The 104921-nt window shown below is 35.7% G+C and overlaps 4 protein-coding genes across 34 annotated transcripts in view; 1 reads left to right on the top strand and 3 right to left on the bottom strand.

The window, feature by feature from the left end:
• The first annotated feature begins 772 nt into the window (after positions 1 to 772).
• LOC131438349 (phosphatidylinositol 4,5-bisphosphate 5-phosphatase A) lies at positions 773 to 38445 on the top strand. Of its 27 annotated transcripts, none has more exons than XM_058608331.1 (11): positions 787 to 1035; positions 1856 to 1952; positions 2537 to 2730; positions 29747 to 29893; positions 29957 to 30182; positions 30244 to 30419; positions 30476 to 30706; positions 30765 to 30918; positions 36156 to 36251; positions 36779 to 37069; positions 37126 to 38445. In XM_058608331.1, the coding sequence occupies exons 3-11, from the start codon at positions 2699 to 2701 to the stop codon at positions 37405 to 37407; spliced, it is 1635 nt and encodes a 544-aa protein (XP_058464314.1). In that variant the 5' UTR covers positions 787 to 1035; positions 1856 to 1952; positions 2537 to 2698; the 3' UTR covers positions 37408 to 38445. The 27 variants fall into 27 exon arrangements, with proteins under 27 accessions (XP_058464321.1, XP_058464311.1, XP_058464318.1 ...); XM_058608324.1 differs by having other exon boundaries at positions 2229 to 2730; XM_058608320.1 differs by having other exon boundaries at positions 2091 to 2730.
• Positions 38446 to 39220: 775 nt separating this feature from the next.
• Positions 39221 to 45888, bottom strand: LOC131438347 (probable G-protein coupled receptor Mth-like 14). The gene is made up of 6 exons (XM_058608307.1): positions 44922 to 45888; positions 41004 to 41646; positions 40844 to 40937; positions 40612 to 40733; positions 40279 to 40504; positions 39221 to 40222 (listed from the first exon to the last, which is right to left on the bottom strand). Exons 1-6 carry the CDS (start codon positions 45381 to 45383, stop codon positions 39916 to 39918), a joined length of 1854 nt encoding a protein of 617 aa, XP_058464290.1. The 5' UTR covers positions 45384 to 45888; the 3' UTR covers positions 39221 to 39915.
• Positions 45889 to 49189: 3301 nt separating this feature from the next.
• Positions 49190 to 62575, bottom strand: LOC131438348 (uncharacterized). Of its 4 annotated transcripts, none has more exons than XM_058608311.1 (6): positions 62130 to 62575; positions 55098 to 55639; positions 50556 to 51171; positions 50297 to 50497; positions 50028 to 50238; positions 49190 to 49970 (listed from the first exon to the last, which is right to left on the bottom strand). In XM_058608311.1, exons 2-6 carry the CDS (start codon positions 55488 to 55490, stop codon positions 49691 to 49693), a joined length of 1701 nt encoding a protein of 566 aa, XP_058464294.1. In that variant the 5' UTR covers positions 55491 to 55639; positions 62130 to 62575; the 3' UTR covers positions 49190 to 49690. The 4 variants fall into 4 exon arrangements, with proteins under 4 accessions (XP_058464294.1, XP_058464293.1, XP_058464295.1 ...); XM_058608310.1 differs by having other exon boundaries at positions 55098 to 55580; XM_058608312.1 differs by lacking the exon at positions 62130 to 62575 and having other exon boundaries at positions 50345 to 50497; positions 55098 to 57276.
• A 6925-nt stretch (positions 62576 to 69500) lies between these two features.
• Positions 69501 to 104921, bottom strand: part of LOC131434593 (uncharacterized) — a 114553-nt gene continuing 79132 nt past the window's right edge. Inside the window, exons 1-6 of one of the 2 annotated variants that reach the window (XM_058601442.1) lie at positions 85514 to 86345; positions 80624 to 80844; positions 80220 to 80563; positions 79965 to 80153; positions 79724 to 79901; positions 69501 to 70063 (exon numbers count right to left, since the gene is read on the bottom strand). In XM_058601442.1, the coding sequence (XP_058457425.1) occupies positions 69604 to 70063; positions 79724 to 79901; positions 79965 to 80153; positions 80220 to 80563; positions 80624 to 80844; positions 85514 to 85816 (1695 nt within the window). In that variant the 5' untranslated portion in view covers positions 85817 to 86345 and the 3' untranslated portion in view covers positions 69501 to 69603. Of the gene's footprint in view, positions 70064 to 79723; positions 79902 to 79964; positions 80154 to 80219; positions 80564 to 80623; positions 80845 to 85513; positions 86346 to 104921 lie in introns of those variants that run through there. The other variant, XM_058601443.1, reaches the window with a different exon arrangement.

Raw genomic sequence — 104921 nt, 5'->3', positions numbered from 1 at the left:
TATATGATCAAAACCTACGTAGTAATTATTATTAGTGGCAAATCGCTCACAAACACTTTTTATTCCGATTTCTATTCGGAGTGTCAGGTCGTGTCGTCGGTAAGGAGCATTTACTCAATGCCGTTTATATAATTTTAGCTTATTGAACGAAGTACACAAGGACGTTATATTAACTGAAAAGTACAAACTTAAATTTTATTTCTGGATCTCGAAAAAAAAGTTCCGAGATTTGCATAGCCGAGAGATCGTTAATCATCTCGGCAACATAATAACTACTGAGAATCTCGGCAATACCAAATTTGTTAACTGTCAATTATTGCCGAACTTGTCAGCAGCAATTTTGCTGTTAGCTCGGCAAAAGCAATTATGATCGAATACTGAATTTCCGAGTCATCAGTATTCGTCCGTAGAAAAGATTTTTCTTTATTATTGCATGAAATAAATATCATAAAAGCCAAATTTTTCTTTCATCATACTGAACTACTAGTGAAAGTGAGTTCGGGAAATACGAAAATGATCTCAAGTAAAACATGGCATCACTGCATTGCAGAAGTAGGTACATGAACCACTGTATGGTGTCTTCGCTGAATTGTGCACCCAATGAAAAAGCGACGAACTTTCAATCTAGCTCACTTTCCAAAGTTTCCATCTCTTTTCAACGGATGCATTTACTATGACGCAGCGAGAATTTGTTTACCTCGCTCCCGTTTCAAAGCGCCTTCACAGTTGTGCTGCTCTCACTAGAAGTTTCTCGCAAACAAATGTTGCCTATGTCAACCGGATTCTTACATTATGAAGTGTCAGTCGAGTACGAAACGTGATTGCGGGGTGTACAACATAGTGGTTGTAGCTTTTTCATGACCAGTGGGAAATTGAAGTGAGTGATAAATATTTGCGAAAAATTTCAAGGCATTTTGTTGAGATTCGTCTTTCTCGCTCTTGTTCAAAGTGTCAAGATTCGATGACGAGTTTTAGTGATGATCGCTAATCGTGGGAGAGCCGTTGAGTAAATCAATGATGGATCGAAAAAGTGAGGTGAATAAATCTAAAAATAGAGTTCCAAAACGTAAAGGGTTCGTCTGAATAAGTGCAATAAATGAGTTGAAATAAGAAGTGAAAAATTGTGACTGTTTGTGAAAAAAGAAGAACACGTCGAATGAAGGAATAATATAAATAATAGTAGATTGAACTATGATTGGGGCGGTGCGAATGAAGAGAGCACATTTTCACAGTGATAATAAGCATGTGGTGTCAAGCGCGAGCGTAATTTTTAAGTCGGCGGTAATGCCTCTGAAACTGTTGGTAGTATTGTAATATTGGAGTATCAGTTTACGAATAATTTTTCCATTTACTATGTATTTTAAGTTGAATTGTTTGATTCCACAATATTATGATATTGTTAACTATATGTTCAAATAAAATCAAGTAATTTTTTCATAGTTTCAATAAATTCATAGTTTGTGTCTTTTCGTATATCTTACATAGGGGCTCGATACATTTTCAAAACAGTTTTTTGTTTCATGAAAATAAACAACTTTATTACTGAATTTGTAATTTAGTTCAATATTCATCAATTTGGAGCAGGTTCATTCCAAATAAAATTTGCAACCTTGCAGTCTTTGTGCTCGTTATAATTTTGTCATGCTTCCGAAGATTAGCATATAGCATACTGCATACCGTCACAAATGAACAAGAATTCATCCTTTACCGTCCAGTGGTATTGTTTACAAACAAGCTTAGGAAAATTCGAGGAATATATCTCTATCATCTTTACACTTCGCAACTAGCCACTTTTATTTAATAAATCTTTACAACAAATCAAATCGAATTGTCAACAAATGTTTTTAAACTCTAGGCGAACGTGAACGGTTCCATACGTCTGTCAACAGACAAATAGAAAAAATTTTACAAACAGTACTGCTGAATTGTCAAAATGTGTCCATCCGATTGAGGTTAGTAGTGACGATAAAAAACCTAATAATTTTGAAAAATAAGTTGAAAACCGCATCCGATAAGAATATGAACTCAACATAGAGATATATTCGGAATTAACATATCAACATAGATATGACATACGATCTATTCCATAGTATCGGTTCAGCGGATAGAACATGTGTGACAAAACTGTCGATTGTGGTGAACTTGAACACTTCAAGGCAATCTTGTTGAATACAATACCACAGAGAAAACTAGCACTCGAGTGAACGGATGTTGGTATGTGGGTTTAGTTTGCAGCAACAGTAGTAATAACGCTTCAACCTTTACGATTAACCAAATGAACGATAAGGAAAATGTGCCTCAATAAGCTGATAAGATAATTCATCCAGTGTCCAATACAATTTATCACCGCAGTGTGTCGCACATTTACAATTTCGGTTGGTGTTTGTTTAAATCTATAGTCAACGGCGACCGACCACTATAGAAAAGTGACAGATTGAAATACTACCTTCTTCACAATCAAGAGAATTTGCGGCGTCATAATTGTGTAGAGTGACAAATATTTTTCAATCTAAAAAACATCGTTGAATTGTTCCAGGTGTAATTAGGTGTTTTATTAGGCGGCGTCATCGTAGTCGTCTTCTTTTTGGATGCGTGGAAGTCCAATGCAAATAATCGTTTTGCATTACTTGTAGCAGTACGAAAAAAAGTGGAACACCTAATAGTGAGACAAACGACTTGTCAGCTGACTGGTATTAAAATGAGTCCTAGTGGCAATAATTGGGATGTGAAGTAAGTACAGACTAATGAACCAAACATAGTTAATTCATTGCGGAATGAACCAAACATCTGAATACTATTCTCATGACATCATCTCGAAACAAACAAACCAGTTGTTAGTAACCTTATAAAGTGACTGATAATCAGTCATGGTCTTTTTTGATGCGATGATGATTTGAATTCCGGCTTCGAGGAAGGTACTTCCCAAGTGAATCGCACGGTAGTTCTCATTCTTATTTGAACGTCAGCCGCTGTTCGGCGATTTTCTCAAGTTAGGAACGAAGTTCATTTTAATTTATAGTGGTTCGAGGTTATAGGCCAAGGTATCGTTGGCGCTACTTGTATTTTAAGATACGGGTGTTTATTCGAGCTCGATATTGGTGTCTATACTTGCAGTGGTAGTGCAACGTAATTAACTACTGCGGGTAAAAAACAACAATTGCGGGTATTTGTCTGATAAAGAGGGGCAAAAAAATGAAGTTTACGATAACTGTTATGAGAATGTCATATTAGTTTTATTAATATTACGTTCACCTATTGATCTTTTTTTATAAATATAATTTGCTCATTAGGAAAACTTCTCAGAGGACCATGTGTCATACCTTATAATCAAAAAAGAACCGGAATTTTCATTTTAAAATTCCCGCGCTTGTCCAATCGGTAAACTTTTATTCTCTCAACGTTGACAACATTTTTATAAACATTCTTTCAAATTTTGACGCATATCGTACGATTAGTTTTTGTTTGGCGTCTATACAAAGAAGTTGAAAAATTTTCGTGGCGATTTTTATAATGGATGAAAATTTAGAACAACGTGCGTGCATCAAATTTTGTGTTGCAAATGGATTTAAGTGTTCCGAAACGTTGAAAATGTTAGAAAAGGCCTTTGGTGAATCGTGTCTAGGAATAACACAGGCATACGAGTGGTATAAACGCTTCAAAGGTGGTCGTACAAGCTTGGATCATGATGAGATCCCTGGCCGCCCAACAACATCTGTTACTGAAGAAAACATTGAATCGGCGAAGCAAATCGTGTTGCAAAATCGTTCTGTACCGATTAGAGAGATTGCTGTGTTGTTGGGCATCTCTTATGGATCAGCCGAACACATTTTAACTGATGTTTTGGGTTTGAAACGCGTCGCTTCTCGGCTGGTGCCAAAAAAGCTAAATTTCATTCAAAAACAGCGTCGTGTTGATGTGGCCAAAGAGATGATTTCTCAAAGATGGCTGGACCGATTTTGCCCAAATTGGTTACAAATGAAAGGTCTTACTGAAAGTTTTAACGCTATTGTTATAAATTTTTGATCTGATGATTACTTTCCGAGTTATAAAAACTTTTTTTGTAAAAAATAACAGATTTTTGACAATATCTGTCACAATTTGCTTTGTAAACAAAATATGGACCAAAATTTTAGCTCATATAAAATAGGTAATAGCTATCCAACAAGTCATGGTTTATTAAATTCCGTTCATTATTAACAGATATATCCATATTTTTTTTATAAGCGACTTTTTCCCCCATTCCAGTGCACAGTAGTTCAATTATTCAGAGGTTGATTTTGGAGCATAAATGGCTTCAGAAGAATTTCTGATTGGAATTGTCCCCTTCTCTCGATATATTTAAAATTGTCAGTAATACACCTAGAAGTAAGGTAAATTTATAAGTTGCCTATATTGCGTAATAGAGAATTCGTTTCTTTGGAGAAAAAACAGGAAAACATGCCGAACAAATAAATTCCTCAAAATGGATTGGTGTCGAGATATGAAGATATCGGAGGTCCCAAAATGTAGTTTTAGAAATCTAGAAAATAGGTTAAGAGTTCGCTCAAATTGGATAATCAACTGAGCAAATGTCTGTGTTGCAGTTGCAAATGAAAGGTTTTCATGTATTTACGCTATTGTTTTTGTTTTTAGATCTGATGATTACTTTCCGGATTACAAACTGTTAAGTCCGAATTTGCAGTTTTTCGACAATATCTGTCAGGGTATATGGTTTTAAATTCAGAAACCTTATCGTAATACCAATCAAACAAGCCATGAATTCTAGGAATCCGTAAACTTTTTACGGAGATATTGATATTTTTGTGCAGTCAATTTTTTGCATTATCCCAATAGTAGGGGTTTTGAAAGAAGCACGATGAAATGTCGCTTGGAATTAAAATTAGATACAATTTTCAATACAATCGTTTTTGAGTGATTGAAAGAATGGATATAGTAATCTTCAGCATAGTATGTTGACTTAATTTGTTTTTAGCCCGATATCTTTTAAAACAATATGCTAAGATACAATATATAATAGTGAATGTCGCAGTATCAGTTATACACTAAGGTCTTTCTTATGCGTTCTTTTTTTATGCGAATATTCAAAGTTATGCGTTTTTTATGCGAAGTTTCAGAGTTGCACGGTTTTTTATGCGATGGTTCAGAGTTATGTGGTTTTTTATGCGAAGTTTCAGAGTTATGCGGTTTTTTCATACGAATTTTCAGAGTTATGCTGTTTTTTTTATGCGAATTTCCAGAGTTATGCGTTTTTTAATGCGGTTTTTTATGCGGTACGTAAACTCGCATAAAAAAAGACTTCAGTGTACTCTTCTTTCATCGCAACACTGCTGGGAATAGAATATGTCTCTTCTAAAAGTAAAAAATTCCATATAATTAAAAACTATACTATTGATCATTTAGGGGTTAGCCAAATTTTGTGCTAGGGCACATAACCGTTCTTATTATTTTTACGTTTCGTCTTTGACTCATCAGTGCAGTGCAGTTCAAATTGAACTGCTTATTGCTAAACTCGGCAGTTCAATTTGAACCGCTAAGCAGACGTAAAGTTTCTGCTACTTACAGAACACTTTTTGTTTTGCAACGGAGTGCAATGTCTTTTCTGACGTGCCAAACGAAAACGTGTTTTCGACTATTTCTGGCCGATGCAGGTATGGTCATTTAGGGGTTAGCCAAATTTTGTGCTAGGGCACATAACCGTTTTTATTATTTTTACGTTTCGTCTTTGACTCATCAGTGCAGAGCAGTTCAAATTGAACTGCTTAGTGCTAAACTCGGCAGTATAAATATAATAAAAACGGCATGTGAGAGCTTAGTTATCTCATCGTTAAACGACCTACTGTTGTATGTAAATGTGTTTGAGCAATAAGTAAACTGTCTAAAGTATCCTTTTTGATGACATTTTGTCTCGTTTCGATTTTAGCACGGTTTGTTTTTGGCAAAATAATCGTTTGAAAATGACTTGTGTATTAGAAAAATGGCAGTATTTTCGAATTTAAAACAATTTCATTATAATATTTGTTTAAACTGCTTACTGTAATAATTCCTAAAAGGACAGAACTTTTCTAAGCCTTGTACCTTTTGAATAAGTTCGTCGATCTCAGAGGTGGTTTAACCGATTTTCACCATCTAAGATTCAAATGAAAGGTCTTGAGATCCCATAAAAACTTCTTGTTTTTAATCAGATCCAACTTCTGGCTCAGAAGATACAGGGTGATTAGTGTAAAAAATGTCAATTTCACATGAATTGATCTGGTTTATCTGCTTTGCTGATTTTGGTAGTCGATCTTTCAATAACGTATAGAACAATGCTAGCTTGAATATGAATCCTACATGCTCATGTATGATGTTGTACTATCTTTTACCTTTTGTAATAGAAGCGTTGAAGAACATCATTCCAATGGCGAAATTTTATCTAGAATAATGATAAAGAATTAGTTCCGAGAATACAAACGATCGGAAAGTTGGTAGAAAAAAGATGGGAAGATGCGCGCCCAGGCACGATTAGTCGCACATAAAAGCTTTGTTCGGCTTTTTCTCAAACCATGTTTTCCAGCTGGGTGTCACTCGTACAAAACTATTGAACGTATCAACATGAACCAAATGACATTTTACTCGTCAAATGTCTCTCTATGGTCGGAACTACAACTAAAAATATTCATTACTGATTGAAAAAATATAATAAACAATTAAAAGTGCATTTAAAGGGCCCAAAATCGAATATATGAAAATAAACACTACAAATGGCTCAACCTGCTAATAACGGAAATATAGATTTCAGTGTGGCAACCCTGCACGCTATACGAAATTTAACCAAGCGCGTGCTAGGCGGAGGTGTTTTCTTCTTCCGTACCAGCACAAACCGAAACGTACCGATTTCGCATTGTCATTTTGTTTGACGGTTTGAAAGTTTTGACACTCATTGCCGGAAGTTAGCTCTGGACGAAATTGCACAGTGTCTTTTGAGACAATGACAACTTTAATTTGAATCAAGATATGTAAATATCGGTTTAACGATTTCTGAGAAATCGAAGTGAGTTCCGTTTTTGAAGATTTTCTTCACTATTATGGGTGCTTTCGGAAGCGGAAACCGGGGACTAGTAGTCCCAAAATAGGTTTAAATATCCGCTAACTAACGAGATCTGCCAACTAGATAATTTTACCAGCACGTTTCATAAAAAATGCACCTCGTTTCGCCATCACTTGTGAAGAAATACTCATGAAATTGAAACTTTTCCACCTTTCGTGCTGTAATACCGGAACCGGAAGTCGGATCGGGATCAACTTTTTGGGGACCTTTTAAAGAATTTGATGGCCTTTTATTTGCATTTTAATTTGTGGACATCGGTTAAGAAATTTCCTCGAAAATTGAAAGCGTATTTCTCATAATTTTACGCATATTACCTTGTAATTTTGAAACCGGGAGTCAGATAAAAATGAAATTCAATTGCAGCTATGGGTCCATAAGACCTTTTGTTTGAATTTAAGTTTGTGAAAATCGGTTCACCCATCTCTGAGAAAATTAAGTGACATTATTTTTCACATACACGCATACATACATACACTCACATACACACATCACACATACATTTTATGATCGCGATGTACTGAGCCGAATGGTTTATGCCACTCGGCCCTCCGGGTTTCCGTTCAGAAGTCGGGTTTCACATTGGTTGCATAGTTTTTCTGTATGAGAAAGGCCAAAATAAATGGTATTATCAAGTTTAATATATGTACCTTTATCTGCAAAAAGTAAATTTTTGAAATATTGTTTAAACAATAAGTGAATATGAAAAAAACAAATGATTTTTGGAAAAATCTGGTCTTAATCTAGATTATTCCTAGTAATCATTGTAATTGTAAAAAGTTAAATCTTGGCATTACATTCCTTTTGTGGAATTTGGCCTTTCTGTTACAACAGACTTCGCAGCCGATTTTTAGCGTACAGAATCGTTACTTGGCTGATACTAAGATCCTACTGACCCTAAGAATCCTTCCAGGTCCGGGCTCGAATTTCACACACTGTTCTCGAACGTGCATCGTCTGTTAAGGACCTTGGAGTTCTTGTGGAATGCAAGTTAAATTTTAAAGAACACATAGAGCTTACTATCTCCAAAGCCTCAAACCTATTAGGATTTATTTTCAGCGTTACTAAAAATTCTCTGATGTACATTGCTTGTAAGCTTTATATTGCGCTTTAGCTCGCTCAACTTTCGAATATGCTAACCTTATTACCAAAACGATATCCAATGCATTGAAGCCATTCTACGCAAATTTGTCCGATTCGCTCTCCGACGTCTTCTATGGAGACAGCCTTTAAATTTACCGAGTTATCATTACCGCTGCAAACTGATTTTTATTTGTCCGTCGCGATGTTTGTAGGACTAGTTTTGTGGTAAACATACTTCAGTCGCTAATCGATTGCTCCGAGCTATTGCAATTGTTAGACATTCGACGTCGTAATCTTCGATCCTATTTTTTTTTTCTTCGGATTCCCTATGTTAGAACTAATTATTAATATAACGAGTCCATTGCTAGCATGTGCCGCATATTTACCAAATGTTTCAATTCTTTCGACTTTCATTTATCACGTAATGTTATCAAGAAATCGTTTCTCATGTTATTGTCTCATTAGATTCAGTTACTATAGAAGCACTAAATTTAAAGAATTGTATAATTTGGATGATTGAAATCTGTTGATGCAAAAGATGAGGAGGTTTTTGCCTGCAAGTTTGACAGGAACAAACTCCAGTGGTCTTTTCCCTGCTCCATATAAAAGAAAAAAAGATGAGGAGGAAAAGAAAGACATTCAGAGTGAAATCCTACATCAGGAGAAGGCGCTGTCTCAAAAAAAGTTATTCAGGAAGCGATAAATAGTTGAAACTGAAATTAAAAAGAGTCAATCTTACCGAGAAGGAAAAGCTTGCCGAGCAAGAAGATGTTAAAACAAAAAAAAAATGTCTTTGCTGAAATCTGTTTAACTTCTTTCAAAATCACAATTGTAAGCAATTTTATTTTTACTGTAATATTTTCCATACTTCAGAGAGTATAAATTTACTAAGGACATCTAAAACGATGGAGAATAAAAATAAGATCGATTTCATGGGGTTTCTCGAAGTAACGTGTTGCATGCGGACTTTTTTTAGTAACTATTTATTGGAATATGAGTTCAAATTAATTTATTAAAATTTAAATTGGGTGTTCAGCAGCCCTATTATATACACTGGTTACTTTTCAGCCCTATTATATACACTGAAGTCTTTTTTATGCGAGTTTACGTACCGCATAAAAAAACCGATAAAAAAAATCCGCTTAACTCTGAAAATTCGCATTAAAAAACCGCATAACTCTGAAACTTCGCATAAAAAAACCGCAGAAGGGAAACAGCATAACTCTAAAAATTCGCATAGAAAAAGTCGCATAAAAAAACCCGCATAAAAAAGACCGCATAAAAAAAGACCTCAGTGTACATGATTTTTTTATTACCATGAAGACATCATTTTCTTCCGCAATTCTGTGATGTTTGTGTAGGGAAATTGTAAACCTACTTGTATTGTGTCATTGGGAAAAATAACTTATATACTAACTTACTAACTAATACAGAGAGCGAATCGATTCAATTGAAGATTGCATCGATTTTTGTCGGAATTTGCTTATAATATTATGTGACATTACATCTAATGGTTCTATGTTTGTGAGTCTGTGTAACTCATTTATACTAAATCAGGGAGGACGCTTCAAAATCATTTTCAGAATTTTATTCTGAATCTTTTGAAGCGTTTTCTTCCTGGTGGAACAACAACTTGACCAAATTGGTACTGCATAAAGGATGGCTGGTCTGAAAATTTGTTTATAAATTAATAACTTGTTTTTTAGACAGAGCTTAGAATTTCTGTTTATAAGAAGATATAAACATTTTATATATTTCTTACACTTTGCCTGGATTCCTTCAATGTGATCCTTGAAACCTAAGTATTTTGCTTGATCAGACTATGTCAATTCCAAGCCATTTGAGAATGTGATTATTGCTTATTTTAAGAAAAGAAGCTCTTTGCTTATGAGAAAAGATAATTAATTGCGTTTTTGCTGCGTTTGGTTTAAATGTCCATTTTGACAGATAATCACAGGAAATATTTAAGCTTCTTTGTAGGAGACTGCAGATCACTCTTAAATTTCTACCTGTGGCTAACAGACTTGTGTCGTCACAGAATAGCGATTTCTGACAACCAACGGGTAGATTTGAAAGATCAGAAGTGAAAATATTATACAAGATTGGAGCTACGCTCGAACCCTGTGGAACACCTGCTCGTACGGGTAGCAATTCATATTTACAATTCTGATAGCTAACCTGAAGAGTACGATCAGCTAAATAATATTAATTCATTTTGATCAAATAAATAGGCAATTAGACATTTTAGCTATTATACCTTTGTATAGCCTTGAGAAAGGCTGACTAATTGTTAGTTTTTAAAAAGACTGTTAGTAATTCAGGTAGCCTTGAATCAATGAAACTCTAGGTAGCCAGAAAAATATTCCAGGAGCCAAGAGCTATTCGCATACGGTGCGAACGACTGTTCAACACCGACTGACAATGTATGCGGACTTATTTATTGTCTTCATATGACAAACTAATGCAGATTTTTAAATTATATTTAAGTGAATTTTCAAGTTCTGTAGAAAGTATCACCTGCATGCAAATAGTAGTCTAACGCTTCGCTCGAACATCGCGCGTTTTTCTTTTCAACTTCGCGCGATTTTGTTTTCAACTTCGCGCGGATTTCGCGCGTTTTGATTTTGAAACTTTTCGTAATAACCTTGGATTTCACAGTATAGGGTGTTAAAAAACGACTCTTTTTGTAAACGCGAATATTTCCGAGTTCTTTACCGAAAAAAATTGTTAGATGAACAAAAAATTGGGTGGCTGATGTTGCGTGGAATGCCCCATATATGTCTAGCAGTTCTGGTACCAATCTACCTCTTTACTACATTACTTGTCGAGTGATCCTACAGAATGATGAGTGCAATTGAATCTATTTAGGTCAAAGGCCGCGTTATGGTACCATTGAAGTGACATATGAGATATAGAGGGACATAGTGTGTATGCATTCGTGTATTGTTAGTAACTTGTTGAGCTATTTTTAACTTCATTGAACTGAATTATTTTTAGCGTCATGGAACCTTCAGTGAATTTTAAAAGCTGTCTTTACTTGTGTCTATTATTTATTGCTAACGTTACTTAAAAATACAAATTAGACGTGATTTCGAAGCAAAGTTTTATTCACGTTTTTCAAAAATCATTATTTATATGTATGTAAAAATGTTTCCTAGAATTTTAACTCTAGTTTGTAGTTGTTTCATTGTATTCCAAATACACTACATAGAAGTCATCACCAAATCCAATTTCATTGATTTCAGCACATCCAACAAAAAAACATCAGAAACACGTGACACGTCGTCGATGGTTCGCAAGGCTACAAACATACTTAATGACCAGTTTCGCCGTATTATAAACCTTGACCTCCACTTCAGCTCAACAGTTGGAGTTTTGGATAACGAACAAACTGTTTACGAAAACAGTTTGTTGTAATTCTAACGTGACTGTGTGGCATATTGTTATCATCACCACCTGCGAAAGCGTTTGTGCATAATGGAATGGTTCAAGATCTGATTGTTTTCGGTGAAAGGGTTCAAATTACAATACAGAAGCCGCGGTATTTACGAATACAGAAGTAGTTGATAAATGAGAACAAATCGATATACTATGTCCCACCATTGTGTAATTGTTTTTCTTTTATACGATAACGTTAATGTTGCTGTTTCAATGCCTAATTATGCTTCCGCAACGAACCAGCTTTTGATTCATGTTAGTTGATTTATTTCCCAGTCCCATCGAGTAAATTGACTCAGTTTGTCATATGAGCCTTTTTGGTAGTGACAAACTGTTTAGCCTTTTCATTTCATTTGATGTGAAAAGCTTGTCGTCACTCGCAGTCAATTCTGTCAAATGTCGATTGTTATTGCCACAGTCAGTAAACAATAATTACTTCAGCTATCTCTGGAGCCAGCGCGGTGTATTGACTATGAAATTAAAACGTAATGAATCGTTATTGTTGGGTGTTGGGCTGAACTCGAACTGTCTGAACGGTTTAGTCCTGAGTGTACTAGATTGAACCGATGCGTAATCTTGTACTGAAAGTAATTAGGCTTGACTCAAGTTATGGTAGTGATATGTGATATCATACCCACTGATACGGTGTACTATTATTTTATCAGATAAGAGACAAGTAATGAAATGCCCTAAATTATTGTTCGTATTGACACAGCCTGAGGAGTGTCACTTTTTCGAAAGAAATCAAGCTGTCTTGCATTTGAAGTGAATATTTTTTCGTAAAATAGTTAAACAGAATAATGCGCACGGCTAAAGTATTTGTTGTATTACCCGAATTAGTTAAATTTTGGCACAACTTATTGAATGGTTCTTTTTTTTGTTTCGACTATAGAGGTTTTAACCTTAAGATTATTCGATACTTAGCCCAGAAAAACGTTTAAACCCTATGTGCGGGGTTGGGAATCGAACCCAGATGAGCATCGTGAAAGTCTGAGCTAAGGATTCAATATAATTTACGTGTAACCCAGTTTGGCGGTTCAATGCATAGGGCGCAGGTCTTACAAGCTGTCGGTAGGATTATAGTACCAGTCATGCAAAAGTTCAAAGATGAAACGTAAAGAATATTAAATCCCGTTATGTGTCTTCAGTTCAAAATTAGGCTCACCCCTAAATAACTGAAAATTTAGTTGAGAACATTTTCTAGATTTTCAAAATTAGTAAAAAATGTAGAGAAAAAATAACTTAACTTTTTTTGCAATTATTTCATTTTAAATTCAAACTTCACTTCACATTTATTAGGTAGCATTTAGAAAAATATTGATAAGCACATTTTCTTAAAAATGTTTTGCCCTTCCATAAAATTGGGTTAAATAAAGGGTGTTTTTTAAGAACTTGCAAATTTGAAACTTAAATAAAACATATGCCAATTTAAGAAATGGTCAAGTTCTTTTTATTTGATAGATAATTTTGTGGCATTTAACATTCAAATATGATTTCGGGCATATGGCCGCCACCACTATTTTTCACAAATTTCATTCTGGAGGTCCAACTTTCGACCAGCTTTTCAAGCATTCAAGGCGTATTTCAGCAATGAGACGTTGAATATTGGTTTCCAAAGCGTTAATAATTGCTGGTTTATCCACCAACCAATAAACCAATAAACTTTCAGTGCTCTTGTGGGACGAAGCGAGATTGACGAGAACAAATTTCAACAACGGTTAGTACACGTCATACCAATCCATGCACGAGACTGACGCTTCGTCGAAGCCGAAGTAAAAAAAAAAGTTCCATTGGGGGCACGCATAGCTTGATGGGTTAGTCGATCCCTTTCACACAGCCCACCTGGATTCGATTCCCAACACATAGGCTTAGGCACATAGGCTTAGAAAGTTTTTCTGGCCCGAAGAAGCGAATGATCCTAAGGTTAAAGCCCCTATAATTGAAGCAAAAAATGTTCCATCATAATGGGATTGACTTTGATCCGATGTGATTCTTGAAAAAAATTATCGATACCTCAATGTAGGGAGGACATCTCTACTGCCAAAACAACTTGCAGACAAATTGAAAAAACAAAGCTCCTAAAACAGCACTTGTTAATTTTACATTTACATTTTTAACCAAGATCAATTATCATTTCAATTATAGTCTTGATTTTGTCTTGATAGTATTCGAATGTGTATGAATACTTTATTTTTAGAACAGTGATTCCCAAACTCACCTTACCACTACGGCAGCGGAGCGAAATGTCTAAAGCGCTACCGTGTGTTGCCATGCACTGGGGGTCGATATCGACCCCTTTGGGAATGACTGATTTAAAAAAAATTCAGAATGACTGATTTAAAAAAATCAGAATGTATCACTGTTTGACTGAGGCGTAATCCTTCAGTTCAGCAGGTATATCTGCGTGCAGTTATTTGCGCGTCAAGCTCTACCTGTTGGCAGATTAGCTGAGTCCGTATTCCGATCGACAGTTCGAGATTGACAGAAGGGGCTCCTTCGAATCAGTTAGAGAAAAATCTTGACTCTTGCCACCAGTATCTCCACTAATGTCAGCTTGTGACAAGAGATTCTAAGAGGCAGCTCGTCTAAGCCGATTGTAGGCCGTAAAAACTTTTTCCTCCGCGGTTTCCAGTTAGTGGAAAATGACTTGTAACTTAATTCAGCCTATTTCAATGAGCAGAGACTGAGAAAGGCGCGATGGAGACAAGCCCCACACAACACTAAAATCAGCAAGTCCGGATTAGCTTCAGACTAGAGACAGAAGCACAACTCCTGAATAGTTTTTAACTGAAGAATGAAAGTGGTGTTCCTACACACGACTGATGAAATTCTAGATTTGAATCTGATAAAATGAATCAACTTTGATTTGATGTAGAATTCCGCTCGTGTAATCCTCTAATTTTAAACCGTGTTGGAACACTCACTAAAACTTATTTGTTAGTAAAGCAACCCTAATTAGAAAACCTAAATCTACATCCATGCCCTAAGTAAATTGAATAACTCTGTAATGTAATCTAACTAAATATATTTCTAACATGTTACGTGAACTATACCTAAAAAATAAATGACCCATTTCGTCTAGCTAATATTGTATTACGATACACCCACTAGACCATCGCATAAAAGTTTCGGTTGATACCGGGCGGTCGTTTCTGGTGCTACGACTAATGATTGTATGAGGCCAGACAAATGTGTAGCAAATCCACTGAGCAGTCAAATAAAAGGTAGCCGGTGTAAATTCATAAATAAATCTTAATTACTGTAAGCTATACTTGCAATTGTTGCAATAATTCGTTTGTGTCTCTATACCTGCGAACTCACGTTAGAAAGAGTAAAAGAGGCTTTTTCGATTTCGTCATTGTTACTTCGCTTCGATTTGTTTCCATTCCGTATCTATCTAAGACTGTTCGCATGTTCCTTGAACTACTTACGACACCAGGGTGAAACGCGTCTTCTGCAAAATAAAGAAGAAGATAATGTAACAAAATGTTCTAACTATACACAGAAAGATATAATAAAATTTACACGTATAGCAGTAGTATAGTGTAGTAGTATAGTATATTTCAATAGTAGCATGGAATTGTTTATTGGTTTTATTTATGGGTTGAATCAAAACGTTAATTGAAAACTATCATCGATGCAAAACTAAGTTTTATTGCATTGAACTTTCCATGAATAGAACTGTTTTCGTCTAGCTAGGTAGATGAATGTTTTACATTCGAACATGACACCACAAACACTATCTTAATTATTATTATGAAAATCACACTAGTTCAAATGAATATTTTCGAATGCAGGACAATCTCTCTAATTTAATAGAAAAAACGTGCTTAATCCACCTAGCAGTGCGATGATACCTTTTTTGATCATCCACATGTGTTTTTTGCATGAATATTCTTCGGTGTTTTAATTCGCATGACATTATTTTAATGATATTCAAGCGGCAATTTTAGGTTCTGTTCACTCATTACCCTGTGATGTCGAAACTGCAAATCCAATCGAATTTTAATCTAAACGTGTAATAATCGATTGAACTTTCCATAACATGTCTAAATGAATTCCATTTTAGAGCTTACGATTATTCACGGTACTACCAGAACCAGTATTCTAGGACCAGCATAACCGAAAACGATTCGTATGGTCATAAATTAATATGACGTATAAATTGCAATAGTTTTGAGTCCAATTTGAGATTTTTATCGTTCATTACTCTGCAATGTCGAAACTGCAAATCGGATCGAATTAGAATCTAAAAGTGTAACAATCGATTAAACATTCCATGGTATGTCGAAGTAATTTCCACTTTATAGTTTAGGGTAATTTAAGGTACTTCCAGAGCCGGTATTCAGGAAACAGCATAACCCAAACCGATTCGTATGGCCATATGACGTATAAATTGCAATAGTTTTGAGTCCAACTTTAAAGCTTTTCGGGATTATCATCTTCTGTATCGCTTCGAATTTTAAAAATTCATCATCCTACAATTCCAGAATCGGAAGTCAGAATTGGATAAAAGTCAGACAAATTCACCTGAGTAGCTGTATAGTTTACATTTGTTTCAAAATGTTTGAAAATCAATGTAGACATCTTTGAGGAATAGTAGTGCGAATTAAATTTTTGGGTGCCTTCCGAAACAAAAACTGAATACAACGAAAAATGAAATAAGTTTATTTGGTTATCGACTATCCAAATCTGCTAACCCGATAAACCTGATTAATTTATGTGAAATAGACATTTTTGTACTAATCACCCTGTATCTCCGAAACCGGAAGTTGGATCTGATTGAAAAATAAGATTTTTTATAGAATCTCAAAACATTTCATTTGAATCTTAGATGATTCTTAGATTTCATTTGAATCTTAGATCGGTTCAGCCATCTACGAGAAAAATGAGTTCAACAGTTTTAATTCCGTTTCACATATCATCCTGTAGTTCCGGAACCAGAGGTCGGAACCAAACATAATTCTGGAACCTTGATTGGGAATATACGACTTTATATATAAATCTGAGTTTTTAGAAAACGGTTGAGTCATCTCCAAAAAAAATTGAGTGAAATTATTTGTCACACACGCATTTGCTGATCTCGACGAACTGATTCGAATGGTATATGGCTGTTATCTTGTTCCAGCATTTATCAGTCAGCTTCAAGACACGAGAGAGCGCGGTCGCGTGTGTAGCAAGATGTGTGCTTGGCAGTGAACCAGCCTTTTTCCTTTCGATTGAGCACCAATCTATTGGTTTTTAGTTGTGATTTAAAGTTGTGAATATCGTGGAGGTGATTATTGCGGAAGTGATAGATTCAGCATATTAAGTAGCCCAGAAGTTCAGGCAGAGCAGATCAGCTAAATTAAAATTGGTATCCTTCAATAGAATAAAAGGAGAGTAAAATATTACGTAGTATAATATAACAGAGAAGAGAAGGAAGAAAAGTGGAGTCTAAGGCGTGTGAGTGAAAAAGAGTAAGCAAGATAGCAAGCTTCACATAGCCTGAAAAGTGTGCAAAAAGCTTGGTTCAGTTGAGTAGTGTGTGTAAGAGCGATCTTAAGAGCACTCAAATTGTATGACAACCGTTGCGCAAGTAGGTAGAAAAGGTAACCAATACTAAGGAGATCCCGGTAAGTGAACCGATATTACATAGCCAACCTTATTGAAACGTACTGTCTTGAATATATAAACAAAATGGCATGCGATCACGAATGGCGCCAGAGTAAAATAATTGAGCTGGGTAAAGGTCAACGAGTGGAGGTTTTATTCTTAAACTCCAAATCAGTTGTTAGCGCGTTAATAGATCAATTAGGAAGACAAGATGAGGCATTTCGAGCACATAATTTTTCAGAAAGGGAATTCAGGCATCTAATCGCCGATTCTATTGAAAATGGGAATGTTTTTCGCAAGTATTGGGGAGAGGGTTACTTGGAGAGAGCCGAGCGAATTAAGTGCAGTAGTATAGGTGTCGAAATGGAAATCTTGCAAGCAACTGTCGAGCTTTTAAGAGTGTCCATCGGCATTATTAATAACGGTTCGGAAGTGATGGTGGTGGAACCACTCACGAACGTCAGCTCAGCAAGTCTAGTAGGAACTCAATTGAGAATGTATTACGAGCAATATGATGGAGAAAATCAGTTTGGAAGTGTTACCAGATCATTGACGAGAACGGAAATGAAAGCAAAAACAAGATTGAACGTAAATCTTAATGAGTGCGTTAGGCAAAGTAAGGATGAGGAAGTAGTTTTTTCCTCAAATCAAAACGATTGCTCTCTATACGATTATCCAATCTTGATCAGTGACAATTTAGGAGATATTGAACGAACAATCGTGCCGTTTAACGATAATGATAATAGATTTAAACCACCAACTGCGATAGAAGCAAGCAAGATAAATAAAGGTAGATATTATAGAGTACGTGAATTTAACTCGCACAATCTACTAAAGGTGAAGGAAATGGAGAAGGATGGAAACTGTTTGATTAGGGCATTACTAGATCAGCTTACTGGACCAAAGGAAAACGATCTGACTAGTGATGACGATATTATAAACTTTAGAATAATTATTTCGGACTACATGAAAGAAAACAGGGAGCGATTCGAGCCATTTTTAAGTGAGAGCTTAGAGCAGCAAGGATTTGAACAGTTCTTAGAATATACTAAAACAATGGGATCATGGTTAGGCCACGAGACTATAGTGGCTGCAGCTGAAATATTTGATAAATTTATTATCATATATCAAGATGATAACCCGTGCATAAGGATCGGAATGGAAAGAACAGATGAGGTTGACATTTTAAGAATTTTATTCACAGGATATAATGTTAAAAACCACTATGATAGCGTGGTAGAAGTTTTAGAAGATAATACGGATAATGGAGGTGCAATTGACGTCATGAGGGGGGATAGACGATTAGAACATAGAAATTATATTGAACAAATCGAGCGTGACAGAGAAGCTTCGAGTATCCAGGAGAGCTTAGAAATTGAGGAAAATGAAAATGGCATTAGAGCACTTATACATCTCGAGCTTGGAACAACGATAACTAGAGAGGATTTATCACAAAAAGAAAATCAGGATAAAGTAGTAACAACGACAAGATCGGAAATTCGAGGTGAAAACAAAGCAACGGATGAGAGAGAAGAAGGAGTAGGTAAGAAGAAAGCAAGTAGAAAAAAGGTCGAGCATGATAACGGAAATAACAGCAATAATTATGTCAAACGTGGTGAGGATTGGAACGGGACGACAGCAAGTGCAAATATAGAGCTGATAAGAATAGGATCATAGAACGTTAGAGGCTGTAGAGGACAAGATAAAAGGGATAACATTGATGAGGTGTTCAAATTCTATGGAATAGATATTGGAGTACTTCAGGAAGTCAATACAGAGTGTGAGAGAATAGTAACCAGGAATTACAACTGGCATGTTACCAGAAAAGGTCAGAATAGATCAAGAGGATTTGAAATACTAATCAAGAAGGAAGCGAATGTTGAAGTAACTGGTACAAGATGTATAGGAAAAGGAGCAGTATCAACGAAAATAGCAATCGAAAATGGATATGAACTTATATTGGTGAACGTACATGGCCCAAATAAAAAAGCGTATAGTTTCCTGACAACCTTAGGTACAGTGCTCAATCAAAAGCAGGTTAGAGAGAAAATAATAATAGTTGGTGATTGGAATGCACAGATCGGCACAGAAACAATAACAGAAGAAGATAGCAGCTGTGTAGGTGAACAGTTAGGATTCAAGCATAGCAACGATAATGGGGATGAATTCAAAATGTTCCTGCATGTCCATAAACTTATTAACATATCTTCCATGATAGGAAAAAATGTTAAATCAACATGGCGGGCCAAGGATAAAGAAAGTCAAATAGACCACATGGTCAAGCCATCAGATGGAAAAGTTGGATTTAGATATATCCGAGGATTATGGACAAGGATCGAAACAGACCACAAACTCATTCTGGCAGCAATAAGAGTACCGAAAACATCGAAAAGGCATACAAAAGAGAAAAAGGACAATAGAATGGAGCCCTCGGGTTTAAAAGAGGAATCAGTGAGAAAAAAATACCACGAAGCATTAGGTAGTGATGCATTAAAAGTTGATTTAGATAAAACGAACATAACGGAAGCTTACCGGGAAATCACAAACAAAATGAAACGAGCAGCAAACAAGGCGTTGAGTATCTGCAAGATACCTCTGACCCCGCGAAGATCTGCCTTGAATAGGCTCAACAAGGCATTCAGACTGGCCAATAAATATCCTGATATGATTCCGTACAAATGGAAGCTGAAAGATAGAAAACAGGAATTCCGAGCAACGGTTAAGCAACACACAGTCTATTAGAGACTTCTATAGAAAGTTAAATGATTTCGATGTTACAGTAAGAGTTCGAAAATCTCACAAGTTTTTAAGGGAGTTTGTCCGTAAAAAACGTACCTTGAATGCCTATATCCCAACCAAGTTATGGGGAGAAGTTTTAAAAGAGAGTGAGGGACCTTGTATGGAGCTCTTAAAACAGCATGACACATGTCCTCTGACTGAACCACCTACAAAGGAAGAGATATATTCAATTATTCGCAACGCTTGTAACGGGAAAAGTCCTGGAGCGGATGGAGTACGGATGGAGTACATCAAGTATGCTAATGAGGAGACAAAGGAACAGCTGCATGGTATATGGAGACGAATGTGGATGGAGAACGTAATGCCGAAGGATATGACAGAGTCAATCCAAATTCCAATTCCTAAAGTAATCAATCCAAGGAAGGTTGATCAGTTCAGGAGAATCAGCCTTTGCAATGTAGGTTATAAACCTTATGCAAAATGGGTGAAGAATAGGTTGAAGGATTTTACTGGAGAGTTGGATCTATACCAGGCAGCATTCACAGAGGGGAGATCTACTGACGATCAAATATTCCTTGCCAAGCGTGTAATGGAGGAATACTGGAATGCTGGGAAGAAGTTGTTCGCCGCTGCGTTGGACATCAGAAAGGCTTTTGACAATATAGACTTGGAACAGCTAAAAGAAGTGTTGCTACGTTTGGAGGTACCTTCACACATAATCGACAGAGTGCTGAGCTGCGTGAACAATGATAGAGCAAGAGTACGTTGGCAAAACCAGTTGTCTGAAGAAATAAGCAGAGGCAAGGGTATAAAACAAGGATGTCCTTTATCACCATATCTATTCAACCTCATAATGCAGAACGTTCTACGAAAAGTTTCGGCGCTTGTGCCAGAGCTAAAAATGATAAAGGAAGGTTCATTCAAATTACCGTGTATACTAGCGTTTGCGGATGACTTGCTTATACTAGTCGAGAAACTGGAGGATTTGGAGAATATTATAGCAGCTATCGAGACATGCCTAGCAGAAGTTGGATTGGAAATTAACAATGATAAGAGTCACATTCTCATAAGATCTCCAAACCACTCAGGTACCATGCCAGAAACCATAATTCTGAACGGTAAGGAATTCAATGTGTGCGATGCAATAAAATACTTGGGTATTAATTTGACACAAACACTGAATCGTCCTGCTACGGTGAGGCAAAGATGTGTGAACGCAGTTAGATCAACAAAGTTGATCGTGGAATTTTGTAAAAAATTCCAACCAGCATGGGATATTGGAAGAATGATATACAACACGGTGGTTGCTCCTACCATGCTGTACGGCACGAAAGTATCAACACTAACGAAAAGAAACAGGAGACAACTTGCGAGATTTGAAAAGCTGATCTTGAAAGACATTTGGAACAATTGCAGGAAAGAGGGAAGCAGAAAATTCAACGCACAAAAAGAACTCAATGGCAAAACCATCAATAGGAAAGTGAGAGTTGGAAGACTAAAATATTATGGGCACATTATGAGAAGAGAAAACAAACATCCTCTAAAAATAGCGTACAATATGAAATTCAAGGAAAAAAAGGAAGGACGGCCGAGTTTCACGTGGAAAGACTCTCTGGAACAGGATTTCAATAGATTCCAAGATATGGAATTGAGTAGCTGGGAAGAGATAGCAAGGGATAAAGTCAAACTTAAGCAAAAAGTAGAGGAAATTTATAAAAATATAGGAAGCGAGTTCTCGGATAGTGATGAGGAGAGATCGGACACCAATTAGTATGATTTGGAATGAGTGCGTGTAGGTGTAGGTAGAGAAGAAACAAACAGATTGCTACACACAATAGTAAAAACAAGATAGCTAGGTAAGAAGCAAATATGTACACATCTCAGTAAGGAAACTTAATTGACTACACGATATCGCAACGTAAATTAGTAATTCACGTTAGTTTAAGTGACTTGAAGCTGGCCAATCGAAACAATTAACAGTTAACATAAAAGTAGTGACAAAAGAAAAAAGGCATAACTAACTACCATGACAAACAGGATAAAATGTAGTACCGAAATAAATACATTAAACGAACATAAACAAGATAACGATAATAACAATAATAATAATAATAATAATAATAATAATAATAATAATAATAATAATAATAATAATAATAATAATAATAATAATAATAATAATAATAATAATAATAATAATAATAATAATAATAATAATAATAATAATAATAATAATAATAAGAATAATAATAATAATAATAATAATAATAATAATAATAATAATAAAATAATAATAATATTAATAATAATAATAATAATAATAATAAAAATTATAATAATAATAATAATAATAATAATAGCAATAATAATGATAATAGTAATAATAATAATAGTAGTGGTAATAATAATAATAATAATAATAATAGTAATTAGTACGGCAAGTAATAACAATGGAGTATCATTATTATTACTACATGTAACATAGCGCAAGATAAAAAATTCAACGCCGCTAACAATCGAGTAATAAACAAGAATGTCAATGTCTAATTATTTAATGAAAAATACAAAAAAAAAATAAAACAACCAAACTGAAAAAAAAACATGTAGAGATGAGACCAAAATACGACGTGCATAAGTATTCAATCTTCAATACTTAACTTCCAACGTAGGTAAGTAATAAGCTGTGACTTCGTTGGCAACCAGGAATGCAAATAATGGAAGATATGTGGTAAGTTGGGCCCATTTAGAAGAATAATGTATTGTAGTGTTGTATTGTATTATGTCATATTATAGTATATTGTGTTATATTACATTACATTATATTATATTGTATTATATTATATTATATTATATTGTATTATATTGTATTTTATTATATTATATTATATTATATTATATTATATTATATTATATTATATTATATTATATTATATTATATTATATTATATTATATTATATTATATTATATTATATTATATTATATTATATTATATTATATTATATTATATTATATTGTATTATATTATATTATATCATATGATATTGTATTATATTGTATTATATTATATCATATTCTGTTATATTTAGTCAATGGACTGTTGACCTACATTACAATTAAACATGTAGTGGTAGGCGGTGGTGTACGGGTTGGTTACGTACGTAATAATATCCTTGAACTTCAGGATCTTACACATGTTTTAACTTCAAATTGCATTTGATTACCTTAAACTGCTTCATAAATTATATTACTTATTGACAGACGCCTTGAATGGTCATACAACAATGATTGCTGACTCATCTATTAATACATTATATTATAATATTTTACACTTAGCAATTGGGCAGCAAGGGGAGGGAGCATCAGGGCATCATACGAATTGAGGACTGGACGAGGGAACGTGGATAGCCAGCCCGAGTCACTCGAAGGAACTTGTTCCTTCTAAAGGTCTGACATGAGTTTGACGCGCCCTTCTAAAACAAACCATCAGGTGGGTTCAAGCACGTATAGCGATATTGTTGATCGTTTAGTTGGATGTTATTGTTGGAAGGGAGTCTCGCATTCCTGTGGTACAAACGCAAGCTCTTCGGCTTACGAATCCACCCAACCCTTTTTGTTTTCCCTTCAGTAACAACAATAATGTGAAGACTACTCGGTGAATGATATCGGGGCTACGGTAAGTCTACCCGCATTACTTGGGAAATCCTTGAACTGATGGTGGCTACTCATACATACATACATTATCTTGTTCCAGCATTTATTGCTGTATGTATTTTAAATCAATATAATTATGGAATTGCTTTCAACTCGAAAATTCTGCCATCATCTTGTTTACATATGGCATATTCGAACGATTATGTTGCCAAAAACGAACCGTGCTAAAATCGGTCCGAGGCAAAATATCATGCTGTACACAGTCTTTTGGGTACTTAGAAACAAATGTATGTAACAGTATAAAAAATCGTGTTTTTTGTTGCTCCCAAGCATTTCTTTACTAGACTGTGCTCAAAACTTCTACTGTGGGAATAGGGGAAAAAGTCGCTCAAACAAAAATTTCGATATCTCCGTTAAAAATGGACGGATTTTAACAATCTATGGCTTGTTGGATATGTATTACCGTGCGGAATCTAAGTCTGAAAATATATTTTGTTTTCAAGGTCAATTGTGACAGATACTGACAGAAAATTTTGACATAAAACTTTGTATATTTCAAAAAGTAAACATCCGATCTCAAAACCATTCAATAGCGTTGAGGGTGACGGGAAGACCATTTCATAGTTTGATCAAAATCGGTCCAGCCATCTCTGAGATCTCGACCTCTTTGTTGACAACACACATACACACACACACACACATGGACATTTGCTCAGTTCGTCGAGCTGAATCGGTTGGTGTATAACATTCGGCCCTCTGGGCCTCGGAAAATTTTTCTTAAGTTTGAGCGAATTCTATATCTATTTTTAAAGGTAAAATGCATTAATTATTTAAAAAAGGTAAAATGCATTAATTATATTTTATCAATGAAAAAGTTTAAAAATTGGTCCAAATTGCAAATTCATGAACAGTGTAAACGGAATTTCAAACGAACAAAGCGGTAAAAGACAGGTTAAAAAAATATAAAAGCCGTTTTGCAGACGTACAAAGCCTTGGTATTAACATTCCTGTAGTGGAATTTGACCTTCTGGTTCAACAGACTTCGCAGCCGATTCAGAGTGTACAGAACCATTGCATGGCTGGTGCTACAATTCTACTGACACTACGAATCCTTCCAGGTCGGGGCTCGAACATACGACAACTGGTTTGTAAGACCAGTGCCTTATGCATTGAACCGCCAACTCGGGACTAGGCGTACACTATCGTTGAAACTCCGCTTACAAACTGCGTTATTAAAACAATCGCTTTAGACCCGTAGTTTTTCGAAACTCTCCGTAGAAACACTCGAGAACGATCTTGGCAAGATTGAAACTACGATAAACATTAATCATGCTATTTTAAAAAGTCATCATTAATTCAAAATACTACACCAGAAATTGGTTTATTTCTTAAAAATTTACTGATCAACAAATTTGCGTGAAAAGTTAAACTTGCCAGAAAACGAATTCATGTTATCATCAACATGGTCAGGCGACTTTTACAAAAAGCCAAGCTGCAATACCATTCTACAAGCTCAAAATCTCTGCTTAGTGCAACACATGTGAAGACCTGTTTTATTCCACCTAGTGGTGTTACGATACCTTTCTCATATAACTCATGTTTTCATCAATATTACTAACGGATTCTTTAAGAAACTTTTCCCGTTTAATGACAACAAACAAGTTTGTTTGGAAACTTTTTCAATTTTTAACAGTTTCGACACGAGTTTATAGGAATTCATCAATTTTTGTTATTTTCGCACTAAATGACGGCTTAAATTTTTAAAAACACTTCATCCTGTTGTTTCGGAACCAGAAGTCAGATCCGAACCAAAGTCAAAAGCAGTTTATTTGAGTCTAAGTTTGTGAGAATCGACTCATCTGTTTCTGTAAAAATGAATAGAGTTTCGCTTTTGAGTTTTTGACCACTATATCCGGTACTTTCAGATCCGGGAACTGGGAACTGGTATAGCTGAAATCGGTTCATTGGGTCAGCAACTAGCATATTGAAACTATTTCGGGTCAAATTAAGAAGAGTTTTTACGTGATTTGCATTTTCGCTCTATATGACAGGTTGCAATTTCATATGCACTACCCTGTATATCTGAACCGGAAGCCGAATCTGGATGAAATTCTGCATCAATTTATGGAAACATAATACTTTTCATAAAAATTTTATTTTCAGTTGCTGAAAAATTGGAGTGATTTCCGGTTTGGAGCACACAAACACTTTTCCGGTACTTCCGGAACTAGGAACGATAATCCGGTATACCCAAAATTGCTCATAAGCTAACCGTACTTGCATAATTGCAGAATTGTACAGCTATTTGAATTTATTTGGCTCGATTTTTCCGTGTCATGTATAAAATCACTCTCTCGAAAGTGAAATTTTTATAATTATCAGTCTGTTCCGCAACCGGAAATCGTACCCGTATGCAATTTATTACAGTTAGCTTGTGACAATTGCATAAGCGGTCTCTAAGAAAATCTAGTGCACTTATTTTCAATATTTTTTGGCTCCAGAAGTCTTAGAAATACATAGAATGTCTAGAAATCTTGGGGAAAAATTCAAAAGCTTGTCTCTGTGTGACTAAATTTTTCTATTAAGATTAGACTGAAGTGTGAAATAAAATACCACATACCAAGTGTAAATCATAGCTGTTCGAGTACTATTCGAAACAACTGTCCAGAACTTTTATTAAAAGCAGTAATTGTGAATCCTAGTCTTATCTCAATTCAAAAATTCCGACATCAAAAAGTCCACATCAAGATCTGCGGAGATGGAAGAATTTTGAGAGCAGTTAATACTATTGTTTGTTTATGTGATGGATGAAATTTTCTAACACTCATCGCTCTGTAATTACTCAACATTAAGTCAGATGCAGATTGAATTTAATAGCAGCCGGGTTTTAGGACCTTTTGTTTGCGATCTAAGTTTGTGACAATCGGTTCAGTTATCTCTACGAAATCGATGTATGCATAATTTTTCATGGTATAGAGTGTTTCACGGTTATATTAAATCTCGGGAGATACAAAACAACATTTTAATAATACAAGAAACGAGTAACCTTATAGCTTGAACTGTTTATTATCAAGAGGCCATTCATAAACCTTGGGGAACTTTAATGGGGGTTTTCATCACATTGTCGTATGTACGTGTATAGATATTTTATTTTAAACGGATACGGGTTCGCGTTAAAAAAATAGGTCGGGCTTAGATTATTTTTCACGGGTTCGGGTCGGGTACATGTAAAGTTTTTTATTATTTTATCGGGTACGGGTCGGGTTCGGGTTTGGAAAAAAAAATCTTGAGTTCGGGTCGGGTTTGGTTTTGAAAAATTCTTACCCGTTAATCTCTAGTACGTTGCCTACGAACGCCCCCCCCAATCCAATCATATGTTTCCAAGAAGACCACCTCCTCTATATCATCGTTTCAAAGCACAACAGATTGCAACAGACAGCTTTTCGCCACTTGATGGCCATGATAGGTCGGTAGCTACGTACAACCATATGATCGCGTTTCCGTGGACTGGTAATTTCAGTTTACTGCTGCTACAATAACAACCAAGCGAACTTATGGTACGCATAGGTTTCTGACTTCATGTTTTGAACATTTCATCGGACCAGCTGATGGTGGTCAAGTGGAGTAGTTTTCAGTGCTTCTCAAGCTTTATAACGCGGAAGACGATTTCGACGGTAGCTTGTTTTGTAAGTTGTTAATCAGGTCTATCAGGCTAGTTCTATTCGATGATTAGAACAACTTTCCTGTACTGATCTTTGGTATTTTCTCAGAGCTAGTCGTGAGTTCTAATCAGTCTGTTGCTGTTCAGAATGTTTCAACGAAAATCATCTTCGAAGCGACGTCGAAAATCATTCCGGCGCGATGCCAGCCTGAAGACTGCCGCATCGTCCAAATTGATGACGAAAAGGTATGCATCGGGAGCAATTATTTTGGTTGTGTGGAGAAATCGTGCGGGTTTTCGAAAGGTTGAAAAGTGAGACTTTAAATATACACTGAGATATGCAAAAGTGATGTAGTGTAAACAGTGAACCCGGAGCAATTTCAAATGCCAAGTTGGGTATTAAAAAAAAATTCAAACATTACCATTTAAATATGTTTAAGCGCAAATAAAATGCTCTATCTCTCGCAAGCAACCAGCCACAGTGAAGTAAATTCGTACCGAGAAATGCGTAGCATACTAGTTGTATTGAAACGCGTGGCTTACTGTTGGAATGTCGACTGTTGTGTTCTTGAAAATTGCACATGTCAAGCGGAAGAGTAGCTGCAATCATTGCAGTGTGTTGAGAGGTGGTGCCGACCAGGTATTTGAAAGTCGTTGAACCGCAACAAAAGCAGACGATATTTCACGGTCGGTGATTGAAACTACGCTACCCATGCGAGGTCAACTGGAGGTCTCAAAAAGTAAAATCAAACATACTTGTTTATTTGGTATTGTCTACCAACGATGGAGTCGAATTTAGCGCTTATTACTATTTCAATTTAAGCTGTTTATTGATCAACCGAAGATGAGCACTATTTACTGATCAGTCGAAGATACAACGTGAAGAATGCTCCATTGTTCAATTTTTTTTATTGCTGGTGTATGAACAAAAAGATTATTAAAGTTCCTTGATCTAAATCATTAAAAGCAAAGTCTTGGCATTACATGCCTTTTGTGGAATTTAGCCTTTCTGTTTCAACAGACTTCGCAGCCGATACTTAGCGTACAGAATCATTACATCAGTACTACGATCCTACTGACACTAAGAATCCTGAAGAATCTAAATCAATGATGTTTTAATGCTCATGTGAAAGAGCAGTTGAACTCGAGTTTACTATATCTGTTTCTGGTTCAAGCCCAGATCGAGATCCTTGAGCTGGCTAAATCCTGGAACTGAATTCTGGTAATGAATTCTAGAACTAAATTCGGGAATTGGAACTGAACTCCTGACCTGGATTCTAGTACTGAATTCTGAACCAGTATTCTGTACCTGTATCCTGAAACTGAATTCAAAAACTGGAACTGGATTCTGGACCTAGTCTGAACATGTACCGAACGTCCGAAATGACTATGTAATACCAATCAAATTTTCGGAGACCTTTTAAATAATTTCAAGACTTTTCATTTGCATCTTAGCGCGTAAAAATCGGTTAAGAAATTTCCGAGAAAATTGAGGCGCATTTTCTTATATATTTGCACATTTTGCCTTGTAATTTCGGAACCGGAAGTCGGATAAAAATAAAATTCAATAGCGATCTATGGGACCATAAGACCTTTCATTTGATTCTGAGTTTGTGAAAATCGGCTCAGCCATCTCTGAGAAAATCGAATGACATTATTTGTCACACACATACATGCATACATACATACATACATACATACATACATACATACATACATACATACATACATACATATATACATACATACATACATACATACATACATACATACATACATACATACATACATACATACATACATACATACATACATACATACATACATACATACATACATACATTCATACATACATACATACATACATACATACATACATACATACATACATACATACTTACATGCATACATACATACATACATACAGACACATACAGACACACACATACACACACAAACAAACACACACACAGAGACATTTACTCAGTTCGTCGAGCTGAGTCGAATGGTATATGACATTCGGCCCTTCGTCGGTTTTCACAGTTTCTATATGAGAAAGGCAAAAAGTGAAATTTTCATCCTTAATTCGAAAAAGTTCACCTCGTCACTCTTATCGAAAGATATTATTTTGTACGAGTTCGGTCACAGAGCTTATTGAAGCAATCCACCATTGCTATTTCTGTTGAACTAGTTTAACACATTTAGGACTCCTATTTTGCTAGACAGCTTCACTTCACTCTATAGTTCTTATGAGTTACAGTGAAAGTTCAAAGACGAGTTGAAAGACATATATTTGCAGACAGTTTACACGACTCTACTGCAAAATAATTGGAACACGGTGTTACTGTTTGAAACACTTGACATTCTTTTACATCTAGCTGGTGAGAGTAGAAGTATTTTATCAGATTTGCATTCGAACGATTTCTTGTCCAAATCATCATGATCTCACACAAAACCCCTATCCTTCAATGATTCACATGAAAACTTAGCATAGTTTTTCTATATCGACTCTTTTCAGACTGTACATAGTAACCTGGAACGTGGGCACCAAATTTCCTGAGAACCTTTCACTTCATAAACTACTGGGGTTGGACCTAACATCTGGACATGAAGCAGAACTTCCGGATTTTTTCGTCGTCGGGTAACACAAAGATTTTAAAATTTAACCATTTTTCCACTACACAATCAGTGTTACTGCTTCCAGTTTACAAGAAGTCAATGCTCAACCACAAAACACGCTATACAATCTGTTTAAGGATGACTTGTGGACCCAAAAGTTCAAAGAGCTGCTCAAGGAGCGAGACTATGTTGTGATAAAAACGGAACAGATGCAAGGATTGCTGCTGTCAGTATTCGCCAAACGGAAACATTTGCTGCACTTGCGACAGATTGAAACCGAATACACCCGAACGGGATTGGGAGGAATATGGGTACATTTAATTCGAATTTAGATCATCATATAAAAATAATCAATGTGGATATTTTTTGCAGGGTAACAAAGGTGCTGTTAGTATAAGACTTAACGTTTATGGGTGTTCTATATGCTTGGTTAATGCCCACCTGGCTGCCCACGATCATATGCTAGAGGAAAGGATAAACGATTATGAGAAAATAGTACAGGAACACAAATTCCACGTCAAAACGAAAGAGACCATTTTTGATCATGAGTAATTTTTAGAGTAGTTTCTCGCTACCGTCTTTAATACAATTCATCTACTTTCAGTTACGTATTCTGGTTCGGTGATCTCAACTTTCGATTAACAGGTGAGGCCACAACATCAGCGGAAGAGATTCGTGCAATGGTGGCAAAAGATCAGTTGAAGAAATTGATCGACAAGGACCAATTGTTACTTGTTCGACGGGAAAACCGGGCGTTTCAAAAGCTCAATGAACGTTTACCACAATTTCCACCGACCTTCAAGTTTGAACAAGGCACCAACGATTACGATATGAAGTATGAGCTAACATTGGCTGTTAAAAGTTGTATTTTTGTGATTAAATTACTGTTTTAGGCGCCGTCCTGCCTGGACTGATCGGATACTGTACGCCGTAAAGGAAAACAACTACCGGAACGTGAAACTGACGGTGGATCAAACGTCCTATAAAAGTCATCCCAGCTATAGCATTAGTGATCACAAACCGGTAACGAGTGAATTCACGATCAAGGTATGCATTCGTCTGCTGAATATGTATTTTGCATAACACTAAGGAATAAGTGCCGCCCTGATGTTAGGTTCCATCATATATTTCTATTTTCGCATGCCTGCTAACAAAGTGTGGCGTAATTTCATTTCCTTTCATTTCGTCATCACCTCACAACGGGTGAAGGAATCTCACCACTGTACTTTGTGCAATGTCACCTCATTTCCAATCGATATGTGGTCCATTACCGCAGTGTCATCGCTTGCAGTGCCAGACAGGATTTTTGCGGTCGATTGTATGTGTATATATAATATTTATCATCATGCTACTCATATGAATTACCAGAGGTCTATTGCTAGTTTTCCTATTCATTTGATTAAGTCGCTTGTAGGTAAAAAGTTATTAAGTTCAACTCAGTTTCGCTATTTACATTATTCATTGAAACTCAAACTCATTTGTCTTGGCTAAACGCATTAGCTCAAATGGTTGGAAAAAAAATGAAGAGTACTTGCAGTGAGTTTTGAGTTTTGTATATTATTTTCATTTATTTTGTTTTCAAAGCATCTCTCAACATGTTTTTTGGAACCCATTCAAATCCTAAAGTATGAGGTCATTCTCTCTGCTGGTCAATATCATTATAAACTGAATAATGTCACCCAAAATGTATATATTTTGGAATTTTACTAAGCATGAGTATTCACTGAAGCGAAGCGGCTCTACGCGAAGTAATTCTTTATTATTAGAATAGATCAAAAATATTATATGCACTGGAAATACCCAAAACATTCTAAACGATAAGTAAAGGTCATCGTTTATCGGCTGGATGTAAAATTCTTATCGCACTATAAACACAATTTAACTCTACGCAAGATCAAGAAGTGTATTTTTCACTTTGTTTCCGTTTGAATGTTTCCTTTTATTCACTCTTTCTACTTTTCCAGCTGCTGGGCCTCCAATGAAAATCGATCTTCAATGTCATTTCTGAGCAGCCTAGATAGTCGTGGAGTGTCGGTAGGGGTTCTCAATTGTCTAAGAATAACACTGCGGTCTACCTATCCCGGTGGTATAAGTTTACCAAACAGATAAGCCGTGTGGCATCCGGCGGAATTATTTCTACCAAGAATTGATCCACTGGTTTCCTGTTACATGTCGTACTCTCCTGTATTTTTAGCAATTTTCCATGTTGTAAAAGCCCACTAAAACGGGAGCTTACAAATCAAGGTGTATTTCCGTGCCAATGACTGCAGGAATCTAAAAAAGACGACTGTGACTTAGACAGACTAATTGAAGGCATAGACAGTTTCTGAGTTTCAAATGCGTGATGGTGTAACTATTGCATCTTCATCCTACGAGACAGGACCTCATAAGATAAGATGGATGATGCAATTAGGATTTCACCCGCCGTTGAAAGCTCGGATGCTCAAAATTGTCAGTCAACTATCTCGAACTATCTCGAACGAGTTGGCTAGAGCTGATACCATGAACAGCAACTGCATCCAAACATGCCAGCTACTGGCGCAGTATATTCACCAGATTTGAATCTGATAATGTTAAAATATCTGTTGCATTTTTTCAAGCATCATTGCAGGATTCTGGTCTGACTGGACATTGCAAACTCAATTATCACAGGGGTACTATTCAGTGTACTGCATAACCACTTTTAAAGAGGAACAGTGAGGGCACGTGCCCACGGTCTTGAGGGCCCTTAGTGGGATCCACCGAGCAAAAAAAAAGATCAGTTAGTGTTACTCAAATAAATCTTGTGATTTGAGTAATTTGCGATTACGTACTTCATAGCATCTGTTGTAACTGTCCCGTATAGTCGCAACTATCCAAGTTTTTGATTCTCCATATATGGTTGAATCTGTATATGGGGAGCTAAAATTGAAGGATATTATAAAATACGCTGTAATAAATTCATTCAATCCGGAATTAAGTAAATGAAACATTACACTTGTACGTATATATATATATATATATATATATATATATATATATATATATATATATATATATATATATATATATATATATATATATATATATATATATATATATATATATATATATATATATATATATATATATATATATATATATATATATATATATATATATATATATATCATATGTAAACAGCTCAGAATCACCTTAAATAAAATTCGATTATTCAGAATTAAAATCAAAAACTTTATGGATGTATTCAGAGTCCCCTTGTGTGATGTAAATTTGGTGGGTAATTGCCAGTTGGACTACCAATTCGAGAATCGGTTGGAAAAAAATTTCTGTCAGTTGTTGAGTTTTGTCATTTTACAATCTGTTTCACAAGAAAAAAGTTTGCGCGATTATTTCGGAAGCAACGAAAGTATTTATTCTTCATTGTGCAATACATTGAGAATGCTTCGGCATAATTAATCAATACAGTGTTATCTCCATCATAATTAAAAGCTGGCACCTTTTTGTCATGCACCTTCATGAATTTCCCGAGATAGCTGTTTCAAATTTAGAATATCAAAGCAAAGTCTTTTCATTACATTTTTTTGTGGAATTTGACTTTTTGTTTCAACAGACTTCGCAGTCGATTTTTCGCGTACAGATTCATTATATGACTTATGTCGTTTTCGTTTTTAAATTGCACTACACCGGTGTAGCGAAAGCTGCACCTAAACCGTTCGTTTTTACCAATTGCACTACACCAGTGCTACACTTTTTCTGCACCGATACCACTGGTGTAGCACTCATGAAAAGTTTGGTGTAGCTCTGTGCAATGGAATCGTTTATTGTAGTCAATGGTTACTGTTTATGTTTTCGTCATTTTTGTTCGTTTATTCATGCCTCAGTGTAGCACTGCACCGGTGTAGTGCAAATTAAAAACGAAAACGCCATTATACTACGTTCCTACTGACACTATGCATCTTCACAGGTCGGGGTTCGGCTCCACATTCAGGTAACATACCACTGCTTTGTAGTGGTTCAAAGCCGGAACAGTTATTTAATAGCCTTCAGAACATAAACGGATTGTTGCCTGTAGTCCTTTGCTGATCAGCGTGTTGAAATCAGATCGTAGAGTCGGTGGGAAGCCCTTCCGGTAGAAAGGCTGCATTTTTTCCTTCTTCTGCAGTTCCTCTTCGACATCAACTGGCAGATCAGCGTACTGCTTGTTACTCAGGAAACGGTCGTTTACCTGTACATCACTTGGCTTCAGACGCTTAGCATCCTTTGGATCCTTCTCGGATCTATGGCGCGTTTTACCCATAGCGCGGATAGGTAGGCAGCTGCGAATAAAAGATAAAAGAAAATCGAAAAGTCGTAGCAGATTATTCGTCTATCCACATCGAGTGTTAGATGACGAATGAACGATCTTCAGTCAAAGTTTACTTTTCATACTCGTTCAGTAGATAATCGGAACTGATATGTGCCTGACTATCTCAAAACCGTCGCGGGTGCGAAAAAGGCAAGCAAGAGTGAAGAATTTTCCTCATTATTTTCAAAAGTTTTCATAAATTTTGTTTTTCAATTATGTATGGTTATCTCACGCTGTTGAACATTTAATCACAAATTCCTGATCATATTTCCGATGGCTTGTAGAAAAAATTACGTTTTTGGGTTAAGTTTTGCCCATTTTTGGATAAAGTTCTGCCCATTCTTGTACAGGGTAAATTTTGAAAAGGCGCCCCATAGTAAAGTAAGTAATATTCACGACAAAAAAGAGTCACCTGTCTTTGACTAAGTATACTTCTACTTGGTCCTAGGATTATCGAGTATCTCATTTGACAGTGACTTTTACAGTACAGATTACAGTTGACGATGATTTTAGCGACTCTGTCAAGTTCATTCGACGTGACTGACAAATTGCAACTCTGGTTGAAGTTATACAACGGTATAGATAATTTGGGTGAAAAACGAATGCTTTTTCTAATTTCCCAAAAGTGTCCAGCCTAGCCCCGGTCTTCCTTACTATGATTTTTTTTAATCGTGTAAGTTTGACAAATTATAGATTTTAATGGTGCAATTTAAAGAAAGCCTTGTACTGTTATCGACAGTTAAAAACTTTGCAGATGATTTGTATGCTTATATTAAACAGTTACCTCTATGGAGAGGCAGTGTTGACGAATTGACGAGAAGTTTTAATATTTAGATATTTTCGTCAATCCGGAGAAGTTTCCACTACCCGATCAAAAATTTTGTCCATACTGTTAATAATATTATCTCGTTCAAGGACCGGTTATGAGAGTCTGTAGTTTGGAGCAAATAAGAAAATGATAAATTAAACAGAGAAAGAATGTCACTTTTTAATGACGTTTTTGGAGGTTTTGGCTAAAATTTGGTGCATATTGAAAGGGCCGAAAAATGTAACTAAATTAGTAAATTTTTACTCCTTCAAACAATGACATTATGCTTTTAATAGTTTTATTCATAATGAAATAATCAGTCGATAGAATTCAAGCAAAAACTGAAAGAAATTGTAACATAATAATTTCTTCATAAATTTCCTTTTAAAATTTTGGGGAAATATTACTCATTTCAGAATTTTAAAAACTTTTCTTAGAAAAAAAAACTCGTTAGTATTGATTGAGAGTAGGTTTCGCCTGAACTTTTTTGTCGATGAGCATTTGGTAGGACTATTGTACCAATAGTAATCTGATTAGTAAAGTCGCTATATTATTTTGCCGATTAAATGACCTCCAATCAACGAATTTTGATAAAATCGGATACAAAACTGTTCAATATTGCTGTTATAGTGATGTGGAAACTCGAAGCGAATGCACTAATTTCATTTTACCCCTAAGGTCAATCTATCGAACAGATGCAGCAATATTTCAATTTAGTACTTGCATTGTACTTACAACATCATACACACTACTGCTTGAATGAACAATGGAGCAGAAAACGTAAAAAAATCTTCTAAGTTCGGCTAGAAAATGTAGTTTATATTAATTGATGACAACCGAACCAGGCTTCGTTATACCAAGCCTCAATTCCGGAAGAACCGGGATTAGTGATCAAGTTTTCACTTCATTTGCTCATAGGCGACTGGACCGATTTCCACGAACTTGGTCCACTAGTTGAATCAAAACGGAATCTTTGAAAAGCTTTTATTGCTTTATAGAAGCCAGCGATTGAATTGCAACTTGAATGGTACCGCACCAGACCATGTAGATTATGACCCGCTGAAATATACATTCAGAAATGCCTCAGTGTGTTTGTGAATCTAATAAACTAACTTTTTCGAAAACCCATTGACACTAACATGAATGCAGTGCCAAATCATCTCGAAGTACGAGTTTCATCGAAAATATTACGCTAACGAGCGCAACAAAAAATACGCTTCATTGTTGAAGGCCGACAATCACCAGGTGAGTCGGTATCTTTAAAAATTATACATGCTTCTATTTTAAGCTGTTGAGTGAAGGCATTTAATCCTTGAGAATTACAGTAAGAGTACCTTTTAAATCTCACCAAACCCACTGAACTATTGAAATGAATTAAAACCAACTGAGTGAAGTTTAATTATCTGTTATCTGGATTAAGCGCCATCACGAGTTCAGCGACCATAATACTAATCTGCACTCTCATTTCATCCTATCATAGAACAATTGTCGTTCATCTTTCGTTGCTTCCTAGGCATATTCTAATATAGATTTAGTTAGCTTTCAGTTTTCACAATAATATGTGTTTTGTTTATTTTTTCCGCGTTGTAAATACTAACCCTATGTATGGTCAACGTTCGCACTTGCAACTGCACAAAAAAAAAACAAACCGAAAACCGCTCACACATATGTAAACCATTTTATCTGCACTGTTGAACCACACTGGCAATCGATCGATCGATGGCTCGGGGATTGTGTCGAATTAATCAATCTTTGGGATGGCGATCGTCCAGGTGGTACGTAAGCCCCAGTACAGTGGTGAGCGTTTCAAGGTCAATCACCAACAGCGGCTCAGTTACCGGATGGCGATCGCCAACGGTACCGAGACCGCTGCCTCGTTGAACTCATTCGATGACCTCGTTTCCGATCTGATTGATGGTGCACAGGTGTACGAGGACACGACGGAGCGGACGATTGTTTTCAAACCGATTGAGTTATGGTCGGTGGGTGAACCAAACAAGATCGAATACACTATACCAGCTGGGTTCGAGGAGAGTAGTTCCGATTGGATCGGTATTTATAGGGTTTGTATAAGTGACATAGTGTTCGAACTTAGAATAACACGTTTACACCTTTGTAGGAGGATTTCACAAGTTTAAGCGAATATCTGGCATATGAGTACACCGAGGGCTACAAGGAAAAGCAACATCAACTGAACGCACAGCAACAGCAACAACTGAAGAACACCCGTACTGTTGAGCTAACGTTTTCGGAGAACGTTAGTGTACCGCTGGGTGCTCACTATCAACTTCTGTATTTCCAGAGCACGGGCACACGGGGAGTGACAGGTCTAGTGGGCATTAGCAACACTTTTGCTGTGGTGAAAAGATGTCCTTCACCATCCTTCGATGATATCGATTAGTCGGGAAGGAAGAATCACAGTGGAATACACTGAAGCACCAGATAGTTTCTCGCCGGGCACACGAGTGTGATACTTTATAGTCACTAATTTTAGCTGTTACAATGCGTGATAAGGTTGATTAAATAATTTCAGTCGTTTAGTTTTTAGTTTGCTTACAATTTTCGATTGAGAGAGGCCTTTTGAATAGAAATATAAGTATAGATTCTATTGTTTGCAAGAAGCTTATAGTTACGGTTTAAAAGCGGCCTTTAGAAAGATCAATCAGAGGGCTAATGAGTAAGGATTTATTGGGTTCGGAATGAGCAGAAGTTATTGACATTGCAAATAATTGTCAATAAATAATAATGATCGTTAATATTCTCTTCAAAATCTATTCAGCTAGAGATTCATCAATAAACTGAAAGTTAATCGATGACTTTGTTCATTATTCAAATTTTGCTTTGAATAAATATCAACGTTGAACAGGAAATTATTGATTCCGATACTCACAGGGAAATATGACGGGTTCAACAGCATCAAGTATATTTCAGCGATCGTTTTCTTGGTTAACTTGACTAAAGAATTTATAGCACGTCGAAAAGTAAACAAAGTTTTCTATTGCGATAAAAACGTTTAGATAAAGATGCTCAATGCAAATGTTATGTGTCCCTTACATGAATCCTGCAAAAGTAATGTTATTGCTATATGTACATAATATTGAACATCTATAAATAGCGTTGTATCCTTGTTTGAAAATTTCCTACATTATTATTCAACGTGTGTAAAACGATTGTTGGAATCGATCCGCTCCGCAAATTGAGTCAACAGTGGACTGTTAAGCATGGCCTTTACGCAAAATGGTTAATTTTCTAGTACCTTAAAATGAATCGCAAGTTAATGATTAAAGCAGCCGCCATAAATCAAACAACTAAAATATAGGATGTGTAAGAAATTTAATAAGCAAAGACATGTTATTACGCTTGTGCACCAAATACTTTGCAAATATTGTTAAATTTGAAAGTAAGAAAAATATCAATAAAACGTTTGCTGCCAACTAAATTATGTATATATATATATATATATATATATATATATATATATATATATATATATATATATATATATATATATATATATATATATATATATATATATATATATATATATATATATATATATATATATATATATATATATATATATATATATATATATATATATATATATATATATATATATATATATATATATATATATATATATATATATATATATATATATATATATATATATATATATATATATATATATATATATATATATATATATATATATATATATATATATATATATATATATATATATATATATATATATATATATATATATATATATATATATATATATATATATATATATATATATATATATATATATATATATATATATATATATATATATATATATATATATATATATATATATATATATATATATATATATATATATATATATATATATATATATATATATATATATATTCCGCGAACATCTTTCTTGGCGTGACACTTTAGACAAGTGTTCAAGAGCTTATTTGCGTCAATTTAGTATGATTTTATCATTCGGCTCCTGACGACGGAATAGAGAAATATCTATTTTGAATTGAGCAATCCGGAATGTTTTTTTTTTGTGATCGCTGGTGTGAAAAAGTAGTTTTGATTTAGCTGCATAACGCTATCTTTGGTTAGACATGCATATATTTAATTAATCTAAAATAACCAAAACAGGTTTACGCTTATATTGAAAAAGAGTTTAATTCACTAGATCACTGTATTATAATGTTAGTTAGTATGTGTTTGTTGAATAGATTTACATAATCTTGTTGTCTTTATTCGAGATGAAAATTGAATATTTGCGAGTATCTTCAAATTAAATTTTACCGCAGAATTATATCCTTTAGCGGTAAGGTAATAAGCGAATAAATTGCTCGAAATAATGCACTCGAAAGAGACTAGCGTACTTAGTTTGTTTATTCCAAATATCTTGAAATCACCCAAGAAAATGAACTGTTTACGAAACATTGCGGTAATGTAGAAATGTCAATTGAGCAAACGACGAAACGAAATACTATGCGTGGATTTAAACGTTATTTTCACAAGACTTTTTAATACATTTTTTTAAATATGAGAATTTGTAAGTGATAAATAAATGATTTTATTCGCATTAGTATCTATACAAAGAAATTCATTTATTACCTAGGTATGACGAATCTGCATACTGATTTTATTAAGATGTTTAAATAAATGACTAACTTTGTCGAATCATTTATGGCAAAAGAGATGATTCAGTGTACACGAAAATTTTATTTAGTTTGTTTTTGATATTCAATTCAGACTCAGTACGAACTAATTATTTTCTTATTCATTGGCCTCGTGCCAAAATACTTCTAAATAATTATTGACTTAAAACTTATGAAATTCGTTCGATAACTCAGAAGAAAAACTTCTCGTTTTGAAACACACATTATATTTACGACGCTGTCACATTGTTAAGCGGAACTGCTTCCTTAGTAACGTTCCTTGAATAGCATGTCCGCCTCCGCAGATTGACTACATCCGGGTCTTCTCGACAACCACAAATGCCTTTTTGTTGAAACCATGCCTTAACCGTTCGAAACGGCCTGGGCAGACAGATGAATATAATAAATATGAGGATTCCTTGCAATCCAAACAAGATATCGTACAAGATTGGAATTGTCCTTGTACTGTAGTAGGTTCCAATGGTAATGCTCCATACACCGGCCATCACCACGAACAGCATAGCGGTATACTTAGTCCTGAAACCAAAAATATCAGTTTTTTTAAACGCAATCAGGAAGCATTTCGAACGTACATGTATTTCACACGCTCAACATCTGCAGTCTGGATGTCGGGGAGCTTGGATAGAACGGCATCAGCTGCTTCACCACCAGTGCTAAGGCGACCCCGTAAAATATAGTGTTGAATTAGAATGTCAGTAACTCGCTGGAAGCCCCAGAATGTGATGAAAAAACTGAGCATATTAAGCACGATTATGATGATGATTGGAATGAAAAAATAGTGCTTCAAACCGGCGGGATCTATGAGCAAACAAGAGAAAAGAAATCACGATTTTCATTGCATGATTTTGATTTTATAAACGGTAGGAAATGAGAAAATGTGTCAGTTAAATAGCTGCATTACTTACCTCCGTTTGGTGGGTTTAGCAGAATGATAGCAAGTGGAACCAACTGTGCGAAAGCAGCATAAAGAGCAAAAGTTCTTTTCTCACCTTTCATGTGAATTTGAATTCCTTTTGGCAGGAAATACCTGCAATTTAAAAACAGAAATTGTGTAAACATGAAACCTAAACATTGTAAAAGCTGAAGGCATTGAAACAAAATTTACTTCTATTTTTCGCCCTCGGTATGAAAACTTACCAAGCATGAATGCAGTTATTCATGCAATTCACCAGCAACCAAAAGAACGTCGCTAGAATGAAGTACTCAGCATAATTAGCAAGCACAATTGTATCTAAAAACATACAAAAATCCAATTTATTTTCGTTACCTTCTTACAAATCAATCCTAATCAACGAACCATTCGTGGAACCATGTCCTTTGCTCTTATGTTGAAAGATGCTCTCCAACAATAGAGCGATGGCAAAATTTATACAATTTAATGACAGCGCCTTTCCGTGAATATCATCAAATTCAGGAATTTCCACGTAAAAGTAAGCAGTTGCTAGTAGTAGTGGAATAGCAAATATCAGACATAATGCCAAGGCCACCATCTGACCCTTGAAAATATCTCGGCCAATTCGTATCTCAGACGGGCATACGTACCCATTTAATAATCCACTCTTTCGATCTACATCCAAACAATATCGATTGAATATGTCAAACTCTTCAACCAGTTCGTTGATGGTCAGCAGTGATCCGTTCTGTATCACAAACAAAGTATCCTTGGTATCCTGGCCAAACCTAACAAGGCCACTCTCGACGGCACATGGACTCCCATATGCCAGTCCCAGAGCCGGTATTGATTCTTCTAGATCTTCGATGCATCCTTCATAGAATTGTGCATATATCGCTTGCACTTGGAATGTACCCCATGGTTCACCAGGTTTGCATTGGGCAGCATGGTGACTTTTACCGCCCATATGGAAGCTCTCTCCTGGTGGACAGCATTTTCTGATAACATTAAAGGTGGTATTCGTGAAGCGTGGTTGAGTTGATAATTTCTGCACGCAGAAGATACAGAATAAGCGATTGTCAATAATTGTTGTTATTTTTATCGGTACGTCTAACAGTGGATGTTTCAGGTTGATGATTTCTGAACTGAACAGGTTATTGTTATTGTAAAGCTCTTACAAAAAATTGACCGGAAGTAAAAACATGGAATATCGGTATAACTCTAATTTAAAAATAGCTCTTTATCGATACATATAATGTTTGCATTTTTAATAAAAATTTGGTGCACCTGAAACTCATTTTTTAATTAATTGATTTTATTTTGATGAAATCATCGAATGGTACATGTTTTAAGTTTGCGAATTTTTTTATTGCAACTGTGGAATACTGTAAAGTGTACAGCCCCTGTCCCAAATCGCTTTTTTTAATTCTAAAGATTGCGATGTGATTCCCAATAGCTATAACTATTTCGTGAACGTAGGACTTCGCAAAAAAGTATAGCCTAGTATTCTAGTATTTGCGATCAATATCCCATTGAAGTGCGTAGCAATCAAGCAACTTTTTACATTTCGTCTGTAACTCATCAGCTCTCAGCTGTTCATGTTGAACAGCCACGCCACTCAGTAGTTCAACAAAAACCAACAGTGTCTTTACTGGCGAAGTCCCGAACGTAAACAAGTTTATGACATACTGGTCGTTTTCAGCTAGCTGTCATCTAGAGTTTGTATTCAGCGCACATGACAGTTTATATCTTTTATTGCACGTTTACGTTACCACTGATGAGTCGAATTTTGTACTTTTTCTTTAAAAACCTCATTGTGGCTTCGCTGTATCGCTTCGACTCATATGTTGTCCACCCTCGCTGCCGATCGTTCAGCTCTACGAGAGAATAACTTAGCTTTTGATAGACCGGACGAACGAGGAGGTCAAAGGTTTGTATACAAAAGGCCGCTGCATTTGAAGGTTTTCTATTAATGAAATTGGCAAATTATGTGCAACCGAAAGGTCAATTGCGGGAAGGTCTCATTTTCTACTTTCAGTAAAAGCTATAAGTCAATGAATGTTGTGCAAGGCGTATAAGAAACATTCTTCATTAGTACAAATATGCGAATGTTGGTTTAAAATGTTAATAGTCGACAATTTTGAATTGGAGAGCATGAAGAAAGTCCAGAAAAATCCAAAATGAAGAATAAGAATATTTTTGATGTTTGACCTTGATGACCAATTGTTGAATTCATACGACAAAGTGAAAAACGATATCGATTCGAGGATATCCAAACCATTAGGGTTTTTTGGAAAACAGAACCGGAAAATTGTCCAAAAGGTGGACAAAAGTTTCTAGAAAGTGATGGACTTCATTGACAAAAAATTGAAATTGCGTTGTGTGATAAGTGAAAATCATTCACATTCGAGTAATCGTTGTACTGTATAAACAACACATACTGGAAAAAGAATTGTTCGTTGTAACCGTAATTGGGGTAAAAACGAAGTTTTCGGCGAAGATGTGGAAATTTATTAATTATATTTATATCGCAATTGTAATAAATCGGTAATGAAAACTGTATTTCAAATGATGCTACGAGTAGCCGGTTAATGGTTAATGGGCCTACATAGACATTTTATGATTTCTTCTACGGTAGAACACATTTGTCTTGTATGGTTTTGATACGATCGATGTCAACCGTGATAATGACCCGTCTACTACTGCACATTTTAACGTAGTGCGAATCACTCCACTATAGAGTAATTTCAAGCAACAGTGTAGTTATGTAACACAAACGGTGAAACTTGCACAGCAAACAATATGACATTTACCGATGACGCAAATCTACATAGTATATTAAAGATATGTTTTTTTTTCTTTGCATGTTTAAACTATGAACAGAGACATTAGTAGTGCTAAGAGTTATTTAGTAAATACCAACCGACTATTAGACGTTTTGAACGGATAAAATGCCTATTTAGTCGACGAAAAATCTTACAACGAACAGCTCTCAAATAATGTTTTCAGTTTATTCATATTATGCAGCAGACGACAACTATTAGATTTGCATAACAGAAAGATCATATGAACAGATATTGTTAGTGATGAAACTTTTGTTTAGAAAAGTATTGAATTACAGGGTGATAAAAATAGTCACACACGTCTCTCAAAGATGGCTGAGCCGATTTTCACAAACTTAGATTCAAATGAAAGGTCTTATGGCCTCATACAATTTTCTTGAATTTCATTTGGATCGGTTCCGGAATTTGTGCAAATTTATGGAAAAATACGCATTGTGTGCGTAGTGCCGATTTTCACAACCTTAACCGATTTTCACAACCTAAGAAGCAAATTAAACGTCTCGAAATTCTTTAAAAAGTCCCCGAGAAGTTGATCCAGATCCGACTTCCGGTTCCGATATTACAGTGCAATTAGTGAAAACTTTCAATTTCATGAGTATTTTTTCACAAGCGATTGCGAAGTGGTGTGACAATGCAAAATAGGTTAAAATTCTTCTAGATTTGGCTCAAAACTGATTAAATTTGTAGGTTATATTAGTTACTCACTAAACGAATCGACTTCGGCTATGCCGGCTCCCAGTTCCCGGTTCCAGAAGTACCAGAAATAGTGATCAAAAACTCCAAAAAGAGACTCACTCAATTTTCTCAAAGGCTCAAACTCAGGCTCAAATAAAAGTTCCTATAGTCTCAAAGGCTGCTGTTTAATTTAATCCGGGTCCGACTTCCGGTTGCAGAACTATACGGTAAAGTGTATTTAATTATTTAGTGCGACGATGCAAAATGGAAAAAAAATTTACTTGACATAACTGTTTCAAATTGAACAGGTTATGTTAGTTCATACCCAAATTATTTTTCTTATTTTATTCAATATTGAAATAAAAATTTCTAATATCTTCTAGTGATATTTTTTCAAATGTATGTAATATGAAAGGCATCATTACACCATTAGGTGGATTAAAAAAGGTTTTTTGTGACGAAGTCGATTTGGCGCTTGATTCGTCTTAACTAAAGTAAACAGTAATTACTTTAGATTTTCATAGAAACATACCTACCATTTATCAATATCAATCAAATATCGAACATATCAATACATTTGCTTTAGATATAACTATGGAAACACAGGATGATTGCTCGACCTATACACACATTACACATGTGACAACTTTACTAGATGTAATGTCTTACGAACCGGCGAATTATTTGCTATCAATAAAAATAAACACGGACTAGTACTGACTACTTTGTCAAACGTAATCAGCATGATATGATTCACACAAGATACCATACCTGACAATTCAACAACAATTTCGTAATTATTTACCTGGTAGTTGCGGCAATCCATCGGAAGTAACTCCGAAGCGACATTTGTTTGTCCAACTTGTAACAACAATGGATCGATTGTATCGTTTGTGACAACCGATGTTTCGAAACCATCTTCGAAATTCTCTAACAAATCTAATCGAACTGGTTCACCTTCATCGGTTAGTCCTTGTGCAGAATCGTTGTTACTATATCTTTGTCTAATAATTATGCCAGCTAGCATAGTAGAATTTCCTTCATCCGAGGAAACGCCGTAATCATCATCGTCCTCCGGATACAAGTCATCATCTGATATGATCGGATCCAATATCTCGTCGTCTGAAGGAATTGGGCGTGAATGTATCGAATCGATCACTTCATAATCACCGCTACCTTCATTCTCTTCCGGCAATGCCACATTGCCTTTTATCAGCAGTAGAGCGATGATCAACGGTGACATTCTCAACACTACTCGAGAAATCATCCCAACAACCAATTCACACCTTTGTCACTATTTACAATCAGTCACCCAATATTTGTAAGAACTAGGCGTCTCCACCGGTTTATATTGTCACAACGCGTGCCTTCTCTTACGTCTCCGGTTAGATCAGATAACACTATCAATAAATTCCGATTGCTCGGCCGTAGACAAACACTACCATTGCCTTGAATTTTCCGAAAGCGCTCTATCTTGTTCTACGTCCACGCACCTAGAACTGACCATGCGTTCAAGTGTGACGCACGAAATAGTTGTAGAAAACTGCAACGAAACGTTACGAAATTGGCAGCCAGCAATTTCTCTTCTGCTCCCACAGAAAGTGTGGCACATACTTTTCTCACATATTTCACCAGGTGAGCTCACTTGCTAGTAATGATGTAATCCGGATCCAAATCACCGCCACTTAGAATCGTCGACCGTTGACCGTTTGGTTTGCCTGCTGCCGCTCTGACACGTAAATGCTATCTGCGACCGATGCGTTACTTTTGCGACCACGGTATAGACCCAACATTGGCGACGCTTCTACATTATCAATACGTAGTGCTGTGATAAATAGTTGCTTATCGTTGAACAACAATTGATAAGAGAATAAAAAAATGGAACCGGGATTGGCAGAAGTGTTCGAATAGTTTGTTGGGCTACCTTTCCCATCTGGCAGGGGGCAGGGTAATAGGATTACGAAAGACCGATGATTGTTCGATAAATTGTCAACCGATATGCGAATCCTATGATCACTGAATCATTTGTTTTTTTGTTCAGAACGTTAATCACAATGACATTTAAATGAATGCTGATTCCATTTTGACCAAATTGAAAACGGTATGGTACAAAGAAGAGATATTCTTCATATTATTTTACTGTATACGTTGTCACATAGTTTTATAGTTAGTGGCATTAGTATTTATTTTGAGGCTTTCGCATCGTTACAAAATAAAAACGGAAGAATGATTGTAACTTTAGCAAATGAAGAAAGTTGTTCTTTAAATTTGGGGCATACCGTCATAAAATAAATGTGATTTACTATCTCCGGGAGACGTATCGAACTACTAATTAAACCGTATTATTTGCACTTCATCTGGAGTGTAGGTAACTAACAACAAAATTTTTTCAGTTGATGGGTAGTCTGCTGGTTAATGTAGACTCTCGGACCGGACGTGTGATTTCATTTTTACACGTGATAAAATTTCAATATTGGGATCCCGTCGTGATTATTTAGGGGCCTTTTTTTTAAAGTAAATGTTATTCCACAGTAATTGTCAAGACAGGAATATTGACAATCGTATACAGCTCAAGCAATTTGCTTATTGACAAGTAATTAAACGTCATCAATTATTTCCGAAAACTTGGAGCTTACTACAGCATAAAAAAAACTAGCTTTAATCCTCCTAGTGGTGTACTGATGCCTTTCTCATATCAATCATTCTGAGTCCAGTTTAGATTTTTTACGTTTTTTGTTTCGTCGCTTTAAGTAACGGTGTATCATATTTTACACACTTTACCCTTTCAGGAATTCCGTATAGAACCACGAGACCTTTCATTTGAATCTTAGTTTGTCAAAATCGGTTCGGCCATCTCCGCAAAAACCTAGTGAGATTACACATACACTGCTCAGCTCGACGAACTGAGTCAAATGGTATTTGACGCTTGGCCCTAAGAGCCATTTTTTAGTAGATTTTTTCAGTTATTGCGTACCCTCTCTATATGAGAAAGGTAAAACATCAAACATCTGCGACTTGGAGATAAAACAATTCAAAAACCCATAAACAAGAACAAATAAGTTCATCTACGGCCTATGTCGTAAAATTCTACCAGCTTTTGGAATTGTTCTAGTTCTAAATGTTTTTGGTTATCCAAAAATTACCTGGAGCTCAGGCCTAACAAAGTACATTAACGAACTTATCATTCACAGTTCATATTCGTGATACCACACGTAATCAATAGGCTTGTTGTAAATGTGACCATATTCCAAAAACTACCTGAAGTACAGGCATTAGGATCTACCAGCCTAAAGTAAACCAAACCTTTGCATTAAATTCCTTTTGTGGAATTTGACCTTGAATTTGATGTGCAATAAAATGTGAAAATAAGTGCACTAACTTTTCTCAGAGATGGCTTAACCGATTTTCACAAACTTGGGTTCAAAAGAAAGGTCTTATAGTCTCATATAAAATTCCTGAATATTGTTTAGATCCGACTTCCGGTTCCGGAGTTATGAGGTAAAATGTGCAAAAAAATGAAAATATGTTTTCTACCTTTTCTCATACATGGCGCGACCGATTTTCATAAACTTAGGTTCAAATGAAAGGTCCTTTGGTCCCATACGTAATTCCTGAATTTCATCTGGATTCGACTTCCGGATCCAGAAATATAATGTAAAGTGTGTTAAAAATTGTATATCATCACTGAAAAGGGCGAAAAACCGTAAACAGTTTTCTAAATTGACCTCAAATATTCTCCAATTAATAGTTTTTATCAGTAGACGGTCAAACAAACCGATTTCGGTTATTCGTTTTAGGAATCGAAGAAAATTATTTTGAAGAATACCACAATATTATATATGATGGTATGATTGATATGAGAAAGGCATCATTATACCACTAGGTGAATTAAAACGGGGTTTTTCTTTACAAGTAACCGGTTTATACAAATTATTTATATATGAAGTATCAATTAAAAATTCAATTATCATAGTTAATGACAGTTGGTACACAACGCACCCGCCAAAGAGAGCCTTGAGCCAAATGTGAACAAATTTATTTTGTTTTTTTATTCATAAGGATCTTTTATTTCGGCTTATGTGCGCTTAAGCTTAACGTGGCCGTTTAACAATAATAAATAAATATTTTTTCTTGCGGAAAGGAAGGAAGCGCAGTGGTTTGCTATTCACGCTCCTGTCCATTAGCTGCTGTTGGCGAAATTATCGTTATTACTTATGTTTTCCCAGGCGTTGGGTAAGTTGTTAGATGTATCTGGTGTACCTTGTCGTATATCGGGTTTTGTTGTGGTACATCGCGAACCTTGTCGTACAGCAGATGTACTGGGGTTGTTTGGGATTGGTATCAAGGAAGCACCGTTGTTCATTGGTATAGTTGCCTTCTATCACATGGCTTACCGTAGTGAATAACTTTTTGGCAAAATTTCATTAACCATAATAAGATTGTCATATTTAACAAGTGATTTTGCACTGAAATGTAAACAAATGTTCAAGTTCAATTTTTGTGTATAAATTACAAAAGAATCTATTTACACAAAAATCGCAATGCAGGTAAGGAGGTATACTAAAATGCCAGAGAGTACATAGAAAATAAAGTGTAAATTGGCCCAACCGAAATAGTATACAATAAGTTTTACACCCCTTGGTTGTTGTGTTTAAATTTAATAAAGGCAGATTTTAATGTTAATAAAGGCAGATTTTAATGTTGCATCTTCAATTGGGACAGAATTTGGTAGTTTAAAGGAATAAATTCTTTTAAAAGGTTAGTTTTGACTAAAATCTATTTGTAAATTAACTAGAAAATTCAATTTGTGAATTAACTAGAATATTCAATTTGTGAAATAACGAAAATTCCTAATTTGGCACGCGATTTGCGACTGTTAATCAAAAGCACTAGTTTTCATTACAGATGAGTCTATGAACTAGTAGTTTTACAAGGGATTCAACCATTCATCAAAACCCTTAAAAGCAGTGTGTCCGTTTCTAAAATTGTCCAACATTTGAATAGAATGTAACGAATAATTTCAAAGGAATTTTATGTTTGCATTTTGCAAGAGTACAAATAAAATCCATCATGAATTGAAGTACTTCTACAAGAATAATTTTATTATTTTATTCTATAATTAAATGTATGTAACTAATTAGCACTACTTTATATAACTTATATTAAATGTTTTGGTTTAATTCTTATTTGAGGTCGAAACTCTGCTCGCCAAAAACATAACATATTTTCTTGGACAGTATTCTTGTTGAAATCGTTTTTTCTTAAGTATTTCTTTGGCCATTGAAAGCCATACTGACGCAAGTGAACACATTGTTCCGCAATTTTACTACTAAACCGATCGAGTAATGATTTCATGTTGTATACCAAAACGAAACTAATCCTTGGCAACACTGATGTGCGTCTATGGCTCAGTTTGCACACGGAGTTATGAGAAAATATTGCCTTAATACCATTCTACGTTATCAACCAACTAATACAATAAAACCTGTTTTCAGGAACTCAGTCGAAAACTGGCTAAATAGATATGGTAGTTCAGCAATATTTCTCTAAACGAAAGCATCCTCTAGAGATTTATTACGAAAGCGGTGTTTTTCGATCTAGCGTCAACATTTCCCGCTCCATCTCCATGGCCCTCAGATCAATCGAGCCGGAATTGTTCCAGCACTCGCGAATAATTGTCCATTTTTTTCGGCCACCCACAAATAGCACTCCAATAAGCATGCCCTGGAAGATGATCGCGTAAGCGCATCCGATCCGGAAAATATCATGCTGACTGTCTATGCTGCGTTGCAGAGAACTGAATATAATCCAGCAGACTAGAGTGAAAATGGCTTCAATGGTGCAGAGGCGATTTCTGAAACAGCGCAAACTGAACTGACGGGCTTTTTAGTTGTACCAATACAATACTTACAGTCCTCTGACATCCTTCAATCGTTCCCCGTTTATCTGTGGCTGAGCGTTAACCGCTTCGGTGTAAGTCAGTTCGTTGTAGTTCTGCTGAGAAACAGTGAACCTCACAAATTTACTATCTGCCAACGATCGAATGGTCTGATGGCTTAAGTAAAGCACTACAGCTGTCACGAGGTAGTAGATGTACAATATAAGGTGGAACATTAGAAAGCCTGGAAGGAAAAGAAAACAATTATTCCTGTTACACTGTTCTTTACGTCGATATCTTACGCCTCCACGGAAGAAACAGAGGTATTAACGCTATGATATAGAACACACCAATATAAACGAATACATCCCTTTTGTTTTTGGTATCGAATTTCAGTCCGTTAGGGATGTAGTAAGCAGCACATGCGTAGTTGAACACGTTCATGAAAACAAAGGCATAAATCGATGACATCAGAAATATCTGAGCAAATATTTGGAGCACATCTTCAAAACAAGTAGAAGCTTATGAATAATTAAAATATGAAGAATAGGACAAACCTACCAACATTACTTTGCTCGATACACCGGTCACCACATACTGCTAGTGTCATCAAGATCAATCCCACCAGGAAGGCTCCGGTATGGCCCGCTAACAGATAACCGAAGGTATCGTTTAGCATCGGTACCAAAGCATAAGCCGCACAAGTGAAAAGTAGCGTCAACGAAGCGATCACCATTCCAATGTAGATCAGAACAGCCGTGGTTCGCAAAATAATTGGTTTCACCTCATCACAAGCTTTTGCCAGCAGTCTCGATTCGGTGTCGACCTCGACGCAGTACCAATCAAACACCGACATGAAACCACCCTCCTCTAGCACCAACAGCGATCCGTTCTGGATCACAAACAGCTGATCACCTTGCTCCCGACTGTACTGAAAAGTTAGATTGTTTCCGAAGCAGGAGTCGTTCGGTTGATAGTTGAAATGCAACTTATTTTCCTTGTCCTCAATACATTCGGAGTTTCCGTAGAACACGGCATAAATGGTTTCCACATCCAGTGTGCGCTGTCCGGAAGTACACCGGAAGCGACCGTCTCCTGCTGGTTCGAATATTTCACCAAACGGGCAGCACTTGTTGATCAGAGAGTCTTTGTCGTATACTGGCTGGTGTGGTGAGAGCTGAGAAAATAAACGATTATAGGGTAAGTGTATTTCTATTATAATTTATTCATATAATATTTTTTGTTTTCATTGAAAGATCATATCTGTATAAAATGTTCAAAACGACGTATGTTATAATGAGAGATTCTCTTTGTTTACTTTCTCTTTCGATTATTGCGAAATATTCCTGCATTTTCCGGTCATTTCTTCAGTGCAGATTAAAAGATGATAGCTTTAGTTGTTATTATCGATAGATAATTGGAGTGAAGGATTGCTAAGAGTACCGTAGTAATCGAAAGAGAATCTCTCATTGTAACATACGTCGTTTTGAACATTTCGTATAGATATTTACATTTCTGCCAACAAATAAATAAGTTTAAAGAAAACGACAGATGAATGAAACACTTTGATATTACACTCCTTTTGTGGAATTTGGCCATTTTGGTTCAAAAGCCTTCCCCATCGAACCCCTCCGTGGTTTTTAGAACCAGCGCTCTTAGCATTAGACAACACGCCCGGGATAGCCAAAAACATGAAAAGAGTGTGGATCAAGTTCGAAGATCAAATGGTTTATACTTTCGGTTCCAAAGAAGTGACATAACCGACCAACCGCACTTTTTACCTTTCTCTATAGAAAGGTAATAGAATTGCTGGCAAAACCGACTTTCGAACGGAGCTGTCACTTCTGGTTCCGGAGATGTGAAGGTATAAGTGACATAACCGACAAAACGCATTATTTTTACAGCTCAATTTTTATTTTAGCTTTGCCGATTTTAACATATCTAGGCTCGCTTGGAAGCTACTTTTGAGCATTTCATATGGTTGCCACTTTCGGCTCCGGAGATATAATAGTATAAGTGACGCACATTTTACATCAACTGAATTATTTTGAAGATGACTCAACGAATTTTAATGAACTTAGGCTTATTTGTTAAGGTTTAGGCGAACATTTCTGGCTCGAGAGATGTAATAATATATGTGACCGACAAATCCCAGTGTTTTTTATTGTACCAATATTGAAGATGGAAGAATCGATTTCAAAAGACTCTTGAAAGCTACTATTAGGTTATTTGATTAGATCAAGATACTAGTGAACGAAGATAGAATCTTATAAATATTTTGATGAGACTATTTATATGGCAAGAGAAAGGTATTATCACACCACTAGGTGGACTAAGAAGGGTTTTGTCTTATTCATAGAGAAAGGCTATTCAATCAATTCGAAAATCGACGAGTAAAAATTGGCCCGAATTGTTAAGTGTCCTATACTATTCGCCAAAGTTCGTCGAGATGAGCAGTGTCTGTACGTGTGTGCATATGTATGATTGTATGCGTGTGTATGTGTCAAATAATGTAACTCAATTTTCTCAGAGATTGCTACAATGATTTTCAAAAACAGGCTCGAAAGAAAGGTCTTATGGTACCATAGGCTGCTATTGAATTCCATCCGAATCCGACTTCCGGTTCCGGAACTAAAGGGTACAATGTGTTCAAAATTACACACCGTCATTTAGAACGACGAGGCAATAAATGAAAAAATTACTTCTAGATTTTGCTTAAAACTGTTCTAACTAACTAACTAATATAGCCTACAAATCTATATTAGTTACTAATATAGCCTACATATCTATTTTAGTAACTTACTAAACGAACCGACTTCGGTTAGCAGCAACGGAGAAAACACTCCACTAAAACGATCGAATTCTTTGCCTGGAAGAGGGACAAAAAGCTACCGAAACAGCTACGGAGCCAACTCGCGACCAGAGCAGCGACAAACACGACGAACAGACTCAGGGAACTATCTAACGGCACAACCAAAGTTACACCAGAATGCCGGCCAACCGCCACGGTCCACGAGGACCCAAACATCTCGTCACTACATGCAGCAACCCAAAGCTTCTTCGGCTGGGAAACAGAACTCACTCCTCTATTTTCAGAGATGGCTCGACCGTTTTTAACAAACTTCGGCTCAAATGAAAGGTTTTATAGTCCCATACATTGTTATTGAATTTCATCCGGGCAATTTGCGGTTCCGGAACTATAGGGTGAAATGTGTTTAAGATTTCAAACCATTTAGTTTGAAAAAGTGTTTTAAATTTCAAATCATTTAGAGCAACGATGTAAAAGAGGGAAAAATTCTTCTTAATTTTACATAACTATATACAAATTGACAATTGCTTTTATTATTATGTTTGCGAATATATTTCTTCTGAAGAGAATTAAAAATATATATATTTTTGGAGAATGACTTTTGAAGTTATCCTGTTTTCATTTCGCGTATTGATCCCGGTAGGTATGCTTCCGCACTTTTTCTGCACTGAGCATTGAGAATTCACCGAAAAATGAAAAAAGCGTATGTAAAACGAGTCTCATAAAATATATTTGGTATCAAAATCCCCCAATTCCGATGATTCTAAACCGTCATATAATTATTTGAAAAAATGTTCATTCTATCCAAATCCAAATATTTGGATCAATCATATCAAAAATATAAAAAATCATATCAAAAATATATTATCTGAAAAACAAATGGAACGAAAAAGATAAGAAGCTTTTATTTATCAATGTCATAAAATTGTATGCTTTAATCACAATCTAATTTATTCTTCAGAGCTAGAATAGTATTCTAACAGCATTCAAAATCAAATGTATGAACATACATTCAGGTGCATTTATACAATACATTAGTCTAACATTTTTCTTTTTACACTTTTATAGACAACGATTGATGCAAGTTTGATCAAATGGAACTCGAATAAAAAAAAACTATGATCAGGTCCCAAGCCGGCTAAAATGTTGAAAATGTCGAAAACAATGGTTTTTCGAGTGCTCAAACCTACAATGAAACCATGACTCTACAAAGGAATAAATAAATCTATGCAAATACTACGTATCAGTGATAGGCAGCTGCGTAGCAAGTTGTTAAGGTGCGTTAAAGCCAATCCCAGTATTTGGAACGGATATGTGGCCAGAAAATACAACGCCAACTTTCAAACGGTGTGGAACATACTTGCCAGGGATGGAGACAAGTCTCACAAAGCCAGTGAAGCAGATTTTCATGGCCAAAAAGAGTGCTATGCCCATGTACGACACAAGATCTGAACTTTGATCGATGACGAAACATGTATCAAAGTCGATTTCAAGCAACTTCCCCGTCAAAAGTTGCACGTTGCTACTGGACGTGGTGATGTGCCGAAAAGATTCAAGCTCGTGTTTGCCGACATGATCGAGAAGAAGACTATGACTTGGAAAGCGATTTGCAGTTTTGGTCTGAAAATGGAATCATTCATCACATCATCGACGATGACATCCATTTGACCCCAAGCTACTGAATCCTCCGAATTGTCTGGAATTTTAACCAATCGAAAGATTCTGGGTCATTTCCAAGAAGTGATCTCGACGAAGTGGTGGGCCCGTCCAGGACATCCATATTGCGGGCGCTGATGAGCTCCATCAAGAGGAAGGCTCGAGATTTCGTTCGAGATTGAGAAATGTAATGAACTTTTTAAACTCTTTAATCTCGAATGACAGGTTTTTTTAGCGTATCAATTCATATTTAGATTTGCAAACCACGAAAAAGATGTTAAAATTTGTAATTTTTTTACGATTTCAATTTAACAGCATGAAACTGCAATGGGCATGATTTGCGTGTTTATATTGTGATTTGATACGAGATGTGAGTGTGAAAAATCCCCTTCGTTATGAATGATCAAATTTCCAGTTTGTTTTATATTCGCTCATCATTAGCAATGGTCTACCGGCAAAAAGGAATTCTGTTACGCTCGAATTACATTTCTATGAGCATCATTCATTGTCTGATCGTGATTCATAAATGAAACGCTCTCCCAGAAGGCAAACATCGACACTAAACCTTCGAAACCTTTCATTGGAATGCATTATTTGGTTGATCTGGAAAGAAACTGTTATTTAGTGATTGAACTAACCGGAAATTGAGAGCAATTTGGTGATTTATCAGGAATTGAACTGAAGCCTTCGTCCGAAGAAATGCTAGGTGCAGCAACTGTTTTAATCGTTGACGTCATTGTTAAAGTCGTAGTTGATGTGGTAATCACAGCAGTGGTCGGCTCTGTCGTTTCTTGGGTGGTAATCACTACTGCATCTGACGTGTGCACAGCCGACGGAAACGACGTATACATATCCGTTAAATTCACAGATTCCGTTGAATTTGTTACTGATTTTTTAGAAGATTCAATACTGTTCTCTACATCACTAACGGTGGTGCTATTCAAAGGCTCACCAATGGTTGAATCGGTTCCGTTAATCAACGTTATACATACTAACAACAGACACAGTGCGCTTCGAGCACGTGAATTCATTTTAAACACTTCAGGTGTATCACACCCTCGCGGTGGTTGCTGCTTCGATTCTTCACTCTTCGCGTTTTGATTCCATACTACGGTGCTCGGCTGTCAACAAGATTCACGAAACCGTGCAATTAAGTCACATATACATCCGTTTATTTCACCTATACAAGCCGAAATCAGTGGTAGAATACAGTTAAGCCGGTGGACAGCGTAGGCTATAAGGTCATATCGCCTGTCGCGACACGCTGCTCTAGTCTATATAAAATAACAAAAGGCACTGCTGGCCTAATGACTTCCAGAGCGGTAGTCATCCATTGACTTCGACACCCGTCGCCGTCATCGTCGTCGTTACTGCGTTTTCTGGTAGTAGTAGTCATTCATAACGGGCCGTGGATGTAATAGCACAGCACCATGGGGAGAGGTACACCTCCCGCATTCATAAAACGACACACTATCAAACCAGGTGAGCAGATATTAGCGTACAGCTGTGGTTCGCTACGAATGGAATACCGAAAGGTATCGTAATTCTCGCTCACGGAGGCAGGTAGCTGAACGCGCATGTTGACAGACGCTACAAATGAAGCAATCAGTTTGTTTTTGATTCTTCGCGCTGGCCCTGACTCACATATACAGGGAATCCAACCCCAAGTAGTTTCGTTTTTGGAGTACTATGGAACAACAACTTGGGAACCAATAATTCAATACAGCTTCGATAATTAAAAGGAGCTTGACCAAATCTGAAGGAAGATATAAAATTAGAACGGATTGTGATCTTGAGTAAGGTGCAAAACCGTCGTCGCCATGCCTATGTCCAGTGTTGATCGAAAAAAGTTTTTAAATCAACTAACTGACCAACGAAGCAAAATTGCCTGAAACTGGCTTCTTTGTTAGTCTATAAAATTGTGCTTGCAGTTCGAACGTTTTATTAGTCGAAGCTCAACTTTTTTATTCGAAAAATCTTCATTTATGGTTGTATCCCGTTATCATGAACTGTTCTAGTACATATGATATAAATTTAATCAAGCTGAATCTCATGGAATTTTGTTTGGAGTGCGATAAGGGGCTGTCCATAAAAGACGTCACGCCGCAAAGGGGAGGGAGATGTTTCGTTAAAAGGGACCTTTGGGACACGGGGAAGGGGGGGGTTTGGAATGTGACGTCCAATATTTGCGTCAATCAGCGCATTTTTGAAATACCTAATTATATTACTGCTTTGCCCTATTTCCTGAAAAAATTTCCACAATAAACGTTTACATTCTATAGGAAAATGTGTATTTGTTGATGTAAAAGCTTCTTCTTGTAAATTCGAAAATGAAAATCATGTCATGTCTTATCTTGATCATATGTTATTTTCCTCCACCAACATCAAAGCTTATCGAATCATCCAATGATTGAACTTACTTAAATCAAGAATCATTTTAGCTCAAAATCACTACCCATTGTGTGACGGAAGATCAGTACCGATATTGATCGATGTGATTTAAAATTCACTGATCAACTGATCATGAAAAGATTCTCCGGCAGTGATCTCGTTTTGATGAGGTTTTGGTCTTTATTTTCTCAGCCCTGTATGCAACACTAAGGAAATATTATTCTTTAACTAAAACAATAATATATCTGTGTACCCCTAGGAGGAATAAAACAGATTATTTAAATGTTTCATCAATTCCAACCAAATACTTTTGTTAATTTATATAATTGATATTAATAAAATAATTCCGATGATTTTGTAGTTTTAGGGATATTTTTTAATCTAATGACAGCATGTAATAAATCGATTTTTCCCTCACATTTGTATGGTTTGTCATAAAGGGTGATTTTTTAAGAGCTTGAGAACTTTTTTAAACAATAAAACGCATAAAATTTGCAAAATCTCATCGGTTCTTTATTTTAAACGTTAGATTGGTACATGACATTTACTTTTTGAAGATAATTTCATTTAAATGTTGACCGCGGCTGCGTCTTAGGTGGTCCATTCGGAAAGTCCAATTTTGGGCAACTTTTTCGAGCATTTCGGCCGGAATAGCCCGAATTTCTTCGGAAATGTTGTCTTCCAAAGCTGGAATAGTTACTGGCTTATTTCTGTAGACTTTAGACTTGACGTAGCCCCACAAAAAATAGTCTAAAGGCGTCAAATCGCATGATCTTGGTGGCCAACTTACCGGTCCATTTCTTGAGATGAATTGTTCTCCGAAGTTTTCCCTCAAAATGGCCATAGAATCGCGAGCTGTGTGGCATGTAGCGCCATCTTGTTGAAACCACATGTCAACCAAGTTCAGTTCTTCCATTTTTGGCAACAAAAAGTTTGTTAGCATCGAACGATAGCGATCGCCATTCACTGTAACGTTGCGTCCAACAGCATCTTTGAAAAAATACGGTCCAATGATTCCACCAGCGTACAAACCACACCAAACAGTGCATTTTTCGGGATGCATGGGCAGTTCTTGAACGGCTTCTGGTTGCTCTTCACTCCAAATGCGGCAATTTTGCTTATTTACGTAGCCATTCAACCAGAAATGAGCCTCATCGCTGAACAAAATTTGTCGATAAAAAAGCGGATTTTCCGAATGGACCACCTAAGACGCAGCCGCGGTCAACATTTAAATGAAATTATCTTCAAAAAGTAAATGTCATGTACCAATCTAACGTTTAAAATAAAGAACCGATGAGATTTTGCAAATTTTATGCGTTTTATTGTTTAAAAAAGTTCTCAAGCTCTTAAAAAATCACCCTTTACATATTGAGAAAGTATTGAGATGAGTTTTATTTATTTTGGATTCGTGACATGTGACATAGGGGGTGGTGGGTGTTTTGCTTCTGTGACAATTTGTGACAAAGGGGGGATGGGGAGTCAAAAATCGTCAAAAAAGCGTGACGTCTTTTATGGACAGCCCATCTTTTTACCATGTTTTGATTTGAAATGTCCCCAGACTTAACCATGGGCTTTCGTCAGTATTCTTGTGGAAATATTATTTTCGTGACACGTGTTTTTGTTTCGGTGTGTTGTTGTGGTCGTTAATGATTTTCAATCGCATGTAAGTTATCGCAACCCACATGGAGAAAAAAATTCGTAGTATTTCGTAATGCTCTCTAAGTGCTTCTAAAGGGTGATTTTTGTTGTTGGTATATAATTTAATCAGGAATCATCGTTTGGTATATAAGTTAATCATGAATGGGCACTGGAAAAGTTGGAGGAAGGTCCACTTTTTATCGAAAAATTGTGTTCAGCGACGAAGCTCATCTCTGGTTTAATGGATACGTCAACAAGCAAAATTGCCAGGAGTGAAGACCAGCCAGAAGTATTGCAAGAGCTGCCAATGCATCTAAAAAAGTCACTGTTTGGAGTGGATTATGAGCTGGTGATATTATTCGTGGATATGTTGGAGAGAGTGTGCCAAAATTGGACCTTGCATGGGCCATCTAAAGCGGAGCCGCGGTCAACATTTGCATGAAATCATCTTCAGACATTAAGTTATATTGTTCTATCGATTCCAATAATGATTTCATCAGTTTTCTCAAATTTTATATAGTATATATTAATGTAAACGGCTTAAAGTGTATGTTAAATGTTTATGATATCATGAGGGTTTATATCCCGCTTTGCACCCAATGTACGAGGGGCAGACACGGTTAGCTTAGAGTCGATTATATTCACTTTAGATGTATTCACCACACCGGAAATTTTTAAGAGTAAGTTATAAGTGATGTAGCCAAAATGGTAGGCGTTTCGCAGAGTTACGTCCAGAAGGTCGACGCAAGTGCAAGACGTTTCTATCATGGTGCTCGCGGATCGCAGTTTTTCAATATAGATACGTAAAGTCGAGCCTTTGTGTATCCTTTGATGCCCGTTCCTAATCGTAGGTAACTTACGTAAGCCTGGTGATTATATACAGACAACATTTTATATTCCTTGCATAGCAACTTACATGCAGCCTTGAATACTTGTAACCGAATCACAACCACCAACTACTGGAAAGAACCAAAGCTCGACCAGCAGCGACCGTTAACTCAGGGAACAAGGCACAATCTCCAAATAACTAGGAAAACGTGCCAATTGAGCCAATTATTTCTGAAAACATGGGACGGAAGACAAAAATGACTAAAATCAGTTTTGCAATGACTGGGTGGAAACATATATTGGAGAAGCCAAATGAATGAAAAACTAATGGAAAAGATAAATTTTTGGAAAAAGATACGCTCAGAGACAGGACTCGAACCTGCGTTCTTATGCATTCCGTGCATACGCGCTACCATTTCGCTACTCTGAATCTTGTTTTAGTCACTCTAAAACGCCAGTCAGACACAATAGCGCGTACATCGAACATGGTCTACATCCTGGCCGTCACCCGACCGATACCTTATATCCAAACATCTTCTCTGTCCATCAAACACTAGTCTTCTCGCTTAATACCTATTTCTCCGATCAAGCATTGAGTAGGAGAGTGTATTAATAATCGCTTGTCACCTTCTTTAATGGTGCCAGTCGCTGGCTGAACATCGTCAGCGACAGACCCCTATGAAGGTAGTATTGATTGTCTGCCCCCTTAATAAATCGACTAAAATCAGCCTGACTGGAATACCATAAAGTAGAAAAGTTGTACTCATTATTACTTTGCTTTAAATCAACAGGTTGCATTGTAATCAGTGGATGTATATTTGCTGCTGCACTTCAATTTAATGTGCTTTTTTATTTCAATACTGTATAAAATGTTCATTTCGACCTAAGTAACAATGAGAGATTCTCTTTGTTTTCTTTCGATTATTGCGAAATATTCCTGCTTTTTTCGGTCATTTCTTCAGTGCAGATTAAAAGATGATAGCTTTAGTTATAATTATCGGTAAATAATTGGAGAGAAGGATTGCTAAGAGAACCGTAATAATCGAAAGAGAAAGTAAACAAAGAGAATCTCTCATTGTTACTTAGGTCGAAATGAACATTTTATGCAGAATATATAAACAACACTATTTGTTTTAAGATTTCATGTGCAAATTCACTAAAATGCAAGAACAGATTATTTTTCAATTAGTAATGATGTGGTTTTCCTTTGTATGTGATGTGTTTTGCTATTGAATCGAACTACATATGTTGAACCCTTCATTTTCTAGTGGAAATGAGTACAGCACAAATGTATGTGCAAAACACTTGATTCGGTCAACTGTGTTCAATTGAAATCTATGTGGAAAACAATGTGACTGTGATTCGGTCAACTGTGTTCAATTGAAATCTATGTGGAAAACAATGTGACATGCATATGAAATTCATTGAAAATCAAGAAGTAACGATATATCTTATCGTTTTGATGTGCATTTCAGATAAATGTAGCATGATTTCCTCTTAATATCAACAGGGTTTACACTTATTTTATGAGTTAAGTGTATGTTTTCATGAACTTCATGTGTTCCACAAGAAATGACAGTTCAAGTGCTTTGCACATGATGCTAGTCTGAAAATTATTTTCAGTGTGGAATAATGAAGAGTAAAACCCGGGTTGGCGGTTCAATGCATACGGTGCAGGTCTTACAAGCCAGTTGTCATATGTTCGAGCCCCTTCCTGGAAGGATTCATAGTGTTAGTAGGATCGTAGTACTAGCCATGAAATGATTCTGTACGCTAAGAATCGGCGGCGAAGTCTGTTGAATCAGAAATTAATACTTCTGTTATAGTGACGCAAAAGTTCGTAGTGATTGGACAACACGAATATAATTATTTTAATTAATAGTAGTAATATCAGTAGTTTGTTACGCAGCCCGAAGGTACGCAGCACGAAGACTGAATTTTTCCAAAATAGCTTTGCTATGGTGATTTTTGTTTAAGCAATTGAAGATTGACGCCGCTTATTTCAACAAATAATTGTGAAGTGCATTTACGACTTTATGGTTATTCTACTATTCGTTTCATTTGACCTTTCGTTATGTCGACTTTCTGTCGTATTCGACCATTCTACCTTTCGACCTTTTGGTGTTTCGACCTTTTGTTCATCGACGTTCTGACATTTGACCTTTTGTCATTCGACATTTTAGTACATATTCATATTTTTCAGTGTTCCGTAAGGTCTCAACTTCTTCAGTACACATATTCTTCATATTGATAAGTACTACAATTACTCAACTGTTCCTTGCTCTCAAAACGTCATCAACGAATTGGGATTAGAAACTGATTGAGATACCTAAATTCAGTCCTATTTGGGGTTACCACCTGCACGGACCTTGCCCGGCAGTGTCGGAACTAGAGCTCATTGCTGGGCTTCCGGGGCTATCGCAATTCTGCCGGGCCGTACGTATATTGTTTAAAGGTTTGTTAGACAAGTGACAATCCAAAAAATATTATGTAATTCAAGCACAATTCGCATGTCCGTGTTGAGCATTAAACGTTACTAACTTTAACATATTTTTTGCGAATCAATTCTTCTATACCAGGATTATTGGATTATTCATATTAATGTATGCAGGATCCATAGTGAGTTGTGACCCATGTGTTATGATGTTGTGAGACAAGCAGCTTGAATCATATGACTAGTATATCTAGGTCGACCCATTTAAAAAATGCGCTGTTGTCGATGAACCGTATTCCAAATTTAGATTATTCCTCTAGCGGACTACCAGTTCAAAAGATGATGCCGTAAACGTCAACATATTTCTATTTTTCATTACCTTCGCCGCACTCTCAGTTAACCTACAAATACATGTTTCTGCTAATAATCATAATCTCCTCGATACCGGCTCACTGCATCGTTAATCGACTACTCTATCACATGCCGTATTCGATCGTGTTTATATTTCACATGCACTGATTCCTTTGTATCCTATTTTCGCTCACTTATGTAATTCTCAAACTACTCCAAATACTATCAATGCTGGAATGCGCCTTATCACTTCTTCAATGATTGAAATAACCCATTATAATGACACTGAATATTCATAAGTGCAAAAGATCGACATCTGAAACAGAGATGCGATTCGGCATCGCACTACTCTGCGTCTTTACGAGACGATCTCGTGGAGTTATCGTTCGTACAACTGCACCATCGAAAAATTCCTAGTGGGTGTTCCACTCGTAATAATGCCACACAGTTTAGAAAAATGCTTTCATAATAAGATATACACACTTTCGCAGAAATATAACAACTGCGAAAAGGTGTTGCCTCGATGATTATGGCCTGCTGTTATCGGTGTGCTGCTGTGGCTTTTGTCTGTAGTCGTTGTGATATCAGCAGCAGTACGCGATACCACTGAGCAACCGATTCATGGTAAAAACGGCGAGTTCACTTAATTGTGATGGTGGTGTTGAAGCAGAGCTGAGATTATATCGTATACGAGCTGTGCAAATGCAAACCTCACCGAATTGGCAAATGATTAGAAAGGTTTGGTTGGTTCACGTAAATGATCGGATAACATCGATCAAGTTCGGTTGATTTTTTTTATATATTTACATTTGTAATTATTCCAGAACAGATCATATGTTGTTTTTCAGAACAGATCATATGATACATGTTTTTTATTGAAATTCTGCTGTTTCCTCACAATCGAGGAAAATGTTAATAATGAATTACTTCAATTCAAATTCTAATTTAGCAGTACAACAATCAACCACCAATCAGCCAATCAATGATCTCGGGTTGGCGGTTTTATGCATACCCGATCAGAAGAGAATAGTTAAAGCATACCCTATTAAGCCCTTGTCTTCGACTAGTAAAAGAGCTTAAAGTGACATTCGTGAGGTTGAATTAAGAGCTAAAATAGTTAAACAGAATACTTAAAATTGTCACCCGCATGAGCAGAATAATATTGATGAATAACTATTTTATAATCTAAAATTTCAATGAATAACATACAAAATTCGAGTTTTTCTCGAATTTTTACCAAATTCACTAAAAATTTCTAAAATATTTATAGAAGTAATCCAAATTTTCTAACAATTTGTTCATTACGTTGGTTTTATACCTACATAAATTATATTACCTCTAAGTTGCGGAATTGCAAAACAAGCTCGGAATTGTAAAAGAAGCAAAATGTATTAACTTTACGTCTGCTCAGCGGATTATGTTGATCCGGGGGTTTTGCATCAGCAGTTAAACATAATCTGCTGATGCACTGATGAGTCGAAGACGAAACGTAAAAACAAGAAATAAGTCATCTGCACTTTGCACAAACCGGCTACCCACGAGGGACCAAACCCCCAAATGACGAAGCTCTTAAACCAAATTGAATTATTATTTGCAATTTAAATATTTAGTTAATGCCCAATCATTACTTAAATGATAGAAAAATGAACTATTACTTTGATATAAGATTGCTATCGCTTTTTATACGGGTAGAGCATTGGTCTAACAAGCACGTTGTATGTTCGAGCCCCGACCTGGAAGGATTTTTAGTGTCAATAGGATTGTATCAACAGTTCTGTACGCTGCGAAGATTTACGTAACCATAGGTTAAATCCCACAAAAGGAATGTAACATCAAGGCTTTACTTTAGTTTACTATCAACCAAGAAACAATCCATTTTCGTTTTGTGATTACTTTGTACACCGATCGCTTTACACGCGAGGTAACGATTTTCATCGATATTATATTGATTCTTTGCGTTTGAGGAAGATGCTGGATGATCTTGATCATCTAGTGTTCGATGATCCTGATTAACAACTCTCATCAGTAACACCAACATACTAAACGGCACCTAAAATTCTCTAAGAATTATTTTCGACGACAAAGAACAAAAAGTTCTGCCATGTCTAAGATTTGGTTACATGAAACTTACACACGTTCACTACACATCCCGATCGGATACCCTTACGTGGGCGACGTGCAATGTTAGGCTCACTGTGGATCACCCGATCAGTGGTGACCCGTCTCACCCCTTGAGTACTGTAGAGATTTCTCGCGTTCTCTTGTGGATCTGAACAATACAGCCCTATTTTTACTTATCTCATATAGAAAGTATATGGAATCACTGAGAAAATTGTCTTTTGAGACGAGGACCGGGGAACCGAATGTCGTATACCATTTGAATCAGTTCATCGAGATCACAAAATTTGTGTGACAAAAATGTGCACTCCTTTGACGCTCAGATTCATATGAACAGTCATAGCTTCACATAGAATGTTATAGTATTTAAATTGCATCCAACTTTCGGTTCCGTGCAAATAAAATCACAAAATTGCACTCATTTGTCTCGGAGCTGGCTGAACCTATTTTCATAAACCAAGATTTAAAGATTTAACATACCCATAAAGCGCTAATTATTTTAACTGGGTGCGACTTCCGGTTCCGGAATTACATTGTGAAAATATTTACTTTTTAATAGCCTACCATGTAAACCGATCACAGTTCCGGAAATAGTGATCATAAATTGCAAAAAGAAACTATTTTCTTTTTCTCAGTGATGGCTGAGCCTATTTTCATAATTTTTTTGTTTAAATTCAGGAGCTAATGGTTCTGTAGACTGCTGTTGAATTCCATCCGAATCTTATTTACGGTTCTAGAATTGAAGTGTAATTTCAAACTGTCATTAATAGCAAAGATGAAAAAACGTAAAAAATGATGTTGGAAATATTTTAAGGTCTAACTGCACCTGGTCGAGGTGACACTGCCTATCTTTTTCTCCTCTTCGGTTATGAAACCGAACGTTCGTCGCTCCGGTGCAAAAAACTCGGTGGGAAATATCGTTAACAAGGATATAAATTTGATGTCGGGTCCGGCGTACCTACACTCAGGCAAATTGAGTAGTGAAAATCATAAGGCAAATCTTATGATGCATCAAAAATCACTAAAATCACCGTTTCAGAAGATTAATATGAAAAATATACCTCTGCAGTATACATCTCATCTATCACTGTTATAGTTTTCATACGAACAACTTATGAATTCCACAGTATATGAGAGAAGTTATGTTTGTCATTGAAATTTCGCACAATGATCCTAAAAATTTCGTATGAATTTCATAAGGCGTTTTATTGGAATTCCAATTTTCGTGACTTCATAAGGCAATCTTATGATTCGCATACAATATTCTTGTGGCTAAAAACCATACGACATCATTATGAAATTCCATATATTTTTTGCCTGAGTGTATGCATGCGCACATACGCAGATCGGTGTTGTCGGATCGGCCAGGTGCGGTTAGACCCAAGGTTGCTGATCCTATCAGTGAAACATTACTCGTGAACTATTCTCTTCACCGGCGATGCTCTACCCGTGCGGCGAGCAGTTTGTATATATTCCGTGTCTGCTTTATTCATTCTTTTCTTCCACTCAGAGAATTGAACCGCTTGGCAAAGCAAGCAAGCATCTTATATGCACTCTGTTGACTCACAGTGAGTTCGTTTCGAAGCATTTAGGTAGAAAGCTATTCGGTGGTGATGATGACTCGCGTTGAGTCGAATTTTCTACTCACGGTGATTCGTTCTCTGCGACGTATGGCGGTACAACTGAATGACCGCCCAGGATAAAATTTTATTCCTGTATAAAGCTTATAAGAAAGATGTCGAATCTTTTTGAATTGTCTTCACTGCACATTTCTTCGGTGTTTGCTATACTTTAATCGTGATTTGTAGCGTTAGGGACAACTTTGATACCTACCAGAATATGTTATTGATTAAACATCAAACTGTAAAGGGTTATTAATGGAGCGTTTTTGTGTGTCGTAAATATGTAACTTTCACTCCTATTCCGTAGTTCTATAATAAATTCATTTTGTGTTTCGATCGAGTTCGACTTTTCCAAACAAATTATACCTCATTCGAAATGCCAAATTGGTATTTTTCATTCGGTCGAATGTAGGGTTGTTTATTATGCCTGAGAAGTAATAGTCCCAAGTTTTTGTCAATTATTATTGTTTCTCATGATCGTGAAACTATTTATATACCGATTACAAAGCCATTCGACGATCGTTTCCTTAATAATTATAAACATATGTGATGATTGCTTTTAATTTCATGTTAATCATTCATAATAAACTAATAGTATTTGTATTGACTTCGAGACAAGTTGTGTCGAACCAAGTCAACTACCAAAAAAGTTGAGACCAACTTTGATGATAAACACTATCAGTTCGTACAAATACTAGAAGAACCATAAACACCAAATAATTCCGTCACATTCAATATACAGAGCGTTAGAGCTACAATATAATAGAAACTAAAACCGAAGTAGAACTTCTATAATTTTGTATAAGGCACTAATTTGGAGGCCAACATAAGATTTTACTGAAGAATGATATTTCTATTATTATCAAAAACAAACAAACTCTCTACAGTTACTTGTTGGAAACTGTGCCATGGATAATCGTGCAATGAAGACCTTCCGCAGTTTCCAATAACGAAATAAATATCTAAAAATCAAGTATCATACAATCAAACACAACAAAATTATCTGTCTCGTGACATTAGTGACGTCAAATAAAGTGGAATTAAATGCATATTTTTTTTCTTGATCCTATATTCTCCTACTATCTCCTGATTATGTGATAACAGAATTATATTTCATTTGGACTCTTTGTATGTGATCCTTGAAGTATTCACGTAAAAATTTTTTTGCTCAACACAGTTTTAAGGTAAATAATACAATGAGTAGTTTCAAAACTGAATGTGTGATATGAGTAACAAAAATTCTAAATCGTACTATCTGACAAATCGATAAACCACGCGGATTGTGTTATTTTTCAAAATGAAATCGTTTCCTCTGTAATATGAATATTGTAAAATGTTATGAAATTGAATTTACAATTTCTTCTAGCGGATGTTCTTTTTTAAAAAAAAGCTAAACCGATCACTTCGGGAGTCAATCGTAGAACATTTTATTTTCAATACATTTTTGACAGCAATATCAGATTGTAATCTTAATTTGATTTCAGCTCATCAATTTCTCAACTGATATCACATTACGTTATTATTTTGCTGTTTGCTTTTGGAAGCAAAACTTACGAGGCAATAGTTTTGTGAAACTCCAAAAATGATAATATTAAATGCAAAAATTTAATGAATGCATTAAAATAGGACTAAGTTAATAAGGCGATACAAAAATGCAAAAGTAAATTTCAATGGAACATCTATTCCTCCAATTTTATGTTGCGTTTTACAAAATGCTTCGACATCCTGTGGCAGTTGGCCGGAACCACAACCGTGATTCTCAATTTAAAAGTGTTAATTTCCTGATCGTAGTACAGTTATTCTAATCGATAATTTGCGTAGATGTATGGTAAAAGATGCTGAATGAGTATTTAGTTAGTAATGACTATTTCTTTGTTAGCCATTCTTCTTAATTGCTTTGATTTTTGCAGAGCAAGCAGTTACATGGCGTCTCAGTAGGTTCAAACGTTGTGGAAAACCCTGCACTCCTATTACTTCTATAAATCAAATCTATGCGAAGAAGCGTTAAATTGTGTTTAATATAATAAAAACATGAGAAAATAAATCATCCCTGGAATTAAAAGATTAGACTTGCCTCTATAATCAATATTCAGAATATATTTTTGTCACTCTATTTGCATTGCATATTGATATTGCGTATTGGACTTGATCATTCATAATCATATGTGATTTAAAAAATATCACTGTAGATATTTCAGTCCATTTTCAAAATCATAAATAAAATAAATATTAAACCAACCCGAAAGAGAATCAAAAGTGTTGCTACAGTTATATGTGGAAAATAATTCCTTTTATTTTATTTCTTATATAAGCCATATAAACTGCAAAATTTTCACTTTACAAAAGTGATTGCCCTCAGGTGATTCAACTCCAGCTTTTTTAAAATCTATCTGCCATTACTTGCCGCAAAATTACAACAGCACCGAGTACGAACGTGAGAATAGTATTCGGTGAAATCTGAATAAACTGTTTCATTAGTTTTATTGCAGTAGGAAGTACATTATATGTACATTAGTATACGATTTTAAACGACGTTTTGAAGTAGACTATCAGTTTTATTTATCAGTTTAATTTTTATCCAACCCAATCGTTTCGCCATCTTCCAATAATAAGTAGTGATATTACGTTTAAAGTTTTCCAAGCTAATTTGTGATGTTCAACGCACACTTTTTATCAGGGCAATATCTACGAGACAATTAAACTAAGCAAAATAAAAAATTGCTTCCATCGCATCGCTAATTTTTGTCTTCAATTTTTTTCGTACACTTGCATTCATGATTGCTGGCATTTTGACTCGCAGTGAGTCAAAAATTGACTCAATGTAAGCGCTACTCGTGCCTGATGATACCTGCTCTTGAAATGGTAGAGAATGGCTCACGGCGGAATAGCAACAAGCATGAAAAGCAAGATCTCTTCTCTCTTGCGAGTCGCTCAGACAGTCACATATTGAGCATAGCTTTTGCCTCGTCCGGCATTACATGCTTTGCTGTCTCCGTTCTTGAATCGTTCGCAGGCGATGAACGTTAATGAGTTGCGTGAGGCGAATTTCAGCAACCCTGGTTAGACCTTTACGATATCCCCTAATCACGGAACAGATGTTGGCACCTGACTTACAATACCAATAAGGCACTCATCGAAGAAACACATCAGTGAAAAATGCTCAAAAGTCAATTTTGTTACATTATATGTATGTTAATAAGTAGGTATCACTTTTATATCATTTAAAGTGCAACGTATAACCATAAATATCCTCAACAAACGATGTTTTTGGATTGAATAAAACCAGCCCTCTGCTGGGAAGCCATGCTACTGTGGTGAACATGTTTCTGCAAAGGTCAAAACTATGAAGAAGAATAACCAACAAAAATTGGATATTGCTAACTACACATTTATTCAATGCCTTTTACCACACTTTCCCATAAATTATCGATCAGAATACCATCACTACGATAAAAAAAATTAAGATTTTACTCGATCTATAAAGCTCAATAGTATGTCTAACACCTTTTGAGCGCACTAATTGCCCACCAAATGCCCAAGATGTTGGCTACGATAGCACTTGCTAGAGCACCTTATCCTTGCCACTGGACTAAATAAAACTTAATAATTGTATCATGAAGGACAGTGATATTTGACTGATGACTTAATTCTGACAAAAATTCGAACCTTTAATTGTATTTAAAACTAAAAATATATCACACTCAGTCGTGATTCACGAGTAATCACAAAATTGACCGATATATTGACGGTAGATACCGTCAGTTATACCCGTTTTTCCACTTCGTTTACCCTTTGCGCATACCGATTACCCAAATCGGAGCCGAGTGGTCCATCCTCCTCGGCGACGAGCGTCAGAGAAGTGTGATTTTGATTACTATCACATGGTTGATGTTGTTGTTGTTGTAGATGCTGCGGCTGTTGATAACCATAAGAGTAGTTTGACTGCGTTTGATTATACCCATTCTCCTGATATGCATTAATAGTTGCTTCCTCGAAATGCTGATGCTGCTGTTCCTGGTGGCGACTACGTAGTTCTTTTGAGATACTTCTCTGGCCGTCGGAGCCTGTGAGTACCGTTATCGATCGAAAACGGAAACACACAAATACGACAAACATGGTAAGGCCACACCAACTAAGAACGTACACCAGATTGTATCGGCCGGCAGCATACACGATCCAGTGAAGGAGCTGGAGGATAGCGGCAATGGTGGATAAAATAGTTCTAAAATGGATAAAGAAGGCTGAATTATTAAGATGATGTCTAAGATAACCGGCTGACAGAAGCAGATGTCACTGACAACATTTACATTACAGTAGTCAATATTTTTTTTACCAATTATTGTAGAAATCTGTTTTATAGTCAAAGGAACGACGACTTTACTGGACATTATTGAGACATGTTTATTATGATTTCAGTTTGGATAGTCAAATTGATAAAGTTTAGTTGGCTTTGAACTTTGACTGTTTTATCTCTAGACCCAGGAAAAAACAATTCGAATGATTCAGTTAGAGCAAACTCAGCAGCTGCAAGATTCATATGGGTGGTCTATAATATAACTGAAACTGAAACAAACGTATCCCCAGCAAGACGTTTTAGTTTTATTTATTCGAACAGTTCTATTGTCAAATTTAAAACTAGTATACATTGCCGTTCTATTTTTTCTATATTTGAAACACAGATAAAACGCTGTTGGGGCTGCCAGTTTATTCTGTTATAATTTCTAGATTTTAAAACTGACATAAATTATGCATCTAGCACTAGAACACTCCTGAATATGCCCTTATGTTTTTGACTTTCTCATATAGAAAGGTTATGCAATTACTGTGAAACCCGACTTTTGAACCGAGGCCCGGAGGGCCGAATATCATATACCATTCGACTCAGTTCGTCGAGTACGCAAAATATATGTGTGTGTATGTATGTGTGTGTGTATGTGTGTGTATGTATGTGTGTATGTAACGTTTTTTGCACTAACTTTTCTCGGAGATGGCTGAACCGATTTTCAAGAACTTAGATTTAAATGAAAGGCCTTGTGGTCCCATACGAAATCCCTGAATATTAATTGGATCCGGATGAAATTTCTCATAGATGGTGCCACCGATTTTCACAAACTTAGGTTCAAATGAAAGGTCCTGTGGTCTCATACGTAATTCCTGAATTTCATCCGGTTCCGGAAATATAGGGTAAAGTGTGTTAAAATTTTTATACCATCACTGAAAAGGGCGAAAACCCGCAAAAAGTTTTCTAAATTGACCTCAAATTTTGTCCAATTGATAGTTTTTATCAGTAGACAGTCAAACAAACCGATTTTGGGTATTATTTTAAGAAACGAAGAAAATTATTTAGCAGAATACCACAGTATTGTACATAGTATGATTGATATGAGAAAGGCATCATTAGACCTCTAGGTGGATTAAATCAGTTTTTGGTGTTTGTTTACAGAAATCATTTTTGAACATAACATTTGTACTCCCAGATCAAATTTGATCACATTTCAAAAATATTTCAAACATTGTATAGCAAATTTTTTTTCATTTGAGCCCGTTTTAAAAACGATCAATTTGTTTCTTGGAAGTTTATACTGTGTATGTTATATATCCTAGAAACACAAAAAGCAATGTTTTTTTTTCAATTAATATTCATCGGAACTAAAAGTTATGAATCTAGGTTTCTCATATGCATCTTCAATAAGAGAACCGATAATTAAATGCTAACCTCTTGAAGCATACTCATCTTCTGGCGCACATCTTCATGAACTAATGAACGAATGAAGCAGCTTTCCTTGCTTGGGTTGCACTGTGAATTCTACCTAAAATACGAATGTGAGTGAATAGCACAGAGGGTGAAACTCTTGTTAATATTCGTTGCTTCAAATTGCAAGCCCTGATCTATAGTTATGAAGATTTTACTTCTCAAATCATAACTACAAATAACCTGCTAAATTTTATACTTTTGAGAAAACATCGACAACGTTTTGGCTTGAAAATTATCGTTAGCCTTGTCACGTTGTAATCCTTATATCTTATGAGATTATATGTTGTAGTACGCAATTGTTCCTACGTACTTGGACGATTGTGTACAGCACCTTTTTTCGTGGGATTTTGCCACGTTTAAATTTGAACACAACTTATTTTTGGCAACATACTATTTGGAATGAAAAGCCCAGGGCCTAACAAAGAAATAATCGATGTTTTGCCATGAAAACTTGTTTATTCCTCAGTACAATCTAGAGCGATACACTTGACCCATCGGTGCTCCAACATTTCGATGCCCTTAAAAAACGATTTGTCAAGGCCTTCAAAATTGGCTTCCGTTTCTGCAATGATCTCAGCATTCAACGAAAATTTCTTTCCTTGGAGAAATCTTTTCAGGTTTGGAAATAAATAATAATAGTCGCTGTGGGCCAGGTCTGGAGAATACGGGTGATGATGTACAAATCCGTACCACAAATAATCAAATTTCGCCGTTGCTTTTATGCATGTGTGTTTTTTCCATAGCTTGATGAAAACTAAAACTCGTCGGACACGATCAGCTGTTATTAAAACACTAGTGGATAGATCTGGCCATCTAGAGCAGTGGTTCCCAAACTTGTCTGATCGAATGCCCATTTTGAATATATTATTCGTTCTTCTGCCCACCAAGTAGAAAAAAAAATATCAAAATTCTCCGGCAATCGAATCGTCGTTTTACAGTTTCCGCGGTAGAAATTAATTATTAATTTAAGATTATACTATCGATCAATCATTGGGTAAGCAAAATAGAAGTCAATAGAGACACAACGAAATATCACATATCATGTGCAATAAGTATGTGAACCACACCGATCGTGAACAGTCAAATCAAATTCCAAGTTCTTTTCTCCCGAAAAGTTTTCTGAGTTATGTATCATCACATCCACAGTAGTTCAGCTAGCAGAACGATTTCCCAGAACGATTCGATTTGTAACTGTCTCTGAAAGCTTGTGACGTCAATTTCTGGATTTCGTTTTATTTTTTCATTATCAGTCATAATTTCAGTCTGTCTTTTTGTTGGGTAAGTTTTGCCTTAGGTGTGTGGCGTATGTGGACATGAATTTTTTTTCAGGTGTTCGTCCAAAAGTTACTTTTCGAGTCATTTTTGGTTTTGGTTTTACTGTCGAGTCATTTATGGTATTGATGTAAGAGACAAAAACGCAAACATTTGAAATCAAACAGTTTATTTGCGACCCACAAGATTCCATGTAGAAAATAAAGACAAAAATTAAGTTTTCGGGATAAAGATGTGAATGATTGTATTACTCTTTACTTTACTTTACTCTTTTATTACTATTGAGAGGACACTTAATTAATAATTAAGCGATATCTAGATCTGTAATCTGGTCCTGAACACTGGATCTGGTTATCGAATAAGGTTTCTGGATCAGAATACTGAATCTGAAAATGGATTCTGGACTGAGATTCTTTATCTGGATATAGATAAACTTGAAGCAGAATTCAGTACTTGAATTTGGAACATGGATTCTAGGCCTGAACAGAGATTGTGAAGCTGAATCTGAATTCGAAACATGAGCTTGGACCTGGATTCTGGACCAGAATTCGGACTTCCGAACTTTTGACAGAGTTTCTGAAACTAAACTTTGAACCTAGACTGTGGACGTGAGTTATGTGCCTGGATTCTTGACTAGTATTTTGCTGGACAACACTCCAGGGCTCGACAAGTTTTCTGGATTCTAATATTGGACAATGGGTTGGCGGTTCAATGCGTAGGGCGCTGGTCTTACAAACCAGTTGTCGTATGTTCGAGCCCCGACCTGGAAGGATTCGTAGTGTCAGTAGAATCGTAGCACCAGCCATGCACTGGTTCTGTATACTCTGAATCGGCTGCGAAGTCTGTTGAAACAGAAGGTCAAATTCCACTATAGGAATGTAATACCAAGGCTTTCAATATTGAACAAGTATTTTGAACCAGAATTCTGACAGAATAATTGTGAACCTGAGCCAGAAATCTGCACTTGGATTCTGAGCCTGGATCCGGATTCTAGACCTGCACCTAGTTTCTTGACTTGAACTACTGACGTAGATTTTGAGTCTAAATCTGGAACAAGATTCTTGGCCTGGATTCAGGATTCTAAACAAAATTTTCTACTCTGAAAATTTGACAGAGATCCAGAACATGCACCAGAATCGTGAACCTGGAACTTGATCCTGAGTTCTGTACCTGCATTCTGGATAAAGAGTCTGACCTTCGATCTGTATTTTGACCCTGAACCAGCATTCTCTGCTAGGATTCAGAACCGCGATCTGAATGGGGTAACTTGACCTAACCTCTGAATACGAATTTGAGATCTGAGTGCAGAATCTGAATTCTGAACTTAAATTCGGGGCTTCGATTTTGGACCAGAATTCTTAGTCTGGACCTGGATTCTGGAACGTGATGCTGGACCTCAACTCTTGGACCTATGGATAAGAATTCTGAAATTGGACCTAGATTCTGGACTAAAATTCTTGATCGAATTTTTACCTGAACCTGGATTCTGGAAAATAATTCTCAATCTGGATTTGGACTTTGGTTTTGGACCAGAATCCCGGATTTGGATTCAGGACCGGAACTCCTAACTGAGTTTTGGTACCTGAAACTAGATCCTGAACCTTGACTCTTCACCTGAATTCAGTATTTTGTATGGATTGAATTTGGAAAAAAGACATGATTTAAATTTCTAATGAAACATTTAAACTATTTACACTTATTCTTATTTGACCAATCATTGTCCGTAACACCATTTTGTGGAGGATATAATATACGTAGAATAATATATATAAATATTTAAATATAAATCTCAGGTCAGCTTTATAAAAAAAACTGTTTCTAGTGCGAAAAAAAATTAATGTTCGAATGCTTCTGTTCGTCGTCTTAACATTCTGCCCTGCGATAAATATGTATATTTGCATCCTCATCTTTTGCGTTCTTGGTCTAGTAAAATTCAATTTCTTGCTTTAATAATATTGATGTAAAAAACGTACCAATTTCTGCTAATAGTCAAATAAACACAACTTATTTACCATGAATAAATCAAATAACAGCTTATGGCCCTTATTACCGTTCTCACTTCCACTTTCATATTCATTTCACTTACATGTCACTTTACTTGATTTGTTGGTGGCGTGATGTTCATAATGACATCAAGTTGATCCAAGTACTTACTTTTGTCTCTGAAGCGATTCCCGTAATAAGAACCTACATTCACTTCACTTGATTTCCACCGTGAAGTGATACCCATAATAAGGGTCACAGTCACTTCACTTGGTTTTCACTGTGTAGTGACACCGGTAATAAGGGCCATCTATAAGAGCACTATCGACCAACAATTCAACGAAGAACTGTCTCGAGTTCTATTCCTGAACCATCAGATACAAATAATTTTTACTTTTTACCATTAGAATAATAAGTTTTACAAAATTTACCTTAACCTTTAATTCAACGCAATTAGGTTAAGTTTTAACTCCACTAGTTTTAGTTTCAAATCCAATGAATTATTCAAGTTTCAATTATATGTAGCTCAAGTAGAAAATCGATCAAATTTATAATTAAGTTTTTCCGGCTTGAAAGCCTGCACTTTTACTTTTCCTTTTCTTCTTCCTGTCTTTCGTCAACTTCCTTTGACACTTCGTCAGCCGATCCCCCTGTTAGTCGACGGGTGTGAACGGCGTTTCTCCTGGTGTGGACTGGAGCCGTTGATCGACGTTGTGTTCTTAATATTTGCCTTTTACGATTTTGATTAGATAATGGTTTGATTGTTATTGATTGAACATCGATTTGTCATAGGTCACGATCACAGGACAAATCAATGCTTTGTCACCCAAGGGCAGGGCTTGTATTGTGAATCCTCAAACGAACGAAGCAACAAAAAATATCTGCTGTGAACACTTTGCTTGACATAGCTGAATGAGAGACCTATATTAGAGAGAAACTGGATGCGTGAGAGTATATGCTACTGAGCAGACCAATTCCCCTTGCCAAGTAAACTGTCTGTGCTCTCAATCTCAGTTAACACATGAACTAAGCAATCCATGACAATGTAATGAAATGAAGGGTTCGCTCTCGTTAGTATTGTACGAGAAAGAAGACCTTGCCTCGCGGTGTGCTACAAGACGCGAAGCAAAGTCATATAGGAAGTGTTTACGGTTTATTTTTAAAAAGTAGGTTTACAGAAATCATTTTTAACATAATGTTCGCATTCCAAGACCAAATTTGATCACATTTCAAACATACTTTAAACATTTTATAGCAGAAGTTTTGCATTTGAGCCCATTTTCAAAACGATCAATTTGTTTCTTGGCAGTTTACACTGTGTATATATCCGAGAAACACTAAAAGCAATGTTCTTTAAGTTAATATTCATCGGAACTAAAAGTTATGAAACTAGTTTCCTCATAGGCATCTACAATATTAGAACCATTCATCAAATGCTAACCTCATGAAGCATAGGTCTCAGCAAGCGGGCATATTCATGAACTAATGAACGAACGAAGCAGTTCTCCTGGCTTGGGTTGCGCTGTGAATTCTACCTGACATACGAATGTGTGTGAATAGCACAGATGGTGAAATTCTTTCGTTCATATTCGTTGCTTCAATTTGCAAGCCATGCCCAAGGGTGCAGTTAATGATGGCGGTGTAATGACGGTAATACTAGCCAAAATTGCTGGATTGGAGTTCGAGTTTTCAATTGATTCAGGCGCCCAGATTAATACTTTTACTAACGAGTCATTTCGGAAATCATTTGATGAGTAATGCAAATCATAACCAGTTTGTATACCGCCTACAAAACTGTGCCGATCCCAAGTAACATTTTTAATATTAATAAATACTTGTAGCTATTTTCAATGCTACATAATAAATCTTGCATTAAAACTTTAAACTCCACGAAAGCCTACTGAAAACCTCTATAAGAGCATGTTCCTGCCAAGTGGACCATTCTTCATAAGGTTTTTAAAGCACAAAGTGAAGAATCATCATAAAGCTGCGTTAAAACTTCAAATTTAAGAAAATTTTGAAACCAGCTTTACGATCAACATTAAATTTATTTGGATGGAATAAATTCCACTATGAATAAACTGTCGTTTTGGTAATATTTTTCTTGGTTATATGTGTGTTATATCTGCTTTGAATGCAATCAGTAACAATTTATTTGATTTTATTTACAAGTTTGAGGCTTTTACCGAACGTAAAAACTTCATGCGCATTTATTTTTATCGTGAATGTATGGATAAAAATAAGAATTATAACTAATCGCCTTGAAATAAATACGGTTTTTGCGAAAGTCTCCATGATTTATGAAAATTATTTTCTGTGATTTATCGTCTTTTTTTATAAAACTATTTCATGGCGATAAAACTTGTGCATACGTTTTGAAAATAAATCATAAAAGTCCATCATACTTCCTCGTTTTTGCATTTCGAAGTTTATTAGATGTCAATAAAGGCTACGGCAAAGAACATTATAATGGCGGCCATGAAATTTTCTTTAATACAAATTACACTTAATCTAAGAAGCAATAAATCAAATAGCCCACAACAGGAGTGTCATAAATGTACTTTAGAACTCTCAAATTTGCTCTGAGTGAAACTGTCATTCAATGAACGCGCACACACACAAATCTAGATTTATGAAAGAATTTTACTGACAATAATGTTTTAAAGAAAATTTTCTAAAGCAATATTAAGAGCGTTTGCATGGTTTTATTCTAGTACAAATTGATTTATTTTTAGTCCAGTTGTTAGTCTAGGTAAAAGGTTTTATAGAAGCTTTAAAAACTATGATATTAGTTGTCAAAAGCGACACTTATTATAGTTGTTATAAAACAAGTAGTGATAGAACAATCAATTACAAAACTCCTATAAATTATAATCAAAACCAAAAGGCATTCGAATTGTTACTTGGGATAGCTCCCTCAGAGCATATGCATCAGCGGGAGAAATTTTTGGTTATAGCTTCTTTCGAGGCTTTTCTCCGTGTCTCGGGAAATCGACCGATGCAGCTGGAAAAATTTTACGTGATAGATGAACGACGATCGTTACTGAGTATACCAACATCAACCCGCTATAGTGTACTTATGCTTGGATTGAAGGTTCCAGGATCAGTTAAGCTCCCATCAATAGATTTGTTGTTTGTTGGAAGAGATACACCGTTTCCTAGGTTTAATATTCCACCAGTTCGGATTGATTACAACAGAGATCAAGCCCCCTGTCGAAACGTATTCACGAACATTCCATTCTCATTAAAACCTTTGGTTCAACTAAGATTAAACCAGTTAGTTTCAGCAGATATCATCGAACCCGTTTCTGATGGCATGGACAAGTCCTTTTGTTCATCAGTGCAAGTTGTTCCCAAAGGTAGAGAAGATATCAGACTAGTGGTTGATCTGAGGGGACCTAATCAGTACATCCATAGAATACCGTTCATCATTCCTACACTGGAGAAAAGATTCTCGCAGAACTAGATGGGGCTCGATGGTTTTCAACAATCGATTTATCGAATGAGTTCTACCATATCGAACTGGACAAAGAAACCCGTCATTTGACAAACTTTTTCACGGAATTCGGATTATTCCGTTGTATAAGACTTTCATTCGGCTTATGCAATGCACCTGATATATTTCAGGAGGTTTTGGAAAAGATTAGATTATGTGGCTGTCATGGTGTCACTAACTATTTGGACGACATCTTAGTATATGGAAAAACTAAAGAAGAGCACGACACTAATCTCGTAAAGGTTTTAGGTCGTCTTAAGAGCCATAATGTTCAACTTAACGAGTCGAAATGTATCTTTGGAAGCCAATCAGTAAAATTTGTAGGATTCACCCTAACTTCCGATGGATGGATGATAGAAAGTGATAAATTAGACACCATTAAAAATTTTCGAAAACCGAGTTGAAAAATTTTCTAGGGCTGGTAACCTTTACAGATAAATTCATTCGGATAAAACAAAATGTCTACGAAGATTGACTAATTCGGATAAATTCTATTGGGGTATCGAGGAGGATCATGAATTTTACTTCTTGCAAAACCACGCTTTGAACGACATCAAAAGACTCGGTGATTATAGCGCATCGGACGAGATTGAGTTATTCATTGAAGCGTCCCCAAAAGGTTTGGGCGCTGTAGTAGTACAATACAATGCTAATGCTATTCCAAGAATTATCGCATGCGCATCAAAAGTGTTGACAGTTTCTGAAAGCCATTATCCTCAAACACAAATGGAAGCACTAGCAGTAGTGTGAGCGGTAGAGCGGTTTTCGTATTATCTGCTAGGACGCTACTTCATAATCCGTACTGACTCGGAAGCAAACGAATTTATCTTCAACTCACAACACCATCTTGGAAAACGAGCCGTATGTCGAGCGGAGTCATGGGCTCAGTGTATTTGATACGTAAGCATTGATATTTATTAGAACTTAGTAATTGTTATATTGTCTAGGCTGATTAATGTCAGAAACCCATTCCCTTTGACGAAGAGGACTCTAACAATTTTCTTTATATATTGGATTCTGGGGTAATGGAGATTACATAGGATAAGATTGAGAAGGTAACTGAAGAAGACGCTGGACCTTACTCATGTGAAAAATGCTGTTAAAACGAACCTGTGGCCTGCAAATCTACATAAATTTCAAGCACATTCTAAAGAACTATACTTCTTGGGAAACCTAGTGTATACAGATGACAGTACGAAGTCCACTATTTGCGACTCATTGCCCAACTATTTTTGTTAAATTTCAAACGTAGTGGAACGTCTCAATATTTTATTTCGCAAGACCCTTTAGAATCATATGAATCATGAGAAACCGAGAGGCTGCTGTTAATATCTGGTGACATTATACACTTTATAAATTTCAAATCAAATACTTACATTTCTTTCCTGTATTGCACAAAACCCGAGAATTCCATACTATCTGAAATTTCATAGCAGTTGTCCATCGAAGTCAACAGTAAATGCCGGCGGTTGACGATTCCCTTGAGAACTATTACAGTTACTAGAATGCTGAATATGAGGCTACTGAATACCGTGCACAGAGTAATTATAATCTCTAAAATGGAAAACAAAAATATCTTTTAACAAATGCATTTTCACTGACAGTTAACCTAATTACCGTTGTAATACAGTGTGAATAGAGCAGAAATAACCCAAATAATACAACAACCAAAGGCAACATAAACCACATTTCGAACATCCAACTTTTTGTAATCTGCCTGATTTGAAATCATCAACTGCAAATTTGCTCCTACGAAGCTTACATACGATGCTTGTATAAGAATAAACACGATGGTTGAGTAAATTGCTAAAACGAGAGAAACAATCAGTCGTTCATCGAAAAAGTTCTCAGATCGGATATATCAAAACGTACATTCTTCAAACTCTGCCAAAGCCGCCTCCAGCAGCAGTGCCACAAATAAAAAGCCAACATGTATCATTACCAACTTCCCGAAGGTGGTGTGAAAGTTTCGCTCGAAGGCATAGATCAGAACCGTCACGAACAGCGTCAACAGTGCTGAGCTGATGGTTACTTTATCTACAACATCGAATGGATCTGGAAAAACCAATTCGTCACAAACGTACGCTGCCAGTACCGAGCTGCCCGTTTGCTCCACGCAAAAATCACGGTAGATCATCATTTCGTCAGCTCGGGTTACCATCAATGATCCATTCTGAATAACTGTAAACAAAGCACCGTCATCGCTGAATACTAAGCTGAATCGTTGTGATAAAATTGGATGAATTATCTGAATTTTTTGCAACACGTTAACTTACTGCTTTCCTATACATTTGCCGTTAACCGAAATGTTATGCTTCAGATATCTACCAAAACTGTAGCAAGATTGGTGGTACATTTCGATCTCTCGACTGATGATTGACATTCGGGATTTCCGTTGAGCGATTTTACAGCGAGCGATACTTTCATGGAGAAACGATTCTTCCATTGGGCAGCATTTGTTAATGCTAAGCTGGGGATTGGAGGCAATTCGGATTCGCTGAAATGGAATTATGATTAAACAATCTTAGACGGGAAGAACCAAATCAGTTCTGCACATAATTCGTACACAGAAAGAAGCAAATTAGTTCTGCGCCTAATACCGAACCAAATACTGCACTGTACGAACAAAGTTATGTTCTAAATCTGTAAATATTCGACTTTAGAATGACAATTTTGGTAGGGGTGTATGTATAGGGATGAAGGTAACATTACTCAGTAGTAACGGTGTAACGGTTAGGTGATGCAATCTCAATGAATGTTCTCGTCTAGATTTCACAATATCAAAAGAACCTTTTCCGTAAAGCAATCCAGTTTGGGAGCTTCCTTAGACATAGAGGGTACATTTGATAATGTATCTTTTCGATCCATAGAGCAAGTGATGCGCAGACACGAAGTATCTGGTTGCGTCTTAAGCTGGATATGCGCAATACTTAATAATCGCATTATTCGTTCGTCTCTGAGACAAGTAAAGATAAGGAAGGTTAACTTTAGCATCTGTCCACAAGGAGGAGTTCTATCACCGATACTCTGGAACCTTGTTGCTGACGGTTTTCTGGAAAAATTAAATGAACTAGGATTCCCAACATATGGGTTCGCAAATGATTATCTAATATTAATCACTAGACTTTGCATCGCAACAATATTTCACATGATGCAACAGGTATTAAAGATAGTCGAGATATAGTGTCATAAAGCTGGATTATCGGTGAATCTAAATAAAACCTCAATGATCCTATTTACAAAGAAACGAATAACAAATGGAATCCGTCCTTTACAGTTTTATGGACTGCGCAGAACCAACTGAATCGAGTCGATGGATAAATTTAATATCCTTTTCTCAACTCTCAAAAGAATAAAATCTTTTATTAAAATTTTCAATTTGCTCTCATTTTCGAATAGTCTATTGTTGCGTTCTCTGTATGCCATGTAGCGTCTTCTTGTTGGAACAAACCTTTTATAAATATTTCCGCTAACACAAAGTGCCTGACTGCCTTTGATTATCTCACCAGGTCTGAAAATGAACGATATATTTCTTTTGAATGCCCTGAATGGACTATTCGGACTCTAAAAAAATAAGTCTTGCTGTTGGTCGCAGTATTGCAACAATATTTTCGTCGATATTAGCGAAGGATCAACACAACTGACCGATTATGTTTAATATAAATCGACACTAGTTCGAAGCGTTCTCGGGGTGTATGTCAATACTTGGTTAAAACTTTACTTTGTTCAACCCTTTTGTAATTTTGTTCAACCTTGTTATAGAATTTTCGCGTATAAACTATAAAAATCAGTTTGTGCTCTCAGTGACTAAGGACGAAGTAATACTACGTCTCACCGGAAAATTAAAAAAAAAATTTCGTCATAACGAAGTCTACGTTGATTTTTATGGTAAGGGGGGTTTAAAGTACCAGATTTTGGTCTACGTGGTTTATGAACGGTCCCTATCCGTTTTTTACCAATTTTGTTCTAATCCGACATCCAATTTCGGAATTATGTCTGATGGTGATGAGTGTTTGAAAATTAAAACAGTCATATAGAGTGCCCATGCAATAATGGAGCAATTCTTCTAAATACGGCTTAAAACTGTTTCGATTTACGCTTTACTTTCCTTTTCCTAATCGATAAAAGTTTGTTTTCATAAAATTTCAAGTATTTAAGATAACCTGTTTTTTTTTTCTTGTATGACTAACTCTTTTTTCATGTTTATGTATTCTTAAAACAATTTCTCATACAGGAATACTTCAATAAAAAATTAAATCATAATCAATTAATTGATATCTCTTTAAAGGGGGGTAGTGTCTAAACCAGGGGTTCTTAAACTATTTTGGGCCATGGACCCCTTTACTAAAATTAACTTAGGCCTCAGACCCCCATCAACAATTTTTTTTGAAAATTCAATTTCTTGCTTTTTAAATATTGATGTAAAATACTTACCAATTTCTGCGGTTGGTCAAACTACCATAACTTTTTAGCGTAAATATTTCAAATAACAACTTATATTAAACAATAGGAGGTCGATTTGTAGACCTCGTAGACCCCCATAGTCAGTTTTCGTTTACGTCGACCCCCGCCAAAAGGATATCGACCCCAAGGGGTCTATATCGACCACTTTGGGAACCTCTGGTCTAAACGATATAAAAAAATCGAAATTTTTGAGATTTTTTTCCAGAATTATCGTTCAACAAATTGAATTCATGATAAAAAGCATCATTCGAACAACATTTTGTAATTTTTTCGTGTAAAAATATTGAGAAATAGGTCGGTGAAAAGATATTTTTAAGGACGCTTCCTAAAAATTATGATTTGGGGTGTCCACTGTATCTCAGCGCAGACTAATCAGAAGTGAACATATGAACGCAGCATAGTTAGAGTAGAAGTTTTTTTAGACCCCAACGTTTCTGTCTGATTTTTTTTTAATTTTTGGTGGTTGTTCAAAGTGAAAACTACGATTTTTCACGAAAAAATCCATCATTTTGTAGCTGTAAAACGAAAAAATCCACCATTTTATAGCTGGAACATTATTTTTTGAATGACGATGGACACGGACTTTCAAAACCTGCTTTCGAGAAAAACGCGTTTAAATTTTCTTGTCTAGAAAATCAATGGAAACAATTTATTACTCCAGGGAGACCTTTCTTTTATAATTTATTATAATGAATCATTTCAAGAATGTTTTGTCAAGTTTCGAAGTCAATCGAAGTAGAAATCTTTGGCCTGTCCGCCGAGCTCTTGCTTCTTCGCATAATGAGATAGCCATAGATAAAGGTCCATAACTTTCAGAGTTTCGTTCCAATAGGCTTGAAAATTTCACAGAATATTCTTGAAATCTTTTACTATAAAAAAATATAAAGAAAATAATAAATGATTTTGCAAAAGTGTTAGACCCTACCCGCCCCTTAACGAGTGAATGTGAATCACTTTATTACAGGGAGGACGAGTATTGAAAGATGGGTAGGTCGATGCCGTTCATGCAGTTCCCGATTCCAACCTCGTATAGAGGGTCAAAAAAATTTTCTGGTTCGTGAGACAAATGTTCTTAAAGGTTAAAACCTGTATAACTGCAACCAAAATTATTATGTGAAAATCGTAACTACATGCTGTGATAATGAATTATGCAGTAAATTCAACGAATTTTCCCGTCTACCTAAAGAGCGACACATTGACATTTTCGGCAAACTAAGTTGACAATAAAATATTCATCACTACCTTACACCACTCACCGGTGAACACGTCCGCTAAAGTCGCTATCCAAATCGAATGTTGGTTTGAATTGTTTATTATCGCAGTTCATTTTTACTAACACTCGAATGTAATTATCTACAGGGTCCGGCACTCGAAGTGTAACCAATTAAAAAGGCCATAAATTCAGTTTGGAAAATTACTTTTACTTAATTCAAAGTACAAAATGTGTAAAAATAATACAAAATTCAGAATCAATTCACTTTTGCTCGATATGACCACCTTTTGCCGTGACTTGATGACTTGAGAGAGCGAAGGAGTTGCTTCGTTTTGCCGAAAGCGGTCAATTTCCGAACATTGTATTTTCTGACGAGAAAATTTTTCCAATTGAGCAATTCGTAAACTCTCAAAACGATAGGGTTTACTTGACCGACCGTTCATACGAGAATTTGAGTCATCGATTGGCCACCAGGAGGCAGCACCCGCAACAGATAATGGTTTGGGCCGCTGTAACCGCAGATGGGCGCTCTCCAATCGTTTTCATCGAGCCTGGCGTCAAGGTAAATGCGACATATTATCGGGAAAGTATTCTGGAGGTTGCTTTGAAGCCGTGGGCAGACAAACATTTCGGTGGCAGACCATGGACGTTTCAGCAGGACTCGGCACCGTCTCACAAAGCTCGAGTGAACCAAGAATGGCTGAAAAACAACGTTCCGAACTTCATCACGTCCACACAATGGCTTTCGAATTCACCAGATGCGAATCCAATGGATTATTCTCTTTGGGCCATTTTGGAGAGCAAAGTCCGAACTAAAAGATATACCAGTCTCGAGGCGCTGAAAAAAGTTATTGTCCGCGAGTGGGCCTAAATACCTGCAAGTCACATTCGGCCAAACGAAGCAACTCCTTCGCTCTCTCAAGTCATCAAGTCAAGGCAAAAGTTGGTCATATCGAGCAAAAGTGAATTGATTCTGAATTTTGTATTATTTTTACACATTTTGTACTTTGAATTAAGTAAAAGTAATTTTCCAAACTGAATTTATGGCCTTTTTACACTTCAAGTGCCGGACCCTGTACACAGAAAGAAATAATGAAATTTACACGAGATGTAAATCAATAGTAACATGGAATAGACATGAGTTGAATCGAAATTTTGATTGAAAACCTTCATCGATGCAAAACTAAATTGAATTGCATTGAATTTTCAATGAATATAACTGTATCTTTCAATTAACGCTTGTTTTGCGATTAAATTATATTGAAACGTACAGAATTGTAAAGTATTTTTATGTTTTATTACCTGCTCCAAATATGTGCATGAAAATAGATGTAAATTCACAAAATATTTTTATCTGTGTACCTTCCCACCGCCACATTGCAAGACCACCTTGATAACGCAGGTCTCAAGTACCTGAACCGGTTCAGAGCCGTGTTAATCCAATATCTCACAAGGTTTTTGTTATTTGTAACATTTTGCTATACATTACCTGCCGGTTGACGGCACACTTCAATGCACCATCCCCAGTGTCGGCGTCGGTGGCCTTGACCGCCTCGGCCGTAGGTTTCCTCTCTTCGCCATTCTCTTCTGTCTGGTTAAACGCAGACGAGATTAGCCTATTGATGGCATCATGATAATCGACCTTGCGTTGATCCTCATCTTGCAAATACTCCTCGTCTGGATCCCCAATCGTAGTCAAATCCTCATCGTAGGCCACAAAGTTTGCACTACCTACGAGCACAAAAACCGCAACTACCACAGACAATATTATCAGTGCATCTGATTTCCTCATTCCTAACCCACCAATGCACCACGCAACACACGTACTAAATATTTACACGTCACTAATCGCACCAATCGAACCCACTTCGAGGATGGCTCTTCACAAACTGAACCCGCAATAGTGCTGGCATTGGAATGAACACGAGCCCGCTGCGCGATTTTAGCATATCTAGTTTTTGTTATTTGTTTGTCACACGCAATTTACACACACCTATCCGGAACCTTCAAAGCACTGTCACATCGTCTAAAGATAGAGAGATGAAAATTAACAGAGAAACAGTAGACGTTCTGACCTGTGACAAAAAAAAAATCCGAAAACCCCCGCACCCGCGAAATTTTTCAACTGAATGACTCAGTGTGAATGCGTTTAGCGTCCTATCCGATTTGATTTAGAAGCTACAATGAAACAAGCTTTCGGTGTTTCGGTCTATGAGCTGGGCTTCACCAACGGTAGACCACCGCGATGTAGTTTGGAGTTGGTTTGCCTTGATGCGGCGTTGTTCACGCTTTCCGCTAGCTAAGGTGTACTGAGCTGATTCTACCACTGGTGGCAGCTGTCAATATCAATATGCAATGGTTGGTAATATTTCCTATCTACGTTCTGTTGCGCGCAGAGATATGGGGTATCGCAAAGTGCAAAAAATCACCTACGAAAATGGAACCGAAAGCTTTAGTGCTTTTTTTCACGATACACGAGTAGGAACAATTTCCAGTCGTTTTGCTATCAGGGTACATCAATTATACGAGTCTATATACTATTCGAGAATCGCATGGATCAATTGGATATCCCGATAATAGGCTGAAACTTTTCTTGCACGGTGAATCCCCAGATCAGAAAATTGCGATATCGCAATTGACGCATTTTGCGCCATCTCGTACATATATTAGCAGCACTGTCTCAAAATTTTACGAAACTTGCTGACATGCAATCTGTGTTCCAAATAGCCATTTTACATATGTTTTCCAAAACATATCTTAACTTATCTGGCAAACTTTATTCACTGATTTATTCAAAAGGATCTAATCGTAAAATGACATAACCTATAAATTGACTATCACAATATTAATAAAATTTTCGTAAAATGTATCGATCCTGAAAATTTAATGTCAATTTGAAAATGAATTCGTCTCAGTATAGGTAATTATGTTCTCTACCAGCTGTCCTTACATTTAGTGGCAGATGTAGACTTGCTGCTACCTTAAGCCCTGTCTGATGAGCAGCCATTTTTAATAGCCGAAATTCTAGTGCTTTTTGTATTCATTATGTATAATTAGATATGATTTCATTTTACTGAAGTGAAATTATTAAACAGTACCAGAGCAACTTTTACGAATAAATAGGTCTAGGGGCAAGATTTATTTGTTGTGCCCCTAGCTAAATGAAAAAGGTCGGGTATAGCGTGATGGATAAGTCGATGCCTTTCAAAATACAACCAAAATCAGTTTGACAGTTTATGAGCAAGAGAGTGAATCGTTCGAATAGGTAAAACAAAAATTTATTACCGGTACCATGATTTTTTAATCATGAAATCATGAACCATGCATTCTCATGAAATTTCATGAGCAAAATAATTGATATTATAAAAATTTTCATGAAAGAAGTGTTATTATTCATGGTATCAATCATTTTGGTCATGAAACCATGACTTATTATTCAGGATTTCATGATTTTTAATCATGGTACCGGCAATGGATTTTTACCCGTGCATCGATGTAATTTAATACCAGGAGGCAAACGGGATGGTTATGTACATTGGACAAATCTGTTCTTAGCCAATAAAACGCAAATAGTTTGATATTTCTCACTACTCTGGGTTGATATAATATGGATCGTGTTTGGGACAATTGAAGACGTTTGGACTCAAATATTTAAATAAAATTTGAGTTTGTTTCGAGAAAAATTTACACAAAATCTCGTCCAAAGAATCCTTCAAAGGTATAGCATGGGAAATGCTTATGAAAAATTTAAGCCAAATAAAACATAAAACATCCTTCTAATTCGATTGGAATTGTTCCAAATAGTAGAGAGCCGAACAGTTTTGGTGTTTGAATTAACGGTGTTAATTTGAAGCGGCAGCATACCTCAATCCTGTTGTCTCTGAATAAAATTTTCGCGCGTTGTGACAGCAATAATTATATCTACAACGAATCGCAATCAGTGATATTTTTGTACAAATCAGCTCGTTTGGCGCCGAACGATTTTATTAATAATCTAGTATTCATATGTTGTTCTACAATCAGCTAATACTCCACAACTCCATACACACCGAACACCAAACAACATCTAGCATGTATTGAGTAGAAAATTTCCAATTCCAAACGAACCAATTTTCTAGTTTTTCTCTACTTTCCCAAAGGATTTTCCCTATGTACTATAGCTTAAAACCTCCGCATAAACGTCACCTTTCGACCAAAAAAAAAATGATTTGTAGATCGGTCCACACATACCAGAGAACATTAGCTACACACACTTTTTCCGCTTATATTATATATATATATATATATATATATATATATATATATATATATATATATATATATATATATATATATATATATATATATATATATATATATATATATATATCTATGTATATATATAGATTGCTTAATTCGTAATTTTTTTCTTTCTGCCTTTGGTTCGTGCAAAAATATCAAATATACCAACATAATTAATTTCGTGAACAACTTTAAAGCGACGACCTCAGATTTTAGGTTGTCAAAATTGTAATAATTTTCTGTCTATTTTCGAGTTCATGTATGAAAATAAGCAGTAGGGAACTTCACTCAAAAAATCAGGTTACTTATTTTTCAGTTTGTAACACACTCATCCCCCTCACCCGAACTGATTCCTCATCTCCATCATACACAATATTCTCACTTCAAGTTAGTAGGATTACGACCACACAAATAAAAAACTTGTACTGGAAATTATTAATTAAAATTTTATTATTTATACTAATGCTTTGGCGAGCGAAAATTATTTGGTGGTGTCTAATTGCAAGCATGATTGGATGAAGACGATACACAAACGCATCAACAGCACCGGGAGTTCAACATTAAGAAATTTTAACCAAAAAGTGACGGGTGAAATGTTGTTTCATCGACACGAAAGAAAGCCTGTCCTGCATCGTATTGTCACTGGCTATGAAAAATGGATGTTTTAAGAACCCTCATCACAAGAAATCGTGAGAGAATCCGGAAGAAGTTTCGACCAAATCTGTACGGTCATGCTGCATGTGTGGTGGGACCAGACAGGATTGATCTATTACGAGCCGCTGAAACCTGACGAACCTGTGCACGGAGTACCCTACTACACGCAGGGAAGTCTCCGGTGTTCAGTACTATTCACATAAAAGGAAGCTAAAATTAACTAAAAGATTTCGAAATAATTTAGAGGAAATCGGTTAGCTTTCGTTTCTCGTTCATCAGAGACAAGACATCGTGTATTATTTTTGTTTCTTTCATCAATATTGATGGTTTATTCCCATCACTCGTAAAAAATACTATTCACTTCATTTATTTTAGTTTCTCGGCTGAATTAGTATTTCAAATAGGTTCAAATACTGAAAACTCGTGAACGGCTATTAGGTTTTTACATTATTTACGTTACGTGTAATACATCTCCAAAGTTGAATCGAAACAATCCACCGGAGGCACAGTTGCTGCTCACGCTCGATACATTACTCGATAGGATTTCCGGAACATTGAAGATAACGGCCTAGACCTGACATCATCCCCTAAGGCAAACTTAGCCATCACCGCTTCAATATAATTCGCGTGTTTAGAATGCGTGCCTAAAGGGTAGATGTGCAATGTCAGTTCCATACTAAATCGATCATGCTTAGTTTCACATCACTGTTCATGCCCTATACTTATTTGAGGTAAATTTTGTTTACTCAGGAAAAATAAAACAGTCTTATTAACTTTATGCACAACATTGAGTTTCTTTGTGCGTCCATAGCCAATTTGCGGTTTAGTGAGTGGAAAAATTCCTGCATGTGAACGGATTGAATAGAGAGATTTCGTTATAGGTGACGAGTTGATCTGGTCCAGTTTAATCTTTGAATCACAATATGGAAGATATCATGGAGAACTAGTCATGCGGCAGTTTTGCACACTTGAAAATCAGGCGCTTTAAGCTTTGTGATGGAATGTTGTTCTAATTTTTCATATAGCAGAGAATGATTGTTGGATCTAGTAAGGAACGTTTGAAAGCTACTGTAGGGCCATTGATCAAGTTCAAAGATCAAAAGGCTGTGACTTTCGGTTCCAGAGATATGATGGTATAAGTTGACGTAACCGACAAAACACGTTGATTTTGACCGCTCTTATATATATATATATATATATATATATATATATATATATATATATATATATATATATATATATATATATATATATATATATATATATATATATATATATATATATATATATATATATATATATATATATATATATATATATATATAAGGGTGCCATCACCCTTATGATGATCACCTCTAATTTCGAAAAGCTCTAGTTCTCAAAAGCACCAGTTAAGCACCTCGAAAAATGTTCTCATGCAAAATTTGAGCCAAATCGGACATGCGTAAGGGGTGCTGCCCGGCGGTTAAGGTTTGAAAATTTTCGATCTTGGAAAAGCACCATAGGGGGACACCATATGGAAGTACATGAAATTTCCAAAATCGAAAATATTTTTCGATGCCGAAACTCTTAAAACTGTATGAAACGTCGAGATTTAGTGTCATCTGAAAAGAATTTTTTTTTTAAATAAATTTTCTGAAACTTAAACAATTTTGAAAAAAAAGTCGATTTTTTCAAAAAAAAATTTTTCGAGATGACATGTGGTGATTTTTTAAGATATATGAAAATTCCACTAAGTGGACTAAGAAGGGTTTTTGCCTTTCTCATATAGAAAGGCTATGCAATCACTATGAAAATCGACTTTTTAACCGAGGCCCGGAGGGCTGAATGTCATATACCATTCGACTCAGCTCGACGAACTGAGCAAATGTCTGTGTGTGTCCGTCCGTCCGTTTGTGTGTGTGTCCGTCCGTCCGTGTGTGTGTATGTGTGTGTATGTAACAAAAATATGCACTCACTTTTCTCAAAAATGGCTGAACCGATTTTCACAAACAAAGATTCAAATGAAAGGTCTCATAGTCCCATAGCCTGCTATTGAATTTCATTCCAAACCGACTTCCGGTTCCGGAGATATAGAATGATATGTATCAAAAAATGAAAAAATATGCACTCACTTGTTCAGAGATGGCTGAACCGATTTTCACAAACTAAGATTCAAATAAAAGGTATTATGATCCCATAGTTTGCTATTGAATTTCATTTGAATGTGACTTCCGGTTCCGGAGTTATATGGTAATATGTGAAAATTATCTCTAAAGAAGCTCAACCAATTTTCGCAAACGCAAACGCAAAGATTCAAATGTTCCTGTTGAAATCACATTTCATTCACATCTATATCTTGAGGATTTGTCAACAAAAATTCATTGATCATGGTTCTGTATCGATTTCCATTGACGGTAACGGGTCGTCCTTCTTCATTTTTTATAAATAAGGACCGATGAATCCACCTGCTCATAGACAACACCAAACAGTACATTTATCGGGATCCATCGGTTGGCATCCAAAAAAAGTGAATGTAGATCGAAATTTGTTAATTACGTGCTTTCCTGGTGGTCTCGGACGGACGATTATCTGTAAACTGTTTTAATTGAACACTGAATTTGATAATAAATATCCACGATTCGGAAACGTTGTTCTGATATTAATCTATTCATGAGCACCTGCCAAACAATACTGAATAGAGACGTCAATTTACACTGTCAAAACAACTTTCAGACAATATAGTAATCCCTATTACAAACGGATGCCCATAACCAAGTGCCTAAAATATTTGGCTATTCTGTTCAATATCCATTCCGATTCAGGAGTAACAAATTTTGAATTTGGCAAAGAGGAATATTCCAGTCTACACACAGGTTGAAAAAATCTTGCGATTTTACATTTTATAACATAAACGAAGCATTGCATTTCACGCATATTTAGGGGAAGATGGAGCAACGGGGAACGTTTTGGTTTAACGATTGTTTTCACTATTTAAATGAGATATTTGTGGCTTATAATAATTTGCACTATCTTTATCAACTAAAAACCCGACTAGAACCTATTTCTATCCTAAACTCGTTACAAAAACTAACTGTTCAGAACAATTTGAATATTTTGTCCCACTTTGCCCCATGTAGAGACACCAACTTTTCTCGGAGATGGCTAAACCGATTTTCACAAACTTAGATTCAAATGAAAGTTCTTATGGTCTCATACAAAATTCCTGAATTTTGATTGGATCTGACTTTCGGTTTATGGGTTATGGGGTATAATGTGCAAAAAAATGTGTGTACTAACCTTTCTCAGAGCTGGCGTAACCGATTTTTACCTTTTTTATAAATATAAAAAATAGGTATAGAATTCGCTCAAACTTTAGAAAAATTTTCCGATGCCCGGAGAGCCGAGTGTCATATACTGAGCAAATGTCCGTGTGTCTGTATGTGTGTTGTCAACTAAAAGGTCAGAGATGGCTGGACCGAACTAGTCGCAAATGAAAGGTCTCCCCATCACCCTGAACGCTATTGAATGGTTTTGAGATCGGATGTTTACTTTTTGAGTTATACGAAGTTTTATGTCAAAATATTTGTAACAATTGACCTTGAAAACGGAATTTGTTTTCATACTTAGATTCCGCACGGTAATAGCTATCCAACAAGCCATAGATTGTTTAAATCCGTCCATTTTTAACGGAGATACCACGATTTTTTATACTGTTACATACAATTGTATCTAAGTACCAAAAAGACTGTGTACAGCATACTTTTTCATGACATTTTACCTCGTACCGGTTAAAGCACGGTTAGTTTTTGGCAACATAATCTTTCAAATATGACATATACGAGGTCTGTTCAAAAAGTTCCCGGATTTTTTTAATTGCGCGCGTCTGGAGAGTCCGGCGGTCAAAATTTTTTTTATTGTGTTGGTACATATGTCCCTAATGTATGGTGAAATTTTCATCTGTATTCATTGTTTACATTCTGTCTTGTAGCGGCTGGTGTAGACGTGTTTTTTTGAGCTCGGCGATTTTTGTTAGTTTAAACAATGGAAGAATTGAAGAGTCAAAGAATTTGTATTAAATTTTGCGTGAAAAATGAAATAAAGTGTAACCAAGTGTGCGAAATGTTACAGAGAGTCTACGGTGAGTCTGCTATGAAAAAAACAAATGTTTACGAGTGGTATAAGCGTTTCCAAGATGGCCGCGAAGACGTTGAAGACGACGAACGCTCCGGTCGACCCACCACGTCAATAATCGATGAAAATGTGGGAAAAGTGGAAAAAATGATTATGGATGGTCGCCGAATCACTATTAGAGAAGTTGCTGATGAAGTTGGCATATCAGTTGGCTCATGCCATCATATTTTTTCAAATGTTTTGGGCATGAAACGAGTGGCAGCAAAATTCGTTCCAATACTGCTGAATTTTGATCGTGATTTTTTGGCTAAAAACAAGACTTTAATCATGCCCCAACCTCCTTATTCACCAAATATCGCTCCGTGTGATTTTTTCCTGTTCCCAAAGTTGAAGAGACCCATGAAAGGACAGCGTTTTTCATCGATTGAAGAGATAAAGGCAGAATCGCTGAGAGTGCTACAGAGCATTACAAAAAGTGACTATCAGGGGTGTTTCGAAGACTGGAAAAAACGCTGGCATAAGTGTATTATATCTAGGGGGGATTACTTTGAAGGGGACCATATAGATGTAGACGAATAAATAAATATTTTTTTAGAAAAATGAGAATTCTGGGTACTTTTTGAACAGACCTCGTATAAACCAGATGATGGCAGTTGAGAGCAATTTCATAATTATATCGATTTAAACTATTTACAGCAATAAATAAATAAATGAATATAACATCCATATACCATTCGAATCAGTTCATCGAGATCATCAAATGCGTATGTGACAAATAGTTTCACTCAATTTTCTCGAAGATGGCTCAACCATTTTCTACACACTTAGATTTATATGAAAAGTTGTATCCTCCAAAACAAGGTTCCTGAATTCTGGTTCTGGAACGAAATTTCGGAAGGTACCTAAAAATTTAATTCGCGCTACGATTTCTCAAAGATGTAAACACTGATTTCAAGCATTTTGAATCAAATGTAAACTATACAGTTCCTCAGTTGAATTTAAATGGCTTCGGCTACACCGATTTCCGAGTTCCGGTTCCAGTATCGAATCGTTTCTCAAAGCTCAATTGTTTTCCCAAAAAGGCCAAATCGAATTTCAAAAACAAAAATTGAAATTAAAGGATTCCTGGTCCCATACAAAATTAATAAATTTTATCCGAATAATATTCTGGAATTTATTTCTATTCTGGAATTACAGGGTGATGAGTTTTTAAAACTCAAACCGATATAGAAGATGATAATCTCAAAAAGCATCAAAGTTGAACTCAAAACTATTACAATTTATTTGTTATATTAATTTATGGTCATACCTGAATACCGGCTCTGGAAGTACCGTAAATAATGATGAAAAACTCTAAAGTGGAACTTACTTCGACATCTCATGGAATTTTATATCGATTATCACATGTTTAGATTCAAATTCGATTCGATTTGCGATTTCGACATTATAGGGTAATGAGTGATTAAAATCTCAAACTGTCGCTTAAAACGATGGTCATTGAAATAATGTCACGAGAACTAAAACACCGAAGAATATTCATGCAAAAAACACATGCGGATTGATAATGCACGTTTTACAAACTTAGCTTCAAATGAATGGCCTAAAATCCCTTCACTAAATTTATAAATTTCAATTGGATCCGACTTCTGTTTCCTGAATTATAGAGTGATTAGTGTAAAAATCCAATTTTAAATTACTTACTCAGTTTTCTCAGAGATGGCGTGACCGATTTTTACAAACTAATTTCCATTCTATAATGGATCTTATACAAAACTCCTGAATTTCATTTGGATCCGGCTCCAGAATAATTGGTAAAGTGTGTTGAATATTTCATATCATCACGTAAAGGGACGAAACAAAAACCGTGAAATTTTTACTAAGGCCTTAAAGCTATTCCATTCGATAGTCATTATCAGTGGACGGCCAAACAAACTGAGTTTTGCTCTTCTGGGTCCTGGTTTCCGATTCCGTAGACACCGTAAATAGTGGTCACATTTCCCCAAATTGATCTCACTCTTTTTCACTCACTTTTCTCAGTGATGGTTGAACCGATTTTCACAAACTTAAGCTCAAATGAAATATCCTGTGGTCCCATACGGAATTACTGAATTTCATCCGGAACCGACTTCCGGTTCCGTAATTATAGGGTAAAGTGTGTTGAAAATTTTATACCTCATTATTATATATGATAGTTGGATTGATAGGAGAAAGATATCATTACACCACTAGGTGGATTAAAACAGTTTTTTTTTTCATTATGGATTGATATAGCTCACGTGCGATTGAAAATTCCCGGGTTGGTAGTTCAATGCATAGGGCACTGGTCTTACAAACCAGTTGTCGTATGTTCGAGCCCCGACCTGGAAGGATTCGGCAACTTCCGGTTTATTGTTATTCCTTCAAAACACTTACTATATGGGTTCGGATCGGATTTAAGAGGCGGGTAGGGTCTAACACTTTTGAAAAATCATTTATTATTTTCTTTATATTTTCTTATAGTAAAACATTTTAAGAATATTCTGTGAAATTTTCAAGCCTATTAGAACGAAACTCTAGAAGTTATGGACATTTGTCTATGGCTATCTCATTCTACGAAGAAGCAAAATCTCGGCGCACAGGACCAAGATTTCTACTTCGATTGACTTCAAAACTTGACAAAACATTCTTGAAATGTTTCGTTTTAATAAATTATAAAAGAAAATATATGATTTTTTGAAAATGTTAGACCCTACAGGTTCCCTGGAGCAACTAATTGTTTCCATTAATGTTATAAACAAGAAACTTTAAACGCGTTTTTCTCGAAAGCAGATTTTGAAAGTCCGTGTCGATCATCATTCAAAAACTACTGCACCACTACTTTTTTTCAAATTTTGCACACACTTTCTACATATACAAATCTAGACTCCAACGTTTTCCTTTTCGTTGTTTGTTACTTTGAGGAGGTTTCATAGCTACAAAATGACGGGTTTTTTCGTGAAAAATCGTAGTTTTTACTTTGAACCAAGAATTTGAAAAATTAAAAAAAAAATCAAACAGAAACGTTGGGGTTTAGAAAAATTAGTTTGCTCACTTGTGATTAGTCTGCGTTAAGATACAGTGGACACCGCAAATCATGATTTTTAAGAAGCGTTCTCAAAAATACCACTTCACCGACTTGTTTCTCGATATTTTTCCACGAAAAAAAAACAAAATGTTATTCGAATGATGCTTTTCATCATAAAAAAAATTTAAATTTATTTTGTTGAACGATAATACTGGAAAAAATTCTCTCCCTTTTTTTCTTCTTTTAAGTGTCTGCGAGAAGTCATTATTGTAAAATCCGTGTGAATCATGTGAAAGGGACAAGCGCAAATTACGTGAGATGCATGTAAAATTCGATCAGCAATGAAGAAATAAAGTATGTAGACTGAAAAATGCGCATAGAAATTTAACTGGAAATATACTTAATATTTGTGTTTAAATAGTCGGAATATATATTTATTGAAAAAATGTTACATTTGATAAAAATTATAGCTTATACACCAAAACCTCCATTTACGTACACTTTTTTACGTAAATCATTTTACGAACCAAATCCCGAATAACGTAGTCTTTTATTACGAACCAAATCCTAAATAACGTAAACTTTATGAGCTACCTCGTAAAAAAGGTTTTTGCATCAAATTAAACCTATTTCCTAGTATTTGATATTCCATGGAAACCACTACAATATGGATATTTTTAGAACGGTTTTGAAGAGTTAATTCCGGAAAGTGATATTTAGGTTCGTTCTAAAATCCAAGATGGATTAGTAGAAACCGAAAAATGATGTTAGGATCGTTCCAAAATCCAAAATGACTACTCTTATAATTGGAATACTTTTGGAACGGATTTGATGATTTGATGTAAGAAAACAGGCTCAGAAAGTTTTTCTGACCCGAAGAGATGAATGACCTTGAAGTTAAAACCTCTATAATCGAAACTAAAATAATTATTGAAATTATTTCGATCTGATGTTTTGTTACTTATTTGTAAGAAGCGTCGATTGATTTTATTTGTGCAAGATTCGCTATAAAATGATGCTGTCTGTTGAAGCTCACGCCAGGTACACCATAACGGTGCCTAGCTTCAGGCTGTTAAAGTGCTGTCGTTTTGTCACCGACAGAAAGTACAAAATGAACGATGCGATCAATAATTCCAATTCATTTAGGTACACAAAGTGCGGCATATAATTCACTATTCCGAAGCAAAGCTCGGCACCTGGCCTCGATAATTCATTATCGAGCTTTCATATCAAAGTAAGATTATTGACCCTGCTCGTTTTTTAGTCTATATCAATTAGGAGACAGGGAAACATGGTGTTAGAACGGCTTCATATAGGGTAAGTTAACCAGTTCTGACGCTAGGAATACCTATATATAGTATAGTTACTTTGGAACTGCTTTTTTCAGATGTTCGTTGATATCTATAGCAATTATTTATTATATTTTGTGGTTCGATTTATAAACGATATCACGAAAAATTTCCAGAAATTTAAGTAAACATCATTCTAGGTTCATAAATAGCTGAAATAATAATTACCCATCATGATAGATATGAGAAATCGTTTTTATCATCGCCTTAAACCATAAGCTCTTAGCAAGAGCGTCATGAGAATTGAAGTTATCTCTGTTTCTAGAGATCCAGTAATGGAAAAGATTCCCGCATAAATAAAACAGATGGCAATTGCCTATTAACGAACCTTTTGAATGATTACTGTTCATTTGCATAACGAAATCTCTCGAGTCTCTCAAAAAATACAAAGCATAAGAACATAATAGCAGCATTTATATCAAGGTTGTGGTTGTAGAATATGCTAAAAGATGTGCGTGACACGTGCTCATTTGATTTCCTACTTTAGCTCCCACCATCCTACATTGCCACGTATGACTCGCCTGTAGACGGGTAGAAGTGACCGGATAGGAAACGGAACGATAACTGAAATGGGAGTGTCATGAAACGTAGGGTAAAGTGTTATAATATGCCCCCCTTAAGAAAACATTGAGATATTTCCAAGTGTATTGATATATTTTCCTCTAGAATGTAAGTATTTCATTGCAATACGGATGAGGAACATAATTTTCAATGACTCCAATAGAAAAGATGAGAATGGATTGATATAAACACATTTTCCAAAACGGACACATTCTTAATTTTTTTCGCTCGCCTCAGACATAATGCCCCAGCAGCCGTAAAATATGTCTCACAACAAATCAGTGGCATGACACACAACAAAAGACATTTTATCCCACAACAATGATGCTTTATGCTTCTTGAAATGTCCATAAAGTTACTGTTTTGAGATAATCAGTATGTTGAAGAAATGGCGGATAAAACATCTATTCAGTCGAAGCAAAACTTTACATCGAAAAGCTGCCAAATGAAATTTTTAGTTCTTTCATACTTTCCTGCAAACGACAACCACCAATCTTGCATAGCAGAAAGATCCTACGAAAAGATAGTGTTAGTGATAAAACTTTGGTTCAGAAAAGTCTTCAATGCTTAAGAAAGGAAAGGGGGCATTTTGGCTAGCAGGGGCGCTTTATAAGACTTTCCCCTACAATTTACCCACTAGCGTTGATCGTCCCACCCATTTCATGTGTAATTTGTTGGCCACCCCATCGCCCTATGTATTTACTGCGGTGCTTGAAGGACCAACATTCATCGTTCAAGGAGGAGTACTGAAAAGGCGTCTTTATGACAGAGTTGTAGATTTTTAATCCAGCTCCTATCTAGCGACGATACCGCAGGGTGGCTAGCGGAACTTTAGAATGAAATGTCACAGAGTCTTCTTCCTTCATATCGGTTTCTATATACAAGGAGTATTGATTATCATGGGATTATCAATTTATAATTTGTGTAACTGTTTTGCATAGTCGTAGGTTTCAATCGAAACTTCTCTTCCAGAAGAGCTACTAATGAAGTGCGTCTAAATTGTTTCAAAAGCCCCGGAATTCTTGATGTATCCCTCGACTATGGTAAATAGAATAACAAACACGAACAAAGGAACAATAGCAAAGTGATACATATATTGAATACTATTTTTCTTCCAATAGTCGCTTTTTATTTTTATATTAGTGGCTCGTGTAATTGAAATGAAACTAAGAATAATCAGTTTCACATAACCGTTCTCATTTCATCATTCCATGCAATGGAATCCATTGGGACCAGCACGTTCAATGATATTTACTTGGGATGTCGATGTGAAGCTTACACAATTACAAATACAACATGTGAAAAAGCTTTCAAAGCTCTCTATAGCTTTTGCTTCCATGTTTGTCGATTTTTTTATGCGGTCTTATGGGATAATCATGCCGTGGCGTGTTAGCATATACCGTATGCGTGATAATATTTGCACCATTGAGCTAAAATCAATAAGGTCATAATAATGTATTCAGAATCCATCTCTCTTCTGATACGGGTCAATGTTTTCGCGGCTTGCTGTTCTCGGGCGGCGTTTAAAACAAACCTAGGCCTTTATCACAGCGAATTAGGATCGATGCTAGATGGCGGCCAAATATCCTTCGCCCAGAATGGTAGATGTTCATGAGGCTACTTCTGAGCGCGGTTCGATGTATGATACGGAGCCCCATTTTGTATAAATACTACATCTGGCTTCGGAAAACTTTGATTCACGGAAGAAGATATTTACTTATAATCCCGATATAGTCCTTCGTGTTCACCTTGTCGCCTTCTTGAATGATGACCGGGTCAATTTGGTTGTCATCGGAATCCAACAATCCAAACACCAAAACGCTAGAATACTTGATCAATTACAAGTTTTCATACTCGTCGACCACGTCTTTTACTGAGAGAGAACTAATGTAACGGTCGGTTCTGGAAAACATGCTCTCGTCGGTGAACAGGATTATCGGATTCTATCGTATGGGGAAATTCAAGATTTTCTTACATCGCTCGACTCGTAGCTCTCGAATGCGATTGGTAATCATGTTAGTTTTCTCTGTTCCCTAGATTTCATCCCGCAATCTTCCTATGTGATTTTTAGTGTCTTGAAGGCGCTGATCCAGTGTTTCTCACTGGATCACCCAAATCTTCATTTGAGTTCGTACCACGAGAACCTTGTCTACTTAATATATGATTTTTTCAGAATAGCAAGCGCTTTACTTCTTCCACTTTCTAGCTATCCTAAGCCTCAATACTACAATCTTACAACAAATTTGGCATTCAAGAATCGGTTATAGTGCAAATTCAGTTCAATACTAGTGCTGGTTGCGTAAAGAGGTTAGTTTAAATATGACCATAACTACACATCAGTTGGAAATTATCACTCTGATTAGCCATTCGAGCCAAAAACGAAACTGCAAGTCTATACATATAAGCGTGATTTTTTGTGAAGCTTCAGTCTCATACGAGATACCTTTCCACGAAAAAAATTTCTGTGTACACGTCTGCTTGATTCGATAAGTTTTGGAATTATAAAAATTTTAAAGCAGTCCTTGATTGTTTTCAATTTCATAAGTTTTATAAGACTTTTGTACTGCCTGTCTCGTCTCGGAGTGGTGGTTCAATAGTTAGGGCGCAAGCCATACAATACAGCTGTTGTATGTTCCAGTCCCAACCTGGAAGGATTCTTAGGTTGATGTCCGAGTGAGCGCGGAACGCGGAGCGATTCAATACTATGTACTGTTTTCGCATCGCATTCACTTTGACAGATTTGGTTTGATCAAATGTAATTAGCTGACACGCGAGTCCAGACGCTTCGCGTGATGCTTTCACTCTGACACCAACCTTAGTATCAGTAGGATGGTAACACTGGTAACACTGTGTTCAATAAGTATCGGCTGCGAAATCTGCTAAAACAAAAAATCTAATTCCACAATAGTAATATATAATAAGGGTGCATATTTACGATTTTCGTATTTATATATCAACCATATATATCTTTCATATAAACCAAGTAATCTAGATGTATATTAAAAAATGTTTTGGTGGATAGATATAGTCTGTGCAATGAAATAAATTAATGTGATAAGGTAAGGTCAATTTCTTCTTTGTTTTCTCTTTTGGTTCTCGGAAGGTTATTCTCACAACAACAAAATCAAGTATATACGAATACATCCAGATGCATTTATACAAAACATCATTCTGGCATTAGAAAGATGTAGCCGTCCTTGGTTCGTTTATGATATTTCATGAAATAATAAAATCCAGTATTTTCAAATTATTAAATAAGTATTTCTCAGAATCAAGTAAACAAATTGAGTAGTGCTTGTATTCTAATGTTTGCTCTTTTCATTTTCATTCATCCCATACATAATCCATCGCAATATATTTGGATTCAGAAGGATCAAAATGAAGTCCCAGAGTTTCGAAAATAACGCAAAAACCGACCACGTATGAAACAAAAACACTATTTTTGCGATTTTTTTAGAGTTATTGTTCAAAAAAATAAACAAGGAAGCATTATTCGCACAACAATTTGTAATTTTGTCGTGGAAACATATTTAGAAATATTTGAAGGAATATTTTACAGGACACTTCTTAGAAATCATGATTTGTGGTGTCCATTGGATCTCAGCGCAGACTTATCAGAAGATTGATTCGTTAACGTAGTTATAGTAGATGTTTTTCGAGACCCCTACGTTTTTTTTTTATTTTTTATTTTTTTAAATTTTGGTGGCTGTTTAAAGTCAAAACTACGGAAGGAAAAAGGGAGATTCTGGGGTCTAGTATGTGACATGTACAAAAAGTGTGCAAAATTTGAAAAAATGGTGTAGTAGTTTTCGAATGACGATGGATTTGGACTTACAAAACCTGCTTTCAAGAAAAACGCGTTTAAAGTTAATTGTCTATAAAATCGAAAGAAACCAATTTATTTTTCGAGAGGGTCTAACACTTTCGAAAAATAATATTTTTTCTTTGTATTTTGTCATAATAAAACATTTCAATAATGTTTTGTCGAATAGCATAACTCTAGGGCCTGTGTGCCAAACCCTTGCCTTGTATGATATAAGCAAAGATAAAAAACTTCCAGAGCTTTGTTCCGCTATGCTTGAAAATTTGAAAATATATTCTTGAAATGTTTTACCATGTTTTACAAAGAAAAAATAAACGATTTTTCAAAAGTCTACCTTTACCCACCCCTTAAGAGTGAAAGCAAATTAATTGAACTTATGAATATTAGCAATATTCGATTCACTGCGCTAACGACCTCCGAATCAGCCCAGCAAGCAAATATACTATATATATATATATATATATATATATATATATATATATATATATATATATATATATATATATATATATATATATATATATATATATATATATATATATATATATATATATATATATATATATATATATATATATATATATATATATATATATATATATATATATATATATATATATATATATATATATATATATATATATATATATATATATATATATATATATATATATATATATATATATATATATATATATATATATATATATATATATATATATATATATATATATATATATATATATATATATATATATATATATATATATATATATATATATATATATATATATATATATATATATATATATATATATATATATATATATATATATATATATATATATATATATATATATATATATATATATATATATATATATATATATATATATATATATATATATATATATATATATATATATATATATATATATATATATATATATATATATATATATATATATCAATAATGATAACTCTTGCGATTCACGAGGCACATCACAGTACAGTGCGGTGGCAAAAAAGGTTACTAATACACTACAAATTTTTTAATGCACATATCCCAAACAGTACACTGAACAAAACAACTCCAAATATATGGAATATTTCTGTTAATACGGTTTACAATTGCAATCTGATATTAACTCGGAAGAGAACACATTGTTTTATGAAAATCCCAATTTATATAAATGTGTGTGAAATGTGCACACAGAACTAAACAAATTAATCGTAATGCTAATTCCAGAATTTTACAACAATTAAGTGTTACAATTTCTTGATTTGAAAATAACTCCATTCGTATTCATGTTTGCTGTGATAATGATTACGGTTCCAGTGATAGATATGATAAATAAATGCTTCAAAACAAGATAATTTAGTATAAAAACGTAACTTGTGATTCGCCTCAACGAGAGCTTTCAATTGTAGTAAACGTAATAAGTATAACTTGTCCTTATGCTTACCGTATTGCACTTATCATAATATTTATTAATATTTTTTCAATGCTAAACAAACTTTCTATTTGTCCAATTTTGTAATGGTTCGTCTGTTGAGTGAAATTCAACTACTTTTTTGAAAATAAAAATCAAAATTCAAGTTTTGATTTAATGTTTAAACTATTCGCAAAACAGATCACAGCAAGGGTCAGATCGCTTAGTATATGAAGTTTTAATTCATAGACAATTTATAAAAATGACAATTTTCTTTTACTTTCCAGCTCACCCTGAGAGAAAAGATAATGTGCAGCTAATTTAAATTCAATGTCATGAACGCAATGAAAAAATATCGCAATCAAAGTAACTTGTAATACACCGTTCATTTAATTTTAATTTTGTTTTATATATCAGAAGTGATCTGCCCAACATTGCCTTCACAGCCTATAGGTTTCGTCTTTTCAGCACTATTCATAACATTCATGAGCAAAGTTAAATACTATTTCATAACTCTTGAAAGAGAAGACGATAGGTCTAAAAAAGCGTAATTCTACATTATTTATAGGCGATATTTACTTTCGTCAGAAAAAAATACATTTAAATATGAAAATGTTCACACCTCTATGTGTGCATCATGCTCAATTATTTTTGATATTTCACTTGTAGGTGCACGCTAAACGCAAACTGCTTAACATGACTAAACTAATAGCCTTTTTCGTCACTAGATGGTGTTACTGTGATGTCTTTTTCGATTTGGATTGGATTTGTTAAAGTGGTCCATATTGATATACAATATATTTGCAGCAAGTTAATAGATAGGCTGTTATTAGCTTATACACTATTTTGTACGTATAGTGTCTAATTTCTAATATAATAACAATCAACCTTTTAGACCATTTGCCAAGGGCTCATAATTTTTAAACGATTACGATACTGCATTTTTAAACATAATATAACAACATCAAAATATTCGTCATCCGTCTCTAATACATAGTATGATTAGATACCAAAAAAGATATTTCCACGAAATACTGATAAATCGAAAGTCGCCATCTAGAACTAGTTGAAGGTTTCCGTTTCTGAAATGTGAATGAATATTGTAAATGTTTAAAAAGAAAAACATTTTACTGGCTTTCTAGATATATCGACTAACCGAAAGTCACAATCTACTTATAAAACCACTTCTAAAATTACTCATATACACCCAAACCTCCCTTTACGTAATAATCGAGACTTCGTAAATCGAATTATGACGTAAAATAAGTTTACGTTATTTGGAATTTACGATGTAAAAAAAGTTTTCCTTATGTATGTGTATTATTGGATATGTACAACATAATGGATAACTATGGAACAAAAATTATTAGTATTTGCAGGAAAAGGATCTTCAATTTCCAAGAGGGCGACTTCCGACTTTCATCGATATTCGTTACAAACCATCAGAATACACCCAAACCTCCGTTTACGAACACTTTTTATACGTCACCTCTTTTTACGTAACTCTTTTTACGAACCAAATCTCAAATAACGTAATCTTTTCTTACGAACCAGATCCCAAATAACGTAAACTTTTTTTACGAACCTACTTCGTAAAAAGAGGTTTTGGCATACATCGAAAGCGATTTCCGACTCCATGG

This window comes from Malaya genurostris, chromosome 3, assembly GCF_030247185.1.
Source record: "Malaya genurostris strain Urasoe2022 chromosome 3, Malgen_1.1, whole genome shotgun sequence".
NCBI classification, from domain to species: domain Eukaryota; kingdom Metazoa; phylum Arthropoda; class Insecta; order Diptera; family Culicidae; genus Malaya; species Malaya genurostris.
The sequence above is the reverse complement of the archived record's forward strand: the minus strand, read 5'-3'. Positions and strand labels throughout refer to the sequence as shown.

What these genes read in the sequence shown, in the direction of transcription:
- LOC131438349 (XM_058608313.1), top strand. Translation starts at nt 27,401, where the DNA reads ATGTTTCAACGAAAATCATCTTCGAAGCGACGTCGAAAATCATTCCGG. An exon ending in TCCAAATTGATGACGAAAAG is followed by an intron (nt 27,499 to 29,770) that starts GTATGCATCGGG and finishes GACTCTTTTCAG; the next exon opens with ACTGTACATAGTAACCTGGA. An exon ending in GAGACCATTTTTGATCATGA is followed by an intron (nt 30,420 to 30,475) that starts GTAATTTTTAGA and finishes ATCTACTTTCAG; the next exon opens with TTACGTATTCTGGTTCGGTG.
- LOC131438347 (XM_058608307.1), bottom strand. Translation starts at nt 45,383, where the DNA reads ATGATTTCTCGAGTAGTGTTGAGAATGTCACCGTTGATCATCGCTCTA. An exon ending in AGGACATGGTTCCACGAATG is followed by an intron (nt 40,938 to 41,003) that starts GTTCGTTGATTA and finishes GTATGTTTTTAG; the next exon opens with ATACAATTGTGCTTGCTAAT. An exon ending in AATAACTGCATTCATGCTTG is followed by an intron (nt 40,734 to 40,843) that starts GTAAGTTTTCAT and finishes TTTAAATTGCAG; the next exon opens with GTATTTCCTGCCAAAAGGAA.
- LOC131438348 (XM_058608311.1), bottom strand. Translation starts at nt 55,490, where the DNA reads ATGAATTCACGTGCTCGAAGCGCACTGTGTCTGTTGTTAGTATGTATA. An exon ending in TATCGAGCAAAGTAATGTTG is followed by an intron (nt 50,498 to 50,555) that starts GTAGGTTTGTCC and finishes CTTGTTTTGAAG; the next exon opens with ATGTGCTCCAAATATTTGCT. An exon ending in TCTGTTTCTTCCGTGGAGGC is followed by an intron (nt 50,239 to 50,296) that starts GTAAGATATCGA and finishes TTTTCCTTCCAG; the next exon opens with GCTTTCTAATGTTCCACCTT.